The sequence below is a fragment of the Leiobunum rupestre genome, chromosome 3, assembly GCF_980474605.1.
Source record: "Leiobunum rupestre chromosome 3, qqLeiRupe1.1.hap1, whole genome shotgun sequence".
In the NCBI taxonomy this organism is placed as follows: domain Eukaryota; kingdom Metazoa; phylum Arthropoda; class Arachnida; order Opiliones; family Sclerosomatidae; genus Leiobunum; species Leiobunum rupestre.
The window spans coordinates 64,588,987-64,717,809 of record NC_143386.1 but is presented as its reverse complement, the minus strand read 5'-3'; the positions used below and the strand labels follow the sequence as shown (position 1 = coordinate 64,717,809).

General features: G+C 37.3%; 9 protein-coding genes, 1 long non-coding RNA gene and 23 other non-coding genes across 38 annotated transcripts; 28 read left to right on the top strand and 5 right to left on the bottom strand.

The window, feature by feature from the left end:
* The first annotated feature begins 9,966 nt into the window (after positions 1-9,966).
* On the top strand, positions 9,967-26,261 carry LOC149954259 (inactive ubiquitin carboxyl-terminal hydrolase MINDY-4B-like). The gene is made up of 12 exons (XM_090169013.1): positions 9,967-10,096; positions 11,634-11,722; positions 13,769-13,888; positions 15,403-15,506; positions 16,402-16,573; positions 17,543-17,608; positions 17,674-17,744; positions 17,811-17,958; positions 22,627-22,707; positions 22,773-22,953; positions 25,894-25,960; positions 26,029-26,261. Exons 1-12 carry the CDS (start codon positions 10,090-10,092, stop codon positions 26,075-26,077), a joined length of 1,155 nt encoding a protein of 384 aa, XP_090025139.1. The 5' UTR covers positions 9,967-10,089; the 3' UTR covers positions 26,078-26,261.
* On the bottom strand, positions 26,241-29,161 carry Mccc1 (Methylcrotonoyl-CoA carboxylase 1). The gene is made up of 12 exons (XM_090169012.1): positions 29,104-29,161; positions 28,983-29,026; positions 28,782-28,924; positions 28,506-28,723; positions 28,175-28,444; positions 28,003-28,114; positions 27,436-27,939; positions 27,167-27,380; positions 27,022-27,108; positions 26,772-26,959; positions 26,531-26,710; positions 26,241-26,456 (listed from the first exon to the last, which is right to left on the bottom strand). The coding sequence occupies exons 1-12, from the start codon at positions 29,148-29,150 to the stop codon at positions 26,355-26,357; spliced, it is 2,109 nt and encodes a 702-aa protein (XP_090025138.1). The 5' UTR covers positions 29,151-29,161; the 3' UTR covers positions 26,241-26,354.
* A 61-nt stretch (positions 29,162-29,222) lies between these two features.
* GluRS-m (putative glutamate--tRNA ligase, mitochondrial) lies at positions 29,223-31,600 on the top strand. The gene is made up of 13 exons (XM_090169866.1): positions 29,223-29,232; positions 29,280-29,388; positions 29,474-29,609; positions 29,687-29,797; positions 29,851-30,069; positions 30,133-30,213; positions 30,276-30,463; positions 30,525-30,579; positions 30,644-30,751; positions 30,808-30,968; positions 31,031-31,191; positions 31,257-31,411; positions 31,477-31,600. Exons 1-13 carry the CDS (start codon positions 29,223-29,225, stop codon positions 31,570-31,572), a joined length of 1,590 nt encoding a protein of 529 aa, XP_090025992.1. The 3' UTR covers positions 31,573-31,600.
* Positions 31,601-31,605: 5 nt separating this feature from the next.
* LOC149954256 (cryptochrome-1-like) lies at positions 31,606-35,990 on the bottom strand. Its single transcript, XM_090169010.1, has 11 exons — positions 35,345-35,990; positions 35,048-35,156; positions 34,817-34,959; positions 34,483-34,756; positions 33,448-33,588; positions 33,219-33,386; positions 33,049-33,154; positions 32,802-32,988; positions 32,526-32,740; positions 31,998-32,092; positions 31,606-31,919 (listed from the first exon to the last, which is right to left on the bottom strand). The coding sequence occupies exons 1-11, from the start codon at positions 35,512-35,514 to the stop codon at positions 31,914-31,916; spliced, it is 1,614 nt and encodes a 537-aa protein (XP_090025136.1). The 5' UTR covers positions 35,515-35,990; the 3' UTR covers positions 31,606-31,913.
* Positions 35,991-36,810: 820 nt separating this feature from the next.
* TRNAF-GAA (transfer RNA phenylalanine (anticodon GAA)) lies at positions 36,811-36,883 on the bottom strand. Its single transcript has one exon. It is a non-coding gene; the product is annotated as a tRNA-Phe (tRNA).
* Positions 36,884-37,847: 964 nt separating this feature from the next.
* LOC149954254 (uncharacterized) lies at positions 37,848-39,483 on the bottom strand. The gene has a single exon (XM_090169011.1). The coding sequence runs from the start codon at positions 39,307-39,309 to the stop codon at positions 38,335-38,337; it is 975 nt and encodes a 324-aa protein (XP_090025137.1). The 5' UTR covers positions 39,310-39,483; the 3' UTR covers positions 37,848-38,334.
* Positions 39,484-47,214: 7,731 nt separating this feature from the next.
* TRNAL-CAA (transfer RNA leucine (anticodon CAA)) lies at positions 47,215-47,337 on the top strand. The gene is made up of 2 exons: positions 47,215-47,252; positions 47,292-47,337. It is a non-coding gene; the product is annotated as a tRNA-Leu (tRNA).
* An 8,316-nt stretch (positions 47,338-55,653) lies between these two features.
* On the top strand, positions 55,654-55,779 carry TRNAL-CAA (transfer RNA leucine (anticodon CAA)). Its single transcript has 2 exons — positions 55,654-55,691; positions 55,734-55,779. It is a non-coding gene; the product is annotated as a tRNA-Leu (tRNA).
* Positions 55,780-55,864: 85 nt separating this feature from the next.
* TRNAL-CAA (transfer RNA leucine (anticodon CAA)) lies at positions 55,865-55,991 on the top strand. Its single transcript has 2 exons — positions 55,865-55,903; positions 55,946-55,991. It is a non-coding gene; the product is annotated as a tRNA-Leu (tRNA).
* Positions 55,992-56,076: 85 nt separating this feature from the next.
* Positions 56,077-56,202, top strand: TRNAL-CAA (transfer RNA leucine (anticodon CAA)). Its single transcript has 2 exons — positions 56,077-56,114; positions 56,157-56,202. It is a non-coding gene; the product is annotated as a tRNA-Leu (tRNA).
* Positions 56,203-56,287: 85 nt separating this feature from the next.
* On the top strand, positions 56,288-56,413 carry TRNAL-CAA (transfer RNA leucine (anticodon CAA)). Its single transcript has 2 exons — positions 56,288-56,325; positions 56,368-56,413. It is a non-coding gene; the product is annotated as a tRNA-Leu (tRNA).
* An 87-nt stretch (positions 56,414-56,500) lies between these two features.
* On the top strand, positions 56,501-56,626 carry TRNAL-CAA (transfer RNA leucine (anticodon CAA)). The gene is made up of 2 exons: positions 56,501-56,538; positions 56,581-56,626. It is a non-coding gene; the product is annotated as a tRNA-Leu (tRNA).
* An 85-nt stretch (positions 56,627-56,711) lies between these two features.
* On the top strand, positions 56,712-56,837 carry TRNAL-CAA (transfer RNA leucine (anticodon CAA)). Its single transcript has 2 exons — positions 56,712-56,749; positions 56,792-56,837. It is a non-coding gene; the product is annotated as a tRNA-Leu (tRNA).
* Positions 56,838-56,922: 85 nt separating this feature from the next.
* Positions 56,923-57,048, top strand: TRNAL-CAA (transfer RNA leucine (anticodon CAA)). The gene is made up of 2 exons: positions 56,923-56,960; positions 57,003-57,048. It is a non-coding gene; the product is annotated as a tRNA-Leu (tRNA).
* An 87-nt stretch (positions 57,049-57,135) lies between these two features.
* TRNAL-CAA (transfer RNA leucine (anticodon CAA)) lies at positions 57,136-57,261 on the top strand. The gene is made up of 2 exons: positions 57,136-57,173; positions 57,216-57,261. It is a non-coding gene; the product is annotated as a tRNA-Leu (tRNA).
* Positions 57,262-57,347: 86 nt separating this feature from the next.
* Positions 57,348-57,473, top strand: TRNAL-CAA (transfer RNA leucine (anticodon CAA)). The gene is made up of 2 exons: positions 57,348-57,385; positions 57,428-57,473. It is a non-coding gene; the product is annotated as a tRNA-Leu (tRNA).
* Positions 57,474-57,559: 86 nt separating this feature from the next.
* Positions 57,560-57,685, top strand: TRNAL-CAA (transfer RNA leucine (anticodon CAA)). The gene is made up of 2 exons: positions 57,560-57,597; positions 57,640-57,685. It is a non-coding gene; the product is annotated as a tRNA-Leu (tRNA).
* Positions 57,686-57,770: 85 nt separating this feature from the next.
* On the top strand, positions 57,771-57,896 carry TRNAL-CAA (transfer RNA leucine (anticodon CAA)). The gene is made up of 2 exons: positions 57,771-57,808; positions 57,851-57,896. It is a non-coding gene; the product is annotated as a tRNA-Leu (tRNA).
* Positions 57,897-57,981: 85 nt separating this feature from the next.
* TRNAL-CAA (transfer RNA leucine (anticodon CAA)) lies at positions 57,982-58,107 on the top strand. Its single transcript has 2 exons — positions 57,982-58,019; positions 58,062-58,107. It is a non-coding gene; the product is annotated as a tRNA-Leu (tRNA).
* Positions 58,108-58,193: 86 nt separating this feature from the next.
* On the top strand, positions 58,194-58,319 carry TRNAL-CAA (transfer RNA leucine (anticodon CAA)). Its single transcript has 2 exons — positions 58,194-58,231; positions 58,274-58,319. It is a non-coding gene; the product is annotated as a tRNA-Leu (tRNA).
* Positions 58,320-58,405: 86 nt separating this feature from the next.
* On the top strand, positions 58,406-58,531 carry TRNAL-CAA (transfer RNA leucine (anticodon CAA)). Its single transcript has 2 exons — positions 58,406-58,443; positions 58,486-58,531. It is a non-coding gene; the product is annotated as a tRNA-Leu (tRNA).
* Positions 58,532-58,617: 86 nt separating this feature from the next.
* Positions 58,618-58,743, top strand: TRNAL-CAA (transfer RNA leucine (anticodon CAA)). Its single transcript has 2 exons — positions 58,618-58,655; positions 58,698-58,743. It is a non-coding gene; the product is annotated as a tRNA-Leu (tRNA).
* An 86-nt stretch (positions 58,744-58,829) lies between these two features.
* Positions 58,830-58,955, top strand: TRNAL-CAA (transfer RNA leucine (anticodon CAA)). Its single transcript has 2 exons — positions 58,830-58,867; positions 58,910-58,955. It is a non-coding gene; the product is annotated as a tRNA-Leu (tRNA).
* Positions 58,956-59,075: 120 nt separating this feature from the next.
* On the top strand, positions 59,076-59,190 carry TRNAL-CAA (transfer RNA leucine (anticodon CAA)). The gene is made up of 2 exons: positions 59,076-59,113; positions 59,145-59,190. It is a non-coding gene; the product is annotated as a tRNA-Leu (tRNA).
* An 85-nt stretch (positions 59,191-59,275) lies between these two features.
* TRNAL-CAA (transfer RNA leucine (anticodon CAA)) lies at positions 59,276-59,401 on the top strand. Its single transcript has 2 exons — positions 59,276-59,313; positions 59,356-59,401. It is a non-coding gene; the product is annotated as a tRNA-Leu (tRNA).
* Positions 59,402-59,520: 119 nt separating this feature from the next.
* Positions 59,521-59,635, top strand: TRNAL-CAA (transfer RNA leucine (anticodon CAA)). Its single transcript has 2 exons — positions 59,521-59,558; positions 59,590-59,635. It is a non-coding gene; the product is annotated as a tRNA-Leu (tRNA).
* Positions 59,636-72,329: 12,694 nt separating this feature from the next.
* TRNAF-GAA (transfer RNA phenylalanine (anticodon GAA)) lies at positions 72,330-72,402 on the top strand. Its single transcript has one exon. It is a non-coding gene; the product is annotated as a tRNA-Phe (tRNA).
* Positions 72,403-75,564: 3,162 nt separating this feature from the next.
* On the top strand, positions 75,565-75,689 carry TRNAL-CAA (transfer RNA leucine (anticodon CAA)). The gene is made up of 2 exons: positions 75,565-75,602; positions 75,644-75,689. It is a non-coding gene; the product is annotated as a tRNA-Leu (tRNA).
* A 14,342-nt stretch (positions 75,690-90,031) lies between these two features.
* fab1 (1-phosphatidylinositol 3-phosphate 5-kinase fab1) lies at positions 90,032-116,977 on the bottom strand. 4 transcript variants are annotated; one of them, XM_090169006.1, is made up of 32 exons: positions 116,877-116,977; positions 116,535-116,778; positions 116,216-116,475; positions 115,964-116,153; positions 115,075-115,300; positions 114,653-115,010; positions 114,463-114,595; positions 114,221-114,403; positions 114,004-114,163; positions 113,761-113,941; positions 113,618-113,692; positions 113,316-113,561; positions 113,120-113,246; positions 112,849-112,943; positions 110,311-111,284; positions 110,003-110,246; positions 109,433-109,611; positions 94,521-94,634; positions 94,349-94,457; positions 94,170-94,281; positions 93,898-93,985; positions 93,695-93,833; positions 93,222-93,624; positions 92,985-93,158; positions 92,590-92,879; positions 92,333-92,484; positions 92,191-92,267; positions 91,156-91,532; positions 90,868-91,093; positions 90,645-90,806; positions 90,387-90,579; positions 90,032-90,264 (listed from the first exon to the last, which is right to left on the bottom strand). In XM_090169006.1, the coding sequence occupies exons 2-32, from the start codon at positions 116,695-116,697 to the stop codon at positions 90,246-90,248; spliced, it is 6,429 nt and encodes a 2,142-aa protein (XP_090025132.1). In that variant the 5' UTR covers positions 116,698-116,778; positions 116,877-116,977; the 3' UTR covers positions 90,032-90,245. The 4 variants fall into 4 exon arrangements, with proteins under 4 accessions (XP_090025132.1, XP_090025130.1, XP_090025129.1 ...); XM_090169004.1 differs by having other exon boundaries at positions 90,345-90,579; positions 110,003-110,275; positions 110,322-111,284; XM_090169003.1 differs by having other exon boundaries at positions 110,003-110,275; positions 110,322-111,284.
* Positions 95,403-102,325, top strand: LOC149954231 (uncharacterized). Its single transcript, XM_090169009.1, has 2 exons — positions 95,403-96,420; positions 100,630-102,325. The coding sequence occupies exons 1-2, from the start codon at positions 95,413-95,415 to the stop codon at positions 101,188-101,190; spliced, it is 1,569 nt and encodes a 522-aa protein (XP_090025135.1). The 5' UTR covers positions 95,403-95,412; the 3' UTR covers positions 101,191-102,325.
* LOC149954230 (uncharacterized) lies at positions 103,652-108,141 on the top strand. Its single transcript, XM_090169008.1, has 3 exons — positions 103,652-104,312; positions 104,617-105,624; positions 106,958-108,141. The coding sequence occupies exons 1-3, from the start codon at positions 104,145-104,147 to the stop codon at positions 107,498-107,500; spliced, it is 1,719 nt and encodes a 572-aa protein (XP_090025134.1). The 5' UTR covers positions 103,652-104,144; the 3' UTR covers positions 107,501-108,141.
* On the top strand, positions 112,376-113,422 carry LOC149954229 (uncharacterized). The gene is made up of 4 exons (XR_016479904.1): positions 112,376-112,558; positions 112,869-113,059; positions 113,130-113,265; positions 113,333-113,422. It is a non-coding gene; the product is annotated as an uncharacterized LOC149954229 (long non-coding RNA).
* Positions 116,978-121,513: 4,536 nt separating the features above from the next.
* LOC149954227 (vacuolar protein sorting-associated protein 8 homolog) lies at positions 121,514-124,212 on the top strand. 3 transcript variants are annotated; one of them, XR_016480103.1, is made up of 6 exons: positions 121,514-121,659; positions 121,723-121,832; positions 121,907-122,008; positions 122,075-122,187; positions 122,244-123,133; positions 124,018-124,212. XR_016480103.1 is itself a non-coding variant. In XM_090170300.1 (5 exons), the coding sequence occupies exons 3-5, from the start codon at positions 121,949-121,951 to the stop codon at positions 122,329-122,331; spliced, it is 261 nt and encodes an 86-aa protein (XP_090026426.1). In that variant the 5' UTR covers positions 121,514-121,659; positions 121,723-121,832; positions 121,907-121,948; the 3' UTR covers positions 122,332-124,212. The 3 variants fall into 3 exon arrangements, 1 of the variants encoding a protein (XP_090026426.1); XR_016480102.1 differs by having other exon boundaries at positions 122,244-123,568; XM_090170300.1 differs by having other exon boundaries at positions 122,244-124,212.
* Positions 124,213-128,823: the final 4,611 nt, after the last annotated feature.

Here is a 128,823-nt window from a genome sequence, read left to right as displayed (position 1 = left end):
TTTAAACAAAATTGGTGTGTTACACCTCGCGTAGTCTCCTTGTTAGTATGAGAGATATAGTGGTTTGATAACATCGGTTCATTAATGTATTTACTAAAATTTTATTTGAATTGGAACAGTTTCAAAGATTATTTTTTGTTATTTATTAAATCCTTTATTCAGTGGCGTAGGAACGTTTGATAAGTTGGGGGGTGGCAAAGCAGTTTAAGCCAGGCACTCTGGGAGGGTATGAAAAAAACAATTCCAACCCAAATGCAAACCAGATTGGCTTTTTTATGCATTTTCAAAATTTAAGGATGAATTTAAATTGGTAATTTAGACGCTTCAATAAAACATCGTCAACGCAATCGCCAAGAAGTAATAGTTCCCAAGAGTTAGGACCTGCAAGTTACTGTTTATTATCATTCTTGTTGAAATAATTGTAACTTTTCACCTGTACAAGTGTTTAATTTTAACCAGTTAGCTTTTTTGACGTATAAAGGCTAAGAAAAAACACGACGTTCTGTTTACAGCTGAAATTTTTCCATTAATTAATCAAACACTATATAAACAGCTAGGAGCAACAAACACAAGGAGAACGCAGCTAGCCTTTAAACACGCTAACGCAATGTTGTGTACAAATTTCATTGGACGAGCCTTTACGCTGAACGTCTTACGGGCGGGGGGAGGACAATTTCGGAATTTTCCCCTTCCGACGGCAGCAGGCGCTAAAGCGTCTAACCAATGAAAAACGTACACAAGAAAATCCACGACTTTTGACGGGTTGCGTTCTCCTTGTGTGGGGTGTTGTGTTTGTTGCTCCTAGATAAACAGTAACTTCCAGGTCTTTTGGCCCCTGCCTTTATTGAAATACATTGTGTGATTTCAATCAATGAATCCAAGTTTATACATATACGATTTCGTGCTGCTACTGATTAAAAATATTCCATTATAATAGTCCAAATTTATCCTGGGAGTGATTTAAAAATGTGACAGCGTGGATATTGCGTGTTGGAGTCACGAAAAGCGGCAATCGATTGGATTATGATTTCCGCGGGGGAACCATTTTCTAATAATTCTATTTCGAGGGCTACATATTAGAATCGGATATACCCTCCCTTCTCTTAGTGAACAGATTATCCGGTATGTATCGGTATTTGCATTGGTCAAAAAAGGCTTAGACTTTCCGATTGCATACTTATATAATTTCCTGGACATAGTAAAACTGTAACGATAAATTTTATCGAAGGTACTCTATTCGCGACCAAAAACTATCGCTACGCCCCCTTTGGTTTGCCATGAAACCTAGATAGGTATAGCGGCTAAAGCAGACGCTATTAGTTTTTCCTCGTCGTTATTCGTAAATTTCACTTTATAAATAATTATTATTGCATTTTAATATAATTTTTGCCTCGTTTGCTTATACTTTGATAAGTTGATTAAAGAAAAAACGTTCTTATGACTTTTAGGTTGTACTGGAACAAAGGGTGTACACCTTTTACGCGAAATTAAACTATTCGCTTGTTCTGGTGGACGCGAGGGGCAGGTCACTTCCATTTTGGGTGCGTCTTAATCATAGTAAAATGATTCAATCAGGGTAATCGTGATTAAATCATTAAAAAATCTAATTAATATTAGAAAATCTAATCACGATTTAATCACTCTAATCACGATTTAATCACTCTAATCACGATTTAAACGATATTTAATTACTCTTATCATGATATAATCTTTTTAATCATGATTTAAACGTTTTAATTCGATTTAATCATTTTAATCACGATTTAATCAATAAAATCGGTCGAATCGAGATTTTATCGAGCGCGGTTAATACGAAATAATAATTCTAATCACATATTAAATTATTCTAATCAGCTCGTTCTCACGCACAAATAAAATGATTCCAATCACCAATATAATCATTCTGATTATCTTTCTAATTTCTAATCGCGAATTAATCATAATAATCACGATTTAATCGTTACAATCAGGATTTAATAATTTAAATCAGATTTAATCATTTAATCATGATTAAATCAGATTTAAACATTCCATTAATTGATTAAACATGATTTTATCAACATAATCGTGATTAAATTGAATTTAATCAAAATAATCACGATTAAATCGGATTTAATCTTTCGAGGGGTGCGTCGTTAATCAAGGAAGTGACCTGCCCCTCGGGTGGACGGAAGGAAAAATGGAATTCCCCCATAAAAAAAACTAATCAGTCCGGTATATCATTGGTTGCTTAAAACTGACGTCTTCTGATATTTATTTATTTAGCAAGAGTTTGTTAAAGTGTTAAGCCATCAATGCGGCTTTTCTACAGGCTTATCTGGTATACATGGAATGTTAAACAGAATACTTAGATGCAAAACAAAAAAACATATTATGAAATTACATATTATTCTACAGTCTTTACATTACACTATATACATGTTATGGTACAGGGTTGCTACAAGTCAGGGAAAAGTCAGGGAATTTTAAAATGTGGCCTAAAAAGTCAGGGAATTGGATTTTCTCTTGACACCTTTTGAAGGTTATTTTACTCCAGATCTTAGACAAATTCTTTGATTATCATTTATTTCCTTAAAAGTTTGGCTAATTTTTTCAACATTGCAGTATTCAGTTGGGGGGGGGGAACTTGTCCGCTTGTGAAGCCTGGAATGTCGGCTTATGTTACTTTAAACCACGTACGAGAGTCAAACTGTAAAACACTCTTTATTGTATCAATAACATCAAAAGGGACATGCAAGATCCGGTAGTCCCTATGCAAGTTCCGGGATCATTATTTGGCCCATGGTCCGGGTATAGAGTAGCTACCCGAGAACTTGCTATATTACACGAACCAGAATGACGCCGATTCTACCCCTTGTATCTCAAAACATTTCAGTCGTATCAAAACGAGTGATGTATCGTTTGCAAGGTTACAGGCACGCGACAAACATATACTAATTCCATCGCAGTCCGCTCTTCTACTGAGTTCTGCAGTCAAAACTACTGAACCGATTTCAATGAAACTTGGTAACCATTTGAAAATTAGGCTCCCATTGTGGCCTTCCAAAGGAGAAGTTTCAATCTGTTATAGTTCTTAAGCTACGGCGAAAAATGTACAGTTCTTGGCGTACGACGCCAAGGTGTAATAAACACAGTACAGGGAGTAATAAACACAGTAAAACGTGAATCCGTTCTTTCATCTTCTCCTAAGACTAGACTATTCTTATACAGGGTGTCCACTAGCAAATTTCGATAATGTAACACGAGTTAATAACTCTAAAAAAGTCGTGTTACATTAAAATTGCAAGAAAGGCTTATAACTCGGAGTTATAAGCCTTTCTTGCAATTTTCCCTTTTACGACCTTTGTGATTTTGGTAAACACTTTCTGGACCTCCTATTGGTCAATCCAATCGGGTCAAAGCTATTTAGACCTAAAACGTGACGGGGAATACCTTTCGAATTGGAACCAACTTTCTTGGTGACCTTGAAGATATGGTTCAAGGTCATCGACATTTTCATAGTAGGTTTTACCCCTACACACACTATGCGACTTAAAAATTTCAAATTCGTACCTAAAACAGATTTTGAGATATTCGCCCTGGGCCATATTTTAGTGGACACCCTGTATAGTTATAAACAAAGAGCAATAACGTCCAGTGTCCTGACGCCCCTTTTTAAAGTGGGCCCCTTGGCAGGGCCGTAACCAGGGGGGGGGGTCAGGCCGTGCCCACCCTGAACCGTATGGTTGTATGTACAATTTTTTATTTTATTTTTTATTTTTTTCCATTGCGTGCCCACCCTGAAATCAAATCCTGGTTACGGTGCTGCCCCTCGGGTGACACTACCGGTCTCCAACCTAATTGACTGTAGAACAAAGCCCGCCCAGAAATCACCGCTGACTTTACCCCACTCTTAACCCTTCGGGTCAGAGATCGCCACTTTCGGGGAATTCCGAATGTGGACGACGCTAGAGGGTGAGTCATCCCTACCTTCTCCAGCATAGACACCGACACCCCCGAAACCGACCGATGGCCTAAAACAAATTCAAATGTTTTATTAGAACTTCGGTTTTTGACAATGGCGTTAGAGGGCCAAGTCATCAGGCGACTTATAACCCTCTTTCGAGTCTTTTGGATGGTCTGAAACTAGTTTCTATGGTCTGTACAAAGAGTAGGGGCCCGTATAGGAGAACAATTATCAAATACTAGGGCTGTGCGAGTAGTGGTTTTAGACAATCGAATCGGGTATCGAGTACGAAATTTTTTTTTATCGAGTATTCGAGTCGAGTCGAGTAATCGAGTTCTTGATTAAGGGGAAATTTAATTTTTTTCGAGTCAAGTAATTCAGAAAAAACCTCGAGTAATATTTTTAACGAGTCGTGTTATCGAGTACTTGATTAGGAGCTGGTTTTATTTAGGAAATTAAATTTAAAATGAGTATAAACTAACTTTCAATGCTGAAAAATATTCCTTTAATTTAAATGAACCAGTTTCCACAACTTTAGTAACCTTATAATGAATAGTGGTATATAAAAGACTAGTATACTAGGCTACTAGCCTAATTATAGTAATTAATGGTAAAATAACAATACAATATACATTTTTTTAAATGATTAATGTACCGTCTGTCCGTATATTGCTTCGGAAGTTAAGACTCCCGAGTCCTAACGCCGGCTGATCTCCATACTCGTGAAGAGACATCAAAGTGACACTCCAAACCAAAACCAAAACGTCATCATGTATTAAAAACCGTGGTCCATCCTCAAGGGCATTCAAAGCATTTGTTGTGTGTACGTCTTGTAGGTACAGTTTAGTATATTACTAACCCAAAAATTTGCAAAAACCCCTCTTTGAACTTACAAGGAGAGTACCCGAGGTGTTTATTGCCGATTTTGTTCAAAGTCGGGCGTAATGTAGACCTATATGAGATATGAAATTTCCCAAAAAGGAGACGTTGCACTACCCATTCGATTTGCCATGGCAACCGAAAATGTTTTTCACCACTTACAACCAAAATAAGATTTTTTGCTTATTTTACCCAAAATTTGTTACAAATTTACTCTAAAAATGTTTCATTTTACCCAAACTGGATGAAATTTACCTAAATGTGGTCCAAATTACACATTTCGTGATTTTCAAAATTTTCGTAGTGAAACCGAGAAAGTCCCATGCTTTTTTAAATGGAGATTTTATTGTTTTAAGTGATCAAAAACATTTTCGGTTGCCATAGCAAATCGAATGGGTAGTGCAACGTCTCCTTTTTGGGAAATTTCATATTTCATATAGGTCTACATTACTTTGAACAAAATCGGCAATAAACACCTCGGGTACTCTCCTTGTTAGAGCAGCTTATTCGAGTAATCGAGTACCCGACTATGCAATTTTTTGATACTCGATAATCCACGAGTATTTTCCAATTACTTATTCGACGTCGAGTTCGAGTACTCGACCTCAAAAAATGCCGAGTAATCGATGATGTTCGAATAGTCGCGCAGCCCTATCAAATACAGGTAGTACGAGGGTGTTGTAAAGGGTTCTAATTAACTTTGGCGACCGATAATGTAACATGATATAAGCGGATCGTCATGCTCCAAAATATAAAAGTCATTTTCCTGAATATAAATTGTAGAAATATAGTACCCAAATTTCGAAATATTTAGACGCCAAATTTAAACTCTAAGATTCCCATTAGCAATTTCCACATTCGAAATCGAAGGGGGAAATATTGCAAAAGCGGAAGTCAGGACTAACAGAATGGAAGAAGACAGAAGGGAGGGACACCAAAAAATGACACATTTACAAATGAAGCGGGGGGGGGGGGGGGCAGGGAGATCGGAGTAAATCAAGGGTAGCTCTCAGCACGATACATTTTGTCTATTCCACTCAAACACGGAAACCATGGCAACGAAGAGGAACGCCTATTAGCACTTATAAAGGGGGGGAGGGGTTGAGGCATTGAGGAAGGAAAACTATGAGAGGTCAGTCGGCAGAATTTGGCTAACATTGTTATTCATTAACTCGGCCGGACGCGGAGATAGCCGCATTTAAGTTTCCAAACGCCTGTGGTCCAGACTATACCGTTTGGAGGTTTCGCTTCTTTTAACATGTAATTTGGGTAAGTTTTTCCTTGATTTTATGTCGCTTTTTTTCGTATTAGCGTCGCTAAATTGGGACTCAACTTTGCATACCAATGAAACACGTAATGACTTTCAAACACTATGCATAGCGGACACTGCACGCGATAGGTTTAGAACTTTCCGGTCTTTGACCAAGGTAAACAACGCTAGAAAGGTTGCTTTATCCTTACCAAAAGTAAATAATCTTTATCTTGGCTAAACTACTAACGAAATACAAACATATACTAACTTTCTAAAACTATTTCTTCATGAAACTATTATTTATAAATAATTAAAGATTCCTAGACAGTGTAACTTGTACATTTTACATCTTCAGGCGGAGGAATACACTCGGTAAACTTTGAGTCGCGATGCGGTATATGCGAGGGGCAGGTCACTTCCTTGATTAACGACGCACCCCTCGAAATATTAAATTCAATTTAATCGTGATTATTTTGATTAAATTCAATTTAATCGTGATTATTTGGATTAAATTCAATTTAATCGTGATTATTTGGATTAAATTCAATTTAATCGTGATTATTTGGATTAAATTCAATTTAATCGTGATTATTTGGATTAAATTCAATTTCATAACGATTATGTTGATTAAAACATGTTTAATCAATGAATAGAATGTTTAAATCTGATTAATTAAACAATAATTATTAAATAAATATATCTTTTTTAAATGATTAAATCCTGATTGAAACGATTAAATCATGATTAGTATGATTAAATCGCGATTAGAAATTAGAACGAGAATTAGAAATATTATATTGGTGATTGGAATGATTTTATTTGTGCGTGAGAACGAGCTGATTAGAATAATTTAATATGTGATTTGAATTATTATTTCGTATTTACCGCGCTCGATAAAATCTCGATTCGACCGATTATATTGATTAAATTGTAATTAAAATGATTAAATTGTGATTAAAATGATTAAATTGTGATTAAAATGATTAAATTGTGATTAAAATGATTAAATTGTGATTAAAATGATTAAATTGTGATTAAAATGATTAAATTGTGATTAAAATGATTAAATTGTGATTAAAATGATTAAATTGTGATTAAAATGATTAAATTGTTATTAAATTGATTAAATCTAATTAAAATGACTAAATATGAATAAAATGATTAAATCTAATTAAAATGTTTGAATCTTATTAAAAAGATTAGATCATGATTAGAATAAATAAATCTCGTTTAAATCGTGATTAGAGTGATTAAATCGTGATTAGATTTTCTAATCTTGATTTTACCCTGATTTAATCATTTTACTATGATTAAGACGCACCCAAAATGGAAGTGACTTGCCCCTCCAATTGAAAAATGTAGGTTTCCTTTTACAGCCTAGAGGTACACTTATTCGTTAAATGTATCTTATATACTTCTGTCCTTACGTAGCGTCGGTTGGAAAAATGTTTTTAAAACATCTGATCCCTTTCCCTATAAAATTAATAAAGTTTTTACGTGTAAAATATATATTTTCTGATAAAGATCAGGTCACCTTGAATATAATAGGGAACTAAAGCAAATGGTAAAAGCATGGGTGACGTAGAACTGTTAGCTCCCTATAATAATCAGCTAGGCTAATACCCAAGGCAACAACTGGAATCATAATAGGGTACTTTGATAAATTTCCACACCCAAGCAACGGAAAATTTGCGTAAAAAACGTTGCGTGTATCATTTCGTGACGTGGGTGAAAGGTTCCCGGCTTCCGTTTCGGTTTTAGCGGCCATCGCGTTAAGAGTGACCGGCTCATTAACGGCCCCAGCCAAGTGGCCAAGGGACGGGCGTGTGTGTGAAATATCTCAAACATCAAATTCGGACTTTATAACAAGCGTCGCGATGAATTGGCGGATTTACGAAGGACAGTCACAAAGGTAATTTAGCATTTATAATGGTCCCGACGCTGCCCAAAGGTGACAGATTGGCCTTAAAATCTAAACTTGTGACATTTTCGAAATTTTCCTTAGAATCTCAATTGGTTGCGATTTGTTTGTGATTTTCTTTAAACTCTCAATTGGTTGAGATTTGTTTGAGATTTTCCTTAAAATCTCAATTTGTTGACATTTTCCTTAAAATCTCAATTTGTTGACATTTTCCTTAAAATCTCAATTTGTTGACATTTTCCTTAAAATCTCAATTTGTTGACATTTTCCTTAAAATCTCAATTTGTTGACATTTTCCTTAAAATCTAAACTTGTGACATTTTCGAAATTTTCCTTAGAATCTCAATTGGTTGAGATTTGTTTGAGATTTTCCTTAAAATCTCAATTTGTTGACATTTTCCTTAAAATCTCAATTTGTTGACATTTTCCTTAAAATCTCAATTTGTTGACATTTTCCTTAAAATCTCAATTTGTTGACATTTTCCTTAAAATCTAAACTTGTGACATTTTCCTTAAAATCTAAACTTGTGACATTTTCCTTAAAATCTAAACTTGTGACATTTTCCTTAAAATCTAAACTTGTGACATTTTCGAAATTTTCCTTAGAATCTCAATTGGTTGAGATTTGTTTGAGATTTTCCTTAAAATCTCAATTTGTTGACATTTTCCTTAAAATCTCAATTTGTTGACATTTTCCTTAAAATCTCAATTTGTTGACATTTTCCTTAAAATCTCAATTTGTTGACATTTTCCTTAAAATCTAAACTTGTGACATTTTCGAAATTTTCCTTAGAATCTCAATTGGTTGAGATTTGTTTGAGATTTTTCTTAAAATCTATACTTGTTGACATTTTCGAGGTTTCCCTTGAAATCTGAACTCGTTGGTGATTTTGAGATTTTCCTTAAAATATGAGATTGTTTAGATTTTCGAGGAGATTTTCCTTAAAATATGAGATTGTTTAGATTATCGAGGATATTTTCCTTAAAATATGAGATTGTTTAGATTATCGAGGAGGTTTTCCCTTAAATATGAGATTGTTTAGATTATCGATGAGATTTTCCTTAAAATATGAGATTGTTTAGATTATCGAGGATATTTTCCTTAAAATATGAGATTGTTTAGATTATCGAGGAGATTTTCCTTAAAATATGAGATTGTTTAGATTTTCGAGGAGATTTTCCTTAAAATATGAGATTGTTTAGATTATCGAGGATATTTTCCTTAAAATATGAGATTGTTTAGATTATCGATGAGATTTTCCTTAAAATATGAGATTGTTTAGATTTTCGAGGAGATTTTCCTTAAAATATGAGATTGTTTAGATTATCGATGAGATTTTCCTTAAAATATGAGATTGTTTAGATTTTCGAGGAGATTTTCCTTAAAATATGAGATTGTTTAGATTATCGAGGATATTTTCCTTAAAATATGAGATTGTTTAGATTATCGAGGAGATTTTCCTTAAAATATGAGATTGTTTAGATTATCGATGAGATTTTCCTTAAAATATGAGATTGTTTAGATTATCGAGGAGATTTTCCTTAAAATATGAGATTGTTTAGATTATCGAGGAGATTTTCCTTAAAATATGAGATTGTTTAGATTATCGAGGAGATTTTCCTTAAAATATGAGATTGTTTAGATTATCGATGAGATTTTCCTTAAAATATGAGATTGTTTAGATTATCGAGGAGATTTTCCTTAAAATATGAGATTGTTTAGATTATCGATGAGATTTTCCTTAAAATATGAGACTGTTTAGATTATCGATGAGATTTTCCTTAAAATATGAGATTGTTTAGATTTTCGGCCCCAACGCGAACTTGATATGTAACCGAGATATTTCTTAGCTTCAGTCTAATTTTAGCAAAAGCAATTCATTGGGCTTGGATCGAATTCCAGTAACCGCCTTTGGGAAAAGGTCGTGGAAATTAATGTCAAAAATCCCGCCCTAACTAATCGCTTAACCTAATTACCTTTTCTAATTACCAACAATTGGTTCGTCTTGGTGATGGACAAATTAAGAAGTAATTTCTCGTGTCTAGCAACTTTCCGACGTTCTTTGTGAGAAGCACACCGGCTGTTCCAAAATGGCAGGTAAGGACGAAACCAAAATTAACCTTTCTCGAGGGGTCGGACATTCAGAAAAATTCCCCTACCAACACCGAAGAGTACACAGATTAACCCAAAATCCACGAAACATTTCTACAATGGTTTTGTATTTTTTTAAATCAGGGATTTTTACACAAATGCGCAAAATCCGAAAATCTACATCATTCTTGACAAAATCCAACAGGAAAGTTCTCTAAAATACCAATTCATAGATTTTTTTCAAAAGTACAGCTGAATTTCCGATAAATATCCACAGATCTACCAAAAATATAAATTCATGGATTTTTTTCAAATACAACTGGATCCACAAATCCAGGAGAAAATATACAAATAAACGGAAAATGCAGAAATTTATAAATTCCAAGAGAAAAAAATCCACAAATCCAGGAGAAAATATACAAATACACGGAAAATGCGCAAATTTATAAATCCCAAGAATTGAAAATCCACAAATCCAGGAGAAAATAAACAAATAAACTAAACGGAAAATGCACAAATTTATAAATTCCAAGAGAAAAATCCACAAATCCAGGAGAAAATATACAAATAAACGGAAAATGCACAAATTTATAAATTCCAAGAGAAAAAATCCACAAATCCAGGAGAAAATATACAAATAAACGGAAAATGCACAAATTTATAAATTCCAAGATAAAAAAATCCACAGAAAATACAAATCCATTGATTGTTTGAATATTCAGTAGTAAAAATCCCAAAATCTAGGTGAAATTTTCTCGGATTTCGTACATTTTTTCCTGAATGTCCGGTCCTTTGCCTTTCATTCGTTTTCTATATTTTCTACTGACAAAAACAACTTTCTTCCAAAACCGTGACAAAACTTTCTAAAAGGTCACGTTAGAGTCACTTGATAGTCGAGACGACACCTTCAAAAGCCTTCGTCTTTATTTTACGGGGTGGGGCTGGAGATATTCCTTTGAAAAGATCCACACGCTTAAGCTTTCAGCGAACAAAAAATGGGCGGGTGGACTCGGTGCCATGGAGTCTTATATTTGTCTTTTAGCGGTCAGCCACTGATCAATACAGTGTCCGGACTCACGCAATTTCCGAATTTAAAGCGGATGACCTTGGTTTTGAAATATCTATAGGAAATATACGCGTCAGTGTCATCAATCCCCGCCTTAGAACTATGGCCGCCATATTCATTAAATTTCTCACGAATATTATTGCGCAAATATTGAAAAAGCAGAGTAGTATGTCCATCAATTTTAATATTTAAAGACGTCGCGAGAAACGTAGTAATAAAGGCCATTTCTTTGCCTTGAATTATGAGAAAAAAAACGTAATAAAAGCCATTCAAATTGATATTTCGCGTGTATGGTTAGTTGTTATAGTTATCGCGAACAGCGCTGGAGTATTTATTATGGTCACGGCTTTTATTCGCGATCCTAAAATAAACCGTTCCAACACGTTAAATAAAGGGAACTTTACGAAGAAAGTTGTTTTCGAGATATCCCATTCGTCGCTATCATTTTTGACATGTTGTCCCGTTTCGATTTCACAGAACGAGTAATTTACGCCCGTCGTCGAAAATCAACCAGTCTTTTCTATCCGGTCACTGGTGGGAAAGCGATCAGCGCCGAGACAGCGATCGTGAGTTCTTTTTTATTATTACGTCAGCGTTGCCAGTTCCTGAAACTCAAATTATCGTACCAGAACCAAAAAATATCGATTTCAGGAAACTGGCGATAAATTTGAATTTTGTGTGAAATTCTGACGTTAAACCATGGATAGTAGATTTTAGAGGATCGGTAAAAAGCCTGGTTTTTAGCCCCCGTAAACCAATCACACTAAGGGAGTCGGCCAAGGTTATTTGAAAAAAAAAAGTATCGCTAAGAGTGGACGATACTGTTCGAAAAAAGAAAAAAGATTAACACGAAGTACATTTTTACGCCAAAAGGTATTTTTTCACGTTTTTATAGATTAAATATGATATACTAAATATCAGTTGATAGTTTTTATTGCATTAAAAAAACCAAAATTTAAAATTACTAAAATATAAAGCGCAAAAAATTACGTAACAATATCAACCGCATTAGATTGTCATTTTGAAATTTTAACATCACGTGGTACAACGACTGTGGAAGGGTATCGAAAACCTGTCCTCTTAATTTACTGTCCATGGTTAAACTTGTGAAATAATTTTTTTTAATAACACTTAAAGTTCGACGGATTGAAATCTTATGTTTAAAAGTCGCAGTTTTCCAGTCAATTTAAAAATTATCGTACGCGCAAGGTGAATTATCGAAAAATATACCATTGAAAATATCGTACGTCCCAAAAATTTGGGTAACACTGTATCGCGTCAACAAAAAAATAAAGGCTGAAAAAATCGACAAACTGCTTGTACAAAGGAGTTAATTTCCAGGGTTTGCGCCAAAATTTTAGATCTTACAATAGTAATCAGCTTGGCTAATACCCTTGGCACCACCTTATTACCAAGTCATCTAGCCACTTATTATGCCTTTAAACAGGTGGCCGGGTTACAATGCGTAGGAGGGTGGTAGCAAGCCTATACAACAGCTCCCTACACTAACTATTACCGTTAACCTCTACAAGTTTTTATGAAGTGGAAACCGAAGAACTCGGGGGAAAACCCCTTAAACCAGTGGGGAGAGAACTTGCAAACTCAACGCGGAAGGAGTAGTTCCGAGTTTTCACCCAGTGCCACAAGTTGGGATCGAACCCGGCTCCTCTTGCTGCGAGGCGAAAGCGCTAACCACTCCGCCACCCCATAAAGTACTAGCACTGCGTAGCTTTGGCCATTGTGGCCATGTCAAATTTTTTAACTATAGGAAAGAGCGTGGGTGACGTACTAGCACGGAAAATTACCGAGGTCTTTTTCCGGATAAAAAGCGGAATTTTCGCCTAATTTTTTCGAATCAAAAATTAAAACTAAACTAGACTAGTCTAGAATATATAACAAAGTAATATATGTCTCAATTTTTTTTTCGATTTGCGGAAAATAAACAACCCTAGTAATTTTTATAATTTTTACATCTTAAAGGGACTAGGAACCAAATCGAACTTTAACAAATGGACGATCTTTAGTAAATAGTGATTTCGACCTTCAATATTGTGATTTTGAAAATATACTAAAATCTGATAGGAAAAATAACTATTATAAAACATGGCGATCTCGACCTTCTTTAGCGTGACAAACTTGGACGCCAATGTTTTAACGTGATTAGCGTTAATCAAGTGAAATTCGTTGTTCCGTTTTAAATATGGAAGTTCATACTCCCTTTAAGCCTAGTTTCCTTACTTTTAAAAAAACAGTTTCATCGATGGACAATGGAAGAAAGTATGTTTTTCCGAGACAAAATTTGGTTACGAAACGGATCTGAAAAATATCCTTAAAAATTGATTCGTGTTACAAAAAATACATAAAAAATCGTTGGTTAAGCTAATTATTACAAATATTTTCGTAATTTAAGTAATTAGGCAAGAAATTAGAAATTGATTACAAGCATATAGTATACATCCGCGATTTGGCGGGAAGTTAGCTCCCCTTGAAAAGTATTGTCTCGTCCCTGCGATGGTACAACCGTACAAGTTTCACTTTAAGGGCCTTCTCTCGTCGGAGATATATTGTTAACTTCGGATCTTACTAATGACTTAAATTTCCTTGGAAAACAGAATCTGCGGCAAATATTGTTCGGCAGTAGCATGCACGTGGGGCACAGTGACTGGTTAAAAGCGTCTTTTGCTTTCCAAGAACCCAATTCCCAGTTTCCGTACGGAGTCATTTCCAATAAAGTAATATGTTGAGCAAAAATCTAATTTCTACTTGGGGACAATGACTATGTGTGGACGACTCTTAGCGATGCTCCCAATCATCCTCCTTAATAATAATAATAATAAATAATCAGCTTGGCTAATAAACAAGGCACCACCTTAGGCCTAAGTCATCTATCGACTTTTAATGCCTTTAATTCAGGTGGCCGCGTTACAATGCGTAGGAGGGTGGTGGAAAGCCCTGCATGCCACGTGAGCCAACAGCTCCCTTACACTTACTATTACCGTTAACCGCAACAAGTTTTTATGGAAGGGGAAACCGAAGAACTCGGGGAAAAACCCCTTAAACCAGTGGGGAGAAAACTTGCAAACTCAACGCGGAAGGAGTTGCCCCGAGTTTTAACCCGCCAACTCATTGGTTCCCTTAAAAGCAAGGATCCTATATGTTAGAAGGATATGAGGCGAGGGATGAAAAATGGCAGCGCCGTCGGTGGGTCATGGGCGATAGAGAATCCGTCTTTAGATTCCGTCAAAGACAAAACATGGAGGAAGCACCGCCAAAATTTGTCCTTGAGGGAATAGAAACAAGACGTCCCACATTTAGAGGCTCTCTTAATATCGACGGCGCTGCCGGCGTTTTGAAAACACGGGCTGGCCGGAGGGATACCTATCCTTCTAACATATAGGATCCTTGCTAAAAGTGACGTCTTCCGACGCGATTGAAGCGCAAGCCGGTTCCGTTTTTCCTTCCCCCACTCTTTCCGAAAGAAAATTCGCCAACGGTGCCGTCGTCTAAATATAGTTATCATCCCTTCTAATAATACAGGGTGTTAACTGAAAACGATACAAGGACAATAACTCGAAATGTATTTTAGCTAGGAATTTGAAACTTCAAGGGCACATAGAACGTGCAGGGAGTCACTTGACAACGGAAATTTCCATGACCCTAAACCATGTCTTCAAGGTCATTTAAAATTTATTTAGAGAACCATTAGAAAAGTGTTATCCTTTTAATTTTAGGTGTAAATAATTTTTGTCTAAATCCATGGGTTCTCGAGATAAACTTTGAATGACCTTGAACCATGAGTTGAATGTCTCAGAGTTTACAAATTCTAAAGACACCATTCCCGATGAGTATGTCTAGCAAATTTTGATACTCTAGCATGAGTACTGTTCGAGTTAATAGCCCTTCAACGTGGGGTCTGGTACATTATTTTCATCACGTCCTGTTTTTATCTAAATTCCCTAGACTTGTTATTGGTCAAATTAGGTGGTTTCAAAGTTATTTACACCTAAAATGTGAAGGGGAACACTTTTCTAATTGAAACCAACTTTGTATGGTTCTCGAGATAAATTTTAAATGACCTTGAAGACATAGTTCAAGGTCATGGTCATTTCCGTTGTCAAGTGACCCCCTGCACGTTCTATGGGTCCTGAAAGTTTCAAATTCCTAGCTAAAACACATTTGGCACTGTATCGTTTTTGGTTAACACCCTGTATAGTAACCAGAAACTAAAATATCTTGCCATTTTCAGATGACAACGAAACCAGTATTAATGGTGGTTCAAGCTTACATTGTCCGGCATTTACTATTTCATACCAGAGCAGCAGGTTCGAGCCCTGGTGGTCACCCTGACAGGTGTATTAACGCGATTAACTAATATCATAAGTAACATAAAATATAAAAGTATAACACTGAACGATTTCGATTAGTGATAGTGCGTCTGGGAAACTCCCACCTTACAAAATTACTATCAGGTTAAAAGTCACAAAGCTGACTTAGCCCATACCCCAATAAAATGTAAAACCAGAATCTGTAAATAAAAAAATTGATTTTATTTGATTTGATAACGTTAAATATGAGGGAAAACGTGTCATACTTTAGTATGTTACCAAAAATAAATAATATTACATACATATTATTAATTTTTGATGTTACTTATGCTAATACCAAAAGTGACATAAGACCCAAAAGTGTGTCAGCTGTACCTTCGCGCCTATTAAATTTTCTAGTGAGACCTAGTCACACTATAGACTACATAACCTACTAGTTGGAATAGTACTATCAACTTTATATTTAGTCTACAGCAGCGGTTCCCAATTTATTTTTGCTATGGAACCCTAAATTATCCGCCTAATTCTGGCGGAACCCCAACTAATTTTTTTTACTCATCTTAAACTCTTGACACAAACAAAGATGGCCGCATTGCGAATTCTCGGAACCCCTGTGACCCTTTTACGGAACCCCAGGGTTCCGCGGAACACCTTTTGGGAACCGCTGGTCTCCAATCTGGCGCGATTTTATCTCTTCGATTTACTCGCCCGTAGACATACGTTCTAAAACGCCTCACTCGGCGGCGCTGGAGTACCTCGATTTTGATGACGTGTTTTCCGACCCCACTTTTGTTTCCCTGTTTTACTTTGCGACAAACTCTCATTAACTACTATACCGTTCTGACACACTTTTGGGTCTTATGCTACTTTTGCTAATACTAAAATGTTTCGAAAAACTAACCATAAATGATGTTTGTCAGAGATGCAATGTACCCTTCTAAAGGTAGGCAGCAGGAAGTACTCTGTCAAGCTTTGGTGGACATCATTTGGAGGGCTAGTCTCGAAAGGGGTGTCGCTACAGTCTGCTTACCAAATGACACCGTCAACGTTCAGAAAGACCACAATTATTTCCCAGATGGAATTACTGAAAAAGTTAATATTGCCCATTTAAATAATTCTACCAGGAAACTATAGAGGTATACACTGGGTATGTCTAATAGCGTTTTCCATTTGACTGCTCTCGAGCACTCTAGATCGCTCTGATCAACATTTTATGTTCCATTAGCGTGCTCGGATCTGCTCCGATCAAGTTTCGCGTGTTCCATTTCGCGCTCTCGAGTGCTCCGAGATCGTACAAAACCGATCTGCCGATTTCGACAGATCAACGGATCGAGATCGAGATCGGAGCAAATTTTCGCGTGTTCCTTTTAGATTTTTTGGCAAAATGGCAAATTACAAGCAGACGAAAAACAAGAAAGGGCGGGAATATGTTCATGGAATGTTCCATTTGCGGTTTTACTCTAGTCGATTGGGGCGAGATCTATGACGCGAGAGACAGATTCGGAGCGAATCTTGAGCAATCAAATGGAAAACGCTATAACGTTCCATTGGGACGGTGATACGAAAGGTCGTCGAGAAAAGGCGGGGCTTAACTACGTCAAGTGTAAGACGTAACACGACATTTCAAATTCATTGGCTCGAGGTTTGTCGCGAAAAGAATGCGTCGTCATGGTAACAAATAGGCGATCTTCCCGCGCAAAATAGGCTTATTAAACAATGGATTTAAAAACCTCAATTTGTTACCGTACTTAATATTTTGAAGTAATTATGATGTTCTTCGCGAAAGAAGTGTAGTGATACCTAATTTCAGGTATTTGTATGGTTATAAAAGAGATAATCAGGTAATAATATAATAACCATGACTAGGCTTAATGACGAGTTTTCGTCGAATTAGGGTAGCGAGGCGCGAGAGTTTTTCTCGTGAGTTTTCCCGCTTTAAGACACACCCGTTTCTAGGAGCTTCATCGCGGCCGTAAAAATCTTCCTTAGACATTCCAAGTGTTACTACCTATATAGTTTCCTGATTCTACCGATGTGTAATTTACCAATATTTTAAAACAGCTCCTGGTCTTTGATTTTGCCAAAGTGGACGAACTACGACACTTCCTAATAAAATATTTGTATTTGGTAATATAATATAATAAAATTTTACAAATATCGATAATCATTTAAGTTTTAATATTATATGGTAGTTCCAACAAGAATCAGGTCCGGGAGTACTTTTACTCGTATACAGCGTTATGTTATCAAGAGGCATTGAAAGGTACGGTTTTGATTTGAAATTATAATCATCGAGAAATATTAAAATTTAATGAAATATTTCTGACAGAATGCTGGAGGACATGACGGAAGATTTCACGCAATTACTGACTTCAATGGCGGAAACTACGAGAGCATTAGTTAACTTGGTCCTAACCGGGAGGGCAACTCCATACCTTCACAATGGCACCTTATATATTGGAAGTTTGCAAAAAATGGTAAGGGTTCTACATTTAATGGAAGCAAAGATAATATCGAGGGGCAGATCACTAAGCTTGATAGTGGTCTAATAATCAGGCTTAAATGATTAAAAATTTAATCATGATTAAACATTTTAAAAACGATTTAATCAATATAATCACGATTTATTTAAAATTTGTAATCACGATTTAATCAATTTAATCTTTCCAATCTCGATTTCATATTTTAATTAATTAGTAGTCTAATTTTTAATATCAATGAACTTAATAAAATACCTCAAAATACCTCGTAAATTACTATATCGAGTAAATATACAATAATTTTAATCACATTAATCACGATTTAATAATTTTAATATTGATTTTATAATTTTAATCATTTTAATCGAGATTTAATCCTTTCAATTACGATTTAATCATTTCAATCATGATTAAATCCGATTTTATCATTTGAGGGTGACCTAATAATCATGCTAGTGATCTGCCCATAGAAATTATAGAGCTCGTACCCTAGATTCGAAATAACTGCCTCAGGCATAGTCAATAGCGTTTACCCACTTCTCGCCGGAACTCAGAAAAAAATAGCTCCATAGTTACCATGCTAACAATTACCAAGTAATTGTAGATAAGCACACGGTCCATTTTGATGACGAACTGTTCGCGCAACAGCGCGTCATCGAAGTTGGCCGTCATAGGACAATACAGTGACCGATGGAAGTCGATTTTTCAGAGGTCAAGTGCCGGAAGTGGGTTACAAAACCGGATACTCCCTAAAATGCATAGGTGGCATAGTTGGCACAGTTCCGGCATAGGTAGATTTCCTACCGTAAACATTGCTACTATAGCAAGTAAACCAAGGAGCGGAATCACTATTTATAAGGCCTTGTTGTTTTGTATCAGGCATAGCTCTTTTTGCAGATCGGCATTGCTCTGAAATAACGTTTCGTATTATATATCTTTATATATATGTATTATCCTCTGGCATAGCTCCCTAAAATCGACCGACGCGACATCGGCCCACGAGAAACGTGGCGGTTTGGATTCGCCAAACCTATAGCGCGATTCCGAAGGGGGATCGAAGTCTTCGCCGAGTAATGTCGCCTGACGGTGACGCTCCCCCCAACCCCATACTAAAAAATGCTATGGGCCATCTATAACGCAACCTAGAGGACAGCACAAAGCCTTACGCACCAGGTAAAGTTGGGCGTGGAATGTATTCTATCCCTACGAACCTCGACAAAAAGAGCTATGCCTGATACAAAACAACAATGCCTTAGAAATAGTGATTCCGCTCCTTGGTGTACTTGCTATAGTAGCAACGTTTACGGTAGGAAATCGACCTATGACGGAACTATGCCACCTATGCATTTTAGGGAGTAGCATAAACCGCCAATCACTCAATCAGAAAGCTCTCTGAATTCGAATCTAGAGCCATCTGATTCTTTCCCCTTATGTATCAGAAAAAGCGTAACAGTTGTTGAACGATTTTTACTTCTTCCGGTTGTGACGTCACGATAGGTATCGGAAGGATATCAAATTAGCCTGTTCTACGAGCAGGTTTTTCTGATATGTTTAAAAAATATAACGCGCACGTAGAAGATTTCTGCTGGCAGCCATTTTGATTGATTCGTTTTAAACGGATTTTGAGAGTTTTGGCGTTCAACAACCATTTACGTCACGATAAGCAAACAGTAACGCCATAAGCCTATCATAAGGTACCCATAAGCAAAGGTCTAGGCCAAATTTTTGACGATCACATACCCGTTATTAGGAGGTAGGTATTAAAAATCTGCACCTCCTAGTGGTTACGTCCTCAACTATGCATTTCTGAAATAATTTCCCGAAATGCATTATGAATGCGCACGAGCCGTGCGCGAAAGTTTTTAACCTTGGCTACGTTCAGCGGGACTCAGCGGACTCAGCGCTGAGCGTTGAGCTTACTGTACGCTTTTTTTAACTTCCGGTTTCTACGTCATGTTGCTCAACGAAGTCAGCGGTCGGAGGAGCAGGTTTTTCCGTTGCTCATCGGTGTCCTGACGTCATTCGATAAAGTTAAAGGAGGGGTAGCAGACGATATTTTGTTCGTTAAGTCAGCGAACTTTAAATCGTACAACAACTTTTAGATTTTTGTGACGTAGCGTTGATTAAAAGAACTCAACGATAACTCAGCGGTTTTTCTCCGTTGATAGTTGTTGAACGCAGCCCTTATAGCGTTTTCCATTCGATTGCTCAAGATTCGCTCTGAATCTGTCTCTGACGTCATAGATCTCGCCCCAATTGACTAGAGTAAAACCGCAAATGGAACATTCCATGAACATATTCCCGCGCTTTGTGGTTTTTCGTCTGCTAGTAATTTGAATTTTCGTATCTTGGTCTGTCATTTTTCCAAAAAATCTAAAAGGAACACGCGAAAATTTGCTCCGATCTCGATCTCGATCCGTTGATGATCCGTTGATCGGCAGATTGGTTTTGGGCAATATCGGAGCACCCGAAAGCGTGAAATGGAACACGTGAAACTTGATCGGAGCAGATCCGAGCACGCTAATGGAACATAAAATGTTGATCAGAGCGATATAGAGTGCTCGAGAGCAGTCAAATGGAAAACGCTATTAGAACCACGCGGGAGAAATCTCCGCCGCGAGCCCTTAGCACCGTAGCCAAGGCTTATTCGCAGTTTTATCGCTTTAAAACTTAAAATTAACACTTATCTTGGCAAAATGATTCATCAGTACCTAAAACTGGCTATTAGAAATAAGAGTTGTGTTTATGAAGGTATTTATTTTTCAAATTTGAGATTTAGACGCGTTTTGTGTGGCATTTTTCAACCCGAGCGTGGCTGCTCTACCAAGTAAGACAATATTTTAGATGTAGAAATTTTGAAAAAGAAGATATCGCTACTGCCCTATCGTCGTATCTTAATTTTCTTCTCTCCAGGACAACGCCGCTACCATGGGCCCCTATGGTAGACCTTTGGGTATTAGCCTAGCCTAGCTGACCCTTATGATAGGCTTATGGTAACGCAAACAGAAGTATCGGATTATTTTACGATTGCTGAACGCAGCCTATAAGGTACGGAATTATACAGGGTGTCCACTAAAAAACGATCCAGAGCTAATAATCAAAAGGCTATTTTTCCCAGATCGTATAGCACACGCAGAGGGTCTTAGCATAGACTAAGAAAGGTTTCACAAGGACATTTCGCGCGCGAATTTAGGACCATGTAAAGTCTCAGCACGGGAGGGCGCCACGTATATCAAAATGCTGGTGCGAACCAAATTCAAAGGACTCAAATATTATTCTTATTAGCACGTGTTTTAGAAATTAGATGTGATACACGTGAGGTACTATATGGGTTTGAAAATAATATGCACGTGATCACCACTTTCTTAAAAATCCGCTGGGCGCGCGGCCGTTCGCACCATTAACGAAGTCGGGGGGTCTCGCGCCGCCGGTTATACAGGAAAAAGCTAAGGGGGGTCACACGCGAAATGTCCTTGTGAAACCTTTCTTAGTCTATGGTCTTAGATTATACAAAACTTAATAACCTTGAACTATATCCTCAAGGTCAATCAAATTCTATCTCGAGACCCGTTGGGCTTAGAGAATCGATGTAAATTGGCCAATAGTAAGCCAAGAATATAAACACCAAAAACAAGGTGATAAATAAAAATGTTCAATGACTATTTATAAACATAAAAATATATTTAAACTAAAATCAAATTAGGTCGGTAGAAAACAATTAGGATCTAAAAAGTGATGGCGCACACTTTTCGAATTGGAACCGGCCTTCCAAACCTAACGGTTTTCGAGATACATTTTGAATGACCTTGAAGACATGGTTCAGGGTCAAATAAATTTTAATAGTCTTATATATTGTACCAGAGTGAACTTGTCCGGAAAATGTCGATGCCGTAGCACAAGTACTTTCTAAATTATTAACACCTAAGCATGATCTCTTGGACATTTTTATTTGTGACTTCCTTGTTTTTGATGTTTATTTTGTTGGCTTCCTATTGGCCGATTTTCATCGGTTCAAAGTCACTTTGATATAAAATGCGGTGGCGCACACCTTTCTAACTGGAACCAAGTCTCTAAGCCCAACGGCTGTCGAGATAGATTTTGAATGACCTTAAGGAGATGGTTCAAGGTTATTAAGTTTCGTATCATCTATTGCCCCCTGTGCGTGCTATGCAATCTGAAAATATCTAATTCCTAGGAAAAATAGCTTTTCGATTCAGTGGCGGAGTAAGGGGGCTAGGCTAGGCTAGGCTAATACCCAAGGCACCACCCTAGGCCTAAGTCATCAAGCGACTTTTAAAGCCTTTAATTCAGGTAGTCGGGTTACAATGCGTAGGAGGGTGGTGGCAAGCCCTGCAAGCCACGCGAGCCAACAGCTCCCTTACACTAACTATTACCGTTAACCTCAACAAGTTTTTATGGAAGGGGAAACCGAAGATCTCGGGCGAGGGGGTGATCCACCCCGGGTGCCAGGATAGCTCGGGGTGCCATTTGCCTGTCAAAAAGTTCGGTAGGGTGGCGGGCCATAGCTAGGCAGGGGTGGGCGAGGAGGCCGCCCCGCCGACGAAACATTGTTTCGATTATTAGCTCTCGATCGTTTTTAAGTGGACACCCTGTATATTATCTTTGATGGAAGGAATATCCTTCACCTAAGTTATCTTTGCACAGGCTAAACCCAGAATTGGTATTACTCTACGAAATGAAGTTGGCTTCCTATCATGGGATCGTGTTGACGACATGGTTAAACAAGTATGTATATCTTGTATTAGTATTTATCTTGAGTTATCTAACCTTCAAGTTACACTTTGAATTAGATTGGTTCACGTTTGAAAACCCCAACGTTGCCTATTTGGGTGACCTGCGCTAATGGCAGCTACGGAGTACTTTTCAATCCTAACCGTGATTTGGTTCGTGATCATCGTGCAGAACACAGATTTGATTTACACTACTACAATGGAGCTGCTAGTCAAACCACACCAACAATTCTCAGCATTGGTAAACATTCCGATATACATTTAAAATTACAAACAAGTTTAAGGGCAACGCAAGTGGCCATGTAGGGGGGCTCTTGATTTGGAACTATGTTTTCTTCTAAAAGTCGTAAGTTGGTTTTCCAAAGAGGATTTTATACCGCGCGGAAACCTTATTCTCCTTGGTATAGCCACGTGGTGCAATTTAGATCTCATTCGCGAATTTTTATATTTTTTAGTCTTACACGAGCCGTATAGGCTCTTATTAGTCTTATACGAGCCGTATAGGCTCTTAGTAAGACTCCTGGTCTCGCTCCGTTGTCCGCCGCCGCCGCCGCCGCCGCCGCCGCCGTAGGCATGACACGGCACGGTAGAAATCATACTAAACTTAGAAGAATCCTCGCACGCGATTGCGAATAACAGTCACGCGAGGAAATCAGCCTCTAGAAGTAACAATCAAAAGCTAGAAGAATCTTCCTACAACTCATAGAGAAAGAGACACGGGAGAGCACGTGACACACAAGAGAGGACGCGGGAATCGTCACTACGTCTAGACTGGCGCTGGGGTAGAGCTGTACCGCGAAATGTCTGGGGAGAGGACGCGGGAATCGTCACTACGTCTAGACTGGCGCTGGGGTGGAGCTGTACCGCGAAATGGCTGGGGAGAGGACGCGGGAATCGTCACTACGTTTAGACTGGCGCTGGGGAATAGTAGTTTAATTATACTCCGCGAGCTTACTGTATCGAGTTTCAAACTCGATACAGTAAGCTCGTGTAAGACTATTATTTGGGTCACGTGACCCACTTGTTTAGCTCAACACCAACATGGAAGAATAATTCTACCATGACACCAACGAACCGAGGATTTTAGGCTTAGCTTAATTTATTTATTATGGGGAAAAGAACTGAGTTAATTTCCGAGATTTTGACGTTGATATTTTCGATTTAACAATGTTTTGGAAAAAATTATTGGCCAATTGAATATTTTAAATTAAGGAGGTTGAAACATTAGGCCTTGGACGCGGTATATCTCTGCCGCTAGCCTCACACACTTGGCCCTATATCCAGTCTCCCTTAACAATTTCCAAATCATTATACCCCGACAGAATATTTATCTTTGTTTTATAACATTGGTATAAAGGATCCGATTTGTTGGTAACCTCGAAAACTTCACTTTCCTCGAAATGCATGGATTATGCTATCGTATAAGAACCGCGAGAGCCGCATTTATACAAAATAAATTCGGCAAATATGGTTCTGCTTTTTTTACAGAGGAAATGGCTATGACAGATAGCGCATGCGCAGTCGTTCTTTTCATCTATTAGATAATTTACCCCCTGCATGGCCACTTGCGTTGCCCTTTAACAACCAGGATTATTGCCTGGGCCAAGGCTTAAAGGGGCTCCAAAGTTCAGAGGGGAAAAAAAAGAAAATTGAGCATGCTTTTCATTCCCCCCAACCCCTCACTCAGCCTTGACAGAGGCGGGCAAAGTCAACCGTAAATTTCGCACTTTACTGACTTTACACACATTTTGCCACCGAACTTTGGAGCCCCTTTAAGATCGAAAATCTTCCAAATTATCTAAGATCGTTATAGTAAAGTTGAGATCCCTTCAGACAGAATTCTTTGATCCAAATCGTAATCCTAGCTTTCAATATATCCCACACGTTAACGCTTTAGTATTAGAGAAATTAACGATATTGCAAACATCGCTAAAATAATCCACACGGCTTACAACACCGAACTAGAAGCCTCGGAAGCGACACCTATCTAATAGCGTTTTCCATTTGTCTGCTCTCTAGCACTCTATATCGCGCTGATCAACATTTTATGTTCCATTAGCGTGCTCGGATCTGCTCCGATCAAGTTTCGGGTGTTCCATTTCGCGCTCTCGGGTGCTCCGAGATCGCCCAAAATCGATCTGCCGATTTCGACAGATCAACGGATCGAGATCGAGATCGGAGCATATTTTCGCGTGTTCCTTTTAGATTTTTTGGCAAAATGGTAGACCAAGACGCGAAAATTCAAATTACTAGCAGACGAAAAACAACAAAGCGCGGGAATATGTTCATGGCATGTTCCATTTGCGGCTTTACTCTAGTCGATTGGGGCGAGATATATGACGTCAGAGACAGATTCAGAGCAAATCTTGAGCAATTGGGGGATCTTAAAATTCATTTTGCGCGTGAAAATTCACCGCCATGTTAGGGTCATTGAGTTGGGAATATTAATCTAGACGTCCAATCAAAACGTCAAATTTCAGTATTTCGCGAAACAAGTTTTTAAAAATAAGAAAACTGCCGTCTGCTCCCAAAAACGAAAAAACTTTATCATTCTACCCGTGGCGCCGTCTATCTCTCAATGATTCGTTCAAATAAGACGTGTTTTCCGGCAAAATTTTTTTTTTCCAAAATAATGGATGGCGCCACGGGCAGAGCAGGAAATAAGAAATTAAAGTTATCGGACATTTGTCCAGTGACCCCCCTCATTTAAAAAATTTTATCGGACATTGTCCAATAATTTTACGTTTTTTTATTTTGTAGAAAAAACATTCCCAGTTTATTGAAAAAGTTATCGGACAAATGTCCAATGACCCCCCTAAGATTTTGAAAAAGTTATCGGACATATGCAAAATTTATCGGACAATGTCCAGTGTCCTGTGCTTATTTCATGCCCTGGCCACGGGTCATATGATAACGTTTTCTCGTAATTTTCAAAAACTTGTTTCGCGGGGAGCAGATTTGATTGGATCTCTAGATTAATATTCCCAACTATATGGTTAGGGTATAAAAGCAAGATAATAAGCCTGCTATACCTCACAATGTAAAGGTACTGTCACGCGCAAAAACGTAATTTTGAAATCGGTCCATCTAATTCGTCATTAACTAACGGCGCTAAAATTTAAAATCCTTTTCGCACATGGCCTGTTAGTATTTCATCATTTTTTCCTTAACTTTCACGTAGATACAAGACATAACAAAATTTCTGAAGAATACGGTACACCGGCCCTAGAGAAACTGATATTAACAAAGTAATGTGAAAACTAGTAATAAACAACCTTAATAATCAAGATGAATTAAAGACGTCTTTAAAATACAGGTGGCAAGGAGCAAAAATTACATGGAGTGGTATTTCACCTCTTACATGAATCTCAAACTAAAAATTGACGATTATTCCTATATAAAGAGTGCCTCAAAAAAATGGAAATAAATAAACTTAGTAATCCCATCAATATTATGAAACAATGAATTTAAATTTTGTAACTTATTTTTAGAAAAGGTGTTAGAGTCACTATTAGAAAATGAATGGAATTAACTGCAATAAAGGTTTATTGTAACAAAAATATAACCATTTTTGATGGTACATACACCGTAAATTTGTACATATAATGTGTAAAATGTATCAATTCAAGTATATAAAAAATATTATTCATAAAATTTAACAAGATGAGCATTTTTTGGCACATTGTCACCCACTTTAAATAATACTCTTTCAACTTTTCCATCTTTAGGGGCTTTGATAACATACTGGGTGAGATAATTTGCATTAGGCAAGAGAATAAAATTATAAAAAGTAGGAATAAAAGGTTTTAAGAGACTACCTCCATTTTCATTGCAATCATGACCAGAACCGGGTCTCCCTCTTTCACTTCATCACCGTCTTTGACCATGACTTTTTCTATAACACCAGGCATAGGGGCAATGGCCCCTTGATCGGAACGGATTGACTTTTGAGATGTTAGGAATTTTGGCATTGGAATTGAAAATTCGTAGCTAGAGTCCTTCAATTGTAAAAGAAAACCACTTTTTTCTCTATAAACAATCATAATAGTAAGGACGAACCTGATTGAAAATATGCAATTGGTTGTTACCAATCACAACTCTAGATTTACAGCTATTTCCATTAACGAACGTTATTAATTCATCAGAATCGCCAGTTGAGCTAAGATTCCCAGTAACAGTGTACGATTTGTCTTTTAAATCAATACAATATTCTCCATTGCTTTCGTAATGAACTACAAACTGTACATCTAAGACATAAATTGATTTAAATTTTGATAATTAGCATTCATTTAGAAGAATGTTATCTTACTTTGATCTTTATGATTCAATTCCATTTTACGGGCAAAAGTTGTATTGGTTCTAAAGCTATCCATCAATGAAAATGGTGAAAAGGGGTCTAGAGTTGGAAAAAATTTTCAGTTTTGTTTTTTTCTCTGCGCTTAATAATATCTCACCAAGAGATGATAAACTAGAGCTAATTCCTCGCTTTCGTTCATCTAAAATAATTCCCAAAGCAGCCTGGCAAATAATCGTATCAGAAACAGTTCTTTCGGGAAATAGTTGAGACTGGTGTTGGGGAATGAAGTCAGTGTGAACATTTCCCAAAACAAATTCCTTATGAGCAGCTAGATCCATCAGAAAGTTGACATTCGTATTCAGTCCCACAATCTGTCAGAGATAAACAAATAAGAACCCAAATTTCCTTCATATTGGGCATACCTACATTGTATTGAGATAAGCACTGACGGAGTTTTCTTAGTGCCGAATCTCTATCAGGTCCCCATACTACTAGTTTGGCAATCATGGGGTCGTAATGAATAGAAACTTCATCACCTTCCCTCACTCCAGTTTCTATTCTAACAGTTTCCGATGGTTCCGGTGTACTAAGGTGCAATAAAGGTCCTGCACCTGGCATAAAACTGTTATTAGGGTCTTCCGCATATATTCTAGCTTCAAATGAATGCCCATTCAGTGGAATGTCCAGTTGTTTCAGAGGCAGCTTTTCTCCAGAAGCAGCTAAAAGTTGCCAATGCACTAAATCAGTTCCAGTAATCATTTCAGTTACAGGATGTTCAACTTGAAGACGCGTATTCATTTCCATGAAGTAAAATTTTTGATTCGAGTCCATAATAAATTCGACAGTTCCAGCTCCAACATAATTAACCGCTTTAGCTGCGCGAACCGCTGCTTCTCCTAATTCCTTCCTAACGGCTGGGGTCAAACCAGGCTAATTTAAAGAAAAGGTAAAAATTACAATCATTAAAAGTAGGATTAGTATTATGAAACCTACAGCTGGAGCTTCTTCAATAACTTTTTGGTGTCTTCTTTGAACACTGCAGTCTCGCTCAAAAAGATAAACATAGTTGCCATGTTGATCTCCAAAAACTTGTACTTCTACATGTCTATAATTTGTTTATTAGGTTACAACAATGGGACTTGCCATAAAAAAAATTAAAATTAACCTAGGTGTTTTGACAAATTTCTCAATGAGCATGACATCATCACCAAATGATTTTGTGGCTTCTCTACGGGCAGATTCTAGTTCGGGCTGAAAATCTTTCTCAGTCAAGGCTATTCTCATTCCTTTTCCTCCACCCCCACGTACAGCTTTAATCATAACAGGAAAGCCAATTTTTTGTGCTTCTGAAAGTAGTTTTTGATCACTCTGGTCTTCTCCATGGTACCCTTCTATAATAGGAACTCCAGCTTTTGACATAATAGCTTTAGAAGTACTGTAATTTAACTAGACATTTTGTAAAATCACCATTATAAAACAGTATATCTGATTAATACCTCTTAATTCCCATATCTCGAATAGCAGAAGCAGGAGGTCCAACAAATATAATTCCCAATTTTTGACATAGTTCTGCAAATTCAGTGTTTTCAGAAAGGAATCCATACCCAGGGTGGATCGCTTGGGCTTTGGAAAATTTGGCAACTTCAATAATTTTGTCTTTGTTTAGATAACTTAGTTGAGAGGAAGCTGGACCAATGTTATAGGCTTCATCTGCCTGTACATAATGCAATGATATTAAATCGTTAAAAACATAAAATAAGTTTAATTGGTACCATGGCAACATGCATTGAATATCTATCAGCATCACTATACACAGCAACTGTCTTGATTCCTAGTTTCTTGGATGTTTTCATAACTCGACAGGCTATTTCTCCTCGATTCGCTATTAAGACCTTCTCGATGGGATGTTTCACCACTAAATATTTAAATATTTTCATATACTGCTAGTATTTATAGGATTATAAATCACTTACCTGTTGATAATTGAATTTTCCATTGCTTCCAGTAAAATCCTTTCCTATAATAAGTTGAATTATATTAATATGATATTTTGATATTAAGTATAATTAATTTCATTATAAATAGAAACTTAACAATTCGGATTTCCGAAACAAATGTGCAACACGGATAGAGGCTGCCATATTTATGAGGATTTAGTCTTACCACTACCTTTAGCCTGCTCTCGAGCTGTTTATGGTCTAGTTAGAGCAAAGATGGTTAGGGGTAACATTTTGCTAAGCTTAATGTAGTATAGCTCCAAACTACTCCAGACCGCTCCAGACAGCTTAGGGGAAGCTATTTCCGTGGTGTGATCACTGATAACTGCGATGTAAAATCCTATAAGATACTTTCAAGCAGACGGCGGTGGTATTTTGACAAGTAGGCTTAGCCGTTTTGATCTAAAAATTATGTTTATTTACAAAAATACGAAAATTACTATAAGTAATTTTCGTTATTTCGTAAGAAATATATGCGTAAGATTTGCACCAAGCCCAACTGGTCAGCTACACATTGGTGGTTTGCGTACCGCTCTTTATAATTATCTATTTGCTAAAAAACATCATGGAAGGTTCATTCTAAGAATTGAAGATACTGATCAAGTATTCGTCCTATACTCATAAACGCTAATTATTGTAATTAAATATCATAAAAACTGTTGGAACCTCTTTTAAAATAGGAGAGACTTGTACCAGGTGCGGTTCAGAGTTTAGAATCCATTTTGAAATGGATGAATATAAATCCTACCGAGGGACCTTCCAAAGTTGGGCCATATGGTCCATATGTCCAAGTAAAAAAAATTATAAAAATTTTCCATCAAGAAATAAATTTTTTTCTTTATAGTCTCAAAGAATCAAACTGTACAATGATTGTGTTCAGCAACTTTTAGACAATGGAACAGCATATCGTTGTTTTTGTACAGAATCAAGGTTGGGTTTGTTAAGGAAGGAAGCGCTTCGTTTAAGACAAGTGCCTAAATATGATAACAGATGTAAATTTCTCACTAAAGAAGAAGTTGACAAACTAATAGAGTCGGGAAAAAGTTACGTTATTAGATTTGATGTAAGTTGAAAGTAATCATTTTTTACTTTAAAAACTCAAATGAAGCTAAATACATTATTTCAGATGACACCTGGGCCTATAGAATTTCATGATTTAGTTTTTGGAAAAATAACTTTAGATATAAGCAAGCTTGAAGGAGATCCCGTACGTTTTCATAATTAATTGCAATAAAATAATTTAGTATTACAAAGTACAAATCATTCCAGATTATTCTTAAAAGTGACAAATTCCCAACATACCATTTAGCATGCGTTATTGATGATCACTATATGAAAGTAACTCATGTGCTTCGAGGTGCAGAATGGCAAGTTTCAACTCCGAAACATTTAATGCTTTTTAAAGCATTTGGTTGGGAACCCCCAAAATATGCCCATTTACCATTAATCATGAACAAGTAACTTTATCAAAATTTTTAATTTTAAAAGTTGTACTAAACACCTTTTTCAATCCATTAGAGATGGTTCCAAGTTATCAAAAAGACAGAATGATATTAACGTTGAAGCTATAAAGGTATTAAGTCACCTTTGAAAAGTTACGTATAATTATAATGTTGGAAAATAATTATGTTTAGTAGGATAAAGGTTACAGTGCTGAAGCTATACTAAATTTTGCGATTGATATGGGAGGTGGTTTTGGAGCTTACAGTGAGAAATTATTCACACTTGGTGATTTAGTTAATATGGTAAATAAGTAATTAAACTGTTAGAGGAGTAAAATTAAAACTTTTAATAATTACAGTTTGATTTGGAAAAATTGAATGTTAATTCTTGTAAAATGGATTTGGAAAAGTTGGATAGTTGTAATAAGAAGTTTCTGAATCAATGTATCGAAGATGAACAGAAAATAATTAGTCTAGTCGAGCAGTTGAAGAACAAAGTTTTGGAAAAATATCCAAACTGGTTAGAATTTGTGGAATTGGATCTGACAAACATCAAATACTAATTGAATCAACATTTTGTAGCGACGAAGACATGTTGACCAAAGATAAATTGAGCGATATACTTCTTTGGAGCAGATTTCAAGGTCATATAACCACTTTAACCGATTTCAATAATGAAGAATTTAATTTTTTTTGGCTTCAACCCGAATGGTCCACTTCTATTCCTCAAATTGACAATATTGGTAAATATAATATTAACTTATTAAGCCAACAAAGAATCAAAACTTAATTTTCTTTTTTTTTGTAGAGGAGGCAAAAAGCTTGTTGGAGGATGTGATTAGTTTAATTAAAGACTTCAATGTTGATTTTTTTGCAACAGAGATTAAGGCTTTGGCCAAAACCAAGAAGCTTAAATTTAGTAAATGTATGCAAATAATTAGGATAGGCTTAATTGGAAGAAAGGTATTTTGTCAAGTACATGTTTTATTTACACTCTAATTCATTCCTTTTTGGGTTTTTTTTAACAGGAAGGGCCCAGCATTGCTGAAATAATCAACATTTTAGGGACAGACATTTGTACAAAACGAATTACAAATCTTCAACATTATTTTGAAAAACTTTAAATAAATTAATCTTTTGTTGCTTTTGGTTAAAACAATTTTGCTTTTTCTCATGATATAAAAAGAACTATTATTTACAAAGTTAAGATGGGGAACTTTGAACATTGAATTTAAATTTTACAATAAAATTTAAATTACATCGATATGTTTTGAAAACTCTTCAAGCGGCGAGAGATAATGTCAAAGTTTATTCAATTTTTAGCCCTCTTCAATGTGGAATGTCCCGTTATTTAATGGTGATATAAAACGTAATTTTCATTACTTTAACACAGTTTATTGATAACCACGCACAGGAGTTTTTTTTTTGTTCATATCACAAATCAAGCTTTTTTCTTATGTTATTTTTAGTTCTTAAGGAGTTAAATTAAAAGTATAAATACCAACTTCAGCTAATGGAAAAACTATAAGTGATTTTAAGATTAACTTACTTCTGCTATATTCTCCTTCGCTTGTCTTTTATGAGATTTTAAATTCCCATTGTCATCTGGTGGCAGGTGCAGAGCTTGAATGACATTCTTGTTGGCTGTTAAAAATATTATAATTATATAATGTGCGTGCCTTGATTTTTGGGTTTTGAGCCAAGCTTTGAGTATGAAAAATTTTACATTTCGAGTATCGAGCTGAGCTTTAAAATTTTATCGAGCTATTAGGCTTAGCTGAAAAAGTGGTTTAGAGTACCGACTAATTAACCTTCATTAAAAAAGGGGGTTTAGAGTAATGGAATAATTAGCCACTGGCCCAAAGGTAAATTTTAGTAGCTTTTCTGGCCATTTTTAGAAGCTCACAAGTAGTGCCTTGGTAATAATAATAGTTTCGAGTACTTGTCAGTTGAGTCTAGGCCTCGATTTGAGGCTCAAACCATTTTTGAGCTTTACAACTAAGGCTTTTCGAACTTCGAGCCGATTACTCAGCTTGAAGCTCGATCAAGTACTCTCAAATGCCTAGTTAAAACATACCTGATTTTGTAACGCAGGCTCTATAATGAGCCAACTGCTGATAAACTTGCTTCATTCGTTCCAAATTAATGCGACTAACTTCTACATGATTTACCATGGGCAATGGATAATCTTTGCCAATGATGCATTTGGCATTGATTTGTACATAATCAGGGGCCTTTGAAGGTTCATGGATGAATTTTGTAGGAAAGTTTTTCAACACAGGCAAATACTTCCTATAATTATTTGTAATTTTAGTCTGAAGTTTATCACAATGTAGAATGAATGTATAGTTACCTGATATAATCTCCATTTGGATCGGCTTTTCTACCAAATCTCACTGGACAGTATAAATGGAAAAACTGTTGGAAAAAGGAACTGCAAGATAGCCACATCCACGAACCAGCATTGACACTCCAATCAGCGTCTAATAAGAGTTCATCAAACACTTTCATTCCTTCTTCCCAAGAGATCCAGAGATCCCCTTAAGGTGATAATAGTCGTATGAGCGAATGTACGCAGAGAGATTAACAATACTTTTTACCTCGCGTCAAAAAACATGCAACAGCGTGTCTTCCAACATGATGGATCCAGCCTTCTTCTCTCAGCTGTGTCATAATGGCATCCACCCAAGGAAAACCAGTTTGACCCTGCAAGTACAAGAAGAACTAAGTAATTTTGTTCAATTACTTGAGTACCATTGTTCGTACGTACATTGGCCCATTTGGCTAGTGCTTCAGGATTATGTTCCCACGGAATTTGTACACAAATAGGGTTACTTTTCATGTGATCAAAATTAGGATTTCTCGTTGCAGCGCAGTAGAAAAATTCGCGCCACAGAAGTTGACCATGAAGGGATAAAGGTGGGTTTAATTTCTTGATCTAAAATAATTAAAAGCAAGTTTAAAAAATAAATAACCGATTTAAAGTTTCAAAGAATTACTTTTTTGTAAAGATCAGATAGAGTTTGGTAAAAAAGTCTGGCTGAAAGGCACCCAAACCTCAAATGAGCACTCAAACCAGTTTGGCTCGGCAGCATAGACTGTGGCGTCATTTTTGGACGACCAAAACTAGCAACCCATGCCTTGAAAGTCAAACTTTGTTAGTTAATAAAATAAATAATTATACCATAAGTTTATAATTATGTTTCACAACTTTCACATTAATGTGTCAGTTCTAGCGCTGTGCGATTAGTGGTTTTAGGCAATCGAGTATCGATTTTTTTTTCGAGTATTCGAGTAACCAAGTACTTGATTAAGGGTAAACTTTCTCTTATTCGAGTCGAGTAACTAAAAAAACAACAAGAAATATTTTTAACGAGTTGGGTTATCGAGGACTTGATTAGGAGCTGGTTTTATTCAAGAAAATATTAAATTAAATTTAAAAGGAGTATAAAGTAACTTTCAAAGTTTCAATGCTGAAAAATATTCCATTAATTTAAAAGAACCACAGTTTCCACAACTTTGTAGGTACCGTTTATTGCCCCCCAAAAAGTTGTAAAAACCCCTCTTTGAACTTTGAAGCAACGAGGATAGAAAAAAATTAATACTCAACGAGTTTAGAGAGCAACTTATTTGAGTAATCGGGTACCAAAATATGCAATTTTTTGGTACTCGGTAATCAACGAGTATTATCCAATTACTTATTCTAGGTCTTGGCCTTTTTTGAGGTCAAGTACTCAACGATGTTTTAGTGCTCGCACAGCCCTAGTCAGTTCCCTAACTTTCTAAAGTCAAATGTTTATTTCGAAGTTATTTCACACTATTTTGGTGAACTTCAGAGTAAGTCATTAGACCTAATAGGTGCTCTTTAACTAGTTATATAGTTAGCTCATGCGGGGAGCCCCGCTGATTATTTTTCAAGCACTTTTTCGGTATAACGTTAATTCTAAGACACTCAACTAACTGACCCACTTATGAACAATAATTACAGACTTATGAATACACTTACGAACAAAAAGTAAAAAAAAAATAATCACTTTTCTCTCCAAATGTCGTTCTAGCCTAACTAGAGCTTCCGTTTCCCCACCAATCCACACAGCAGGCTTCAGGTTTTCTACATCAAAACCCAATTCCTCGAGTGAAGGAACTGCGTATATTGCATCGTGATCCTCTTCAATTGGGGTGTATGCATTTTGTAAGAATTCTAGTGTTATACCAGGCAAAGGAGGTGCCGGTGGTTCCATGGTTGATAAGACAGCCTGGAACTGTTTGTATGTGAGTGGAGCCTTGCCCCCCTTTTTTTCAATGATGCTTAATAAAGAAAATACAGTTAAACAGAGTCTTACATCTAATATTTAAACGTCAATTTACTTTTCAAGTTTGTATAATGTGTGAGATGTTCTGCATATGACTGTGATTCCCATATCGTGAGCCATGGCAGTAATATTATGGTCCCTAATTCGTCCATAAGGCTCTGGATCTTCTTCGAACGTTAAATGAGTTGTTTTCCACTCCTAGTTTAATTATAAAATTAGGTTAATATAGAGAGTACTAATTTTGAGTAATACCTCCGATATACGTAATGAAAAATTCTACACTTACTTTGAATAATCTGGGAAAAGCATCGGCAGGTTGACCACGAATAACAAATAATCTTGAATTTAGACGTCTTAGGCTTGAATCAAGATCATCTAGGCAGTGCAGTAAAAACCTATAATATTATAACATTAGTACTGGTTAGATAATCCATATCATAAGAAAGCCTGTATAAAACTCAGGGAGTAATTTAGAGGGATACAGAGGTATAGCCAATAAACAAGGTTTAAGTGATTTTTGGTACTGGTAAAGGAGCAAACGGTTGAATGATGTTTAACAGGCAAAATAAGAATAAATAATAACCTCCATTTGTTGATTCCAATGTTTGAAGAGCCTGCAAACCAAGGATCCACAAGAAAAACGCACCGAAAAGTGGTAGCGCCGACAAGACCTTCGCGAAGAGCGGGTTGATCATGGAAACGAAGTCCCTTTCGAAACCAATGGACAACATGCTTCGGTTGAGGTGAAGACATCGTATTTTTTTCGGCTCTCAGGGAAACGCAAATTAGACTTTAGCTCGTCGCAGACCATGTTAATCAACTATAATTATTTTAGTATGGGTTCTTCCGATTTTAACTCGAAGATTTTGCAAATCAAGAAAGGAGAGCAACAAAACCGAACCATCTGCGAACGATGTCCTTGCAGTAATGTCCATAGACGGTGGCGCCGCCAGTGTTAAGACGCGTAACAGAAAACGATACCGTCAATTTTGATACGTTAAAAATGGTTAGAGAACACTATATTACACGCAAACTAGACCGATATTAACTAACTTTCTAGGTTAGTTTAATAGCCTACTTGCTAATCTATGAAGAATTAAATAGCAATTTAGCGAAAAGCAGCAGAAATCGAAAAACCCGTTTCCTATTCTGGTTTCCTTGAGATAATTTAGCGGCCCTTGATTTTTACACACCTTCTGCAACGTGACTTTAAACGCGTTGGAGGACGAAACGGAGTCGTATTGCCCTTATTACCCTAGGCGTTGAACCGTGAAGTAAAAATCAAAACAAAATGAATGTAATTATTAATAAACATCCCATAATATAAGCGTATAAATTTAATTATATGAAATTGCGTTTACATAAATTTATATTAAAAATTTTCTTGATAATTAAAATATAAGCCCGATTTATATCAAACGCCACTCCTTTTTATTTCCTCCATTCTTTTTCCAAACAGTCTTGTGGGCGTCTCGATTGGACGGTGTGTACCACGTGGATTTCCCAGGCACAAGTCACATGTTGTACGGCGTGTTTCACCACTTTTCCCCTTCTCTCCCTATCCCCGCTTAGCTCGTAATAATGACATAACGGAAAGAATTAGAAAGTAATTCCAAAGGTGCCCGGGTTGACGCGAGATCTCCGCGGAAAAGCACACCAGTAAAGGTTAACTAGTCTATAGACGAAAAGAATTGATAATTCACGAGTCAAATTTAAATATTTTATATCGTTATAAATAAACCAAATACGCAAGCTCGTACTCTTATTACACATCGTTTCCCCCGCTAAGTAAAAATATCTTTCTTACCCAAACTTAGAAACGTATTTCGAAATTAAGTTCTACATGGAAATTTTTCGAAGATAATTATAAAAATAAGAAAATACATTATCATAGATTTTGGAAAGTTTTATTTTGCTAATAGAATTAATTTAATTCGAAGGGTGTACTTTAAATTGGGATCAACAACCTTTACGATATCGGAAGTAGAATTCAACAAAGTACATTACATTACGTTAATTCAAAATCAAGATGGATAAAAATTTAGCTACTGCCGAAACCCGGGATCGAACCAGGGACCTTTAGATCTTCAGTCTAACGCTCTCCCAACTGAGCTATTTCGGCTGTTATAACCTCTTTATTTGAACAATTAGCGTTAGTAAAGGAATGATAAATGCTTATTGTAATCCTCCATCCCAATATCTGACAAGTGGTATTCCTGAGTTTAACAACGTCGTAACTTCAAAATTCGTTGTTCCAAAGTGGTAAATACTGGTAAATAACGTTACGGTTTAAAATGGGAAATGTGTTTGATAATGGTAAATAATATAATTCAATGAATTATTTACAGTATTTAAAACTTAAACCCGCTCGCTTAAACCTACATTTAAGGAGATAAAACCTTTAGGATTTAGAACAAAAAGATCATCAAAAGGTGATATATTCCGTTTTTGTATGATATATGCCATATTTACCATAATTTAAAATATTTACAATTTTTTACTCACAATAATGGTATTTTTGGAACACTGGCCCTGATCAGAAATACCATATTGTTACAATATTATTGACTTATGGAAATACCTAACAAATTTGTAACATATGAATCTTTTAAACGTTTGAGCTCGAGTTACGATATTTCTTAAGGGAAATTTTAATATTAAAATATAAATTAAATAATTTTTGAAACAAAAATATCGTAACTTAAAAAGTCCAGAAATATTTTCGAAAAACGAGTTACTATATTCTTAATATCGCTAAAACTATTGTCCGTATGATAAAATTAAGTTAATTACTAAACTTACATTAGAAAGTTATCGTGACAGAGTTATCCACATTCTTTATCAGTTTTTATTTTGTTAGTTTGCTACGCATTGAATATTTGTGCATATCTTGATGCCTATACACAAGTCGTTCACGGCTTGATAGGTGATGTAATGACAATAAATAAATTAATAAATACATAAATAAGACTTTAAGCTCAGGTTAAGACTTAGAGATACTTAGTATAAAAAACGAAAAAATCTTAACTAATAAAGTTTTATTGACTTAAGAACTAATAAGAAATTCTTACAATATCATTTTGTGTACTATATTTAACTTTTATATAGTTACATTACAAAAAAAATAGTTCCAACATTATGTACAACGTAGAAAAATACTTAATACTGCAAAAGGGAATGTCGTTGTTACAACCGAATAAAATGAATAATGTTTATCGCAGTATCTAGAACTATTTCATGACAAAAATTAAAATTTAGGAACTCGTTGAGATATAAACAAAATACTTATTTCTTTTATAAAAAGCGCGGATCCATAAATTTGAAACCATTCATTTAAAAAGTACGCGAGCAATAAAAAATTTCAATATCAGTTTGGCACTTCGGTTACAAAATTTTATAAAAACGATCGTAACATCTTAAAAATTTATCCATTATTAAGAATGGCTTTAAACAAATATTTACAGGTTAAAATTTTTTAAACTTTTTCATAGACAATATCATTATAAAAAGTCTATATCCGAATTAGAAATTTGTTACAAAAGATGGAGAGAAAAAGTCTTTTAAAAAAGTGATTTAGAATATAACAGGCACGCTTCTTCTTTGGTGATCTTGAGATGGTAAGTAACCGGGGCCGCAAGCGTAGGCACTCATATAAGCCGTAGCCGGATAACTGGATGGCGTCCCGGCCATGCCCATCGGGTTCTGGCCGTGTCCGGCGGCCATCAGGGAAGCCGCTCCGGCCGTGGCGTACAAACTAGAGCCGTAGAGGGAAGCCGCGGGCGACGGCGAAGAACTAGACGGGAACTCGGACTTGATGTTCGGAGAAACGTTCAAAGACTTGGACAAACCAGAATCGCCCGAGGAGGACATGGGATAAGGCACGGACATTTGATAATGTCCAAACTGGCTGGACTCCATAGCCCTCTTCTCCAAATCGTAATGATGGCTGTTGTTCATCGAGTTCATCGTGTTCATCGTGTTCATAGCTGCCGCGGCGGCGTGGGCCGAACTCATGTACGCTCTAGGATCCATCGGCCCTCCGCCCAAGTACGGCGGCAGGGTGAACGGGTACGACGATGCACCGCCGTTCGGTGGTGCTGGTGCGGGTTCGCTCTTCTTCACCGGGGGTCTGGGTTTCCTTCTGGGACGGTACTTGTAATCCGGATGGTCCCTCATGTGTTGTTCCCTCAACCTCTTCGCTTCGTCGATGAAGGGACGTTTTTCGGTTTCCGTTAGCTGTTTCCATTCGGCTCCCAGTCTCTTACTGATCTCGGAGTTGTGCATCTTGGGGTTTTCCAAGGCAATCTTGCGACGCTGGGCTCGGGACCAGACCATAAAGGCGTTCATGGGCCGTTTAATGTGGTCCAGTTTAAGGCCTCCGCCGTGTCCACCTCCACCGTTGTTGGCTACTCCGTGTTGATGGTGTCCCGACATGTTAAGTCCGACACTGCTGTCCAGACGTCCGTCGTGCATCCCCGGAGGAATTCCGCCCATCACGGGACTCAAGTGATGCGGAGCCCCTCCACCGTGATGAAGTCCGTTCATCATTTTCAAATAAATCGTTAAAAAAATAACTGAACAAAATTCGACGACGCAAAATAAACGACGATGCGATTCGTACGAGCTTCAAACTTAAAATGATCGAACACGTCAGGCGCCAACCTATTTTTACCTACGGGCCGGAAAATTTAGGAAGGGCCCAAAGTTCGCGAAAAAGTTTCGCAACGAAAGTACGTACGATGTCGCCCGGTGGAAGGGAGCAGCCCCATTGGAGGAATTTCGTCACCCATCCGAGATGGACCAATCAGATAGGAGGAAAGGGTCCCCCTGGTGTCACGACCTTCAAACTACCGTGTAGTCGCGCTCCGCGGGACAATTTAGGGATGGGAATCACCCCTTTTTGGCGACCCCCTTACTGTAATTCTCTGCCACCACGCTGGCTGACGCGCTCTCGCAACCCCCACCTGGAGTTTTAAGCTTTTTACCAAGTAGCCGAGGAGGGGGGGCAGAGGGACGGGACCCCAACGTATTTCTTCGTTGTGTGTAAATGCACGAAATAGGAAATGGCTATTGTTGAAATGGTTAGCCGTACGGGGTACTTTAACGTTAAACTGTCGCGCCGGACTTTTAAAAATATATAAACGTCAACGCATCCTGAGTGGACACGCGAAATATAAAATCAAATCGGTTTTGTCGGTAGCGAGCATTATACGCGGGTATTCGGACAATAATGTTTTAACAGAGGCCAGCCTAGGATCGACGACACACAAGATTTCGAATAATACGCGGTAAAGGTCTCCAGTGTTCAGACCGAAAATGGTCGGAGCCTTTTTTCTCTGAATGGTGTAAAAGTAATACCCTGGCACTAAAGCGTTGAAAAGTTCATTTTTGTACGAACAAAAATGACAATAAAATACTTTTGGTAATGCCCGCTTTTGACTGACTCTCGTCTACTGCGCGTCGGGTCGTTTTTTATTCATTGGCTTTTGGATTCCACTGTTGACACTTTTTTGTGAAAATGGACAATCGTCGATTATCGGACACGCGGCTAATGGGAAATAGTATAATGTCGACCTTTGCGCGATCAATGGAGCAATTTAGCTTTTAACATCATTTACATTATAGCTTATGTATACTTCTCTATAACATCTTCATAGAAAAATGTCAATTAGACCTTGTTTCACACGGAACATACAATTAGTATTCCTTGCGCTACTGAAAAGGTCACTATAGAAACCAAATCGTGTGATTGACAAACACGAGCTAAACTCTTTGCGGCCGAAAACTATCGCTATTCGTAAATTTTACTTTATAAATAATGATACTTAGATTTTAATAAAAATTTTGCAACGTTTGCTTATATTTTGATAAGTTTATTTAGGAAAAAACGTTCTTATGACTTTTTAATTTGTCAATAACAGACGCTAGAATCATAGGCACATCCTCGGATAAGGTAGCCGTTACGCCACCTAGACTCGTTTTGCTCGGAAATAGATAGCGAGCTATTCTGAGCGTTTTCATAATATGCTTCCTTTACTTCCGTTTCTTATGTCGCCGAGAGCGTGCCCGGGCCCCGGTAAAATACAAATTCCGGGGCCCCAAGAGAGCCGTTGCTACTGGAGATAGCCATACTTTTTAGTAAAGAAACCCTGGAGAAGTATATCTAGTTTGTTCAAACCCGGGCCCTTGGGCGGCACGGGCCCCAGTAATTTGTACCGGCTTCTTCCCTCTCTTGTCGGGCCGGCCTATGTCTAAAGGTTAATGACGCATTTTTCGTTTGAAGTTACGTAATTTATGCGAGGGGTCTGACATCTGCAAATTTTGCGTATATACTTGATTTCAGAAATCAAACTGATTTTAAGATTTCAGAGTACAATATTCGTCTTGATTTCTGTTATTTTAAACTGATTTTGAGATTTCAGAGTACAATTTTCGTCTTGATTTCTGTTATTTTAAACTGATTTTGAGATTTCAGAGCAGAATTAGCGTCGATTTCTGGTTTGTATAGGCTGATTTTGAAGATTTATAAAATCATTTTTCTTTTAGAGTGAACGGGATTTGTACGAATGCTGGACCCCTCGAATTTATGTCATATCCAGCGAACAAAGTTTCTATAAAAATGCTTTTCTGGCATATTCATGTTACATATGTCAATAAATATAAGTATGACACTCGATCGAATCCTTGTTCACATTTTTGTTTTCTTACTACCACCTTCCTTCGCTACTAACAAATTAATGGGAGTGTCAAATACATAATCCGGAAACTTAGTAGTCTTTAGATCAGCGGTTCCTATTTTGTTTTGCTATGGAACCCTAAATTATCCACCTAATTCTGGCGGAACTCTAACTAATTTTTTTTACTTATCTTAAAACAATGGCGTAGTTAACAGTGCCCCCCCCCCCCCCCGAAACATATGGTCGTATGAACAAATATTTATATTTTTTTACTTTTTTTCCAATGGTGCGCCCCCCCCCCCCCCCGAAACAAAATCCAGGCTACGCCACTGGTAGCTAGCATGGGTTGGACCCGGGGTGGATATCATAGTATGGGGTGACACCCGGGGCGGATTTCATGGTGTGTGGTGTGCTACTTACTAGTCTCTAGTTTGTGTATATTTTTATTTTTTTCACGGTTGGATGTCACCCCCAAGGGCCCCAAATCACGCCCAAACATGTGGCACCCGGGGCAATGGGTTAGTAACATATATAAAAATTCAATAAATTAAATATTTTACAAAGCATATAAACACATCCAATTTTTGATAGTTGCACGAATATTTTTTTAACATATTAGCAGAAGAAAATAGGGGGAAGTACGCTTCTAGTCAGCTTTGGAAAGGCGTCACTTTTCACGAATTTTCGCGCCAAAACGGTTTGGCGGGAAATCGCGGATGAATACATCGTTTAAAAAGTCATTTTTCTTAAATTGAACAATTGTAACATATTGCCCTTCTCATTCTCTGCTATTTGAGCTAAGGCGTATTTGCTTTCGTCGATTATAGCCGTGTTGAATCAAAACAAAAGTAGGACTACTTTTTCAGTTTGTTTTATTATGCGTAAAAAGGCGTTTTCGTGGGTCACACGACGACTTCTACGGCTCAAAGCTACAGATACGTACTTCCCCTATTTTCTTCTGATATTAGTTCCCTTAATCTCCTGCATGAATAAATGAAGGAAGCTTGTTCCGACTTTACGAAGTTTGCTATCGCGTTCTTCTGCATAGAAATTACACTGGCTACCTCTGGTTTTGTGATGATGAATTGTATTTGGTTTGTGAAAGAGTTCAGAAATATAGTCTGGAACCAAATTATTAAATATTAAGTACATAAAGACCTTAAGATGTAGATATCGTTGCTGATCGAGAGAAAGAATTGATAATTGGTTACGGGCCGCTGGCCGTACTATAGTGGCGGAAGATCGTCGAGGCTGACCGCTGATAATTTTACATATATTATTTTGTTGAACTACAAGTTCAACAAAAGGTGGAAACCCCATCATGCCACGCGAGCCAACAGCACCCTACACGTAATGACGTTTTTCTTTAGGTGTTGATACTTTTGTCAGAGAAAGATTATAAAACCTTAACATCATGCCTTTATTTAGAATTTTAGCCGAAATTGCCCACGAAATATAGTGTTTATCGTAGGGAAATCGCTTTCGCTTAAATGATGACATCACGCGTAAAATTGATTTGAGTTACTGAGTAGTTTCGAAGATAATCGTCATTCGTTTTCATTTTCAAATCGTTTTAAATTTCGCCCAGGAAAAAATTCCAAATTGATTTGAACAGAGAATTTTAAAATAGTTTTTTGCTGGTTTCTTGCAACATATACACTGAAATCGATTTGATTCTTTGATTAGGCCACCCTCCTACGCATTGTAACCCGGTCACCTGAATTAAAGGCATAAAAGTCGGTAGATGAATTGGGCCTTAGGACGTAGGTATTAGCCTAGCTGATTATTAGAACAAAGGAGGTATATTCGCGACCGAAAGCTATCACTACGCCCTCTTTTGGTTTCCGTCGAAAACTAGATAGTAGCGTAAGGACTTTTAATGATACGCAACTACGTGTATAATGGGTTGTGATGGATTAACCCTATAAATGGTTAATATTTGCCATTTATTATATTTATTATCTTACTTGACAATAGCAGACGTTACATCACAGGTGCTACTAACAAGAGCGTGTTACCGCAATATCACCTAGACTCGTTTTAATATGAAATTAATGAAATCCTCAAAGTTGCTGATAAATAAACTAGGCCCGTCTTAAGACGTTTTGGGACCCTGGGCTAAATTATTTATATATATATATCAAACCAAAACTTTTAATTTCAAAAGTATAACATAGGCTTACTGAAAATAAGATTTTTATATCTAGCTCTTATTACTTACGACAAAAAGTGAAGGTTAAGTTTTAGGGTTTTCAATATTTCTAATTCTTTCTCAATATTTTTTACACTTTGTTATAGGTTTTAGAAATTGTTGGTACCGTATGACACGCGATGTGGCGATGAGTCAAATTACTTTAGACGTAACTAAAAGATACAAAATATAAATGAGCATAAATAATATTTAACCAACTTAACCCTTATCCTTAGAGTAGAGGCTGTATGGCTGGCCTTTCCAGGGCCCCAAAACTGGTTGGGGGCCCTGGGCTGTAGCCCATTTAGCCCATGCCTTAAGACGACCCTGTGATAAACCATTATAAGTTTTCATTACTTATCGCTCAGAATAAAAGCTACAAAAGTAATACCGTTGAGACGGCCCATTCACGTAGATAACTTAAAAAATGCGCGTGAAATTTACAGTTTTCTAAACATTCTATCAGAAATGATCGAGTATTTATTTCAAATCTCGAAAAAAAGTGAATGAAACGATACAGTCAGTAGTTTCCATTGTAAAAGAATCTCAATATTTATCACGTTTCAACGCAAACAAACCCGAAACCCATCAAATAGAGAAACTATCCCCAAAGTAGATTGAAACCCAGTTTAATCCGCCATTTTTGTTTATTTGCCAAAAAATATCAAATTCAAAAGAAACCGTCATCTCCTCCATCTTCGATAATCAGAGAAGCAAACACATTCAGGAAATCTCCCCCCGGGGCAGCTGCCAACTACCGCCGAGAAAGAGGACTTAGCTCCCCAACGCCGAATTTGATAAGTCACCCCACTCTCTTCCCCCATTCACGCTGGTACCTGAGACCAGTAGCGTCTTCGGAAAACGGAAGCTGGAATTTTCGAGCCGTCACCAACTGACTCACCGAGATGGCCCTTTGCACCGCGTATTGCGCGCTTGACGCCATGTTCGTGGTATTAGTAGTGGGTAATCTATCGAAAACGAGGTTGATAGAGCGGATTGAGAATGCGTATGGGACCCGTAGGTGAAGTATTCGTCGTTGAGTTTCTGAAATGCGAGCGGCTATTATGGGGGGATATCAGAAACAGGGAATGCACGACAGATAAAAACGACAACACCGCTTCTACGTGCAAAATAAAGTACGTCTTCTGTCATGACAAAACCAGTTTAAAAGAGATGAGAAAATTCCTAAATGATTTCCTAGTATTTGTAATATTAATTGTTTCGTACTATCAGAAGTTTATAACAGAAGTCTGACGAGAGAAGAATGCATATTATCTTGAAAGGTGTACCTTCGCAGCCTCCCGGTATTTTATCAAAAGACGTTTCGGATAAAACGTTAACCTCGTTAAAATATGGTTAATTGATAAGTATTTAACCATAGCGGTGTAATTTTAACATTTTACATCCGTAGGAGAATTAATACAGGCTGTAAATTTTCGGCCTAAATGCGGTGTACACATCCGCGGTCCTGGAGAAAAATTAACATTCGAATTCCGTAAACAGCGCTTCCACATGCGGGCAATTTTTCCCTTTTCCGGGATTTTTCAACCTTCCTAAACGCTAAAAGGGAATAATGCAATTTAAGAGGGAAAACGGGAAAAGTGTTATTTGCACGGGAAGAAAGGGATTTTTTAGCTTTTCTGATAACATTGCCTATTCTACTCTACTCCATATTTAGTCCATGGATATGTTATGAGTCACAGAATGATGTAAAAATATTTTCAATACGTTAGATAGTAACGAAAGTCAAGATTGAAATATTCATTTGCGACTTTTGAGGATATATTTTTGCAAAATTATTCAAATTTAAGTAATTTTGTAATAAATAAAACCTTATAGTTGGAATTCGATTCAGAATTAAACTTAATATTTATATAAATTATTAAAAGCCCCAAAATACATTGAGGGATAAAAAATGGGAATTTCTAAGTCAAAAAAGGGATAAAAGGGATTTTTCGTTTAATAAAATTATCACGAGGGAAATTTTAGATATAAAATGTGGAAGCACTGTCCGTAATGTTATGAACTTCTGATAATATCGAATTTTAAAATATCCATGGGTTCATCTAGTAAAATCCCTAGTTTTATTTTGTAAGGATCCCAATTGTCTTTGTTTTCAAACAATGGGAAACCTAACGTCCATAAAAGAATAGTAGAGTTATAAATATTTAGAGCTTTCAACAACGTTTTCATTTTCTGAAAGCCTTTTAAGTTTGGTAGACACTGTTTCAACATAACATCAAATATATAAACTTAAAGGAAATCTGACGTTGATTCTAACATAAAAGTGCCTTCTTCGTAATTGTTACTGAACATTCGTTCAGAAATTTAACATTCACCATAAAAATGTCTCGAGAGTACGTACATTTTAAAGCGTATCGAAGTCTCAAAGCCAACAGAATGGCCGAATAACAAGAGAAAAAATATGGCTTAGATATCCTAACAGAGAGACATAATGGCAAAAGGGGAATTTTTCTCGAAGAGTCCCGGGTGACTCAGAATAGCGGACGACAATACCTTATGTAAGGTTCCATGGACGCGTTCAAAGAACCCTGAGAAAAGACACCATTAAAATACTGACGCGTTTCTACGCGCACAATTACCCCCACCCTCGAGTCGAATCGACAGACTTTACCAATTCTTAGGCCTATCAGTAAACAGCGAGGTAAGATTTGGTGAGTTTTTGCATGGGAAATATCAAAGGGAAAAATAAGAATGGGAAAATTTTCGAGACTGCATCGTCGTCATAAAAATGTCCCGAGTTCTCACCTGCTCAAAACGCCATACAGCGCATTCTAGTGAAGCCTCGGCTGGGTTCAATACGGCCGATTCTTCGCGATTATATCCCCGATAAAATGGACGACATCTTCTATTTTTCGTCCTCGAATAGTCCGGGGTCCCTGCCCCATTATATTTCCCCATTTTTATTACGGCCGACTTTGAATAAGAATCAAAATGCACCAAATTATTTCGCGTCGCTTTATAAGTTATAAGAAAACGAATTTTCCCCAATATATTGAGCTACACAGCGCTGCGCACTTGTTATTACGTTAAAAAAACCACGAAGCTGGTGTGAAATAGACCTAAGTGAATGTTTATTTAATTGAAACTATCTCCGGTTACTAATATAATTTAATTTTTACTATTTTAATTAAAAGAAATTGATAATTTTAATAATTGTAAAGATCCGTTATTTACTTTGTCAAAAATAGAGAACTGAAATATAAAATGTTAAAAAAATTACAAGCTTTCTCTAATATTTCTAAAAGAAAAATATCTTTAAACTATTACTTCACCAATTAAAATTTGAAAAATTTGGAGCTCTCCAGAACAAATTTCTAGATACAGAAATACCAATGTCTATTTCTATTTTTACGAGTTTTAAATGTTTAATTTGTCACAATGCTAGATTCCTGTAGGGAGAAGAGATCGAGCTCCGGTGAACACGGAGACGGAAGCGGAGATAGGCTCCGTATGAAACGCGCGCGGATTGACGTCAATTGTGACGTTAATCATGACGTAGACAATTTTGGCGACGATCCATAAACTAGTTTGAAAAATCTCTCTCAGCGATGGAAAGAACGTGTCAGGATGGCCGAGCGGTCTAAGGCGCCAGACTCAAGGCTTTATAACCTTGTCTCCACCAGATGGAGACGTGTGAATTCTGGTCCTCGTATGAGGGCGTGGGTTCGAATCCCACTTCTGACAAAAATTATTTTTAATAAAAAGGAGAGGGAATTTTAATCAACCGTGTCGTAATTTAACTTTTTATTTGATTATACCATTTTTTATTGTATTATTAAAGTTATAAAGTACGTTATTTTGGGTTTCAATAACGAACTTAACAATCTATTATTGGATGCATGAGGACATCCCTACAGTTTTAAGTAAAACTCTTCAACAATACAATTTGAGGCAAGTATAAATTGAAAGTCCTGCGTTAATAATCTTAGTCGATACTACGGAGCCAAATATTCATTTGGTGGCCGTTTTCGATATATTTCAAACAAAGTAATCTGAATCTGACAGCACTGCTACCTTATTTGGCCGTCTTAGAATTATTTTAATCGTCGGCGGCTTTTGGGACCTTTTATTTTGAATTATCGACTAAGGGAAAATCCATAAAACGTTGAACGCCAAAATATGGCGTCCGACTTTAATGCAATGAAATAGGATTAATAAAAATGTTCAAACGCCGCGGCCCCCAGAAAGTTAAAAATATTCTACGTGCGACGGAGACTTTCTGCAAGTCCGGAGTAGAGATGTGAGCCGGTAAATTTACCGGTAATGGTAAAATTACGGTAAATTTACCGAGTGGTTTTACCGATAAATTTACCAATTACTTTCATAAAGCAAAAAACACCCAAAAATATTTTATTAAACTTTAAATAAAAGAAGGAACAATAACATTTTACATTGGACTAGAAAACCAAATCATTTTCCTGTTAAAGACTCCGAATTCCCGGCACTGTGATTTTACGTTCCACACATTTAAAGGTATTTCTAAGGGGTTATATAGGAGGTTTTTCTAAGTTTAACATAACCTAAGGCTAAGGTAAAATTGAAATACTATTTTAATAAATATTATGACATCAAACCGAGGGACAGGTCACTTCCTTGATTAACGACGCACCCCTCGAAAGATGAAATCGGATTCAATCTTGATTATTTTGTTTAAATTCAATTTAATCACAATTATGTTGATTAAATCACGTTTAATCATGATTAGAATGTTTAAATCTGATTTAAAAATAATTTAATGATTAAATCGGATTAAAATTATTAAATCCTTTTTGAAAGGATTTAATCGCGATTAGAAATTAGAATGATAATCAGAATGATTATAATTGTGCGTGATTAGAACGAGCGAATTAGAATAATTTAATATGAAAAAGGAAGTTCCCATTACAATGGTATTTTAATTCCTAAGCTGTGATAAGTTTAGTTCTTCAATCGTTTAAATCAAACTCAATTGCGATATAACCATCAATATTATTAATTCATAATAAATTGCCATACTTCAGTTTTGGTTTTAATTTTAAAATATCGATTCAACCGATTAAATTGATTAAATCATGATTAAAATGATTAAAATGATTAAAACGTGATTAAAATGATTAAATCTCGTTTAAATCGCGATCAGATTGATTAAATCGTGAGTAGATTTTTCTAATCTTGATTATCCCGATTTAATAATTTTACTAAGATTAAGACGCACTCAAAATGGAAGTGACCTGCTCCTCGCATCAAACCATTATTTTGATTAATTAAAAAAGTTAATGGTAAATTTGCCGGTAATTTTCCCAGTAATTTTCCCGGTAAATTTACAGTTTTTATTTTTACCGGTAAATTCACATCACTAGTCCGGAGTAAACGGAGTAAAAATCGCGCGTTTACAATTTTATTAGTGAAAAGAAAGTTCTGGCTTGTACTAAAACCTCTAATATTGTTAGAAAACGTGTATTTATAGCAATAGCATGTTATCTGCTATATTTTTTCTAGACATTTTTTCCGTAAATTTTACAAACTATCAATAAAATAAATTATTATAGAAATATATTAGTTTTGTAAATTAAAGCAAAGATATTAGGGAGGTTAAGCCAGCACCAGAAAACGTGTAGCGCGAACTTGTAGAAGGTGCAGGCTGTACACCCGAGGTACGTCTACAATGCTACAAGTTCCCCTTACACGTTTTCGAACGGTGGCTTAACCTGTCTCAGGAATCCATACCCCTACTTGGAATGCTTATCGCGGCAGATTTTAGTCTCGGTGTGGCTGACGGTTTTTTTGACGTCACTATGGTAACTTAACAAGCAACAACGTGAGAGGGGAGCGCGCGCAGAGGGGATTTTTTTTATCTCGTAGGCGGGGACAAAGCCGTCAGAGTGGTGAAAACTCGGAACAACTCCTTCCTCGTTGAGTTTGCAAGTTCTCTCCCCACTGGTTTAAGAGGTGTTCCCCCGAGTTCTTCGGTTTCCCCTTCCCATAAAAACTTGTGGAGTTTAACGTTAATAGTTAGTGTAGGCAAATGTAGGGAGCTGTTGGCTCGCGAGGCACGCAGGGCTTGCCACCACCCTCCTACGCATTGTAACCCGGCCACCTGAATTAAAGGCTTTAAAAGTCGCTAGATGATTTAGGCCTGAGGTGGTGCCATGGGTATTAGCCTAGCTGATTATTATTATTATTATTATTATTTTTTCTCAGGTTATGACGTCTTTTATTTTACAATGAAGTTGTACAAATGGTGAAAGGAAGAAACATTATTTTGGTTTTTTTTTTAAAGAATTAGAATCTGATTCTTTTGGTCATTTTTTACAATGGTAGTTTTTGGAGGCGGGTAAGTATGTATAATTCAGGGGTTTAAAAATTATATAATTACAAGGGGAAATTCGCACGGTACAATTTCAGAGTAGTATAAGATTTTACCTTAGAAAAAGCTTGTTGTTATCTGGAATCTTCTTTTGAATAAATTAATATCAGCCTGGGTCAATATCACAGATGTTTACTTTATTCAGGGTATGCGCTATGTTTTTTAGGTTTGCAGTTTCAGTTAAGACAAATTGTTTGATTTTTTCTTTGTATCGTTTTTTCAAAAAATTAAGATGGTGTTGCAATGCGTCGTTACACGGAGAAAGAGAATAAATTGATAATTTTGCTGTAGTTAGAATTAAATTATATTATATTATAATTATTATTATTATGAACGTCTGCTGCAATCTGTCGAAAACAAATTCCAGCATTTATAAAGCAAAATTTTGCGGAGTTAGTTTGTTAGTTTATGAATTCGCGTCGTGCGTAGTGCTCGGAATTGTTTATTCATTATCCACAAATTTTCCAATTTATTTAAAAAACGTTGGTAAAAAGAATATCATTTTAACTTTTTTAATTATGTTTTTTACGCAACCAAGCATTTATTTGAATAAAAGTGGTATTTATTTAAATAATTGTTTGTTTTATTTAAATAATAGGCTTATTCACTTTCGATTATTTAAACATTTTACAATTTTTATTCAACTATTGGTTATTTAATTAAATATTATTTAAATAGCGCCGAGCTTATTTTATTCATGGATAAAAATTAACCGAATGCCGAGCACTAGTCGTGCGCAATATTTTGCGTTGGACGCAAGAACCGATGAACGCCATTATTTGCCGTTCAAAAACGATTGTACTGTCAAGTGTCAACAGAAATGGATTTCCATCATTACGGGAAAAGGGAAAAATTAAGAAGGTTCGTGTGAAAAATAAAGTAGATTCGGCATTTCTTTCATTTAAATTGAAAAGTGAAATGCTTTCCATCCCAAATGGATGCTACAGCTGAATAAGAACGCAAGAGGATTGGAATCCATTCCAAATTGATCTTCCTAGCGTCGGCGCGCGTTACAAGTCCCCCACCCGCGTGCAACCTGACAAAAAGAGAAGGTTACCAATTATTCAAAGCGCAATTTTCTGGTTGACAGCGATCCTATTGTTAGAAAATGGGTATAGCGAGTAGTGTCTTTCTCCTCCTTACGTGTGGACACGGTGACCTTGAATTTCAGCCCAATAAAACTTAGAAAGCGTGGATTCTTTCGTAGCTTTTACGAGTCGTTGAGGGAGCATTTTAAGTAATGCCCCACTGCCCCACCGCGTAAAAGCATTTGGGAGGGGAGATATACGCTCCAAAGAGAAAAGCTGCAATTAGGAGGGGACGATCTTCACCCTCAGCCACGGGGAACATACCCCTTACTCCCATAAACGCCCTCCCCCTCAGCGCTTGTTAAAAAAAAGTGCATTCGAGAAATATCCAAAACGGTTCCGTTCGCATACGGCTACAGAAAAAAAAATACTATTCGTGGCGTAACGGCGCTAGCTTCTTCGAGGTAGCGACTATGAACCAGCATCTGCTAGAGTCAAATTAAATGTCATAAGAAGGTTTTTTTTTCTTAAATTAACTTATCAAAATATAAGCAAACGATGCAAAATCATGCAAAATTATATTAAAAGGCAAGTATCATTATTTATAAAGTCAAATTTACGAATTACGATGAGTAAAAACTAATAGCGTCTGCTTTAGCCGCTACCTACCTAGATTACAATGGCGAACCAAAGGGGGTGTAGCGATAGTTTTCGGTTGAGAATCAATTTTCTTCTATTAATTCTATATATATTTTATTTGAAATTTAATACTTGGCAAGATATAAAGGAACATTTTGTGACTGGTAATATTTTTATAGCTTTACCATATGTAACATTATCATTCATAAGTATGCCAGAAAGTTATATTTTTTAATTTTCGCGGGATATGACGTAAATTACGACACTTCCAGCTCACAAGTCAGTGACGAAATACCAGGTAACAACTTTATAGGAAGGTATTGAGAGGGTTTGGAAAACTGGCAGACTTCCTGCATCGTTTCTGGATTGGCTTACCTCGTGCCTGGCGATCTCAAGTATTTTTTCCATGGTCATTTTTTTCAATATCACAGGGAATATATGAGCTTTCCATAGCCCCATTTGCGTAGCGCCCATGATCTAGCGTCTGCTACAGTCAAATTAAATGTCATAAGAACGTTTGTTCTTTAATAAACTTATCAAAATATAAGCAAACCAGGCAAAAATTATATTATAAATCAAGTACCATTATTTATAAAGTCAAATTTACGAATTAGTTGCTACCTATCTAGGTTTCAATGGCGAACGAAAGGGGGCGTAGCTATAGTTTACGGAAGCATCCCATACCATACATAGTTAAACACGTATTTGACAATCGGTTATAATGACGTAAAAATATCCTGGTAAAAAAGTCACTATTGGTGACAATAGAGTAGTATCAGTGCTACATCACGCAACGTCACCCATGCTTTTTCCTATAGAGAAAAAAACGCGCCTAAAATGGCGGTAATGGCCAAAGCTACGAGGTGATACTACTCTATGGAAACGAAACCCGAAGAAAAGGCCTAATAAAAGATGAGAAACTATTTTAGAGTTAGCAAAGTCCCGGCCATTGCGTGTGACGCTAAACACGGGGGGGGGGGGGGGGAGTTGAAATGGGGTTTTAACGATGTCTGTAGGGACCTAAAGTGTGCCCGCGGGAGCTATCGCGATCTTTGGGCCACTAGGCTAGGGTATAAAATTAAGTGAGCTTAAAACCACCCTCAAACAATGTGTGGCCCAACTCGCGACCGTTTTATTGGGGCATTTTAGAAGTCAAGAAAACCTTTTTTTGGCTTCGGGGTTTTTGAGCCCGTTATATTGCTTTATTGGTAAGGGGATCATTTCAGGGGGAGGAGACGTCATACGAGCAGTCAAAAGGGTCTTTGTGCCCAGTGCCTGTCACAAAGGGTCATTCTTCAATCTTCGATAATACATCAAAGAAGATTGTGGCGCGAGTGGCCCAGAGGCTCCAGAAGATACGACTCTCTAGTCTTTCCACTGTTTTGCGCCGAGATACTCTTTCTCGAATTGTCCGGGCTTTCTTCTCTTCGATAGGGTGGTCCATTCATATTTCACTCTTTTGGAGTCCTCCTTTTGACAGTTTTAGCTTGCCGCCGTCTGTTTTTACAGTGTCTTTAATTTTTAATTCAACAGTCGTATTGGACAATTTAAAATAACGGTCGAAAAAGCCACCGATCAGCGGATAAGCAAAAATATTAGGACGCAAAAGTTCGCCATTTTCGGCGTGGAGAAATACAGCGCTGCCAGGCAATCGTTTCCCAGTTGGCGAAAAAAGATAGCAGTGTTGCCAGAAATCAAGATCAAGCTCTGTTAACATAGAAATCTCATAGGTAACTAGAATGCTGCCGCCTACGGCCGAGCTTGACGCCAGTTCGCCTTGATCCTTCAGCCAATGAGAGGCCGTAGAGTGGTTCCGCCAAGGAGGATAATAATCCTCCTTGGTTCCGCGTAACTATAGCGGGAGCTAGGTGAGGTCATTCTCTCTGGTGACATTAAATTCTTGTCAGAACCACTCTTTGAGCTCTGATTGGCTGAGATCTGGCTATCGTCTGCCACGGCGTTTGGTCCATTTGCCAGTTACACGGCAGGATTCTAGTTACCTATGAGATTTCTATGTCTGTTAATTGACCTGTTACAACCATTTTGTAACAGGGCAGCTCACTACATAAGTTCTGGGGGAATTTCGTTTTTAAAAAGAGCGTTTTTAATTGTTAAAACGAAATTTAAAATAGTACCATAAGTCATACATAAACGAGTGCGCTGCACAACATAAGCTAATTTAGCGCACCTGTAATACATAAAAAAATCGGCTCGCGATGTCTTATACAAACTACAGATGAGTCTAAAGCCCGACCCGATTAAAAAATACAACATTTAAACCCGAACCGACCCGGCCCGTCAAAATTATTTATTTTGAAAACCCGGCCCGACCCGGCCGGTCAAAGCCGGTATTAGCCTAGCTGATTATTATTATTATTACCATATGAAACATAATCACTTATAAGTATGGCATAAAAGTATTTTCGTTAATGAAACCTTGTTCACGGGATATGACGTAAATTACGTCACTTACAACTCCGTGACGAAATACGCGTCATCAACTTTACTGATTGGAAACAGAAGTTAGTGAGAATTCCTCGCGCGTTTCTGGCTTTGCCCGTGTCAAGTTTAGCTCGTGCCTCGCGATCACATGATTTCATTTCCACGGTAACCTTTTCAATAGCGCAAGGATTATAAGCATTTTTGCATTTTTGGGTCCGCTTAATGTATGTTCCGCGTGAAACAAGGTCTCATTGAATTTTTTCAATGGAAATGTTATACAGAGACATACTTATGAGTAATTATGTTACATATGTTATTACTCATAATTTAGTAATTACCTTAAATTCTTTTAGGTTTGAATTTTTTGCCCCTTTTAATTATGTTTTATCATTCTTAAACCTTCTCAGTTAATTTGCCACAGCCTACCTGGCGTCCACTCTGTCGCTGCTATAGACAGTAACAAATGCTCTAAACAAGGAGCAACAAAAGATTTATTTACAGAGTCCCAAATTTGTCAAACATTTGGAAGACAAATGCGGAAAAGTGTATGTCGGTCAGACAAAAAGATGTTGCAAAATTAGATTTAAAGAACACGTAGCCGATGTTACACATAATAGAATTGATAAGTCCGCCCTAGCGGAGCACGCGTGTAAAACCGGACATAAAATTATTTGGGACGATAAAAAACTGTTAAAAACATGCAATACAAAAATATAATTAGATTTAAATGAATCTTTCTTTAAATGTATCTTTCTTGAATAGAGACCTCGGACCCGGTATTGAAATGCTTAAATTATGGACAAGACCTTTGAATCTATAAAGCGCATATATTATTTTTTATCGTATTTTTACAACTTGTCGTTTAAAAGAAAAAAAAATTGTAAAAAATCAACTGTATTTTGATATAAATTGATTACTTCAACACGTGAAACGGTTAACCCTAGTGCTCGGCATTCGGTTAATTTTTATCCATGAATAAAATAAGCTCGGCGCTATTTAAATAATATTTATTTAAATAACCAATAGTTGAATAAAAATTGTAAAATGTTTAAATAATCGAAAGTGAATAAGCCTATTATTTAAATAAAACAAACAATTATTTAAATAAATACCACTTTTATTCAAATAAATGCTTGGTTGCGTAAAAAACATAATTAAAAAAGTTAAAATGATATTCTTTTTACCAACGTTTTTTGAATAAATTGGAAAATTTGTGGATAATGAATAAACAATTCCGAGCACTAGTTAATCCCCTGATTATGGTAGGATGTTCTACCGAAACTAGTCGGGTTGTGTTATTAAATTTTATGTTTTTAATTAAATCTTGTGCACTAGAAGAAATCGTTGTTTTTACTTCATTTTTATTAGTAAGTTTTTTGTGTTCCATATAAAAATATTTATCGGCCTTCTTCTGTGCCCGAAGCTGCTGATAAAGAAGATTGCAAGGTTAAAAATAGATAAGGGTACTAAACTCTATCTCTTGGAAGTAGCGGTACGCTTACACTGAAACAAAGTATAAATAGGATCTTTACGGAGAATCAGCGTGTCAGGATGGCCGAGCGGTCTAAGGCGCCAGACTCAAGGCTTGACAACCTTGTCTCCACCGTTAGATGGAGACGTGTGAATTCTGGTCCTCGTATGAGGGCGTGGGTTCGAATCCCACTTCTGACAATAATTGCTTTTTTTTAATTTATTGTTACGCGTCAAAATTACTAATATTAACGTTTCGTGCGATAAATTAGACGGAAGGCTTCATGTCAGGATGGCCGAGCGGTCTAAAGGCGCCAGACTCAAGGCTTGACAACCTTGTCTCCACCGTTAGATGGAGACGTGTGAATTCTGGTCCTCGTATGAGGGCGTGGGTTCGAATCCCACTTCTGACAATAATTGCTTTTTTTTAATTTATTGTTACGCGTCAAAATTACTAATATTAACGTTTCGTGCGATAAATTAGACGGAAGGCTTCATGTCAGGATGGCCGAGCGGTCTAAGGCGCCAGACTCAAGGCTTGACAACCTTGTCTCTACCGATAGATGGAGACGTGTGAATTCTGGTCCTCGTATGAGGGCGTGGGTTCGAATCCCACTTCTGACAATAATTGCTTTTTTTTAATTTATTGTTACGCGTCAAAATTACTAATATTAACTTTTCGTGCGATAAATTAGACGGAAAGCTTCATGTCAGGATGGCCGAGCGGTCTAAGGCGCCAGACTCAAGGCTTGACAACCTTGTCTCTACCGATAGATGGAGACGTGTGAATTCTGGTCCTCGTATGAGGGCGTGGGTTCGAATCCCACTTCTGACAACAATTGCTTTTTTTTTAAATTTATTGTTACGCGTCAAAATTACTAATATTAACGTTTCGTGCGATAAATTAGAGGGAATGCTTCATGTCAGGATGGCCGAGCGGTCTAAGGCGCCAGACTCAAGGCTTGACAACCTTGTCTCCACCGTTAGATGGAGACGTGTGAATTCTGGTCCTCGTATGAGGGCGTGGGTTCGAATCCCACTTCTGACAATAATTGCTTTTTTTTAATTTATTGTTACGCGTCAAAATTACTAATATTAACGTTTCGTGCGATAAATTAGACGGAAGGCTTCATGTCAGGATGGCCGAGCGGTCTAAGGCGCCAGACTCAAGGCTTGACAACCTTGTCTCTACCGATAGATGGAGACGTGTGAATTCTGGTCCTCGTATGAGGGCGTGGGTTCGAATCCCACTTCTGACAATAATTGCTTTTTTTTAATTTATTGTTACGCGTCAAAATTACTAATATTAACGTTTCGTGCGATAAATTAGACGGAAGGCTTCATGTCAGGATGGCCGAGCGGTCTAAGGCGCCAGACTCAAGGCTTGACAACCTTGTCTCTACCGATAGATGGAGACGTGTGAATTCTGGTCCTCGTATGAGGGCGTGGGTTCGAATCCCACTTCTGACAACAATTGCTTTTTTTTTAAATTTATTGTTACGCGTCAAAATTACTAATATTAACGTTTCGTGCGATAAATTAGAGGGAAGGCTTCATGTCAGGATGGCCGAGCGGTCTAAGGCGCCAGACTCAAGGCTTGACAACCTTGTCTCCACCGTTAGATGGAGACGTGTGAATTCTGGTCCTCGTATGAGGGCGTGGGTTCGAATCCCACTTCTGACAATAATTGCTTTTTTTTAAATTTATTGTTACGCGTCGAAATTACTAATATTAACGTTTCGTGCGATAAATTAGACGGAAGGATTCATGTCAGGATGGCCGAGTGGTCTAAGGCGCCAGACTCAAGGCTTGACAACCTTGTCTCTACCGATAGATGGAGACGTGTGAATTCTGGTCCTCGTATGAGGGCGTGGGTTCGAATCCCACTTCTGACAATAATTGCTTTTTTTTAAATTTATTGTTACGCGTTAAAATTACTAATATTAACGTTTCGTGCGATAAATTAGACGGAATGCTTCATGTCAGGATGGCCGAGCGGTCTAAGGCGCCAGACTCAAGGCTTGACAACCTTGTCTCCACCGTTAGATGGAGACGTGTGAATTCTGGTCCTCGTATGAGGGCGTGGGTTCGAATCCCACTTCTGACAATAATTGCTTTTTTTAAATTTATTGTTACGCGTCAAAATTACTAATATTAACGTTTCGTGCGATAAATTAGACGGAAGGCTTCATGTCAGGATGGCCGAGCGGTCTAAGGCGCCAGACTCAAGGCTTGACAACCTTGTCTCCACCGTTAGATGGAGACGTGTGAATTCTGGTCCTCGTATGAGGGCGTGGGTTCGAATCCCACTTCTGACAATAATTGCTTTTTTTTAATTTATTGTTACGCGTCAAAATTACTAATATTAACGTTTCGTGCGATAAATTAGACGTAAGGCTTCATGTCAGGATGGCCGAGCGGTCTAAGGCGCCAGACTCAAGGCTTGGCAACCTTGTCTCTACCGATAGATGGAGACGTGTGAATTCTGGTCCTCGTATGAGGGCGTGGGTTCGAATCCCACTTCTGACAACAATTGCTTTTTTTTAAATTTATTGTTACGCGTCAAAATTACTAATATTAACGTTTCGTGCGATAAATTAGACGGAAGGCTTCATGTCAGGATAGCCGAGCGGTCTAAGGCGCCAGACTCAAGGCTTGACAGCCTTGTCTCCACCGTTAGATGGAGACGTGTGAATTCTGGTCCTCGTATGAGGGCGTGGGTTCGAATCCCACTTCTGACAATAATTGCTTTTTTTTTAATTTATTGTTACGCGTCAAAATTACTAATATTAACGTTTCGTGCGATAAATTAGACGGAAGGCTTCATGTCAGGATGGCCGAGCGGTCTAAGGCGCCAGACTCAAGGCTTGGCAACCTTGTCTCTACCGATAGATGGAGACGTGTGAATTCTGGTCCTCGTATGAGGGCGTGGGTTCGAATCCCACTTCTGACAATAATTGCTTTTTTTTAAATTTATTGTTACGCGTCGAAATTACTAATATTAACGTTTCGTGCGATAAATTAGACGGAAGGATTCATGTCAGGATGGCCGAGTGGTCTAAGGCGCCAGACTCAAGGCTTGACAACCTTGTCTCTACCGATAGATGGAGACGTGTGAATTCTGGTCCTCGTATGAGGGCGTGGGTTCGAATCCCACTTCTGACAATAATTGCTCTTTTTTAAATTTATTGTTACGCGTTAAAATTACTAATATTAACGTTTCGTGCGATAAATTAGACGGAATGCTTCATGTCAGGATGGCCGAGCGGTCTAAGGCGCCAGACTCAAGGCTTGACAACCTTGTCTCCACCGTTAGATGGAGACGTGTGAATTCTGGTCCTCGTATGAGGGCGTGGGTTCGAATCCCACTTCTGACAATAATTGCTTTTTTTTCGAATCCCACTTCTGACAATAATTGCTTTTTTTTTTAATTTTTTTTTACGCGTCAAAATTACAATATTAACGCTTCGTGCGATAAATTAGACGGAATGCTTCATGTCAGGATGGCCGAGCGGTCTAAGGCGCCAGACTCAAGGCTTGACTCAAGGCAGATGAAAACATGTGAAATCTGGTCCTCGTATGAGGGCGTGGGTGCGAATCCCACTTCTGACAATAATTGCTTTTTTTAAATTTATTGTTACGCGTCGAAATTACTAATATTAACGTTTCGTGCGATAAATTAGACAGAAGATTTCATGTCAGGATGGCCGAGCGGTCTAAGGCGTCATACTCAAGGCTTGACAACCTTGTCTTCACCGTTAGATGGAGACGTGTGAATTCTGGTCCTCGTATGAGGGCGTGGGTTCGAATCCCACTTCTGACAATAATTGCTTTTTTTTCGAATCCCACTTCTGACAATAATTGCTTTTTTTTTAAATTTTTTTTACGCGTCAAAATTACAATATTAACGCTTCGTGCGATAAATTAGACGGAATGCTTCATGTCAGGATGGCCGAGCGGTCTAAGGCGCCAGACTCAAGGCTTGACTCAAGGCAGATGAAAACATGTGAAATCTGGTCCTCGCTAGAGGGCGTGGGTTCGAATTCCACTTCTGAAAGACCGTTTTTATTAAAAGTAATTTTTCAATGGTTTTCTCCCTTAAACCATAAGTAATTAAAATGCCATATATTGACGCTCCTTCGATAAATGATTTGGGTATTTTCCCTTTTTTACGATTTAAATTTTGAGGTATGTCTGAGTTACTTCATGGAAGAGGCGGAGCTAACGGATCTTCAGCGCAAACTTTCTAAACGATTCTGTGGCCCTTTAAAATCCCTTCAAAAACACTTGGTTCGTCTATTGAGCCATGGGCCAAATAATGATAATGATTTATCATTATTTGGCCCATGATTGAGCTAATATTATTCGGGTTTCAATATATATCTGAATTTTATTCACGGAATACGGATTGGATGAATTTGATTATAACTCACCAATAGGAATAAAGAAACCAACTATATGGATTTGATAATCCTACTACCATAAGTAACAAAACAACTAACGAGGGGTCGGACATTTACCAAAATCCCGCACACTTTGTCTAAAATCGCGTAATCTTTCAACTCTCTCTATGGTAAATTAACATTGAAATCCCAAAATCACTTCAAAAAGTAATGATAAAATCGCCAAAATCTCTACAAAATCCCGAAATCCCGTACAAAATAATGGCAAGTGTCCGACCCCTCGACAAGTAACAAGGAGACGACCCGAGGTGATAATCACCGATTTTGTTAAAAGTCGGGTATAATGTAACTTGAAAAACCTGCAAGGGAAACGTAGCGACGGGCTTTCGTTTTGCCATGGCAACCGGAAACGTTTTTGACAACATGATTTGGAATTATTTCCATTGAAAATAACATGGGAATCTGAAGGATTTTAAGGGTTCCCCAATTGACCAAATTGCATTTAAACTTGATTAAATTTAATTTTTAAAATCAATTAAAATTTTTTTTTAACGTTTTTGAAATTTTCAAATTTTTTTCATTTTTTTTAAAAGGTTTCACAGGGTGGACCCTTAAAATCCTTCAGATTCCCATGTTATTTTCAATGGAAAAATCCCAAATCATGTTGTAAAATTTTTTTCGGTTGCCATGGCAAAACGAAAGCTAGTCGCAATTTTTCCCTTGCAGGTTTTTCAAGTTACAAAGAGGTGTACATTATACCCGACTTTGAACTGAATCGGGGATTATCACCTCGGGTCGTCTCCTTGTAAGTATGACACTGAACCTTTTTTTTTAAAAATATACATCGAATGTGTTTAATATCTGTAAGTGAGCGTTAGCGAGTGATTCTGGCCACCAATGGCCATTGCTAATGGCTAGATATTTGTCATCGCCGTAGGCATAGTAAAAGTGATGCAATTTGAATACTTTTTCGAACTTAACTGGATCTACCGAGGAACCTTGGATTAATTAATCCAAGGAGGAATTATGTCTTAAATTATTATTTGTGGTCTGAGATATTCGAAGTTAAATCGTCAAAGTATATGGGGAAAAATCAAATACATCAAAAAGAACGAGTAGAATTATACATTCATTTCTAGATAATTTTAAGAAATTTTTTATTTAATTTTAATTAGAATTATAATACTTATTTTGTAAACCCAAACTTTGCAGGCAACACTTGAGCTTATACATAATGGTTGCCAGGACAACACAAACATAATTATAAAAATTTTAAACAATATGAAACTAGAGAATTAAATTAAATTTGAAACTAAAAATTTCAACACCAATGACCGAAATCGCCAGTGGCGTAGCCAGAAATGCTTCGAGGGAGGGGTTCAAACTATGTAAAATACCTGAGAGGGGTCGGGAACGGGGTTAAATTTAAGTATGCAAAATGAATGATTGAGTAGTTTATTACCTCTCCGAGGGGACAAAGTCCCCTAGGAGGGGTTATACAACGACCGTGTCTGTCTGTGGGTCTGTGGGTCTGTCAGGACTGCGAACGCGTTCGCATTTTCGGTGCAAAGTGTAATCACTGCGTACGCAGTTTCTCAAAGGGTTGGCAAAACCACCGTGTGACGGTGAGCGTTAACGGATGCATTTGCGGTTTGGTTTGGTTGGTGTTTTTTCGCTCACCGTCGTGACGGTTTGGTGTATTACGGTTTTTGTAATGTTTATGCGTACGTTGTGAGTGTTGAATTTGTTGTGTTTGTGTTCTGATGGTTGTGCATGTTGAGTCTGTTGTGTTTATATGGGCGTTTTCTCTCCAACTTCTTCTTAATGACTTTGGGACGGACCGAGTGCTGAGTGTAATGCTACCTCTCAACGTCCAATGGCAGGGTTTCCACCAGTTGTACACGGTATTCGTATTAGTATCAATTTGCGATCGCATCGGGCGGGATTTGAACCCGAGACCTCCTGATTGACAGGCGGACGTTCTACCACAGAACCACCGACACTTGTTACGCCTTATTGAAAATTAGACCTTCAGCTTTATCGGAAGCGTATTTAATAGAGTACGAAATTTTGGTTTAATTGAAATAGAATTGAAATTGAAATTATTGCATCGAAGAAATTCTAATTTAGCGTTTCTCTATTGATTAAAAACAAATGCGCCACCCAGGTTTCGAACCCAGACCATTCGGCTTGGCAGTCGAGCGCTCTACCACAGAACCACCGATAGCTGCTTAGATTCACTGAAATTAAGACAGGCATCGTAAGCATAATAGGTAATAAAGTCTTTTTTTATTAATGAATTTATGAAGGCCTAATCTGGTATTTTTTAAAGGTTAAATCTTGTTTTAGCGCAGTCAGCCGAGATTAGAGGGTTAAAGGGTAGACCCTGTGGGTGGTCCACTTTCTTAACGACCTATATATAGTTGTGTTAATTCAAAGGAGATAATTTAACGTTAATTGCTTTAAGAGCTGGCGGTTAGTCAAGTGGCTCTCTGCGCTTTGTTGATGGTAAGGTTTTTGCTTCTTGTAAATACATTTGGTGTGGATATTTGGATATCTACGATTTCTAACGCAGTCAATGATTTCTTGGGTGTGCGAGTCATTATATGATATTGGAAATTGGACGGCATTGGTCTTTTTCATGTGGTATGCGTCACAACGTCAACAGGAAGTGAACGAGTCGTCCACTACCAGATATCTACGGTATCTTCATCAAGGGCGAGTGTTGAAATAAAATGAGCGTTAAAGATGCGGCAAGTATTTCGTAAGCGAGTAATTCCAAAAAGCCTCTGTAGATATTTCTTTCATTAAAATTTGCTTCGTATTATATTTAACTGATAAACTTGTTCTGTAAAAGGGTTTAATTCAATTGTGCATTGTTATAGTACGTCTAACTTACTGTTGTAACTACTTAACTTATGATATTCTGAATAAATTAAAATTGGTCGTTTCGTCTCAATTATTTTAATTATAATAAAAATTTTATACCGGGCGGGATAGAAATGGGTTAATATTTTTAACAAATAACTCTAAATTGCGGAGATATATCTTTAAGGGTTATCTCGAGAAATTAATACCACTAGGGACAATTCTTCCGAGGAGAGGTATATTTTGGCTTGCCAACTTGTTTTATTTGCGTATACAAAATATGATTACACGTAGATAAGAATGTATATAGATATGTATATATAAAATTTACACCTTAAAAAATAAATAAAATTGAATTAAGCGTTCTCATACAGAGGACTTCCTTCGCGAGACCTGACGTTTCTTCCAGTGTAACACCCAAGGGGAAACCCTCCACTGGTCTACGCCACTGGAAATCGCATCACTTGAGTACAGAGGCGTAGTTAGGGGGGCAGAGGGGGCGTACGCCCCGGGTACCGACGGTCAGGGGGGGCGCCAAAGAGGCGCCTAAGGTATTAAAGCGGATATTGGAAACTGGAAATTTTTTTAATATATCAATTAAATTAATATTTATTTTGTTATTGATAATGATTAGGTTTCGTTTAAAAACAAGTAATTTTATGGCGGAAATCGGGTTAGGGCGAAAATTTTTGAGTTTGGCCCTGGGCCCCAAATAACCTCACTTCGCCACTGCTTGAGTAATATTAGTACGCGCTTTTACGTTTTTAGTGGATTAACGAATTCCACATTTCTGCCGCCAGGTGTAAAAGAAACTAAGGATAATTGGCGCTAGTTACGTTAAAAACCACTAATTGCGCTCGTTAGCGGATTTCTGATTTAGTACAATCCGAACAGATATTCGTTTTCTTGAGATTCGGGTCGCTAGAGGCAACCTATAGTCTATATTTGAAAAATGACGATTCAACATAAGGAACTATTTTGGTGTATCGGCGCGTCGTTCAAATTTGGACACAATCCCTCCGAAGTCTCCCCTTTTATTTTATCCAAATCTCCCTTCGCGATAGAGCAGAGCGCGCACCCCCGGTTGGATAAAAAGAGTGACAGATCCCTTTGTGGGCGCCGAGCAATGGCCAATGAATGGCTCCCCCGAAAGTCCCTTTGTGAGCCGCGACAATCGCCTCCTCGGAAAATATTTCTTAACAACGACAATAGTTCTCGACCCGGGCACACAAGGCTTAGCGCCAAAAATCGTTATAGAACCTGAAAGAAAAAAAAAAGTGGGCGGCGAGTAAAATCGTAGACTGGCCGCGGCGGCGGTAATAATGTTCCGGTGGAAGCCTCGACTCGGGCAGCCTGCGTGGCTCCGTTTTGAGCGCCATCTGTTTCGGCGAAGCTTTTGTGTCCCGCCATTCCCCGACATTTTATTCTTCCTCTCTCTCTCTCCGTTCTTTACCGGTTTTTCAATGAAAATGGACGGACAAAAATCCGATGGAGCGAAAGAATTACGATCAAAAGGTAGAAAGAAAAGCTGGAAGTTCCTTCAGGCCGAAAGGGAAGCGGCCATTGTTGACTGGGGCCTCTCCTTGATTCGCCCCACTCTCCCCCCTCAATTATAATGCGCGTTGAAGAAAAGCCGAAGCCCAAACGCGTAATATACGCGATGGTTTCCAAAAACCCCGAACACCTGTGCCCAGGGCCTCCTTTGGGGCCCCTTCCCGATACTAGAAAATGCACAATACGCAGTCAAATCAACCACACCAAAATACCTGGCAAAATAACCCCTTTACAACTCATTCTAAAAGTCTATATTTCCGAGTCGATGTCTCGAAATTGTTTAGAAATAACGATTTTTTTTGACGTAAATTAAACTTTTCGGCTAAAGTGGGTCATGACTTCATCTAAAAATCGTCTAGAAAAACGCGTTAAGCCTTGTTTTTAACGTAACTAACGTCAATTTCACCTATCTACTAATATACCCGATGACAGAAATGTTAAATGATCCACATAAAATATGGGAATATGTCCAAAAATTGTCGGGAAATAATTTAAAATTTAAATTTCAAATGGTCTAAATTGCCTTAAGTAAAATGACTGGTGATATAATAATTACGTCAAGGCGGTATTTTAAAAACAAGGGACCAAGATATGAAATTTATTCTAGTACTAAAATAAAAAGATCCAAGGTTATGAAGTTATACGACGTTCCAGGCCAATAGGAAAGATCGACCGAATCTAATATTTAACTAAAACATTTTCCCGATAATTACCCTTTGAATAAATTATTCCCGCGTATCGTATCGAATGAAGTACTTCGGCGTGACAATAAAACAGAAACACTACCCAAACAGCGCCATCTAGACTTCCCAGTAAACTCGGCTCGCTCTGTATACATCCAAAGACCCGAAATCCGCTCAAATACGAACTCCAAATATTTACCAAAACTTTCGATGGAGAGCCGTCGGAGCCGGGCGGTTACCATGACGACCGGTAGTACTCGAACCGGGGAAATGCGGGGGACGAAATTACGGAGGCCAGCCAGTCAAAATCATCCCAAGACACGCAGTCTACCGCGTGTGGGAAAATTTCGGGGAGATTTTTAATACCGTCGCATCGATGGGCGCTGGGACGCGTTTTCAAAGCGAATCTTAAACACAATGAGATTTTAAGGTCCCGGGTATAGCCGCTTTTCAAATGGACAGAATGGGCTGAACAGGGCGACATTTTTTATATCGGACTGGTATAAAAGATTTCTTTTACTGCCCCGAAGAGAGAGATTTTAGGTACGAGGACAATCGTTTTGTCTCCGACCCTTCGAGGCACCTTTTTTTCGGAGATATTTTTCTACACATATTGTGAAAATATTACAGAGGTAAAATCCAATAGGTCGAATTGAGACGACCAAGAAGAGGAAAATGGGAATTTATCGCTGTTACAGATATTATTTTCGCCTCGCATTATACGTCTGAATTGAAGGCTTCGTATAGAATATTGTAAAGTTATTCTAACTTTGATAATGGGACAGTATTTCGTGGACAACGACGTAAAATTAAGACTTATATTGAAAACATTCCACTAGAACGATTAAAATTTAATATTTAACGCGGTTTTTTATAATTATTTTTTTAAATTGTGTAGAAAACAGCGTACCTTCCGTTAAGTTTCACTGTATTCTTATCAGATAAAAAAGAAACTACTGCCGAAACCCGGGATCGAACCACGGACCTTTAGATCTTCAGTCTAACGCTCTCCCAACTGAGCTATTTCGGCTGCGCGTCATATGGTAATCTTATCTTGTAGAAAAACAAAATTCTTAGACAAATTCAACCAGTTAAGGCAATATACTAAAGTCTGCTTTGCAAACGAAAATCCAAATTTTTTAATCCTTCTAACTGAGCCCGCTACGTAAATTGAAAAGGCCAATTTCGGAAAGAACTTCGTGTTTTTTCTTTATTTAATTATTTAACCGTTTAAGTTCCTAATTGAAGCAGGGGCTCTTTGAGCTTTTGCTAAAAGTCAATTTCGTCAATAATTTTAAACTTATTACCTTTCTTATGTTAGTGAATTTCATTTCATGGTGTTGAAATTTTTATTTTCAAATTTAATTTAGTTCTCTAATTTCATATTGTTTAAAATTTTTATTTTATTTATTTCGTTTTATAATTATGTTTGAATAAGAAATTATCCAATTATTTATTTTTATTCATAACCGCAAATTATCCGAAAAATATAAGAAAAACACAAATATTTTTGCATGTTAAATCGTTGTTTATTCGTATAAAATGTTCATAAAAAAACAGTTAACCAAACTTTTTATTGTTAATCGAAATTTTGTCGGTTAATTTATTCGTTCCGCCGCGCCGACTGGTTTATTTTGTTATACGCAAGATTTTAATTATTTATTGTTTTTACAAAAAATGTCATAAATATATAGTTTATAGTATAAGTATGGAATATTTTATACAGATCATTTTGGGCTCTATTTTGTTAAGTTAAATTATTAATTAAAAAATCTGTCGAAATTGCGTGATACAAATCTTAAAAATTAGGAAATATTAATAATTAGGTTCTGGTATAAAATTATGATGTTTTGGATAATATTTAAGTGTTTTTCTGCCCTTGTAGCATTTAAGCAAACCGCCTTTCCCCTTATAATACCGCGTTAGGCAATTTTTAAAACCTACCGGGCCGTGTGAAAATTTTAAATCTTTTGGTTAGTACGTTGGGTTCCTATTTTTATTTTTTGGGGCCCTCTTTAAGCAAGCTAAATATGGTGATTCATCCTCAAAATATCTATTTCTAGGCTCAGTAGTGTTTTAAGAAATTTAAATTACAAATTTTTGGGGCCCTATGTAGAGTTGAGGCAGAGAATATAAAGCCCCAGGAATGGAAGGTGTAGCTCCGTCTAGTGGAACTTTTGCGCCTCTCGTTTCCGGCTACTCTGATTTGCTTTGCCGGAAGTTTCTAGTTCGGCCAAAACACGTGGCCAAAAATATCAATCCTTCCATTCCTGGGGCTTTATATTCTTTGGTTGAGGGTCCCTTTAAAATTTCCTTGTATGCCATTACCAGAACATTATCGGCTTAAGCGAAGCCGATAATAGCCGATAGCAATATTAGAAAAATACTTTCAGAAAAACATTTAAAAACAGGAAAATTATCGATTAACTAACTATGAATATATTTGATTTGATTGGCCGCGCCACGTACGCCAGACTTCAGAAGCTAGATCATTCCTTTTTTAGACGGGGGTTACGAGTGTAAACAAATAAAAAACAACGATATTCGGTCACGAATAGCCGATGTATCGGATGTATCAGTGCATCCCTACTCAAACCTTGTCAGCCTATTGGTTAGGGTGCCCTTTTCTCCATGTTAGGGCACCCTGAACACTGAAGACGTTAATAAAGTTATAGTTTAAAGGCTTGTCTCGAGTGAAATCAATCTAAAAGCGGAGATTGTACGTCACAGAGTTTGAATATTTCCTTCTTAAATAAATTCATTGTAGCATTGGAAAAAAATCTATCCAAATGAAATTATAAAATGAAATTACCCACAAACGCATTCTAGGTGCTACAAAACCAAGTGTAGGTGAAAAAAGCAACATTATTCGGCGTCCATAAACGTGTATAGGCCATTGTAGATGCCAGAATTCCTTTCGTTTTTTGCGCCACATTGAAATGTCCCCTTCGCATAGCTCGCGACATAAAAGCGCAAATCGCAAAAATCCTTCTCTTCTTCGTGTCCATTTATATCAAAAATTCTGTATTGGACGCTATTCACCAAAACCCTTAAAGGAAAAAATATAAAACATATACCCCGAGTCCCTGATATATGTTGGAATTGTCCACGACCCCGAACCCGAGTTGGGGTATAACCCCGCCGGGGGAGAGGGGTGATTTCTTTACTGTAGTACTTTATAATATCGAATCCAGCGAGCGGGGCTTAGTGACATTTTCTTTTTGGGCGTTTGTGCCTGTACACGCCGTCAAAAGAGTGACTGGTCATAATGACCAAAAATGGCTGGCTTTTTTTCTTCGTTAAACTCGAGGTGGCCCATCTATGGATGGTGGTGATTTTTACGTCCTTTCGTTTTATTACCGCGGGCACATCAACAGAGGTCGTGTTAAACGTATTTTCCGGCAACGAATACCTCTTTTTGATCGGCGCGAGCTGCCCTTTATCAAAGACTACAATTGATTGTGAATTAAATAGGCCGTTGTAAGGTGCTACTGTTAAACCACACCAACTATGTACACTATGATGGTATTCACATTTTTGTTGAATTATATATAAAAAACCTTTGTAATATTTTTCAATTTACGTTTTAAATTGTATGCTAAATATTTAATAGATTTTTTATACTCATTGCTAGTTTGTGGTATTTCTGGGCTATTTTGGAAGTTTAGTTATACAAGTTTTACGTTCACCTATTTTACTTTTTTTAAGTGTAACCTGATCTGATAATTTTACAACTGATGCGAAACGATACTGCACTTTGATCTTCGTCAAACAAATATTAAATTTCCTGAAAATTTATTTTCAAGAAGTCACCGTTTTTTTTTAATCACACTTTGATCTTCGCCAAACGACGAAAAACCTGATTTTTTAATTCCCTAAATATTATTTTAACGAAGTCATCTCTTTGTTGATGCCCAAAGAAACTACACTTTGATCTTCTCCAAGCGACGAAATAACCTACAGTTACTAAATTCCCTAAATATTATTATCAAGAAGTCACCTAGTTTTTTTAAATGCCCAAAGATACTACACTTTGATCTTCGCCAAACGACGAAAAAACCATTACTAAATGCTCTAAATATTATAATCAAGAAGTCACCTGGTTTTTTAAATGCCCAAAGATACTACACTTTGATCTTCGCCAAACGACGAAATAACCTATGATTACTAAATGCTCTAAATATTATTATTAAGAAGTCACCTGGTTTTTTTAATACCCAAAGATACTACACTTTGATCTTCACCAAACGACGAAATAACCTATGGTTAATAAATTCCCTAAATATTATTATTAAGAAGTCACCTGGTTTTTTTAATACCCAAAGATACTAATAATAATAATAATAATCAGCTAGGCTAATACCCAAAGATACTACACATTGATCTTCGCCAAACGACGAAATAACCTATGGTTAATAAATTCCCTAAATATTATTATTAAGAAGTCACCTGGTTTTTTTAATACCCAAAGATACTACACTTTGATCTTCGCCAAACGACGAAATAACCTATGGTTAATAAATTCCCTAAATATTATTATTAAGAAGTCACCTGGTTTTTTTAATACCCAAAGATACTACACATTGATCTTCGCGCGATGAAAAAACTGTAAAATTTAAAAAGAATTGCTTTATACGAAGTCATCTATTTTGAAGAAATCAAAATATTTTAGAGATGCCCAAATACACATAAATTTCCATATAGATTTATATCGCAGGAAGTAACACAATTATAGAAGTTCCTTTTATCAATGAATACTTCCGCGCAAGTTTCCATACCAGAGTAACGGATAAAATCAAATCACCATAAATGTTTAATACTCCTTTCCATAAATTCGCTACGACTGCCCAACTTGTTCATGAAAACTTTGGAAGAACTCATTAGCTCTCTTTAGTGGGAGAGATTGGGAAGCATTGTAGAAGTTAGAAAAAAACAGTAAACAAGAAGGCCACGTTAATTTATAGAAAGGCCTATTAAGGGTTTTCAAAAAATCTGTTTCAAAATTACTCTTAAACTGTACAATTAAAAAGGGTGTTAGTAACGACGAGCCCAAAAAAAAGATATCCAGTCTATCAGTTGATTTTGCTCGCTCGACCGCCAAGGTTATAACATAAGTGTATAATATTTAAACATAAGTGTGACACTTCCTATTCTTCACATGCAAAAGTTTTACTGAGAGCTATTCGCAAGATAGACTGCTTTACGGGGTTCGACGCCGTTTTGCGTCCGCTTGCTAACGCGTCACACGTAAGTTTTGACCATGGATATAGGAAACGTATATAAAGGTCTAGATAAAATATTTCAAAGGGAGTGAATACGGAGGTGACAGCTAGCAGAAACGCGTAATTTCTGCAGGCTATCCTTATAAGGCGCTATCTATCGCTAAGAAAGCTCGTGCTATCGTCGCGAGAGCCATTGTCTCCTGCTTAAAAAATTATACTAAAAGTCACCAACAGATGGTGTCTAAAGACTACGGCCTGCGGAAAGGTCAAGCACTTAGTACTAAAATGCTAAGAGAATTCGCGCTCTTGGTCACGTGCCTTCTTCGGTGTCTGCTAGGTGTCAATTCCGTATTTTATGTTAGGCCTAGACGCCCCGAAATTTATCTAGACCTTTATATACATTTCTTATATATATGCCTTTGACAGCGCCTCGCTAGGGGGAGATTTTCATCTGGTGATGACGTCACTTCGTTACTAGCTCTCAGTAAAATATTCTCCAAAGTGACAAACTTATGGAATAATGTTATAGACTTATGGTAATAATTATTACCAGAACATTTATTATTGAAAAGTTATAGCCCAATAGAGCGTTCCATAAAATCGGTGTGGTGTGCTTTCCCCCTTTTAAGTTCGGAGGAGGTGATGGTTTGCCCGCCTTTTCGTGTGAGAGAAAAAAAATTATCTGGCAAACCTGTAAGAAATTGAGAGTAGTCGACTTTTAGGAGTAGCGTAGTTGCTAGCCTAGGCTTCGCTAATTTCCGGCTTTCCGCGCCGTTTTTCTTATTTTAAATGGTTTTTGTAATAAATGTATGAGTATGATGGCAAATAAGCAAAATATAGTCCCAAATCCACGGGTTTAAGAAGAAACTTAGATCATGAAAATATTCTTTACCCCAAACATACTTCAACACCTAGGTGGTAGGGTCCCTCTTACAACTCCTAAAAGATACGTCTCTAAAATATTCGTATAAAGACAGGACATAAGCCGAATTCTCTTAAACCAAAGAATAACAAAAGTTGTTAGTCCTGATGAACTAGCTCTATAGTCTGTATGAAACGTTTGGCCGGTTTCATAGAACGCTCTATTTAATATTTATTTTTCTTATATTACATAACATTCCATTATAATGTGTTAAAGATTTAATCGTATAAGGGGAAAGGCGGTTTGCTTAAATGCCACAAGGGCAGAAAAACACTAAAATATTATTCAAAACATCATAATTTTATACCAAAACCTAATTATTAATATTTCTTAATTTTTAAGATTTGTATCACGCAATTTCGACAGATTTTTTAATTAATAAATTAACTTAATAAAATAGAGCCCTAACTGGGTGTTTTCCATATCGTAATAGAGTGTTGTCGTCTGAAACCCTGCGACGTCACCATTGTAATTTGCCTATTGATAAAAAACGCTAACTGTCATGGCGGCCACTATTAACACTACAGCTGTGATGTTACAAGTTTTCAAAATCGTATCAGACGAAAGCACTCTATTGAAGAGGGTTAAATCACCAAAATGATCTGTATAAAATATTCCAGACTTACTATAAACTATTTATGACATTTTTTGTAAAAACAATAAATAATTAAAATCTTGCCTATAACAAAATAAACCATACGAACTAGAGGTCGGCGGAACGAATAAATTAACCGGCAAAATTTCGATTAACAATAAAAAGTTTGGTTAACTGTTTTTAACATTTTATACGAATAAACAACATAAGAAAGGTAATAAGATTACAATTATTGACAAAAGTGAGTTTAGTGCTTTTAGCAAAAGCTCAAAGAGCCCCTACTTCAATTAGCAATTTAAACGGTTAAATAATTAAATACAGAAAAAACATGAAGTTCTTTCCGAAATTGGCCTTTTCAATTTACGCAGCAGGCTCGGTTAGAAAGATTAAAAAATTTGGATTTTCGTTTGCAAAGCAGACTTTATTATTATTTATTGTCTTAAATGGTTTAGTTTGGCTAAGAAGTTTGTTTTTCTATAAGATAAGATCATCTAACTTTACGCAGCCGAAATAGCTCAGTTGGGAGAGCGTTAGACTGAAGATCTAAAGGTCCCTGGTTCGATCCCGGGTTTCGGCAGTTAACTATTTTAATTGTTACTTGTACCAAAATTTGTCGCTTCTTAAAAGTAAGCACTCCGAAATTTTATTTTAATGATTTCAAGTTGCCTAATTATCTCTATGATATATCTCCGATGATATAACTTTTAAAAACTAACCCAACTAGATTATATAAAACGAAAAAAAAAAAAAACAGGGCGACCTTGACGAGTAAAAATAATACAGGAAATTGTAAAATTACTATTACGTATCGGTGTATAATTGTTATTACGGAATATAATTGGAAAATTGCAACCTTGAGAAACCTTGAAAAATTAGCCGCCACTATTAGAGTTACATAAGGAAATATTTTAATGTCTTAGCCATATAGGTCGTCTAGAGAATAAATTAACGAAAAAAAATATTCCACATTGCCAAATTACCAATCATTTTGGAAAAATAACAGATTAAAAACGTTTACTAAACGTACGGGTATAAATGTATTAGGACTATTATTATCAGACCGTTATTACCAGAAGAGAAAAATAGAAAAAAAAATGTAAATCAGAGTATTGTACGGAATCGTAGCAAACAGCTGCTCAACAATCGAAAGCCAAATGGCACAAGAATTAATTCGTAAAACGACAATTTCGAATAAAATGGGGGTGAGAGAACAATGCTAAATCTTTTTGATAATGCGATTAAAAAAAAACCCCGAATAAAAATAAAAAATGTTCAATCTAACTGCGGCAATGAAAACACGCACGACATATCTATTTCCCGCCATTATAAACAAGTCAGCCAACCACGACATAGCGACACTACCCTCACTCAAGGTTGTACACACATTCAGCTCAATCTGTGTACTTTGCGTTATCTTACTCCGTCTACTCATTGCGTAATATTGGTGTACTCTTGTTGTACTCTTCGTTTAATCTTGTAGTACCTTTCGCGTAATCATAATGAACCTTTCGCTTAATCTTGGTGTACTTTTCGAGTAATCTTGGAGTACCCTTCGTGTAATCTTGGAGTATCCTTCGATAAATCAGTGTATCGGACCAAAGATAATTTAAACTCGTACCCTAGATTCGAATACTGAGAGCTTTCCCATTGACGGTTTTGTTACGAAGCGTTTACCCTTTTCCGGCACGTGGCCTCAGAAAAATCGGGCTCCATCGGTTGTGTCACGGCCGACTTCGATCACGTTTTGCCGCGCTATATAGCGTGTGATCGAAGTTGGCTGTGGTTGCGGTAAGGCGCAAACCATGGAGCGAATTTTTTCTGAGTTCCGGCGGGAAGTGGGTAAACGCTATCGGCAACGCGCGAGAGAGTGATTTCGAATCTAGGGTACGAGTTTAAATTATCTTTGATCGGACTATCGGTAAACTTTAAGTGAACAGCCCTTCGATACATACTCACTCATTTATTACAAAAAACTTCTTAACTTCTAACACTACTCTGAGCAGTGTTGCAGTCATGGTTTGTATAAGTATAAATATATGAACAAAACTACTAGTCGAAAAAAAAATCGACATAAAAAGAAACACAAAAAAGTACTATATTTCACGGATTTTAGCTAATTTGAAATTTCTACGTTTCAAATTTACTGTTGGCGCCATCTGGTGAGACTTCGGATATTTAAAAATCGTAAATTAATGGCCTTGTGGAATATCCTGTAAAATAAGTAACAGTCAGCGCTGTTTTAACCTTTCCGTAGGCCTTAGGCAAAAAGTAGGCCCTAATGTCTCCAATAATTTTTGTAGGCCCTAGGCACTTTGCCAAGTCTGCCTTATGGATAAGGCTAACAGTATATTACATAACAGAAATTAAGGTTTATAAATAGTTTAATATCCTTAAGTAGTGTAAATATTTTACATTTTAAACCAGAGCAAGCAACACGTGTGTCCATAATAATACCTACGCGAAGTGCGAGTAAAACATTCTACAAAAATAGCAAGATTATCACGAGCACGCACGAGGGCATCAGGGACACATAAGGCACTCCGAACGGGCATTTTTCGCCAAATTTCCATTCATTTCTATTGTCAGTTATTGTGAAAAATTTATGTAACAAACAATGGGAAACGCGCGTATCTAGTACAAAGCTTGGCGTATAGAGGGCGACAGCGATTAGAGCGGAAATTTGAGACAATGACGAGGAGGGGAGGGGCGCCCAGTATCGCCACATTCCGACGCCAATTTACGTACTCTTTTGAATTTTGATACTAGCCTCTCTAATGCATTGCCGAAATCCTGTCTTTTATGTCACCGGAATATCAAATGACCCCTTTTGACCACCTCAGAGTCGGGAAACACGGCAAGGAAATGGTTCCCTCCCATTAATTTAAACTGCCGTAATTAGCTCATTCTTTTATATTTAACCGACCCGCCGCTGCGACGAATTACTTGACTATACGAATACTAATTTAGCCCGTTTCAAGGGCACAAATTCCCTTCAAAATATGGTTTGCAACCCGCAGCCCCAAATGAATACTTGATCATCCCCAACCCGACCGACCCCAAAATAAAAATCGATTGCTCAACTACCAACTAATATATATCACATCGGTTACCTGTATTTTTAATAAAATATTATGTTTTCAATGAAGTTGAAATTAATAATTTAAAAAATAACAAAATAAAGCCAATTATATATATTTACTAATTTCTGGAGTGGGAATTAAGAATTACAATTTTTAGTATCAAGGCATTGGCGCCCCCCAAAAAAATTTGACCGCCCCCGAGTTTTGGCTTCTGGTTACCAGCCTAGCAACCCACCCTCCAAACATAAACCACTTCCGGGAAAGTCTGCCCAAATTTGAAATTGGTTTCACATTGACTCCACAATTTAAAAATTCCAAATTAATTATTTGGAAAAAATTTATTGATTATTTACTCAAACTCGTGATAACGTTCATAGTAAATTACATAGAAAAATTCGATACAATTTTGCTGTGGTTGTTGAAGTATAAAAATTGGATGGGCAATAAATTCGTCAGTTTAATTAAAAATAACAAAATTGGGAAATTATAAATAACATTATAGCAATAAGTATAATAAAATTTTGACTGTATCTTTCTTTTTAATATCGTCTTCGAACCACTATTTAAATCTGATACAATTTAAAAAGTTTTCAAAATAAACATACAACTTCTATACTGAAACAAGGTGTAAATAAGTTTTTTACGTCTGTTTATATCATGTCAGGATGGCCGAGCGGTCTAAGGCGCCAGACTCAAGGCTTAAATCCTTGTCTCTATCACTAGATGGAGACGTGTGAATTCTGGTCCTCGTATGAGGGCGTGGGTTCGAACCCCACTTCTGACAAAAATGTTTTGTTAAAATAAATTTCTACACATTTTTTCGTAATAAACCGTAAGTATTTTAAACGCCACTTCCTTACTGACGCGCCATCTACTAATAGTAAAGATAAATGATTTGGGTATTTTCCTCAACTTTTCGGGAATGTAATTTTTATTCCGATTTATTCTATACAGTAGTATCGGCCGGGAGTAGTGGCTCCCTCCTGTAATCCCAGGCGTCCGGGAGGCAGAGTTTGTGGATGGCCGTGTGAGGATGACCACCAATCCCCTAACGGGTGGTCGGAATACTTCTGCCAAGGGTGTCCCCACCCCTGTCCCCACGTATCCCCCCGTTGGCGTGGCCGTTACACATATTTCGCCCTGATTAATCAGTTATTGTGTGTGTGTGCTGGTGTCTAAGGCCTCGGGTCGACACCGATGTGTGTGTATCTCAAAAAAAAAAAAGAAAAAAATACAGTAGTATCGCTCTGTAGCTTTAGGCTATGGCCGCCATTTTTAGGGCAGTTTTTTACCTATAGGAAAAAACATGGGTGACGTCGACATGCGTCACGCCGATATTACTCTATTATGCCAAGGTTTATGGAAATTTAAAATGCTTTAAAATAAAAATTAACAAATACTTTAGGAAATTAATGATGAATTATTGAATCAGAGCATGGAAATTATTATTAAAACACTAGCTTTCTTTTTTAACGGTAAGAATTCAGATGTAAACTTGTTTTGTCACTTTTGTGTGCAGTTTATTCTGACTCTTTCGTATTGGCTGAATTTGAATTTGACTGAGCAACAATTACAACAAAAACTTCAGATTATGGATTTTCTAATCCTACTAATTTGCCTTTGGTACTAGTAAGAAAAAAAGAAAGGACCAGGCCAGAATTGTCATACTAAAAGAGAGGTTGAGCCAGCGCCCGAAAACGTGTAGAGGGAACTTGTAGGAGTGTAGACGTACGTTTGTGTGTACAGCCTGCACCTCCTACAAGTTTTCGGGCTGTTTTCTGTTGTTGGCTTATACCTGTCTAAGTGTCTGTTATGTTACTTATGGAAATATGTAACAGAAACCAAAATTGATAGAAACAGGCTTTTTCCCGTATGTAAATTGACCTGGTGACTATTTATTTAGAGCTTGAGTAGTTTATGCATTAATTAAAGGGCGACAAAAGTGGAGTGGGGAAAACTAAGCGGCAACACTGAAGCCCATACGTCTACCGTAGTACCGTAGCACGCCAGCGCCACTAGATCCTGCCACCTAGGAGCAACAAACACAAGGAGAACGCAGCTAGCCTTTAAACACGCTAACGAAGTGTTGTGTGCCAATTTTATTGGAGGAACCTTTACGCTAAACGTTTTACGGGTGGGTGGGAAAAGAATTTCCGAATTTTCCCCTTCCGACGGCAGCAGGCGATAATGCGTCTATGAAAAATGTACACAAGAAAATGCCCGACTTTTGACGGGTTGCGTTCTCCTTGTGTGGGGTGCTGTTTAATTGTTGCTCCTAGCTGCCAGTATCCTTATTTCCATAGCATCACGGTGCCTTTTTGGGCAGTTTCAGCCCAGTAGTTTCCCCAACGCCACTTTTGTTTTCTTTTAACTAGTTTTCTGTACAATTATGTACACATGTTTATTATTTTTAGTAAATATTTAAGCGCGGTTATCATTTCTAGATTTTAGAAGAGGGATTGTAGATTTTCCCCGCAGCAGACCCGGATCCGCAACGTGACAGATCTCTCGAACAAACCCTTCGCCACCTGCGCAATTGCTGCCTACGAATGTACCCAAACTGAAACAGAAATCATCATGGGCACAGTAGAAAGATGTACAATAATGGCTCTAAAAGCTAATACTTTGTTCCGGTGATTTGTTCGAACGCGAAAGGTAGAGTGGACGGACTCCAAATCGAGGGCAGCTACGGTTGATGAGAAGAAAAGATAAATGGCCGCCTCAATAGCGCCAGAGAAAGGGAAAATAGAGAGGGACCAAAAAGGATCCTAGATGGCGCGAGGCTGCTGCCGATAATCCCCAACAAAGAGACCACGAGTGTCATTTAGCATTAGGAAAGAAACGGAAAAAATAGAGGCACCGAGGGAGGGCTACACAATCGAGGGCGCGAAGGGGAGTCTACTCGGAAGGACAGGGTTGGACACGCCGTATTAAGGTACTAATTTGATCGACTGACCGTCTCTCAAAGATTTCGCGTCGGACGGGTCGTTAGTGCAAAACCTTGTCTCGTTAATTCCTAGAATGGGAAAGAATTGGTTCAAGCCAACGTTGCCAGACGTACGATAATTATAGTATATGTCGATAATTTTGAGCTAATTTTAAGGTCGTACGATAGTTTCGATGGCGTATTATATAGTACGCTATTGTCAATGGCTATTATCGATGGCGTATATTCGATAATTTTTAAATTTGGGAAAAACCGGTTAAAACTGTAACTTTTTTATTTTATTTTAATTGTTTTTTCAATAGGTTATTCAAAACTTTGCATTTATCATAACCATAACTCCAGCAAGTTAATATTTCCACGAAATTCAAATTTACTACAAATTTTCAGGCGTACGATAATTGTCTACTGAAATCGATAATTCTGTTCCATGGTACGATAATTTTATTTTAAAGACCCGGCAACTCTGGTTCAAGACGAAAAATGGGGTGACGTCAACAAAGTTATTTGACCATATAAATTTATTCCCGGTCATTTATTAATCATATCATGAAATTCATGAGCTAGCTTCACTATAACCAGAAGTATATTCTACGCTTCTAATGTATGAAACATGTATCTTCGCAAGCTCCTGCTCATTTTTCAAAAGACTTTCCGAAAGAAAACATTGTGATGAGGAAATACATCAAATACTTACTTTCTTTAGCTATTACTTGCAGGCCCGTCTTTAGACCTTTTGGGGCCCTGGGCTAAATTATTTCTTAAGACCTTATTGATCCCCAGCGGTCAGCCATTGTATGTCCGTTGTCTAAATTCAACTACACAATAATCAAACCAAAACATTTAATTTCAAAAGTATAACATAGGCCTACTGAAAATAAGATTTTTACTGACAGTGACTCTCTGTTAGGGTTTTAGAAACTGTTGGTACCATAGGATACGCGATGTGGCGATGAGTCAAATTACCTTAGACGTAATTAAAAGATACGTAATATTAAATTAGCATAAATAATATTTAACCAACTAAACCGTTATCCCTAGAGTAGAGACTGTATGGCAGGCCTTTCCGGGGCCCTAAAACTGGCTGGGGGCCCTGGGCTGTAGCCCATTTAGCCCATGCCTTAAGACGGCCCTGATTACTTCGCGTAAAAATTGCTTTTAAATCAGTGCGTCTAATTTTTACCTTTTTATATTGGTAGGAGCAGTGACATGTTTCCGTAAGAGTGTAATATAAACTTCTGCTACAAGCCTTTAGCTTCGGAGAGTGGGTCAGAAGACGACAGAGCAGACGACGTTATGACGTAGCGGAAGTTTGTCTTCGCAAAATAGGGGTAAGAAAAGCTTTACCCACTTACTTTGGGCACGGCCAACTTTGATCTCTCGCGCTACAGCGGCCATCTCATTCGTTGACGTTTCTGTGTGAACCTATGAGCAAAAGATGTGTATGACGTGAGCGCCCCTAGCGGATTATTATTTTCAGAATAGCTTTTACATTGAAGCCAATATAAAAACCGAGCGTGGCGCTGAACTCCTACACATTATAGTACAGTTTATAGGGGGGAAAATCCTTGCTCGCGGAATTACGACGAATGTGTTGGCCGTTGTAGCGCGAACAGCGCGTGATCAAAGCTGGCCGTGCTTTGGGAATCGACAAGCAACGAAACTTTGTAAAATTCTATAAAATTGAATAATTCGTATAAATCTATCTAAAATAAAGTTCCGTGAATTTCAAAAAACCAATAGTATTATGAATAATTCTTTTTATAAAGTAACTTGGCTTTCTGGTTTTAATGTGGTTCTTACTTCACAGTCTCTTACTTTTAACGGTCTTGTACAAGCACGCGCTTCAGGAATGTAGCTTTTTCCATCGCGCGTGCAAATCCCTCGTGCGAAGAATATACTTCTACGTAAGAGTAACGTGTTAACAAGTTGGGCAAGACCACTTTTTATTTTACTATTACTGAACTACAAAAATATCTAAATTTCAACCTATAAAATATATTAAATATTTTCTGAAAATTTACTCGAAACCTAAAAAAAATTGTTTATTATGAAGTACTGAACAAAGAAAACACTTCACAGTTTTCTTAAAAACAAGAATGTGTTAAAAAAGCCAATTTTTGAAGAGGATATAAACAGGGAAAAAACGTTATTTTCAAAGGCGGAATAATAACCTGTAAAGGTTACTACTATCAACCAAAAACGTAAATACGATATAAATCTATAATGGCCAGTCGGTCGGGGTGTGTAGAAAAAGTTCATTCATAAAAAGCGAGAAAAAAAGGTTGAAAATGTGGCGCGCGCATTTTTCAATCGCCAAAAACCGCAGAAAAGTAAAAAATTCCAATGCCCACAATACTTTTTTTTTATTATACAAAGTATAGACAGGTCGGAAGAATGGGGGTCAGATTGATAGCCCCCCCTCCTCGAGTAACATTTTTCGGACAATCCTTTATACAAGAGGAAGCTTTATTACCAGAGTCCAGGGAGGGAGTGAAGCAGGACCTTTCGGGTAATAAAAGAACAAACCAAGGTATAAAAAAAACGGGGGTTATATGGGAGGGGGGAGTAAAGCGGTATAGAAGGTATCTATACACTTCATTTAGAAATTTCTTTTATGCCTAAAGAAGAAGGGCTGAAATGGAAAGAAAAGGCTTCGTCGGTTTGGTTGGTAGCCGAGGCTTATCGTAACCCATTCGATGCCCTCCTCAAATACTCCCCGTTCCTTTTGTGGCCCGGAATTCAAACGTCCCGCTGAGTTTCCGCCGGCCATCCCCCGTGGCACTATCCCGTCTTGGAACAAAGCTAGGGGGAAGGTACGGGCTTATTTTGCGAACACGTGCGCCTTTGTTGTCCAAGGAGGAGGTGGTCACCTAGGAGTCCGTCACCTTCGCATTGAATACCGCGCCCGCTTCCTCCTTTTCCTCCTACTACTTCGGTTTCTAATAAAATGACCCGGGGTCAACCAAAGGTCATCGTACAACTAGAAAGAGTAGATATATTCCGAGGTATATTTTAAATTCGTGCAGTAAACAATTAGGAGTTATAACGTAAGAACTTTGGTTTTAAAATAAACGGTATTTCATCAAGATATTGTGCTAGTGGCGACATCTCTCGGAGGCAACCACCATCTATTACGCAATCGTTGTTAATGCTACGAGACATCGATTGTCAGGTATCAATAAACCTATTTAACCTAAGACGTCTAATTTATAGGAAATTCAACTCAAATATAACATATTTCAATTTCCTTTTTCAGTTTACGTAAAGCAACCTAGCGGTCAACGCGAGAAGCTCAATAATGTGCTGCTAAGTGCCGATACGTGACTCTTGTGTTAAATGAAAAGGATAAGCTAACAAGGGGAGTACCCGACGCGAGACCCGACGTGTTTATTGCCGATTTTGTTCAAAGTCGGGCCTAATGTAGACCTATATGAAATTTCCCGAAAGGAAACGTTGCACTACCCAACCGAAAATGTTTTTCACCACTTAAAACCAAAAAATCTCCTTTTAAAAAGGCATATGAGATTTTTTATGAAAATCACGAAATGGGTAATTAAATTTTGAAATTTAAATGGAGAGTTTTTAATTTTAAGTGGTTAAACACATTTTCGGTTGCCATGGCAAATCGAATAGGTAGTGCAACCAAGGATCCTATATGTTAGACCTAACATATAGGATCCTTAGTGCAACGTCTCCCTTTGGGAAATTTCATACCACACATTACGGCCGACTTTGAACAAATTCGAGGTAATATCTATCTAATAGGCTTCGTGTGTAATTTTGGTGGGAAATAACGCCGCCTAGCGACCGAGTTTTAAACTAAACACAAGTCGCTCGCTGGAAATCTCTCCAAAGGGGCAATCGCTAAACATTTCAACTTAAAAACATTAAAATCCAAAAAGTCGTCTGCTATTTCCTCACACATTATATTATATATAATAATGTAATATAATTATAGCTACTATACTCGTTTTTTGGAAAATCAAAACGTTAGAATACCTAAAGCAGGGAAGCTAACCTTGATAGTTTGATACGTAGAAGTGTAGTTTATTTAGGACCAAAATGGTTTAATATTCTGGATATAAATTTAAAAACTGAAACAAATGATAAAATTTTTAAAAATAACTCTAAAAAATATATAAAATCGAATTTTAATTTATTTAACTAATTTGTTAAATGCCATTTAATTTGTTTAACCAATTTGTTAACGCGATCAATTGTAGCAAAACTTATTGCTCCCACTAAACACAAGCACAGCTTAGGTAGTGGGAGAAGGTTGTGCACAAAATTGTAATGACTGTATTTAAAAAAATTGCCTTTATTTCTTTGGAAAATAAAATAATAATAATAATAATAACATTTAGTTAACAGGTATTAAAGCAGATGGCGCTGTTTTATATTCATGTATTTCAATCATAATGACCAAACGCCAAATCTAATTCGTTAAATAACGCAACTACGCGTACTAGAGCGTCGAGGTCACTCTTTGATCACAAAGTTCATGAACTTTAATAAAGAACGAAAATGGGGAGGTAGTTGCGAAACACACCTTCTCACACCTGCATTTTTTAAAACCGACTTGTGAAATAAATATTCGAACGCGCGCACTGTACAGTAGAGACTGTGTCCAGTCTGCCCAGAGGGTGGTCAGTGTGTGGCCTTTTTCTTACCTTGATTTAAGGTAGGAAATGCCGGACGAGGTGTGACCGTACTGTCCAGATAAAAATAGGGCAGACCCCTCCCGCTCGCCAAAGAAAGACACCCCGAAACGCATAAATTTTATAGCATTTTCTTACTGACGGATGTGCCTAAATGGGGGAATAATAGAAAATAGTGAAGAATTTACGCTCGCCATTGTCCCTTTTCTTTCTCCTGTCAGAAACGGGCGACTACAAACCGTAAACTCTTCTTTGACCGAAATAACCGCAGAAGACGGTCGACTACATTAGGTACTAGGCCGATCTAGTTTAGCCTATTTAGCTTTACGCAATTTTCAAATAATTCATATTTATTTCGTTAGTTAAAGTTCATATTTACGGTTATATGTCACTTAATCAAATATAACATAAGTAACATAATACCACTAACAAGGAGACTACCCGAGGTGTTACACACCGATTTTGTTCAAACTCGGGGGATTGGCAGACCTTCATGTAACTTGAAAAATCCTAAAGGGATTTTATTCAATGGGCAACGGGTTTGCCATGGCAACGAAAAATGTTTTTGACAACATAAAATCACATGGGATTTTGACCGATTTCCCTGTGAAAAAAAATTAAAAATTGATAAAAATGTGACAAATTTTGATTTATTTCGTCAATTTTTATCAATTTTTTTATAATTTTGGTATTTTAATTTTTTTTTTCAATTTTGTAAAATGTTTCACAGGGGCCCTTGGAATCGTTCAAAATCCCATGTTATTTTCAATGGGAAAATTTCCATTTGAAGTTGTCAAAAACATTTTTCGTTGCCATGGCAAACCCGTTGCCCATTGAATAAAATCCCTTTAGGATTTTTCAAATTACATGAAGGTCTACCTAGGAATATGAAAACTCAGTTTACTTGAATCCTCCTTTGGTCTACCAATGCCCCGAGTTTGGACCAAATCGGTGTGTAACACCTCGGGTAGTCTCCTTGTAAGTATGACACTCGTAGCCTTGCTCATGCATTTTTTATTACTACATCCTTTCTTCACCAACGATAAATCAGAAAAACGACTACCAACTCTGTAACCCGGAAGATTAATAATCTTTGGGATTTGATTTATTTTATTGGCCATCGAAAAGGAGTCAGAGTTCAAATTTAGCCAATCATATAGCGCTACAAAATAGGTATGAGGTACGAAATGTAAGAAATAAAATGGCCGTTATGTTAGCCGGCTAATTAGGCCTAACTCTATCCGAAAATTATACCTAAATACTAAATATTATTAGGGTTATTTTCCAAGTTTGAACTGAAAAAAAATATTTTTATTGCGTAATTAGCAATTGGAAAAGTTATTCCAGAAGTTTTAAAAAGGTTAATTCTTACATTTTAATTCATCAATTCATTTTTATTTTGATCACAGCGGACAAAACCAGGCATTCATCCAGGTACAAAATACAAGTGTATTCAAATTATAATAGTAAAAATCTGGAAGAAATTGTAATAAAATATTCGTAAACTAAATGAGAAAACTTTTTACATTAAAAACGTAACAAGCTGAAGGTTTTTTAACGTCTGCAGTATTTGGTGCGTAACATTGATAAACATCAATGAGATTGATCGTCTCAATATACTACACTAGTGATCCACACATTTCGAGTTGTTGGTGAATTTCTAATATAATACCATTTGCCCGATATAAAGATTTAATATTGTTTGGGAAAAATACATACAATTTCTTTAATTTCTTCCGTTGTTAAAGTTTTCCGGGGCGAAAACGAAATTAGTGCGGCTATACGCCTTAAGCCTAAAAATGACTGTTTTCAAAACCGCGGGAATCACGTTCCCGAAAGTTGGGTTTAGTTCATGCCGCCGCTACCGAGTGGCGCTATTTCGAAAAAATGTTGACGTCACTGTGAAGAAAGGATGTAGTAGAACATTTTCCTAATGTCATACTTATGGATATTATGTTACTTATGGTTATAAGTATGTCTTTGTAAATAATTTCAATTAGACCTTGTTTCATACGGAACGTACAATTAATTATTTCGTCAGGAATTGGAAGTGACGTAATTTAATAAGACACATTCAAAGAAAGCCAGGACCTGTTACTGTAAGTCACTGTTTATCTAGTGCTTATGGAAACATTTCACCTGTAAACCGGACGTCGCGTCATGTTTTTGCTAAGCCTTAATATGTAAAAAAAAGCTACCTGGTTAAAAGGAAACACTTGTTGCATACTGTACAAGTGAAAAGTTTCCTATATTTCAAAAACACTATATAAAAGCAAAAGTGACATAATTACCAAAAGTGTGTCAATCAGACCTATTTCTGAATGAATGTTACGAGTGAAATACAAGTTGGGAGGGGAAAAGGGAAAGTATGCCTTGGGGAGGGAAGGAAGTTAAAACCAACAAATAACGCCTCGTTGTGAGGAACGGAGGAACTAAGTAGCACTGGTCAAAGTTAGTGTATTTTTTTATTTTCATCGCTCTGGTGAGATGCTATCGCCATCTACCTACGATATAATACCATAGACTAAAAAAAGATCCAGAAAGGCGACAATAAATAGTCTTTTATGTGGTCGATCTCGCGTCGAGCATTCATTAAACCTCTAGCATACGCAAGTACAGGGATTGTCACACTTTTGGTAATTATGTCACTTTTGATAAAAGGTAACTCGCAGGTCCTGGCTCTCGGAATTCGGAAATATTACTTCTTGGCAATTTCCTTGAAGATGTTTTATTGAAGCGTTTATTGAAAAGGGTACCATGGAAACATAAATTTCGCGATGGCGAACCAGGAGCTAAACTTAAGCCCAGTTCATATTATGCAATTGGTCCACTTAAATGTATCCAACTAATTGTAAGCAAGAAAATTGTAACTATTGTCCCAACTTTTTCTGTTCACACTATACAATTTTCTTGCTTACAATTAGTTGGATACATTTAAGTGGCCCAATTAATTGTATGGTGTGAACTGGGCTTCACTTCCCGAGATAAAGAGTCAAGAAAGTGGAGTTAGTAGTTACGTAACTTTTGAAAAGGAAATTAAAAAGAGAATAGAGCGTTTTTAAATTAGGCTGACTTTTGACTTGGAAGTGTTTTTAATTTCCTTTTCGTGTACTATTTTCGTTTACTACTGTCGACAATTAGTTTTAGGGTACGTTCAGTGACTCATTTTTAAAACAAGCGCTAAACTACCGATGGTTTTCGAAATTTCAGGGCTTTTTTTTTCATTTTAAAATGGCGGGAAGAAATGGAAGAAATAAACAAAGGCTTAACTTTAACTTACTTTTTAATAGGAAAACCAATTTATAAATAATTATAAATTAATAATTTTTCGTCATCAGTCATTAATAAACAAACTGAGTAACTCTTCCCATCGCTGTCAGTTAATTTCGCCGTTACAACATCATTTTGCTTCCTCGTGGCAGAATTCATAGCAGAAGCCCCATATTAAGAAAAACGGCGCACTTTACGGCATTCAACGGTCTTCTGCTCTGGGCTGCGTTCAACAACTCTAAAATAGCTCAGCGCTGAGCTCAACGGTCAGCGGTTTTTTGTTGAACGGGTTTTTTGACTTCCGGTTTTGACGTCACGTTGATCATCGGAGACTCAGCGGAAACATCGGCTGGGCGAGATGGTTTTTCCGTTGCTCATCGGTGTCGTGACGTCATTCGACAAAGTTAAAGGAGGGGTAGCAGACGATATTTTGTTCGTTAAGTCAGCGAACTATATAAATTGTACAACAACTTTAGATTTTTGCTCTCAGGTTACTATTGGTAGTTGCGATAAATTCTGCGCTATTTCCCTCACTACCGTTTGCCGTTATATCAGGCTAACATAGAAACATAGATAGGTAAGAGGCTAAAGCAGACGCTATTAGTTTTTCCTCATCGTTATTCGTAAATTTGACTTTATAAATAATGATACTTGCATATGATACTTGGCATCGTTTGCTAAAATTTTGATGTTTAATAGGTGCTTAAATAAAACATCTTCCCAGAAATTGCCAAGAAGTAATATTTCCGACAGCCAGGACTCATAAGTTACTATTTATATAGTGCTTGTTGAAATATTAGAAAGCTGGGAACTTTTCTGAGTTTTCTCGAACATAACATCGGTTTTTTGCTAAGCCTTAACATGCCAAAAAAAGTTACCTGGTTAAAAGGAAACACTTGTTGCATACCGTACTGCAAAAGTAATACGTTTAGTTCTAAAGGAATTAGTTTTCATCTTTTTCCGAAAGATAATTTTATACGAAATGAATTAACTCTGCCTCCATGAGAAGCCTTAAAATTGCCCGGTAAATATAAAAATATTCCGTATAATTTTATTTATTTATACCATAAGAGGATGATGATAATAATAATAATATTATCTTCTTATACTTAGTTTTAGTAACATTATATATTTTACCTTAAAATATATTATCGAAAATTAACATTAGTATGTTCATTATACACGTGAGCCGACGCATTTCTTATCTGACGCAAAATTCTCATGAGGGCAAAAACGCGCCTTCAATTGGCTTAAATATGACTTTTTGGCTAGCCATTCAGCCATTCAGCCATTCTAACCGTTTAACCGACCGACCGGAAATTGCTCCTTCCCAGATGAATTTGGAGAGAGGAGTAAAAACCGAGTATCTTTTATTGAAGCGTCCATTAAGAAAAAAACTTTCTTTAATTTTTAATTTGTCTGTAGCAGACGCTAGATCGAAAGCGCTAGCACGGAGAAGCTAGCGCTGTTGCGCCACCTAGACTCATTCGGTCGCGAATAAAGTGGTTGACGCTTATTTCGTCAGGAATTGACAGTGACGTAATTTACGTCATATTCTGTTTCTAATTAAATTAAAAAACTTAACGAAATAATTATGAGCGTTTATGTTACATAATATGACTGCTTATCACCCAATTTCACTTTGCTGCCAACAGGGTTAGCAGAAGATTGTGGTTGTAGCGCGTTTTAACCAATGAGGTAGAATAAATAAAGATACGAATCCGCCTTCCAGGACCTACCGTTTCGCGGGACAGTATTTGTTGAGTTGGAGAGTTAGGTCTAGGAAATGAATTTAATCAAATCGTGTGGGCGTCATCTATCGTGTTGTTGAAAAACTAATCCTTATCATATTTTGCAAGAGTGTCTGCTTATAGAAACAGATGGCGCCAACACGATTGGATTTGTTTGGATCTCTATTTATTCTTTATTCTACCTCATTGGTTTTAACAGACTTTTTCGATTTAAAATAAAAAAAAAATTTATATGTTAAAGTAAATCGAAAAACTGTCTGCTAAATAGGGCTGTGCGAGTACTCGAACGTCATCGACCTCGAATAAGTAATTGGAGAATATTCGTCGATTACCGAGTACCAAAAAATTGCATATTTGGGTACCCGATTACTCGAATAAGCTGCTCTCTAAACTCGTCGAATATTTGTTTTTTTCTATCCTCGTTGCTTCAAAGTTCAAAGAGGGGAGCATAAACGAAACCTACAAAGTTGTGGAAATTGTGGTTCATTTGAATTAAAGGAATATTTTTCAGCATTGAAAGATACTTCTTACTCCTTTTAAATTTAATTTCATAGTTTCTTGAATAAAACCAGCTTCTAATGAAGTACTCGATAACCCGACTCGTTACAAACATTACTAGAGGTTTTTTTAGTTACTCGACTCGAATAAGATAAAGTTTCCCCTTAATTAAGTACTCGATTACTCAACTCGACTTCAATATTACTCGACTCGAATACTCGATGAAAAAAATTTCATACTCGATAACCGACTCGATTGCTAGCTAAAACCACTAATCGCACAGCCCTACTGCTAAAACGTGTGACGCCTTTTTAAAGTAACTAGCGCCAAGAACTCCTACTGTCAAAATCCATAGGCCAAAGCGGATAATATTGGAACCCTAAGGGGGGGGGGGGATACAGAAACATTAAAGGTTATATTTAATTTATAGCATTGTGTATAATAATCTCGATAATAACCCTACAGCACCGGGTTAATCACTAGATTTCGGCATGATTTCGGGTACGACCAAAAATTAGGACCACTTAGCTTCGAGCTTAGGAAGTATAGCGCCATCTGCCTTAATATCCGACAACTAAGTACGTGAAGAAATACACTTTTAGCTGTTGTGCAGATATATTTTTGAATGAGCAAACAGCTTTCAAATATTCAATTTAAAACTCGGCCGGTAGGCAGCGATAATTATGTCCAAAATTTAAACTACGCACGTGGCCTATTTGGAATATTATATTAATATTAAATTTACAATTTAGTAAATTGACTGATCTGGCGAAATTGATTTCTCGGACACCGTTACATTAGAGTTCCAAGACTAGTAACAAATCGCAGAGAGTTAGCCACGTTGTGATTTATATGGTCATTGGCGTAGGAAGAATAGGAAGTGGTATACTTATCATCAATCGAACGCACTATTCACCGACCATGTAAAAAAATTTAAAAAATCTTAAAGCAACTGTCGGCTCTATCGTTGCCACCTGCATTATGATAAGGCCCTTGTTATTAGAGATGGCAATGATTCTATCTGGTTTTTCGCAAAAACGGCTTTACGCTTTAGTCACTTTACTCAGTTTACTGGAGAGCGTGGTACCATCTATTAATGGTAAAGGAAACTAAAATTCAAAATAGCGAAACAATAACGTCGTCAGAGAGCCATTGTTGAGACTTATACTTGCAAGTTAGTGGACTTTAACCTAAATTATATACCCCATATAAAATATATTGTACTAAATTACTATAAATTAAGTTATTGTCAAAATTTACAAACGAGCTAATCAACGGCGAGGGGTACTTCTATGTTCAATGTCTCGCCTTTTGGGTCAAAATGTAGCTCAAGCATCTTATTTCGATTTCCAGGGAGGTGTGGGAAGTCGATTCAAAAAACATCACTGAAACGTCATCAGGGTGTAACTTTGTAAATGCGACCAAATGACGTATTTTAAATGGACTTCCAACTCCCCCATAGTTCGCCCTTGAAAGTCCCTTTAATTACAGACCAAAAATTAATGGAAAGATATCGCTATCTAGGGTACGTTCAGCAGCAGTCAACGGAAAAAAACCCGATGGATTTGATATTTTCCACCGATGAGCTTTTTCGTCATAATGACGTCGTAAGTTGCTGAACGCTTTTATTCAGTCATCGGTGTTTTTTAAAATGCCGTAGCTTTTATAGTAGTTTTACGTCAGTCATCGGAAAAACCGACTCTTCCAGCCGATGACTTCGGTGAGTAACCGATGACTATCGTGACGTCAAAACCGGAAACGAGAAAAAGCGTACAGTAGGAAACCGATGTCACCGATTAGTAATCGGTGAGTCCGATGAGCTTTGCTGAACGTAGCCCGTGTGTAAAGAAGGAACGAAATCGTCATCTTGTGAAATGATTCTCAAATCCTATTGGATGAACTTTCAGGAAACGGATATTGATTGGCTTATAAAATTTTAGCAATAAATACAAATTAATTTCAACATGTGGATCGGCCATTTTATAGATATTATAACCAACATTTCACGAAATATTAAAATAGTTTAATTTACTGTTAAATATTCTTATTACAAAAGAAATTTCAATATATTATTTATCTCGATGCAGAAATACTACAAAGTCATTTTGATACTTTGAGTTTCAAATAGTTCAATTCACTCTAAATGCACAGTGAATAATAAAGGTCTTAGGTTTTAATTTATAAACATCCGGCTTATATACAGAAATATACACTTTTTAGTAACTATCACAGTCCCTAGATAAAAAAAGAATCCATGTTAATGACTAATAATTTAACCAATCTAAGCATGCAGACAAAAAACAACCGTAACATACTATAAAGCATCAACTGCAGAGAAAAACCATTGAAAACATTACGAATCTAATCCTCTCCCGAGTCCACTCCACTGGTCAGGAACCCATAGAAAATAATGATCCATAGCTTCGCAAAACCTCAATTTGTAAACTTCAGGATAAATCACAGTTGGTTGTTTACCATGTCCTCCCAAAATACCAGTAGATTTAACCACCATTTCAAGTTTTTTGTCCCAAGTAAACGTACGGATGTAGTCTTTGAAATTACAAAGCAACAATTACAGATTATTTATTGACATATATTAGCAAAGGAATATTTACCAATGATTCCAACTACAAGTTCCTTCTTATCTTCATCAAGACCAACGAGAAGGGAATAATCCATAACAGCGTGATTGGACAAAAACTGGGTATCATTGTTTATGGCCAATGTTAATACTGTTTTTGAATGTGGTCTGATATACAAGGGATTTTCACACGTGACTGAAAGTAAATTTAGAATATCAAAAGAGGCAGAATGACATATCAAAAAAAGAAAAATTACGTTTTAGGAGATTCTCATCCAAAAGAACAATATCTTCACCCTCTTGATCAGAAGTTGGCACTAACCGATTTCTAACTGAGCCTTTCAAATCGAATTTTTGACTGACATTACGTGAATAAAACAGGTTTTCCATGACTAGCAAATCTAATTTGGATGCAGAATTGGTAACAGTATTTTTGAAACCAATTCTATACACTCCGACGATTTTGGCCAAAACTGTTGGTTTCTACATATTATGGGTTAAAAAGGTAAGAATGGCACTATTAAGTTACATGTAAATATGCTTACGTTTTCTGTACACGCCCTATTGATATATTGGAAATAATAAGGAGCAAAATCCAGAAATGAGGGAACTTCGAGACGGGACATTTGCTTGAGAATGAACCGATCATCATGAGTTTTGCAGAATGTAGAACCAGATTTTCCTCCTCTGGCCATCCAAGGAATGCAACGTGACAATGAACGGATGTACCGCTCCTCCCCATCAGGAAACAATATTCTACGCAATTTACGAAATTGTTCAGCAAAATATACTCGACAGTAAAATCTCGTTGTAGAATCACTGAATTGCACTTCTATGTGCATGTTGGAACATTTTGAACCAGTTTTACTGCCACTTTTTTCCAATTCTTGACTACTGCATAATGCAAAGTCGGAGAAATCAACTAAAAAATAAAATAAATTACACTATTTTTATGAAGGACATATTTAAGCCGCGATCTTCCACTAAAACAACATGCTATCTACAAAATTTAAACCATTTCAACCTTAAGTAAATAGCCTGGAAAATTAAATTTCTTGGATATTATTCATGCCAAATTCAACCATAAGCCTTGCCTAAGGCCAAAACACTAAACCCTTGAAGTTATTAACTATAGAGAAATCTTGCAAGCAACCCAAAGTGAAAATAAATTCCCACATGCTAAAGCACTACAGGAAGTAACGCAGCAAATGCACGATGAAGGGAGAAAAAACAGGGACTCTATGTACCTTCTTCTTTCTCTTCTTCCACAATCTCTCTTTCGGTACGATTTGGCATGTAATGCACGGCATCAAAAACACCCAAATTACCACCAACATTACTACCAGTCACATTCCCCCCAGAATTATTCAAAGGGGCATTTACAGTCTTCAAAAATTGGGAACCTTTTTCAGTACCCCTGAAGAATGATAATACACCCGCAGTCTTTTTAGGATGATCTGATTGTAATTGGATTGAAAAACTTCATTAGCTTACATTTTTTTTCAAGATTACAGATATTAATACAAATTTTTCACTCAGAAATAAATGAACTAATTAAATAAAATAGTTAAAATACTCACTTGGAGAAATTTCAGGTACAGCTTCAACTGATGACGCACGTTCTTGAAGTTTTGTCAACCGTTTTTTTAATGTTGGGCTAAATATATATAAATATAAATGCTCCCGCCAATTCAGGGTAATGCACTTAGTTAAGTTGAATACCTTGCTGCCATGGTTTCTTTCTGGTTTTGAGAAATGAGCAAAGCAGGAATAATGGTGGTTTTCAATTCCACCAGCTGTTGGTCATAGTCACTCGAAGCCAGAACGTAAGCTATTATAGATCCTGGCTCATTATCATATACAATAACAGGAACCTTAAATGAAAACACATGAATATCATTATCAATAACTTTTCTAATACCACACAAGTAGAAGCTTATTTAGATGCCATTCCAGTCAAAATTTTACGCATTACGTACTTTATCGGAAGGAGATAATGAAAGATGTTCAGATGCCTGATAAGGACTCGGAATGGGAGTAATAGCCGAAGTTGACAGGAGTTGACTTATCAGATTCTTCATAGAGCCCCTTTCTTTTTTCTCACTTTTGCCTGAATTATCCTCTTCTGAGAGTTTCAGTTTCATATTGGCATTCTTATAGCTTTCAAGCAGTTTTTCTGCCCCATCGGACTTGGACCTTTCATGTCCTTTACTGCTACTATCTGACTTCTTATCAGAATTCTCCGTTCCTTGAGATGCAGATTCTAAACCTGAAATGCAAGTCTTCATCCAGTTAGGGCACCGTAATGACAATACTTTTTCGTTAAAAAAATACACAAAAAAATTCTAAAGGAACCAAAGAAATACTACATAACTGTTTTCAGTTTCACCTTGTTCCGGCACTTGTCCAAGCAATCCCCCATACATGCCGGGAGATGTACCATAAGTGTAACTCGAAAGTGAAGAACTGCTTCTGGATGTTGTCATGGATGGGTCTATAGTGCTTTCACTTAAAACTTGAACAACATCTTTGACAGATTGTTTAGTTTCTAGAAAATATCCAGAGATAAAATTAACAACTTCCTCTAAATTCACAAAGTAATCACCCAAACCTTCAAATTTTTTCTTTTTCTCAAGGTTAATTACAATCGTTTCATCCTTGTTATCGCTAATTTCTCCTTTTTTGGCAAAAACTTCCATGTCTGAACTAGTGTCCTGTAGATCACCAAACGAAATTTCATTCCAAGACGAGGTGCCACTACTGTTCATTTTATCGGAAGACGATTTACTGGATTTTCCAGGTGTTTTGCAGGGAGAACACTCGTCTACTTCTGGAATGCTGGAAATGGACTGTTCCAGCTTGGTAGACGGTGTTGTGACACTGCCGCAACTGCTGTTACTGTTCAGTTTCCAGTTCGGAGCTGGCGGTGCCAGGACATCAGCGTTGTTGCTAGAAGACGTCAATGGTTGTTGGCTGGCAGCTTCCAAACTTTCATCTGATTGCTTAATAAAAGCCTAAAGAAAAAGATAATTAAGAAGAAAAACGCGTAAGATTAAATCAAAAGTAGAAGCAAGTGATTCTTACACAAAGGGCGTCTTGACCGGACACTAATTGCGCGTCTGTATTGAGACCAGAGGAACTGGAAGCCCTGGAGTAGGTCAAAACCCCTACTTTATTTGCCACTTTCTCCTCCTTTTTCTTTGTGGATACAAAATCCATTATTCTATAAAAAATTCAATAAAAGATTTTGCTACCAATATGCAAAATAGGTGCAATAAAAAACAAACTTCGAATTCCAGTTGAATACAGCGTCTGCAATTTGCATTTTTAGGAGAACAACTGAATCGGCGATTTTCCACATCAAATTACACACATCTGGACAGATTTAAAAACCAATTATAGCCAAGTTCCTTTACAATATGCCGCAAAGGGAATATAACCCCCCCCCCCCCCCCCTTTGACTTTTGACATTTTCGGTGCTGCTTAGTGATTTGTTGTGGAGGTAAAAACCAAAACTGTTGGGGTATGTCATGTTACATTCCCTTTAACGAAAACGTACCTTTCGTGGCGCCTATATTTCCCAAGGAAGATATGTGTTTACTTTCTAATGTTGGGGAAGTGAGATTTAGTTGAATAGCTTCGATTCTTTCACGAAAAACGGATCTTTCAATCTGTTTAAGATATTTTATTATTAGTTTTTCTTTGTCGATTAGTTAATCAACTTCTTTGTGCAAGTACCTCTTGTTGCTCCATCATTTCTTGAACAGTAATTTCGTGTTTAGTTCCCTGACTTTCACTTTTTAAAGTAAATAGATGTTCCAAGATATTGCTATAAATACCGTACCCTCTGTAACATGATTGAAATATTTAAAAGAGTTTTGTTAAGCAAACTAAAAATGTATTAACTAACTTCACAGCCAAAGTTTTAATTTCCTCCACTATGGTAGAAAGAGGTATGGGATTGTCTTGTATAGTAATATTTATGGGAGGTAATGACACTTCTCTCATTTGTATTGAATGGAACCTAAGACAAAAATAATACACATTGTGAAAAAGCTGCAAATATTAACATCTTCCAATCAATCAGAAAGAAGTATTTTAAGGTGTCACCTTGCTGGCAGAAGGAGAATGGGGGCTGACAAAAAGGGGGTCGACACCTGGTCTTTTTGTACAAATGTGACGGCGCGACGACCACAAAGACACGGGTTATCGTGATGGACGTCTTTCATTGATGTACAATGCACAAAAAAAGACCCGTTGCTTACCCCCTTTTTCCCAGCCCCTATTCTTCTGATAGAATTGGGGTGACGCGTTAAATTTTTTCACAGCACTACTCCTTACTTTTTCTCCATACTTTAATTTTTACATAAAAGGATAAGTAACATAATAGGAGTCTGACACTGAATCCCCAAGACTGAATGATGTTCGTAGCGAATGCGTAACCGCAAGTTTCGAAAACAGGAACTCTTATATTTTTTGTTGGCCAAGTTGGTGTGGTGGCGATAAATACGAGCGGAGAGTTCTCAGTCCTAAACCACGTAATAATTTATACAGTCAGTGACGAAACCGACTATCATTTAAAAATAGCGTTAGGAAAATAGGAAAGGTCATACTTATCGTTATCAAGTACTTATGTTATTACATAAAAGGCGAATAGAGGAACTAAATCGTAAAAAGAACAGCACGCGATACTCGTATTATCAACTATTGAGGCCTATGAGCTATCAAATTACAAGCTCCCATCCCAAGGACTGAATAAAAATATCGCTCCAAAAAGACAGTGGCACAATGCGATCCTCAAAATGACGGTCAACATGTTTGATGTCTTCGGTGTAATTTGTTTTTGGGCGTTCGCTACAGCGTCGGCCCAAGAGAATATTAACGCGCTACGTCAAATCGAAACCAATGTATACGAAATCCGCAGAGACTACAACGACCATTTGACCAAATACGACCAACTTCTGAGGGACAATCATAAACAACGCGATCAAGACCGAAAAGAAATAGAACTTCTGAGAAATAATATGCAGCCGTTATTTCAAAGCGTGGAAGATCTGAGACGCGAAGTCAGGCAATTATCGGCGAGAGTCAGCGAATTGGGGGAAATACGAAACGAGAAATACGAACAAACCGAAAAAATTCTCAAGACTATGGAACGATACAACGTTAAAAAGTTGGTAGATTTGACGTCGAAAAGCGACAGCGCGATTAAAATGTCGGAAAAGATGTTGACGCTGTTAAATTCGGAGAAAATGAAATTAGGAGGCATGGCCGATTTCAACGACAACACCCTCGAAAAGTTGAGGAAAACCTTCGTAGAAAGCATCCAAATCAACCTGCATAGTTTCAAAAACAATCAACTCAACCCCGAATTTGAGACGATGAAACAAGGAATCGAGGGCCTAAAAGACACTTTCTTCAAAATACGACCAAACTGTAACGACCACAGCGAAGAAATGAAGATCATATTGGAGAATAACTTTAAGAACCTAACCACCATATTGGAAAATAAGATTTTCGACCACCCAGCCGTACCCAATATTAACCCAGCCGTACCTAATATCGATGGCAACCCGATCCCCGATGAAATAGAGCCGCTGAACGCTTTCCAGCCCGCCATTCGAGCGCCGGCAACCACGGCCGAACCCATTCCGTGCAATAGGATGTCCTTCGTGGAGGATCCCAAGAACTGCGCCGAATTAAGAAGCGACGGGGTGACTTGCGACGGAGTTTACCCCGTCGTTTTGCATTCCGAAGTGGGACAACGCTTTGTTTATTGCGATATGACCACGGATAGCGGCGGATGGACGGTAAGTTAAGCGTGATGACGTCAGAGTCACAGATTATCCAGCTGGCGCTCTCTGTAACGTCATCCTATAGATCGATTTACAATTTTTAACGGCCAAAGACGACTTTAAAGGGGTAAAATTCATCCGAAGTAACGTGGTGATGGCGTTATTTGTTAGTAGATGGCGCTCTGATAGCAACATGACGTCATAATTTTGAGTTTCAACGATTGGTTGAAAGTTTTCAAATTAACTCTGAAAGTTTTCAGTTTTTAGTGGAGAACGGTTTTGTCGAGATTTAAAATACAAAATTATCTTCCTTGATTGGATAGTTTAAAATTGTATTATAGTGCCATCTATGGCGGAGAGTGTTAACTACTGTTAAAATTAATTGTTAATTTAAATTAAAAAATGACATATTTTTAATAAGAATTAAAATACTATAATTTAGTAATGAATTAATAACTTTTTAAAAAAGTTTATTTTTCATAAACTTTATAGTGTCGCCATCTACCTCAAACATTATTAAATAGGAAGGTACCTCGGGTGGATTTCACCTCTTTTTGCATATTTCCCTGTAGGCAATATGTGAACGCGTCTAATAGACGCATTCACATATTGCTTACCCGGGTGTTTATCCCTGTTTTTTTTTGTAAATTCCTATTTTATCCCTGTCATCTAGGAGCAACAAACGCGAGAAGAACGCAGCTAGCCTTTTAAACACGTTAACGCAATGTTGTGTACAAATTTCATTGGACGAGCCTTTACGCTGAACGTTTTACGGGCGGGGGGGGAAGACAATTTTCGAAATTTTCCCTTCCGACGGCAGCAGGCGCTTAAGCGTTTAACCAATGAAAAATGTACAAAAGAAAATGCACAACTTTTGACGGGTTGCGTTCTCCTTGTGTGGGGTGCTGTGTTTGTTGCTCCAAGCTGTCATCACGGTAAATTGTTTACACTACGACTTCTTACCTTTTTCCCACGGTTCAATCATGAATGTATTTATTTCTATTCTATTCGGGAGAATGACTATTCGAGACGGTAAACAATCGCTACGCCCCCTTTGGTAATTTTAGTTTAGACGCTATTAGTTTTCCCTCATCGTTATTCGTAAATTTCAAATTTGACTTTATAAATAATGATAATTGCATATGAATATAATTTTGTGGCATCGTTTGCTTATATTTTGATGTTTATTTAAGAAAAAACGTTCTTATGACTTTTTATTTGTCTTTAGTAGGGTGACCAGAGAAAAGTTTTGAAAATTTTAGATGAACAATAGGAATTCTAAAGGCGAATTATAGGAAAATAAAGGAAATAAAATAGGCGAATTATAGGAAAATATAGGAAATAAAATAGGCGAATTATAGGAAAATAAGCGAATTATATGAAATAAAATAAGCGAATTATAGGAAATAAAATAAGCGAATTATAGGAAATAAAATAGGCAAATTATAGGAAATAAAATAGGCAAATTATAGGAAATAAAATAGGCGAATTAAAGGAAAATATAGGAAATAAAATAGGCGAATTATAGGAAAATATAGGAAATAAAATAGGCGAATTATAGAAAAATATAGGACATTAAATAGGAAAAATAATAAGGTAATTATTGCATATCGGTATACTTTGACTCGAATCACCTAGAATATTGATAATTTTTTTAACACTGCCTTCTTGCATTATTGGATCACTTAGCGGATTTACAAAGCCTGTACATTTCGGGACTTTATTCGAAAATGGCAGCGTTTTTACTAGATGTTCTATGACACGTACAAAAATGTTCAAAAGACCGTGAAATTATAGGAAAATAGGTGAAAATATAGGAATTTATAGGATGGCATTAAAAATAAAGGAATTTATAGGACGGCATTAAAAATAAAGGAATTTATAGGAAGGCATTAAAAATAAAGGAATTTATAGGAAGGCATTAAAAATAAAGGAATTTATAGGAAGGCATTAAAAATAAAGGAATTTATAGGAAGGCATTAAAAATATAGGAATTTATAGGAAGGCATTAAAAATATAGGAATTTATAGGAAGGCATTAAAAATATAGGAATTTATAGGAAGGCATTAAAAATATAGGAATTTATAGGAAGGCATTAAAAATATAAGAATTTATAGGAAGGCATTAAAATATAAGAATTTATAGGAAGGCATTAAAATATAAGAATTTATAGGAAGGCAATAAAATATAAGAATTTATAGGAAGGCAATAAAAATATAGGAATTTATAGGAAGGCATTAAAAATATAGGAATTTATAGGAAGGCATTAAAAATATAGGAATTTATAGGAAGGCATTAAAAATATAGGAATTTATAGGAAGGCATTAAAAATATAGGAATTTATAGGAAGGCATTAAAAATATAAGAATTTATAGGAAGGCATTAAAAATATAAGAATTTATAGGAAGGCATTAAAAATATAAGAATTTATAGGAAGGCATTAAAAATATAAGAATTTATAGGAAGGCATTAAAAATATAAGAATTTATAGGAAGGCATTAAAAATATAGGAATTTATAGGCAATTTAGGCAGTCTGGTCACTTTGCTTTAGCAGACGCTAGATTATAGGCGCTACATCGGAGAAGCTAGCGCCGTTACGCCACCTAGACTCGTTTCGGTCGTGAATGTTGAGACAAATTTTGGCGTGGCTCCCAAACGTTCCTACGCCACTGCTATCATGCTCGAAGAGTTATCTAAATCAAATCCCGGCTTCTCATTGGTTACCCCAGGGCCGTTTTAACCAAATTTGGGCCCCAAGGCAGACTTGTGGTGCGGGCCACTGTGGGCCCTCCCTACCAGAGTTGCAACCACTCAAATATCCAATTGTATGGTACAAGTGACAAAAAACCCAGTTATGTAGAACTCCCTATTCAAGGTTACTGACACCTAGGGGCAACAAACACAACACCCAACACAAGGATAACGCAACCCGCCTTGTTTCTTGGGTACATTTTTCATTGGCTAGACGCTTTAGCGCCGGCTGCCGTCGGAAGGGGAAAATTCCGAAAATGTCTTCCCCCCCGCCCGTAAAACGTTCAGCGTAAAGGTTCGTGACGCTCGTCCAATGAAATTCGTACACAACCCTTCGATATCGTGTTTAAAGGCTAGCTGCGTTCTCCTTGTGTTTGTTGCTCCTAGCTGCCCGTTGTTTGGGTATTTACGCGACGGTTTTTGTTATTGTTTAAAAAATTTTAAACTAATTTGTTGTAGTTTTTTCCGTCTTAGAAAACCTAAACCAAACGTGGAAATTTAAACATATCTTTAAATTATAATAGAATAAAAATTATAACAAAAACATTACCGGAATTTACTGAATTTTCTTCTCGGAAATTTGTCAATTTGTTAAAAAAACTAGCTGTTTAATTGTTAAGATTACGATATCCATTTATTAACTTAGTTAATGAGATACAAACGTTTACACGACGAGAGTCGAGACGTTGTTTTTATGCAGACTTTTCTCATAGAAATGGTAAAATGCACACTCAATCCTAGATCTAGTAGTTTTTAAAACCATTTTTTCTTAAAAGTTTGTGGTGCGAGCAGTTGCCTCGCTCGCCTGTGCCTTAAAACGGCATTGGGTTACCCCTCTTTCGTGCCGAGGGTAAACGAGACCATGAAGCCCGCCGATTGTCTCAATATTGTCATTCTCCCCAAGTATAAATACATCCCTACTTGGTCCAATAGACGCATTCACATATTGCCTACAGGGAAATATGCAAAAAGGGGCGAGTTCCACCCGAGGTACCTTCCTATTTAATAATGTTTGAGGTAGATGGCGACACTATAAAGTTTATGAGAAATAAACTTTTTTTAAAAGTTATTAATTAATTACTAAATTATAGTACTTTAAATTTTTATTAAAAATATATAATTTTTGTAATTTAAATTAACAATTAATTTTAACATTAGTTAACACTCTCCGCCATAGATGGCACTATAATGCGATTTTAAACTATCCAATCAGGGAAGAGAATTTTGTATTTTAAATCTCGACAAAACCGTTCGCCACTATAAACTGAAAACTTTCAATCAATCGTTGAAAATCAAAATTATGACGTCATGTTGCTATCAGAGCGCCATCTACTAACAAATAACGCCATCACCACGTTACCTCGGATGAATATTACCCCTTTAAAGTCGTCTTTGCCCCTTAAAAATTGTAAATCGATCTATAAGCTGAAAAACTAGGGAAAAGGGAACTATACGTAGACAATTCATTTCAGGTTGTAGCTCGAAGAGGAGATTACGGCGACATAAAAACCAATTTCGAAAAATCTTGGAAGACGTACAAGCAAGGATTTGGAAACATAAGAAAGGATTTTTGGTTCGGCAACTACAATTTAAACAGGTTAACGTCGCAAGAACCGAACCACTTACGAGTCAAGCTGGAATCTTTCACCGGGGAAACTTTGACCATAACCTACAAAGAGTTCGAAGTCGGTAATTCAACCGCCAGATTTAAGCTGAAAATCGGGGATGTACTGGAAGGAGGTGACCACCCGCATTTGGGACAATCTCTGAAGAGCCACGACGGACTACCTTTCAGTACTTTTGACCAAAATTACTCCGGAAATGACGTGAACTGCGCGGGGAAGTACAAATCGGGCTGGTGGTTTCAATCCGAGCAATGTTTCGAGGCCATTCTGACGGCGCCGTACTTCCAAGAGGGGGAATACCGGGAGGACAAAGAAGGCATCATCTGGCAGTCGTGGAAACAATGGCAGGTTCTGAAAGCCGTCGAATTGATGGTCCGACCCGCCAATTTCTTGGCTGACATGCTATAAGATTATAACTGATGGAGGAATTCACAAATTTCAACCTTATATCGATAAATTATCATCAGCAAGAAACCTGACTATAGTGACGCCGAAAAATAATAAAGCGGTTAACAAATTGTTTACGGAAAAAAATCATTTAAAGCGAAGCCATTAGAGATTTGATTTTAACGCTTTTATTTATACTAGATGGCACCAGTTCATCTCGAGAAAATTTCAACATAAAATAGATTAAGCCAGCGCCCGAAAACCTTGTAGGAGTGAAGACGTACTTTTATCGTGTACAAGTTCAACTTACACGGTTTTCGGGCGTGGGCTTAACCGGTCTTTTGGAAAATTTTAAATTTCTACGTTTCAAACTGCTGGCGCCATCTGGTAACAGGTCGGCTATTAAAAACACGACCTCTAATGGCGATCTTCTTATTTGTCAATCTTGTGTCGGTCTATTTGAAAATACTCAATGAATAATTATAAAGGGCTACAGCGCCGTTTGAAAAAGGCGAGTGAAATGCGTGTAGCTAATCCTCTTCAAGTACTTCGTGATAAAAGATACGACCTATCATATTTTAGTATTTATAGAGCCCTATTTCTGGAGACTTGCACGTGAAACTAGGGACATTCAAACGCCGCTGCGGCCCTAAACAGCAATATAACCTCGTTCCCAAATGGATCGCTCACTCTTGTGACTTTTGACATTTTATCGTTGCTCAGTGGTTTGTTACCATTGAGTTGGGAATATTAATCTAGAGATCCAATCAAATCTGCTCCCCGCGAAACAAGTTTTTGAAAAATACGAATGTGCCGTCTGCTCTAAAATGACGATCAAACGTTATCATATGACCCGTGGCGCCATCCATTATTTTGAAGAAAAAAAATCTTTTTGCTTGAAAACGCGTCTTATTTGAAGGAACCATTGAGAGATAGACGGCGCCACGGGTAGAATGATAACGTTTTCTCGTTATTTGGGACGCCGATGGGAGCAGACGACAGTATTCTTATTTTTAAAAACTTGTTTCGCGAAATTGGACCTCTAGATTAATATTCCCAACTCAATGTTTGTTACCGAGATAATTTCTCAAATTGTTGCGGTCTTCCGTTGAGAACAAGTTCGATATTTTGTAAGATTAAATATGTGAAAAAAGTAGTTTAATTGTGTATATCACAAACATATTAAATGGCTTTAAAAGTCGCTCGATGACTTAGGGTATTAGCATATGTAACATAATTACTTATAAGTATGCCACTGTACCTTTATTTCATTAAAAACCTTCACTAACGGTTTGTTTCACCACGGACCAGTAAAAAGGTGGACTACGTTAGATTTTTACCTTTTTATTCGTCATAGTAATTTTGGAAGTCACACTATTGGCTACTATCATATGTATTTAAGACAATGGAAAACCTCTAAATTGAGAAGGAATTTTTTTTGTGTCGAAATTTTAGTCAGCCCAATCCCAATGTAGCTTTCTTGAAATTTATAATCTCGCTCGGTTTGTTCGGATGAAGTTAAATAATGAGTAATTTAGAAAAATAAAGGGTTAGGAAAAATTACAAATATGGTTCAGTGATCGCTTTCCGATAATAGAACAAGTCGTCGAAGTGGGATATTCCACCAGCGTTATTAAAACCCATACCAAGCCTAGAAGAGTTAGGCCTAGGCTCAAAAGTATCTGCAAAGACTCCAACCTTGTAGATGCCTCAGAAAAGCTCAACCTGAATTTAAACTATTTGTTCCAATAAACCTGCTTCTTTTATTTGACAATGCAAATTTATTTTAGATCCTGAGTCTCCGAGAACTTCATTAATTTGCAAATTAATTGCATTAACAGCACTTGACACTATATTGTAGTTCATTATAGCTCCTAAGCCTTGGTTGTTCAAACCGGTTTGTTTACTAAAATAATGGCCGTCGGTTTATCAGACGTGGAGCTAACAGCGCGACGGCATAATCGGGATTTGAGATTCGATGACGTCAAATATGACGTAGGGTACGGAGGACGCAATATCTGTGAAACAAACCGTTAGTGAAGAAATAGAGCTAGTGGCATACTTATGAGTAATAAAGTTACATACGGTATTAGCCTAGCTGATTATTATTATTATTATTATTATATCTTTGCAAAAAAAAAGCTAATTACAGATTCATTGGACATGGTAAGTTTTTCCTAAGAAAGACAGAGCTGTTGTATGGGAGTCATTCAGAATTATAATATATATATATATATATATATATATATATATATATATATATATATATATATATATATATATATATATATATATATATATATATATATATATTATAATAATAATTAACACTTTTTTTAATTCTTGGATTCATAGTTTATAAATAATTTCAATGGAAAACTACCACTCAAAATGAACAGCTCTTTTCAAAGTTCCTCAAATCGAGAACAGAAACAACACATCGAAACTAAAGGCGTAATCCCATTCAGCAAAATTACTCTTCAAAGCGTACCGTTTCTGAGTTGTCAGAAAAAACAACTTTGATATCACATTCATAAACTGATAACAAGGGTTTCTAAAAAAAAGTAGCGAAAGTGTTATACATAACTATACATGTGACAATTATTGTACGCGTTCCAAATTAAAACTGAATCGCGTTTCTTCACCCGAAATTACCAGCACAAGGCTAATAATGCGTCACGAGAAATCGTCAGAGAATTTCCAAGTTAGATTACGCAATAGTTTTGAGAGCCACAGCTCTGGCGCTGCGAGGAAGTGGTTGATTAAAAGATTAGGACGCACACGCGGGCATACGGAGAAAGAGTCGTGGGCAAGCGAAACAAGTACACAATGAGGTCCTAAGAAAAACAGAAAGCAAATACCCTTCAGATCTTAGACAATCGAAATACGTCAAAGTCCGTGGAAAAAAACAGATAACGACAAAGAGGTTGACAACTCTCGAAAGATACGAGCCAGAAAACACTTAGGTTCCCAAAATGACGTCCCGTAGGATGAACGTCTTTCTGTTCGTCGGAATATGTTCTCTGTATTCGGTTAGTGGTCACATAAACGCGGCTAATGGCAAAAACGTTGAAATATTAGAGTCCATTAAAGACACGGTGGATAGCATTTACGAAAAGTTAAAATCCGGAAATAAGATAGAGGTATGTATTGGAAGTTTGAAAATTTATTGGAATGATGGATCAAATTTAATTAGAAAATTATATCCGTAATAATTGGGCATATAGAAGTTCAATTTTGATCGATTATTACAATCCAAAATGTGTTATATTTGATTCAACTTTTTTCCGATTTGATCGGCATTATTTGATCCAAACCAGAATTGTATTCAAACTGGATGCGTATCAATTCCAGTTGGATCCAAATTTGGATATTGGATCGAGTCATATTCGTAACTGAAGTAAATTTGATGAAATTTTAAAATTAAAGTCGTTAAATGTTTTGTAGGAAATAAAGGAGCTACTTCAAATCGACAATACTTTGAAGAAATTGGATAAACAACAGGAGACCATACTAGCAAAGTTTCAAGAAAATCTGGGGCGTTCGGGATCGTCCAGTAATGAAATACAAATCATCGAAAACAAGCTGGAATCGATGGAAACTGAGATTGTTTCGAATGTTAAAGGAGGACTTAAAAAAATGGCAGAAATGGAGAAACAAACTTCGAACTTGAAGAACGATTTGGATAAAAAGCTGGGCAAACTCAGCAACATCATGGCGTCCGTGTACGAAATGAATCAAAGATACGGCACCTCTCTAACGACGGCCATGCCGCCAGATAACAATAAAAAAAAGAGCTCTACCACCAACGACGAGTTCTTGGAGGAGCATTTCAACCATTTGGCGCAGCGAATAGACGAGTCGGTTCAGATCATGAAGTTGGAATTGAGGAGAGATTTGAACACTTTGGAAAGTTCGATTTCGAACATGTTCGAAGCGTGCGACGAATTGAAACCGGAAATGGAAACCGTCAAGACTCAATGCGAAAAAATGACACCCTCACTCGGAAGAACGGGTGCGGTCGCTTCCGGTCAACTCAGCACGGACGCGGTCAACAGAATCACCGAGGAAGTGGTCCGAAATCTGACGAGGACGCAACGGGAAGTAACCGATCGCCTGGAAAATAAACTGAACGACTTGGAGATCAAGATGACGCAAAACCAACCGCAAAGTAAACCGGAAGTAAATAGAGGTGAAAAAGCTATCCAAGGTGGCGTTTCCTCTCAAAACGTCGAAATCAAACCCGTTGCGCCGGCGGCTCAAAACCCTCCGATTGTCAACGTTAAGCCGAAACCCAACGAGTGCAAAAAAATCACCACGAACAAATTGCCTAAAAACTGCTGGGAACTACTCAAACTGGGGGCGAACTGCGACGGAGTGTACGTTGTCTATCCCGAAAGAAGGAGAGCGACTTACGCCTTCTGCGACATGACCGATGATGAAGGTGGATGGACGGTAAGTCATTTCTTTCACGCTTATTTTTCACTTGCGGCCAGTTTGACGCGTAAAGGCTGGTTTTCATTAGGGCAAAAACGCCACGACGGTGAACGTCGACGCGAAAAATTTCCGTTAGGCCTAACACAATATTTTTGCGTCCACTCTCGGCTGTCGCGTCTTACATTAGGTGGTTTTTTTTCGCCTGTTCTGGGTTTTTTGAGCAGGTTCAAAAGTGTAGCCCTATGACGTCATTTTACTCCAATTCTATCTCGACGAAAAAAACGAGTTGGAGTAAGAAGGGAGTAGTTAGAGGTTAAAGGTTATATATTTGTTTTGTTTTTAAGATGGCGACCGGTGGTGAGATCATCAATATAGGACTCATTTTTCTTATTTATTTAATAATAATAATAATAATAATCAGCTAGGCTAATACCCAAGACACCACCTTAGGTCTAAGTCATCAAGCAACTTTTAAATAGCATTTAACAATTGGATATTCGTTATTAAAAGCTTGCCACATGTGAAGATGTTCAAAACCCGTTATGTTTTCGTGAAACGAAATTTAAGCAGATGAATTTTCTATATAAGCTAGATTTCTCCCTCTACACCTCCTTTCGAGGAAGAGTAAAAAGTGTAACGTTTGAGCTCTGGAACAAGCGAACAAAATTCGGGACAGGGTAAATCTTACCCCGAGAACAGGCGAATAAAACGTTTTAGGGTAAAAAGTTTACACTTTTTGTCCTGGGACAGTCGAAAAAAAAACCACCTATTGTTAGTGAAAACCAGCCTTTATGCATTATTACGGGCGCTAGTGGAAGCTAAGCTTTAGATAAACTATATTAACTAAGAAGCTACAGAAATTTAAATTAATATTTTTAGTTTTTAAGGTCAAAATAATAAATTAATAACATATCTCTTACAACAGTATCAATCTAGGCTATTAAAATGAAACATGTACCTTTGCAGAATCAAAGCGCTTTTCAAGAGACGCGAATATAAAATTACGCACGTATAACACCGTTTAATTAAATTAAATTTATTTCTATAAAAAAAATCCTGATGTAAGAGTTTTAGAAAGTTAGTATATGATGTATTTCGCAAAAAATCCGTCAGTAGGTTCAGATGCTCCGTAAAATTTAAGGTATGAAAATTTCGTACAGTCCAATCTACACCCAGGGGGAATTCCATTGTTAGATTGCACTGAATTTAATTAGTTTTTTGTTCCGAGACGTTGTTTAAAAAATCACTAGTAGCTGGCGATGGTACATGTTTCAAGCCAATAACATTAGCAGGATAGATAGATAAATAAATACTTTTCTCGTAAAATATAAATGATATAATTTTTTGTCAGGTTCTAATGAGGAGAGGGGATTACGGGCCGCATCGGGAGAATTTCGATCGCAACTGGCTGGATTACAAGAACGGATTCGGCGACAAAATGGGCGAGTTTTGGTTGGGCAACGAGAACATTCATCAACTCTCGCACCAACTGGAGGTGGTTCTACGAGTCACCTTAGAAGACTTCAAAGGGAATCGAACTTTTTTCGATTACGAGCCCTTTTCGGTCGCTTCAGAGGGCATGAACTACCGTCTGCACGTCGGCCGTATCAGTGACAACGCCAAATCGTACCACGGATACTCTCTACGGCACCACAACATGCGACCTTTCAGCACTTTCGACAAGAACAACGACCATAAGTCCAGCAATCAAGCCGCTAAGTTCAAAGGCGGCTGGTGGTACAACAGGGGTCACTACGCCCTGCTGACGGCCCCCTTCATGAAACCCGACACCAGACAACAGAAATGGGAGGGGATGCAGTGGCACGCCTGGACCGGGAACGATTTGATCAAAGCGGCCGAAATGAAAATCAGACCCAAATATCACAATGTGTAAAAAACATTGAATTCCGTAAAATATTGTTCCACTAGCGCGTCTCTTTGAGAAATGGTTAACTGAGAGTTATTGAAGCCGTCGCCCCCTCAGACGCGAGGACGCAAAACGGCCACCAAGCCCGCTATATAATTTGCGTTGTGTTGCCAGACTTACTTTAATTATCGTACACGTCTATAATATCGAGTCAATATTATATAGTAAGCTACTAACGATAATTCAGCCTGAGCGTACGATTATTTTAAAAATTTAGCTTAATTGTATCTGTTAACTTCTTTCAGTTAAGATTTTAAACGACTTCAGTTTTAACGCCAACATACTGACAAAATTAAAATTTTCCGCCAATTTTCGAGAGGCCGATAATTTTCCCCTATGAGTTGGTTTTATTTGACTTGGCAACGCTGCGCGAAAAGCTCTCAGTGAAAACCTTTGTAAATGAAGAATAGATGAGTCACACTTATGGAATTGTATTATATGTGTATGGAAATAACTTTATGTATTTACTTCTCGCGTTATTTTAGATGTTGAGCTTTTACAAAAAGCGCTATTGTACACGTATCAAATTTTACATAATGTATCTACCCGTAATTGTGGGTCTAAAGAAGTAATTTTTATATTTTTCTGTAAACTTTTTTTTAAATAAAATTGTCTTAAATTGGGGTACTTTTTGAAACGTTCAGTTAATTAGCCTCTTCCTCAGAGTCTAGTATCTTGTTTTTTTTTATATAAATTTATCTACTTTTAAAAACCACATTTATCGCGGTACGTTAGAGGTACAAACACACATGATACGTCAATCGATTGGAAATATCATGCACTCGCCGGCGTCGTTAACATTAGTGAGGTCAGGCCCCCGTACATTTGCGATTTTCAAATATTAGATTTTTGAATTTAAATGTACATAATGTTTTTAAATTAAGATCGACTTGGTTGAAAATTATATTTTTTTGTTAGTACTGATCATTTCTGAACTACGTTTTCGGTTGCATTAAGAAATTTATATTTTAAGTGAGATTTCTGGCCAATTCGCGGGATCCAACAACCCACGTACGCACTATTGCCGTATTTGAATTTCGTACCAATCGATACAGCCATCTAACTCGTTCGAAAACATTTGAATTTCGTACCAATTCATACAGGCGCCATCTAACTCGTTTGCGTTTCGCTACCTTATTTCCAAAACCAAGTAACTCGAGAAAATGGATTTTCGATAAAATTCCTCTTGGGTTTATAAAGTTAATGTACAATATGATTGAAATTTGTTCAAATTTAAATTTAATATTTAAAATATATTTAATACATCGGGGGGATTGTGTGTACTTAAATGTCCGTGACATCTTGTTTTTTTTTTAATCTCTGCGCCATCCCCGACCAAACTCGGTTTTTTTTCATCTACCCCCAACCCACCCGAAACCGGTTTTTCCGATTTTATTCAATACTCCACCCCTGATAGAACCAGGTTTATGAATGTTTTCCCTGTAATATCCCAGCCCAAACTTGGTTTCTCAGATAGTTCTCTCTGCCCACGCTGACTATGGACAATACCCGTCCAAACTCTGAATCCGGTTTTCCCATCCCCGACCCACCTGGTTGTTCGGTATTTCCCCCTCACAACCAGTTTTTCAACGGGTTTTCTTCCTTTACACCGACCGGTTTTTCAACGGGTTTTCTTCCTTTACACCGACCGGTTTTTCAACGGGTTTTCTTCCTTTACACCGACCGGTTTTTCAACGGGTTTTCTTCCTTTACACCGACCGGTTTTTCAACGGGTTTTCTTCCCTTTCATCGACCGGTTTTTCGTTGTTTATTCTCCCCCCATCAAGCGAACCCACTGGTCTTTCCCCTCTCGAATGAATTGTTTTTTTGGTTTCTCTCCTCATACCCCACTAAAATCTCTCAACAATAATAACGCGCATAAGGAAAATATCAACTCACTTAAAAGTAACTCCCAAGTCTTGGTAGACGAAATACTGGGTGTGTTCATGATGTAAGGAATGAGGACATCCTTCGTTGGATCCTCGTCTTCCATAGGATCCACCATGAAAACGTAACTCCAAATACTTGGCGAACGATAACGACCAGGTGTCTTGAGACATTGCAACCACAGGTGTAGTCTAAAATCATGAAAGTTATGCTCAGATCATCATATATTTTAACTATTCAACTTAAATGGTCCCTAGTTGGTATTAATCAAACTGTTAACAACATTATTCTATGCTGCTTGAATTGTCCTAGGTGTATGTTGTGGCTAAGCCCTGCCTTTCATAATAATAATAATAAAAATAATCAGCTAGGCTAATACCCAAGGCACCACCTTGGGCCTAAGTCATCACGTAACCGACATAGTTGTCTTAATATCATGGACGACCTAAACTCGGTCCCACGGACATTTAAATAAACACAATCCCCCGATGTATTAAATATATTTTAAAGCGTAGGAACTTCCAGGAAGTTAAAAAACCTTTTGTATTCAAATGGAAATATATATAAAAACGTGAAAATCACCTCTTTGCAAGCTTTGCACCAACTCCACATTAGGATATGAGTTTTACAGGCTGGAATGTTGGTGTCTAACTTGTCCAAATAAATTTCAACACAACCATTTTCGTGGGTGAATTTTCTAATGTGAGCTGTCATGGGAGTATCGCAAGTGGAACTAGGGCAGACGTATGACGAACGAAAACAATACCGTTCTAAAAAGCCACCCAATGGTATATCATTTCTTCCATAAAAGTCCATGTTAACAACCCTGGAATAATTATGAAAACAGTAAATATTCTGCGTAATTTTTAAAACCCTTAAGCAAAACTTACCAGGGACTAACGCAAAAGTTGGGTGCATTATTTGATAAATTGGAATAACTACAAAATAAAACGGCTAATCTTTGATGATTAAAAGGACTTAAAGAATCCACTCTTCTTTCCCATAACAATCCATCAGAGGTTTTAGCTTTCGAGGGTTTTATCTCGGGAGTTGCATTTGAATGGCTAATTCCCAAAGTAAGAGCGCCTTTCAAACAAGAATTTTGTATTCGTCCACCTCTCGCTCTGAAATCAGCCAAGAGACTTTGCAAGGACAAGGACTCTGTGAAGGAATTGGTAAGCTTTTTGTTTACAAATGAATGGGCTTGGGAGATATTGACGGTGTTTGGCGCTGTTTCCCCATTCATATATGTTGTTTGAGATGAGAGGGAATAAATAGACATGTCATCCACGTCTAGCGTATTACGTTTGCTTCCACTGTCTAACGAGTCTTTGGTAAACTGATTGGACCAAAATATTTCATCAGGAAAAAAAGATCGTAAAGTGCAATTACGACCCAGTTCGGTTTCTAAATAAGGCAAGTTTATCTTTGTGTTTGGGGAGACGCAAAGTACCACGTCATCTAAGCCTTTGCGGAAATCATTGTTAAATGGAAGGGATTCCACATGGAGCTGAATATCAGGGTCTTTGAATACACTGTCATCTTCTTTGTCAATATAGCACCTTAAGGGGTCACTGAAATCTTCAATGTATGTTTTGGAAGGTTTCTTCTCTTCTTCATTTACTGAGCTCAAATTTAATTCATTGGCTTTGACACCTCCAGTGCTAGAACCTTTAACATTTTTATCTCTCAGCTCAAGGTCAATTTGAGGGACAGCTTCTGTTTTTGAGCTATCCATAGATTCCAAAATCAAATGGAGGTCATCAATTTGCGGAGGCGGTATAGCGCATTCGTCCATAAGAAATGATCTTTCCAAACGCCAATTGTAAGACACGTAGACCATGAACTGTATTATTTGCTTAACCTGAAAATATAAATTAAATTACCTGCCATAATTTAGTATAATCGTCACGCCAAAAATAGACTAAAAATATCAGAAGCTAAGCCCTAAGTAACGTTTTCCCACCGACGACAAGCGAAACACCAAATCGTCGGTCGAAGTACCGCGAAGGAACGTTTACCCGCTGACGACACGAGAAAAAACGAATCGTCGGTTGAAGTACCGCGAAGGAACGTTTACCCGCTGACGACACGCGAAAAAACGAACCGTCGGTTGAAGTACCGCGAAGGAACGTTTACCCGCCGACGACACGCGAAAAAACGAACCGTCGGTTGAAGTACCGCGAAGGAACGTTTACCCGCCGACGACACGAGAAAAAACGAATCGTCGGTTGAAGTACCGCGAAGGAACGTTTACCCGCCGACGACACGAGAAAAAACGAATCGTCGGTTGAAGTACCGCGAAGGAACGTTTACCCGCCGACGACACGAGAAAAAACGAATCGTCGGTTGAAGTACCGCGAAGGAACGTTTACCCGCTGACGACACGCGAAAAAACGAACCGTTGGTTGAAGTACCGCGAAGGAACGTTTACCCGCCGACGACACGCGAAAAAACGAACCGTCGGTTGAAGTACCGCGAAGGAACGTTTACCCGCCGACGACACGAGAAAAAACGAATCGTCGGTTGAAGTACCGCGAAGGAACGTTTACCCGCCGACGACACGAGAAAAAACGAATCGTCGGTTGAAGTACCGCGAAGGAACGTTTACCCGCCGACGACACGAGAAAAAACGAATCGTCGGTTGAAGTACCGCGAAGGAACGTTTACCCGCTGACGACACGCGAAAAAACGAACCGTTGGTTGAAGTACCGCGAAGGAACGTTTACCCGCCGACGACACGCGAAAAAACGAACCGTCGGTTGAAGTACCGCGAAGGAACGTTTACCCGCCGACGACACGAGAAAAAACGAATCGTCGGTTGAAGTACCGCGAAGGAACGTTTACCCGCCGACGACACGAGAAAAAACGAATCGTCGGTTGAAGTACCGCGAAGGAACGTTTACCCGCTGACGACACGAGAAAAAACGAATCGTCGGTTGAAGTACCGCGAAGGAACGTTTACCCGCCGACGACACGCGAAAAAACGAACCGTCGGTCGAAGTACCGCGAAGTAACGTTTACCCACCGACGACACGCGAAAAAACGAATCGTCGGTCGAAGTACCGCGAAGGAACGTTTACCCGCCGACGACACGAGAAAAAACGAATCGTCAGTCGAAGTACTACAATCGAAAAAGTAGCTACAATTTTCGAATAGGTGTTTCTATAAAATACGTGAGGTCACGTGTAAATGTTTTTTCAACGTCACTAGCTAAAGTTATTGAAGATTGAGAGCGCGCGCCCGAGTCGATAAAGATTTTGGTATTTGAAGTCGACGTGCGAAACGCGCGTGCCAATAAAGCACTAAAAAGCTTAAGCTCGTGACGCGGGAAAAAACATTTTATACATTTAATTTTTTTTAATGATTTATTTTATAGAAACACCTATTAGTACAAATGTTATGTAAGAAAAATCCACTAATCTTACTTTCTTCAATTCTGGAGCAGATCCGCCCCTTAAAATTATGGTACAACCCAAATTGGAAGCACAGCCATCAAAAAACATCAGAGTTTTGGTTTTATCTGAGCAAATCAATCAAAGTTTAAGAAACAGCATTGACAAAGAATTATAATAGTATTAATTGGGCCCAAACCAATATGATATCAATATTGGTTACCAATATTGCATCTCTGTATCGGTATAGATTATAGAATTAATAAAATTATGATATTGGATATAGATTCTGAGATCAATTTACTATTGCTAAGATGATACGTTGCAACTCTGAATTGATGGCATACTCCCAGCTGTGGTCGACCCAAATGAGCATCGATGGAGGAAACAATACCAGCTTGAGTACATCTGGCAACCCTTTCCATTACGGACTAATCGGAGAAATCAAGAGTAAGGATTAAAATTGTAATTTCACATAAAAACACGAAATTTTTACATACTGGTTTTGTATTCAAAGCTACAGTAATTCCAAGATCAAGAAGCATTTCTTGGGCCAATCTCGACACAGTTTTCTCCACCATTAGAATGTCAGGCTTATAAACAGATATTTTTCCAATTGTATTCTTCAAATACTCAAATTCTTGCATCAGAATTGGATCCAAGGATGATAATTTGTTCTCTACTCTTTGATAGACAATTGCAGAGCTCAACAATAAGATTGTGGGATTTACAATAATTTCTTTCATCTAATAACGAAATAGAATTATTAAAATAATTAATGCTATTGGTGAAAAAACTTTACCTTTTTATGGGCCACATTCTTGGTACATACAACACCTCGAACTATACAACAATCACTTTTGGCACCACCAGGAATCTGATAAAATTAAAAGAAATCATTTCTTAAAGAAACCTTTTATTATACTAAAGCATAGTGTAATGTACCTTCTTAATTTGAACATACTGTCTGATGTCCATATCATCATTATCATTTTTAATATCAGGCCTTACGGTTTCAGCTACTCGATGTACTATTGGAAGAATTGTTTCGCACCAAGAAAGAGGGAGACCATCTGAGCTCAACAGCTGATGTAACAGATTCTGTTCCAGTTTGGAATGTATAGAGCTTAAATCAAAATATTTTCTCAATAAAGAAAAAGCCTATGTGAATTTGATGGAAGACCATACTTAAGGGTATCATAAGTGACTCTTTCCAAAGTATTTTCTTGCAACATTTGCGGATTATAGACAAATATGTCACAGGCAACTCCTCCTTTTTCTTTATCTCCTAATAAAGTCCCTTTAAGAATGTCATCTTTCTTTTCAATTCTCGAAGAAGCTGCAGCATCTAAATAATGTAGTTACTTAAAACTAGATTGAAAATCTTTTTCAACACTAAATATACCTTGATTTCTATTTTTAAAACTACTGGATTCTTTTACATTGAAATTGGGCTTTGAAAGCGTAACTCGACTCTCTTTCAGATCCAAATCCAAGTAAAATGTGGAACTGGAAGATGATAATCTACTCATGCTTGAATGCCTATTTGAGTCTTCGTTGGAATGCTCAATAATTTCCATAGAATCGTCTAAAATTAACCCAAAGTAACATCAAATAAAATTAAAATTCGGATGCCAAAAAACTAACCAGTCTCCCCACTTGGAGCTTCTGACTCCGTGGGTTGAATTTCTTTCAACCATAAAGGATCATGACTTTCCTGGTGAGTTTCAGGGCTTTGGGTAATTGTCGGAGATAAGCCAGGTGACTCAATCAAATTACACTACAAGACAATTTTTTTTATTTACAATAATATTTCTTTGTGATTATCTCCGCTTACCATTTCACCAGCTTGATAAAGAGCATAGCCGTCAAAAAATATATGGTCATTGGTGGCACTGGCCAATATCTTCGCATCCATTAAAGCTTGAACAATACTACCAGCTTGGGCGCGATTGGACGCTTTGCTTTGTCTAATAAGCCAATCCACAATGGTACTACCAACCACACAGTTGTTATAAGTCCTCAGTCGATGACGGTGGCTTTGGAAATCCAATCCCGTTGAAGAGTTTTTCATCATAAGCCAAATTTCCCTCACATTGTTTTCATCTTGAGGTGTAGATCTTCTGTCTAAGGACCCCATATTGGCCAAGTCAGTGTTGGAACCGGAGAATTCAAGGTCAGAATGAGTCATGAACCTTTGATAAACAATTGGTTTGAATAATTCTGTATCCTAATTATTGGGTTATAAAAACATTTTACTTTGCTTTAGCAATATCCTCTTCCCTGAAACCAACTGTAGAGCTTTTTCTTCTTGGCCTGTTGGATTCAGCAACTTGAATGCGTTGATCAGGCAAGGACAACATTAGTTTCTGAGCTAAATCTTCTTGTAAGGCACGAACATCTCCAGATAGTTCAGTGGCAGTATCAAGAGATTGAATGTAGGAGAGTACAACTTTGCAGCAATAAGTGCAAACCCGTAGTTCTCCTGTGAAATTAAATTACAAATTATTATAATGAAAATTAGGCAATTGTTAATAATAGCTACAGTTGTTGGTTTTAAAATGTACAAAAAACAAGAGATTTTAATTGCACCCAATTTAGAAATGACTCTTTTTTACATTTAATTTAAAATTTTCAATTTCTATGTGAAACTGGGGGATAGGATTAGCAAAATTTAATATTTTTAAGTGCTTAACTGCCAAAATTAAAAGACCTAGAATGTTTCTTTAACATGACCCTCACCCCAACGTCAATAATCAGAGGTAGGGTTAAGGAATTTGCACCTATTGAAAAATAAAAAGGGCATTCTGAAGAGCGAAAGTGATATAGCCCATGACACTATCATTTGTTTGAATTGTTTCATTAAGTTTTGAAAGAAACCACCCTTTCAATAAGTAAAGATAGACAGGAAAACACCAAGTCAAAGTCCACAAGTAACATAAAATATTTGAACTATGCATTATACATCCCGTATCATAAAAGTAGCATTATCAAAGTAATAAAAAATGTGTTTATCCCAAAAATATTTGGTCTGTTGGAATCCCTTTAGCATATAGCTTAAAAACCGTCAAATTTTTATTTAACACCAGTAGCTATTGTTAATGTTGGTCAAAAGAAATACAAACCAAATAAAGGTGATTTAACTCACCAGAATAACCCATTAATTTCCCAGGAATTCCCTGATTACAACATCTACTACAAAATATCTGACCACAGATACGACAATGGTGACGCCTTCTAAAAGTGGTGAACTTATCGCTACATTCATAACACTCTTTGCAATTGCTATCGGGCATCCAATATTGTTTAAATTCACTGTCTCTGTACGTCTGTAAATTCTACAAATGACATTAAAATTAATTAAACCAATCCAATAAGGCTCAAAAATAAACCAACTTACATTGCTAATCATATTGTTACGTCTGTCAAGAAGTCCAGAAATTCGACGAATAACACTGCTAACACTCCTTCCATGATAAATTTCCCCTTCTTTGAGCGACTTGGTTTGAAAATCTGGTAAACTGGATACACTAGAAACTGATCGCAGGGTGACACGTGGACTTGATTCTGCTTTTGGGACTGATTCATTTTCATTGACAGCTAGTTGTAGAACCTCTTCCTCATCTAGCTTCTGACTAATGTCTATTATTGCTTTTTGAGCTGTGAAAATATATGAAATAATTATGGATTCAACAATTTAAAAATTAAAAGAAAATTACTTTTCGTCCGTCCAAAGAAGCGGCTGAAAAAATGCGAGCTGCTAGGTTTTTCATCAGAGCCCAGAGGGGCAAATTCAGTTAAAGACGTTGGTGATTCTAATTTCTTGGCTAACTGTTTAGCAAACTTAACCTCAGGAATTCTTTCTGGGTTAGTTTTTTCCATTTTGATTTATATGTAAAATGAAAATACAGTTCTGCTATTTCAAAGTTTAATTCCAACCAAGGCGACCAAGGCTTGGCAATGCTAAGTAACAAATAAACAACAGCATAGGAATCTTTGTCGCTTCTAAAAGATAATTGAATTTTGTGTATTTTTCTTATAGATTATTGAAATATAAATACCTTAATAAGGAAAAATATCACATCCCACACGAAATAGGAGCGAAAAAACGCCTCTCTTAGAATTCAAAAGTCAAAACACAAAACAGACGACACACTTCACCAAAGACTATATAAAGCTACGCTTACATAGACTGGTGTGGTCTATGGAGTATAAGTTGATGGCTTTTTTTCAAGCATCAGCGCCATCAAGTATTGAGGCAAAGAAATATTCATTTAAAAAAAGAAATTGGTTGTCAGTCACTTAGCTCTTCATGATTCAAAATTCTTCAACTTCAACGGTTTTCTTTTGCTAAGCTCCAAAATAATTTTTTTTGTTAAGTTTGAAATTAAAACTTAAAATAATCAATGGCTAAGAACTTTTTAGAACCCTATAGCAGTAGCTCTTTTTGCGCTTTTATAAGTTGTAAAAACGCCAGGAACAATAGGGAATCTTTGTCATTTTTTAAATTTCCTAAAGATGAACAAAGGTAAGCTTGTTATTTGTTGAGACATGGATTAAACACTAGTGTTTAATCCATGGTTGAGATAATAAATTGCTCTATTCAACCAAAAACTAAAGTAGCTGCTTGAATTTATAGATCTAAGTTTTGGGTGGCCAACTCTGGTCGTAGTGACTTAAAAGAGAAAAGTTATGTCTTGTTAAATAAGTCATATACTGTGTGTGCCAATCATTTTGAAACTACCTGTTTCATGAATGACTCTAAAAAAAGTCTTGTTTGGAACGCTGTTCCAACTTTAGTTGGAATTGTAATTCCTGTGTGTGCCAATTTGACAGGTATTTCTTCCGAAATAATTGAGTATAGAGTATATAGAACTAATTTATTATCTTTTTGTAACTTGGCAATGGTAATGAAGGGAGTTCAGCATCACTTGAAGTGAAAAGAACGTTAACTAAAGATTCTATGACCAAGTATTCACCAGCCAGTAAGGTTAAACTGGCCAATGGATTGAGTGGAAGAGATCTTTTCCCATTTGGTAATGACATGAATATCATATTAATGGAGGTATTATTATTCTAATCATTAAGTATCTTCCTTAGATAATAATTTAAGTGGCATTGGAAACCGACCAGTACACTCTCTGTCTGACAGTTTGACAGGTATTTTTTGTAAATCATTGAGTATGTAGTATATAGAACTAATTAAATATCCCTTTATAATTTTTCAATAATATAGATAATATCCAGGAAATTTCTCAGGAAGAAATACCTATGTCATCTACACCTTTAAAATCATCCATTGATTTAACAAGTAACTTTCTTATGCATAAAAAACCAAATTATATTAATTAATGACTAATATATTGTATTTTAGGGCTAGTTAATCATATATTTATCAATGATAATGAAGGGAGTTCATTGACCAAGTATTCATCAGCCAGTAAGGTGAAACTGGACAATGAATTGAGTGAGGATCTCCGAATGGGTAATAACATTAATAACAAACTAAAGAAGATATCATTATTATAATTATTAATTTTGTTCCTTAGATCATGGTTTAAGTGGCATTGAGTCATTTTCAAAACCATCCATTGATTTCGAAACCCTGAACCTGTCTAAAAGTTTAGTTCACGAATTCTTATTCAGTAATGGCATGCGTACAACAGCAAACCTGCTAATGGATGAGGATGAAGTAAAAACATGAGTTCTTCAGTAATTATTACTATATAACTAATTTATATTTACATTGTATTAGGAATATAAGTCGTGGTTAAATCTAAACGACATGGAGCACCGCCCACCTCCACTGGTAGACATTGTGGCCTATTACTTAAAAAGTAACAAGCCCAATAAAGACCAAGAGAACTGTAATGTCATTAATATTAACAATATAACTAGTATCATTTTTAATTAAATTTTTGCCTATAGTCTTGAGAAAACCTGAACAGTCATATCTCAGAGGTCGCAACATTTTGGCTAGAATTGACAATTCAAGTTTTAATTCAACACAAATTAGTGGTAAGTCAAACACTGATAGAGGTAATTTGAGGCCTTAGTGTATTTATTATAAATATTTTAGATGAGGCAGTTTCAACTGAAGTTAATCGAACTTCTTTTCAATCTCCATCTACAATCATGATTCCTACTGGTGGGTATTATTATTATACATTAAGTTATGAGACATTTGGATGTATCATTAATTAATTAACTTAAACCCCTTATTTTTAGATAAAATGGGACAGTCTTCGAAACTAATATCAGATGATACTCCTCGCAAAGCAAAATTGAAAAAGAAGCTTAGGGTGAAATCCACTTTACTAAGCCGGACCCGAAAAAGAATAGTGGAGTTAAAGTCCAAACTCCCAAAAACTATACCAGCAAAAATCAAAAATTTGATTTCATCTGCCAAAGAATTTCTGACTAAAGAACAGGGAACCTTTTTTGAGTCTCAAATACTTAATAACCACCGCTTAAAAAAAGGCAGAAGATGGTCCGAAAATGACAAACAAATTGCTTTGGCCATTTTTTATCAGAGCCCGAGGACCTATCGTCTTTTGGCAAAACTGTTCATTTTACCGCATCCAAGAACTCTGAGAAAATGGTTAGAAGGTGTCATTATTGAACCAGGCTTCAATGATAACATTTTTGAAGCTCTGAGAAAGAAAACTCAGAACATGCCATCAAGAAACCGAAATTGTGTTTTGCTTATTGATGAAGTTAGTCTCATGTCTGGTTTATCCTATGATCCAGCCAAGGACCAGGTTGAAGGCTTCATTGATAATGGAAATGGTGATCGAGAAAAGATTTTGGCAAACGAAGCATTTGTAATCATGATACAAGGGATCTTTAAGCCTTGGAGACAAGTCCTGAGCTATTCGTTTGCCAGAGGCACAACAAACTCAGGAAAAATTGAAATATTTCTGAAAGAATGCTTATTAAGGTTGCAAAAAATTGGTATCAGTGTAAGAGCTGTTGTTGCTGATCAAGGTCCAGCGAATAGGTCCCTTTTTAACCGCCTGAAGCTATCCGAGGAACAACCTTTTTTCATGCACCATGGCCAAAAAATTTATGGACTTTATGATCCTCCCCATTTGCTCAAAAGCCTGAGAACCAACTTTCGAACCTATTTGATGGAAGTGTTTGGCAAACCAGTGAGGTTCCATCATGTCGATCAGTTCTATCAGTACGACCGCACAAGACCTCTGCGCCTAGCTCCAAAACTAAAGAAAAGGCACATCCACCCTACATCATTTTCTAAGATGAGGGTGAAAGATGCTGCCCAAATTTTCTCCCACACTGTATCGGCAGGAATGTCAACTTGCATAGCATTTGGTACGTCAATTAAATTTCTACCATAAACTTCAGCTGTATTAATTATAATCCTTGTTGTGTATTAAACTTTAGGAAAACTTGAAGCAGAAGCTGCGTACACAGCAGATTTTATCAGCAAAGTAGACCGAATGTTTGATGCAGTCAATTCCTCAAAGTACAATTCTACCAAGGAGCTTCGGAGAATGATGACTAAAAACTCTGCCCACCATAAAACTCTAAATGAGTCAGTGGAAATGCTCAGATCAATCAAATTTATCTTGCCTAAACCAAGCATCAGGATTTTCTGTGTTGGTGGCTGGTTACTCACCATAGCAGCCGTTAAAGGGCTATGGAACGATCTCCATCAAGAAGGAGCAAATTTCTTGTTTACAAGGCGGTTTAACCAGGACCCTCTTGAAAATTATTTTTGCAGCATACGGCAAAAAGGAGGAAATCGCCAAAATCCAAATGCCATGCAATTCAGGGACGCTTTTAAGCAGTTGTTGACACAGTCTTTTCTGCTGAGCAGCGACGGCCAAAACTGTGAAGAAGACTTTTCTGACATTCTTCTCAGTTTAAAGTCGTTGAATAAACAACCAAATACGGTTTCAAGAGAGGATTTAGGAGAAGAGGAAGACACTGGCTCAAACCTTCAAAAGAAGAAAAGGGTTTCTGGCATTAAAGAAATTGATGGGAAGGCAGTGGCTGAGGCTTTTGGAACCACGGTGGACATGAATGCTTTGTCATACGTGACAGGCAGTGTTATAAAGAAAGTGAGAGATTCCCATAAGTGCGAATCTGATAAAAACATTTGCCGCTTTTTTACCGAATCAGAGTTTTTGGAAATTCAAAGCCAAACATTCACCCATCTAAAGGCATACTCCTATAAAAAAGGAGATTTTGGAGGTTTGATTTCTCCCTCTGACGTTGTGACCGCTTTCATGTTACAAATTGAAAAAATTTTCATAAAAGTCTTTAATGAAAAAATGCATGAACCTGATATCCTAAGAAAATTAATTCAAGAAACAGAAGGTGTTGATGGATATGATATTTGTCCAGGTTTCAAAAGAAAAATAATTTCTTGTTATTTAAGAATGAGAATTTATTATGCGGTTATTTTCATCAATTGGGATATATCCGAGGAACGGGAAAAAAACAAGAAAAAGAAAAAGGGCAAAAAACCAAACACCAAATTGCTAAAAGTAGCACATTTAGGTTGTTGAAACTTTAGAGGTACACTTGCAACCTATTGTTATGGCCTTCAATCTTTGAATTGTTGCATCACTAGCAATTAATTACGCAACTAACAAAAACTCAGGATGTGATTGATTGCGGTAATTTCTTTTCAACCTTCAAGCTTGACTACTGACATTACAAATGACAATTTGATAAAAGGAAGTTCCATCTTTCTAATTAGTTCAATCTTCGGCTTTCTCAAGGATGAAAAAAAAAAAATCAACTATTACAGAGGATGGATACAAAGGATCAAATGATTCGAGATCAAAAGAGGAACGCTCAATTACTTTAAAGATGGTGTGTGTACTGTGTTATGTCCATTATATTCTTGAATAATATTTTTTGTTTTGTTTCTAACAGTCAAGGGTTCAGTGAGTTGTCCCTTATCAAGCTATTCTCCAATACCATGGTTTGAAACACCAGTAGATACCAATAATGGGGATTCCTCCATCTCTAATGTTCTGGTTATTGTAAGTCCTTTTTTAATTTTTTTTATCTTTCTATTTGCAACATTTTATATTGTATACAATAAAATGTTTGCAAGGCTTTTGAAGAACATCAATTCAACACCGAGTCTGGAACTGCTATGAAGCAATGCTTAGTTGACATGTTGTTGCAAATCATGGTTGTCAGTGAAGCCTTTTTGGTATTTATGTCGTGATAAAATGAAATATTTTCATAATTGCCAGTAATACAAATATTTTTTCATTAGCCTTCGGCTGTTGGAGCGCTCTTCACATTCCTAGCCAAAAGGGACCATGCTATTATCGTGAATGGGATGTTATTCAAGCAGGTTCTCGAGTATCTAACAACACCAGATGATCTGTAATTTGTGTAGAAAACCTTTAACTACCGAATATAGACAAGTTGTGGCCTTTCAGTATGGACACGGCTTTCGCTTGTTTGGAAGGATTGAAGCAACCATGTGCTAGTGACGCAATGTGCTCAACCAGAAATTGTTATTGTTAGAAATGCTAACCTATTGACCGTCACGTGTTTAAATAATTTTTTTTTGCATCGAATCTTTCAACGAACCGCTAATAGACTCTCTCAGTCAACCAATTCAATGGACAACAAATCGGCGAATCAAGGAGTGTCGGGTTCTAAGTTTCAAGCCATTTCAACCACATTGGCCTCTATTGTAGGAATGAACCAGTTTCAAGTGCAAAAACAGCTTTTCAACGTAGAAGAGCTTTCACTAACAGTTACATTTCAGTGAAAATCTGAAGATAAAGCGGAGTTGATGTTTAACCAGAAATTTGACTTTGTAAAGGATCCCAGAGAACCTGACAAACTTCCTCCCTTGCATGACTGGTATAAAGATGAATTGTGGCAGCTTGTAAGTTTACAAAGATTGTTTGAGTGATAAAGAACCATCTGAATGGCAAGAGCAGAAATCCTTCACTCACATAACCAGTGGTGCAATCCAAGCTTTAAGAGCACCAAGTCTGTAATACAAATTCTATGAAATTTTCTGTAATTTCCCTCTAGTCTCCAGTAGCTTAAACGCTGGATAATTTTTTTACTCTTTTCATTGATGTGAAGCACCAGCAGCTTTTATCGTCTCATTAAACCATTATTTGAAGCTAAACTACAAAATGAATGTAAAATCGTGGAAATGGCTTGGAAATACACTTAATCCTTATTACGAGGGCAAAACTTCAGTAATTATTATTATTTCAAACCTTGGGTCAATGGAATTTTTGTCACTTCAACACTGGAGGCATAACTGATCCAAGATACATAGATGATATTTTAGAAGCTGTTGGAGGTACTGTTATTTATTTAATAACAGCTGATGGAAGTATTGAATGTCAAGACATACCCGAAGAACAAAGAGGACTGCTTACTATCTTAATTATGCTGAAATAGCTACTATTTTGCATATATTAGCAAAGAATGGCAGTATCTATATTGAAAAGGCTCTCTTCAAAGAAAATTGCATTCCAAACCACTTTAAGCAGCAAATATTGCAATGCCGTCAGTGTTTTAAAAAAATTACAGGAATTTTTTTCCCTGACTGACAGTAAAATAGTTTTTGACAAACGATAAAAAATTAATCACTGATTTAAAATTTCATGGATTGCGGAGCGCATAGCCATGGCGAACTGTTGGAGATGAGCATCGCAAAGATCATGATGTTCTTTAACATATGTTAAAATCATAAAGGCCAAGTTTCTAATTACACGTTCTGACTGATTGGATTGTGGGTGGTATACGGCAATAAACCGTTGCTTAACTTCTAATGTTTCTCATTTGTTCAACTGTTCATAAGGCCAACTACTCATTCAGCACCTTGTCTCGAACAATTAATTTGTCGAACTGGTCACCCAACTACTCATTTGCCCCCTGCTCCTAAGCCCTACTGCTCATTCTGAAGCCTAATAACACTAACAATAGTATACCTACCATTACCTAATTTACTGAACCTAGCAAAACTAACCTAAACAACCGTAACTAACCTATTTAACCTAACCATGGACGAATTGACCTAACCAACTGTTCATAAACCCAACTATTCATTTGTCCACCTGAAATGAGAAGTCTGAAGTCAGTCATCTGAGTCAATTAATCTTTGACAGTTGGAGAAATGATATATAATACAAATGAGTGTTTGCTACCCATAACCTCTTGGATTTATTTATTTATTTATAGGTTATCTACAAAGCCTTACCCTGCCCATTTTATACCATTGGAATAAAGTAAAGATAACAACGAGAATGAAAAAACTTTGGACGGAATAAAATGCACTCTCCAATACTGTAAAGATCAAAGAAAAAACTACCTATATAAATTCAACAAATATCATAATTTTGGCTTCGTCACAAATACACTTTGCGTTTGGGAGTTTTTATGAAAGATTTTAGTGAAAAAATATTATTTATCTAAACAATTACCAAAAAAACCTCCAATTATATAATTATAATCTCCTTTAAATAATTTGTGTAAATTACATAAAAGTAATTAATTTATTTTGTACTTGCATTAAACCATAATGCAAAAAAAATATATGTTTTGAATAAAATAACTTTAAAAGTGGAAATATTTCTGATTTATATAATATAATTTAAACGAAATTTTACAAGGCCAATAACATAAATTCTATGTTACTTATGATAATATTATAATTGCCGGAATGGTGTCAGAAATTTTATTTTAGTTTCTTGCCTCGAAACTACGTGGCGCTGGCGTTTTAAAATTGTCAATAGCGACCAACAGATGTCAGGATTTTTAGTTCTTTGCCTTGATACTAGGTGGCACTGGTGGTTAAAGTTGTCAACCTTTTTGAAGGCCTGAGAGTCCAGTCTATGTAGCGATAGCTTATATAGTCTTTGGTTATTACTATCATTGATTAAATAACCTTATAAGGTTATTTAATCCATGTTACTATACTAAAATTTGTCTACATCCCTATCTACTGGAATTTTAGTTAAGCTTTGGTTTAAATCTTCACTGGTTTATATAGTACCAATTGAATACAAATCTTTTATAAATAAATTACACTGACTAAATTTACTTTTCGGCTTTAAAGCTAACTCTTCTGGTGTATATTTCTTACGAGCTTGAGCCACAGTGACTCTTGAACTTAACAGAGGCAAAAATTTTGAAAAAGGAATAAATTAACCAACGAGACAACGTCTTCGGGAGATTTACCAAGGAGAATATGTTTCTTGGTTTTACCGCTAGGTTAGCCAACATCGCCCATCTGAACTATTTCCTCTGACCGTGACGTCATGAGACATAGGCCAAACGTAACAGAGTCGTTCCTGATTGGCTCAATCATTGTATAGGGGAAACAGCTCCTCATTTTTGAAGGAAACCACTGGGAAAGCTAACGAACCCTTTTCCTCCCAGACTTTCTGTTTTATATCCACTTTTGATAAAGGTCTAGATAAATTTCGGGGCGTCTAAGCCTAACATAAAATACGGAATTGACACCTAGCAGACACCGAGGAAGGCACGTGACCAAGAGCGCGAGCTCTCTTAGCATTTTAGTCGAGGGGTCCGTCCATAGAAATCTCATAGGTAACTATAGTCAGTTGCAGGCTAAGAAAGACAAAATATATAGTACATTCGGCGCAAGGATACCTCAGACCAGTTCCGGCCAGTCGACCGCGCGTAATTTAAATTTGACCACTTTACGGTCAATTTCAAATTTCGTGAGTTTCATCATTTTTTCGCGCCATCTAGGAACCGAAATTGGAATCTATTTTTTAATTTCATGTTGTCATGAGTTTAATTACTGAATGCAGCTAAAGAAAATTCGATAATTGAAGCTCCAAATATTTTAAATAGCCCAAGAGGTTACTATAAAAAGCATGATAAAGGTTTATTGTTAACAAATAAAGAGAAAAATATAATTTTAAACGTCTATAGCTCATTAAGACAACATTACCCCCAAGAAAGCGTGGTAACTATTTTAAAAGAAACCGCCGATTTAACTGGTAAGACGTAGAAATAAATTTACAAAATTAAATAATTATACCTACTATTTTAAATTTGCTCGCCACCACAATTATGAAATTAAAAAATAAAGATTCCAATTTCGGTCTCTAGATGGCGCCAAAAGACGACAAAAAGAGCAAAATTCGAATTTGACCGTAAAATGGCCAGATTCAAATTTCGCGCCGTGGAATGACCGGAAACGGTCTGAGGCATCCTTGCGCCGATTGTACTATATATTTTGTCTTTCAAGCCTGCAACTCACTATAGAATGGTGCCGTGTAACTGGCAAATGGACCAAACGCTGTGGCAGACGATAGCCAGATCTCAGCCAATCAGAGCTCAAAGAGTGGTTCTGCCAAGAATTTAATGTCACCAGAGAGAATGCCATCATCTATCTCCTGCGATAGTAGCGGAACCAAGGAGGATTATTATCCTCCTTGGCGGAACCACTCTAAGGCCTCTCATTGGCTGAAGTTTTAAAACGAACTGGCGACAAGCTCGGCCGTAGGCGGCAGCATTCTAGTTACCTATGAGATTTCTATGGGTCCGTCACTTCGATTAATCTCGTACCAAGGAGGATTAAGGGAAGGGGAGTTGTATTGAGGCTCCTCTTATGGCTGCATCCGTAGTCAGAGAGCGTGAGACGCCCAGTGGGTGGGAGCGGGAGGAAAACGTATGTAAAATACCGGCTCGCGTTCCTGTTTTGAGCGCCCTCTAGTTCAAAACAATTGTTGAAAGTTATTTCGGTTTTTATTTTGAGAATTTTGCTGCTTCGGTGTTTCGTCGTGAATACGCTAAAAATGTATGTCGACTAGATTTACTTAGTAAATAAAATTCGAATTTTTTTATCACGCGAAGATTAATATCATATAACTAAAGTAAGAGCATTTTCCATATAAAAAATATTTTGAGTTTTGCAAATTGTTTACTAATTTACGGCATTAGAAAAACAAACACCAAAGCAGCCGAATTCTCAAAATAAAAACCGAAATAACTTTCAACAGTTTTTTTAACTAGAGGGTGCTCAAAACAGGAACGCGAGCCGGTATTTTACATACATTTTCCTCCCGCTCCCACCCACTGGGCGTCTCACGCTCTCTGACTACGGATGCAGCCATAAGAGGAGCCTCAATACAACTCCCCTTCACTTAATCCTCCTTGCTAATATTGATTTAAGGAATCACAGTCATAATCCTCGGTCACACTTACAGCAACAGACTGTCGGCTCTATCATTGTCACCTGGATTATGAAAAGGCCCCTGTTATTAGAGATGGTCATGAATCTATCCGATTCTTCGAAAAAAAGCGACTTGAGTAAAGACCGAGGTGCCATCTATTAATGAAAAATGAAGCTAAAGTTTAACGTCCACTTTGGATTTAAGTCACCACGCGCTCCTCTATTTGTTCCAACGTTGCGGCCTCGAGGGCAACCTACTCAGCTGGGTGGAAAGCACCTTGACAGATCGTACCTCTCAAGTGCGAGTCAACGGTTAAGCAGGGCGTCCCTCAGGGCAGCTCTGTAAGTCCCCTCCTCTTCAGCATCATGCTGGATGGGATTCCCTTGCTATGTCCCAGGGCGGTCGACCAAGGTGAACACGCAGATGATATCGCTGCCTGGATATGCGGTCGGAACTTTGAGCGTTTATATACGACAATGCAGGTCGCCCTGGACAAAGTTTCGTCCTATGGCGTAAGATCGGGTCTAAACTTCCAGCCGCTGAAATGCAAATACACGGTTCTATCCAAGGTCAAACAGATTTCGGACGCTCTTCAACTTAAGCTAAAACGCAATATCCTGTCGAGGGTGACGTCATACAGATATGTAGGGGTTACTATAGACGACAATCTCTCATGGGCGGCCCACACCGACGGGCTGATCTCGAGCGTCTCAATCTTTTGAGGGCGGTTTCGGCGACTGACTGGGGGGCCGACAGAGCAGTCCTTAGACTGCTTTACACCCATCTCATTCGCTCCAGGATGGATTATTCCAGCTCTCTCTATGCGTCGGCCACCTCCACTGCTCTTGCTAAGCTCGACAAGGTTCAAAATGCAGTTCTCAGAGTCATCCTTGGCCATTAGTCTCATGAAGGCGGAAGCAGCGCTTCCTCCATTGTGCTTCAGACGCGATTTGTTGGACCTCCTCAACCTCGCTCCGTGCGCCGCGGCGGACACTCCTTCTTACTACACCTCCTTTTTGAGGGAAGGATTGTCTCCTCTTGAGAATTTGGAACATCGCTTCCCGTTGGGACGTTTACTATTCCTCCTCAGGGCTTGGCGTTTGGCACAGGCCCACAACCTGAGCTGGCTTTTCAATACCTCCCATCGCCATTTGTCTTTCAAGGGTTCGCCGTCCTGGCAACCGCCCGCCGCGACGATTCTCTCGACTTGGCTCACTACCGCTAAGTAGGATAACAGTTCGGATATGCTGCGACAACTTTTCCTCGCGGCTCTAGAACCTCACGGAAAGAACGCTACAGTCATCTTTACCGATGGCTCGTTGGCTGAGGGCTCGGGTGTGGCGGATGCGGCTTTCGCGATCCCGGCTATCAATGTCGGCGCGACGCGTCTTGTGGATTCCGGTCATCCCATAAATAGGATCGAACTCCTCGCTATTCAAATGGCTTTGTCTTACGCATCGGTCAACTTCCAAGGCACTTTAGTTATTTGCTCGGATTCTGGCGGGAGTTACTAAGCTTCTACGCCCCCCAAAGGTGGACTTCCTCCTCGAGGAGGAAAAGGGAGCCTGCCGCAGGGCAATTTCATCGACATGGACTTAAGAGTGGTCAGTAACTAGGACACAGTGGCGTCTTCTGCACGCGAAGCCTTTTCCTGGCTCTCAAGCCATTATGCGGATAACTTACACGAGGCGGGATGACACGCTACTCGGCTATGGCAGACTTCCCACTAGGGTGGTTCTCCATCACTTTAATCTAAGTTCCACGGCCTCCTGCGCTCGGTGTGGAGCCGCAGTGGATGACGCTTCCCCCGGCTTATTCGCTTGCCCATCGGGACGGA

What these genes read in the sequence shown, in the direction of transcription:
- GluRS-m (XM_090169866.1), top strand. An exon ending in CGGCGGTGGTATTTTGACAA is followed by an intron (nt 29,389 to 29,473) that starts GTAGGCTTAGCC and finishes TTATTTCGTAAG; the next exon opens with AAATATATGCGTAAGATTTG. An exon ending in GAATTGAAGATACTGATCAA is followed by an intron (nt 29,610 to 29,686) that starts GTATTCGTCCTA and finishes CTTTTAAAATAG; the next exon opens with GAGAGACTTGTACCAGGTGC.
- LOC149954231 (XM_090169009.1), top strand. Translation starts at nt 95,413, where the DNA reads ATGACGGTCAACATGTTTGATGTCTTCGGTGTAATTTGTTTTTGGGCG. An exon ending in CGGATAGCGGCGGATGGACG is followed by an intron (nt 96,421 to 100,629) that starts GTAAGTTAAGCG and finishes AATTCATTTCAG; the next exon opens with GTTGTAGCTCGAAGAGGAGA.
- LOC149954259 (XM_090169013.1), top strand. An exon ending in CAGATGGAATTACTGAAAAA is followed by an intron (nt 16,574 to 17,542) that starts GTTAATATTGCC and finishes ATTTTAAAACAG; the next exon opens with CTCCTGGTCTTTGATTTTGC. An exon ending in GAGAAACTGATATTAACAAA is followed by an intron (nt 25,961 to 26,028) that starts GTAATGTGAAAA and finishes TTTAAAATACAG; the next exon opens with GTGGCAAGGAGCAAAAATTA.
- LOC149954256 (XM_090169010.1), bottom strand. Translation starts at nt 35,514, where the DNA reads ATGTCTTCACCTCAACCGAAGCATGTTGTCCATTGGTTTCGAAAGGGA. An exon ending in ATTGGAATCAACAAATGGAG is followed by an intron (nt 35,157 to 35,344) that starts GTTATTATTTAT and finishes ATAATATTATAG; the next exon opens with GTTTTTACTGCACTGCCTAG. An exon ending in ACATTATACAAACTTGAAAA is followed by an intron (nt 34,757 to 34,816) that starts GTAAATTGACGT and finishes TTCTTTATTAAG; the next exon opens with CATCATTGAAAAAAAGGGGG.
- LOC149954230 (XM_090169008.1), top strand. Translation starts at nt 104,145, where the DNA reads ATGACGTCCCGTAGGATGAACGTCTTTCTGTTCGTCGGAATATGTTCT. An exon ending in AATCCGGAAATAAGATAGAG is followed by an intron (nt 104,313 to 104,616) that starts GTATGTATTGGA and finishes AATGTTTTGTAG; the next exon opens with GAAATAAAGGAGCTACTTCA. An exon ending in ATGATGAAGGTGGATGGACG is followed by an intron (nt 105,625 to 106,957) that starts GTAAGTCATTTC and finishes ATTTTTTGTCAG; the next exon opens with GTTCTAATGAGGAGAGGGGA.
- Mccc1 (XM_090169012.1), bottom strand. Translation starts at nt 29,150, where the DNA reads ATGGCAGCCTCTATCCGTGTTGCACATTTGTTTCGGAAATCCGAATT. An exon ending in TTATTGAAGAAGCTCCAGCT is followed by an intron (nt 27,940 to 28,002) that starts GTAGGTTTCATA and finishes TCTTTAAATTAG; the next exon opens with CCTGGTTTGACCCCAGCCGT. An exon ending in TGATTGCAATGAAAATGGAG is followed by an intron (nt 26,457 to 26,530) that starts GTAGTCTCTTAA and finishes TATCTCACCCAG; the next exon opens with TATGTTATCAAAGCCCCTAA.
- fab1 (XM_090169003.1), bottom strand. Translation starts at nt 116,697, where the DNA reads ATGGAAAAAACTAACCCAGAAAGAATTCCTGAGGTTAAGTTTGCTAAA. An exon ending in AGTATGTTCAAATTAAGAAG is followed by an intron (nt 113,693 to 113,760) that starts GTACATTACACT and finishes TAATTTTATCAG; the next exon opens with ATTCCTGGTGGTGCCAAAAG. An exon ending in GGTGCAAAGCTTGCAAAGAG is followed by an intron (nt 109,612 to 110,002) that starts GTGATTTTCACG and finishes TCATGATTTTAG; the next exon opens with ACTACACCTGTGGTTGCAAT.
- LOC149954254 (XM_090169011.1), bottom strand. Translation starts at nt 39,309, where the DNA reads ATGATGAACGGACTTCATCACGGTGGAGGGGCTCCGCATCACTTGAGT.
- LOC149954227 (XM_090170300.1), top strand. Translation starts at nt 121,949, where the DNA reads ATGAAGCAATGCTTAGTTGACATGTTGTTGCAAATCATGGTTGTCAGT. An exon ending in TTGTCAGTGAAGCCTTTTTG is followed by an intron (nt 122,009 to 122,074) that starts GTATTTATGTCG and finishes TTTTTTCATTAG; the next exon opens with CCTTCGGCTGTTGGAGCGCT. An exon ending in CTAACAACACCAGATGATCT is followed by an intron (nt 122,188 to 122,243) that starts GTAATTTGTGTA and finishes GTGGCCTTTCAG; the next exon opens with TATGGACACGGCTTTCGCTT.